The sequence below is a fragment of the Eleutherodactylus coqui genome, chromosome 10 (genome assembly GCF_035609145.1).
Source record: "Eleutherodactylus coqui strain aEleCoq1 chromosome 10, aEleCoq1.hap1, whole genome shotgun sequence".
Lineage (NCBI taxonomy): Eukaryota > Metazoa > Chordata > Amphibia > Anura > Eleutherodactylidae > Eleutherodactylus > Eleutherodactylus coqui.
This window is the reverse complement of record NC_089846.1, coordinates 24,316,913-24,441,605: the sequence shown is the minus strand read 5'-3', so window position 1 is coordinate 24,441,605 and position 124,693 is coordinate 24,316,913. Positions and strand designations below refer to the sequence as shown.

General features: G+C 46.9%; 3 protein-coding genes across 3 annotated transcripts; 2 read left to right on the top strand and 1 right to left on the bottom strand.

The window, feature by feature from the left end:
- Positions 1 to 5,203: 5,203 nt before the first annotated feature.
- On the top strand, positions 5,204 to 17,351 carry HSD17B10 (hydroxysteroid 17-beta dehydrogenase 10). The gene is made up of 6 exons (XM_066580598.1): positions 5,204 to 5,297; positions 8,968 to 9,132; positions 10,984 to 11,148; positions 15,069 to 15,197; positions 16,067 to 16,175; positions 16,872 to 17,351. The coding sequence occupies exons 1-6, from the start codon at positions 5,274 to 5,276 to the stop codon at positions 17,060 to 17,062; spliced, it is 783 nt and encodes a 260-aa protein (XP_066436695.1). The 5' UTR covers positions 5,204 to 5,273; the 3' UTR covers positions 17,063 to 17,351.
- A 17,192-nt stretch (positions 17,352 to 34,543) lies between these two features.
- On the top strand, positions 34,544 to 36,952 carry LOC136581039 (protocadherin-8-like). The gene has a single exon (XM_066582031.1). It carries the CDS (start codon positions 34,544 to 34,546, stop codon positions 36,950 to 36,952), a length of 2,409 nt encoding a protein of 802 aa, XP_066438128.1.
- A 9,525-nt stretch (positions 36,953 to 46,477) lies between these two features.
- On the bottom strand, positions 46,478 to 123,641 carry PLXNB3 (plexin B3). The gene is made up of 35 exons (XM_066580597.1): positions 123,517 to 123,641; positions 92,098 to 93,141; positions 91,196 to 91,375; positions 89,548 to 89,673; positions 82,199 to 82,299; positions 80,071 to 80,203; positions 79,587 to 79,743; positions 75,438 to 75,546; positions 72,976 to 73,087; positions 72,607 to 72,735; positions 70,783 to 70,905; positions 70,344 to 70,437; positions 69,563 to 69,732; positions 66,708 to 66,853; positions 65,250 to 65,355; positions 63,831 to 63,961; positions 63,363 to 63,539; positions 62,618 to 62,771; positions 62,262 to 62,495; positions 60,245 to 60,406; positions 59,979 to 60,127; positions 58,813 to 58,913; positions 58,514 to 58,731; positions 58,227 to 58,405; positions 58,074 to 58,140; positions 57,161 to 57,467; positions 55,962 to 56,065; positions 55,797 to 55,884; positions 55,548 to 55,714; positions 55,308 to 55,468; positions 50,940 to 51,087; positions 50,793 to 50,857; positions 49,759 to 49,834; positions 48,851 to 48,925; positions 46,478 to 47,467 (listed from the first exon to the last, which is right to left on the bottom strand). Exons 2-35 carry the CDS (start codon positions 93,130 to 93,132, stop codon positions 47,363 to 47,365), a joined length of 5,589 nt encoding a protein of 1,862 aa, XP_066436694.1. The 5' UTR covers positions 93,133 to 93,141; positions 123,517 to 123,641; the 3' UTR covers positions 46,478 to 47,362.
- Positions 123,642 to 124,693: the final 1,052 nt, after the last annotated feature.

Sequence of the window (124,693 nt, the reverse complement as noted above, 5' to 3'; positions counted from 1 at the left end):
ATAGTATGTATGGATGGTATAATCTGCCTCTCTCCTACAGTATTAGGGTGGCTTCAGACGTCCATGTATCGGCCGGGTTTTCACGCCGGCCGATATACGGTGTCCCTCTCTGCAGGGGGAGGAGGCTGGAAGAGCCGGGACCAGTGCACTGAGCTCCCGCCCTCTACCACTATTTGCAGTGGAAGGGGTGGGATGGGGCAGAGCCAAGTTCCAAAACTTAGCTCCGCCCCCATCCCATCGCAGATAGTGGAGAGGGGCTGGGAGCTCAGTGCGCTGCTCCCGGCTCTTCCAGCCTCCTCCCCCTGCAGAGAGGGACACTGTATATCGGCCGGCGTGAAAACCCGACTGAACCGCCCTTAACCCTTTCCAATCCAATTTGTGTCCTGGTTTTCCTAGGGGCTTACTCTTTTTCTGCCGTTATACAACGGCGCTATCTGCTGGCTAAAGCCAGTACTGTATGAGGCGACACGGATAGGCTCCAACAGCAGAGAGACTGGCAATATACAGTAAGAGAACCCCGACGGACGTCTTCCAACATCGGAGCTGTACAACCTTAAATCATAATGTCTTCAGAGGTCAGACAGTGGATTGGAAAGGGTTAAGCTGTGTTCACATGGGGGGATTTGCAGCGGATTTTCCACACGGAAAATCTGCTGGACTTACAGTAGCGTTAGTGTGGATGAGATTTTCAAAATCTGGTTTACAAGCTGCGGACCAATCGGCACTAAATCAATGCAAATTGATATGTGGTGCAAAATTTAAATCCGCAGCTTCTTTGAATTAGGGGGGAGCTCTGCAACAAATGATGCGGATTGGCTGCTGCTGAAATTCCACAGCAAATCTTCCCCGTGCCGCCAGAGCCTTACTGGGGCTTCCATTGTACGGGTCATATTTTTGGAGCTCACTAGATTTTCAAGCATATCTCAGTGCTGATAGTAGACTATCACCAATCCAATTTCAATTCTATCCGTTTAGCTGTGTCCGACTCTTGGATACTCTGTAGGTCAGTCCTCTCCATGCTTTTCTATCACCAATCAGGGGCGTAGCTAAAGACTCAGGGGCCTAGGTGCAAACATTCAGCTGTGACTACCCACTCGTACTTGTACCTGTACCCATACCTACACTCTACTCCGTACAGCTGCATTTACATATATGATCAAAGCTTTCCAAACATGACTTGTTTTCTGGGCTACCTTCATGTTTTTGTTGCATTTTTAAGAACAATTAACACAACAAAAACTACATGTGGTATTACAAATAAAATCACATGGCTTTTTAAGAAACTGCATACACTAATAAAAACTGAATGTGGATTAAAGCAACACTGGTTTTTGTTTCCTTGCAGGTTGTTGAGTGTTTTTTAATTGTTTGCAAAGTGTGCAATCACATACAGGAGATACCCAGGTTATACCAGCATGGTCTATCACTGCTGTATACTGGATGTGTAAATATACACAGGATGTATAACTTATACCAACCGTGTGCGCATATATATATATATATATATACACATACACACACACATATATTACGGGAAGCTCCAGTTATACCATCACCATATACAGGTAGATGTACTACTTATACCAGCTGTACATATTGTGATAGTTTGTCCTCCAGGGAAGGGGCGGCAGCGACACACTGGACTCCAAGTTGTGGGTAAATCTCACTTCAGTTTTATTTGGCATGGCACACTCCAACAAAAGCAACACAAAGTCCACATATGCACCACGCTCAGGTCATATGCCTCTCCTCAGGCCGTCAGGCTGTAAGCCACACAAAAGGTCTGTATGACACACTCCATCCAAATCTGCACCACACAGGGTGCTCAGGTCCACCAGGCAAGTGGTAATCCCACCTCAAGCTGTTAGCCATTGACACCCTGGAGCTGCAGTCTTTTATGCTCCAGTAATGGGATCAGTGCCCTCAACTGAGCTTCCTCAGAGCTAGGGTGAAGTTGTGGACTGGACTGCCACCCTGTCCAGACTAAGAGCCTGGGAGGGAGATATACTCCATCCACAACTTCACCCTTTAAATGCCTACGATATATAATTATATACTGGAGATACCCAGGTTATACCAGCATACTCCATATCACTAGATACAGGAGATACCCAGGTTAGGAATCCATGTGGCCGAACGGCTTCGTCTCTGAGGTCTGACAGCTTTCCGCCCTGCTGCCCGGCATTTGGACATGCAGCGCTTTTTCTTTCAGTATTTTGAGCCGCATCTCTGACAGAACTTCCGAGCGTGAGGTTCCTACACAGATGTGAAACTGGCCTTACACCAGCATGGTCAATATCACTATATACGCGCTGCGGAATAAGTTGGCGCTATACAAATAAAGATTATTATTATTATTATATTTATTATTATTATATACAGAAGATGTATATGCATCTCCCTGTATATAGATCATGCTGGTATAACCTGGGTATCTCCTGTATATAATTGCACACTTTCCACAAAATTAAAAAATACATTAAAAATCTGCATGCGGTTTAAAAAAAAAAAAAGATTGGATTGTTTAAATCCACATACAAATTTCCATAGTGTATGCAGTCTATTAAATATTTATGTGGTTTTTGAATATAGCATGCCATTTTTTGCTGTGTTTTTTTTTTAAATTGTGGTTCAAAAATGTAACAAAAAACATAAATACAGCCTAAGGCTGGATTCACACGAACGTATATCGGCTGGGTTTTCACGCCGAGCCGATATACGTCGTCTCTCTCTGCAGGGGGGGAGCCTGGAAGAGCCAGGAGCAGTGCTCTGTGCTCCAGCCCCCTCTCTGCCTCCGCCCCTCTGCACTATTTGCAATAGGGAGAGGCGAGACGGGGGTGGGGCTAATTCGCGCCACTTAGCCCCCGCCCCCGCTCCACCTCCTTTCATTGCAAATAGTGCAGAGGGGCGGAGAGGAGGCAGAGAGGGGGCGGGAGCTCAGTTCCTGCTCTTGGCTCTTCCATCCTCCACCCCCCTGCAGATGAGGATGACGTATATCGGCTCGGCTGAGCCGATAGGCCCCCTGCACACGAGCAGAAATTCCGCTGAATTTTTGCTGCTGGAAGCCTGCATAGGATTGCGTTAACAAACGCAATCCAATGCAGACAGCCGCAATTTGGCAGTGCGAAATATCGCGCGGCAAACAAATCACGGCATGCTCTATGTCTGTGCGGGGCTCGCAGAGCCCCACACAGAAATGTCACTCACCCGCCGCCGGCTCCGGTCTGCGCATGTGCCGGCTTGCTCAAACAGCCGGAGCCGGCAGGCGCGGGTGAGTACGCGCTGGTCCCTGCAGGCGCTCGGGTCGGGTCCCGCGGCGAGAATCTTGCCGCCGGATCCGACCCGCCCGTCTGCAGGCGGCCATATACGTTCGTGTGAATCCAGCCTTAGGCTGGGCTCACATGGCCACAAGCCTAAAACACTGTGTGGGTCCGGCCTACTGCCGCATATGGCAGCAAAGTTGTACTGCGCAGGACAGCGTATCGCACGTATGTTGCCGTGCGAAGCCCACCTGTTTTTCGTTGTTTATATTTCTTAACCTGTCATTTCGCAATGGCGTATATATACGCCGCACATACACAATGTAATTAGGTGTGGGAGGCTTTGATTCCGTGCCCATAGAGAACAACGGCTCTCTTGCGCATTATACGCCTCACATCCCTGGGGATTTCACATGGTGGGGAGCGCCATATGGGGGCAGGATTCACGGCCCCATACCCATACCGCGCTCGCCCACATGAAGTAGCCTTATAAAACATATGTGAGTCATATGTGAAGACGTCGAAGTCTGAGAATATTGAGGAGTCGGAGATTTGTCTTACCGACTCCACAGCCCTGGTGAAAAATGACCATTATCCCACATGGGAGCAAAAACGCATTGCAGTCGCATTAAACTTGTATTTACATGCGATCGCGATGGGGTTGAAATAGAATTGCCCAAAAAAGCAGGACATGCTGCTAATTTTCTCACGCATCGCTTCTTCTCACATCGCTAAGAAAAATCGCACATGGCAGACAGATGTTTAAAGGGGTTGAGCAAAGATTACAAGTTACCCCCGATTCACAGGATAGAAGATCACTTGCTTATTGGTGGGAGTCTCAATGCGGAGACCCCTGCCAATCTCAAGAACGGAAATCCGCCATCCTCCTCAATGTAAGGTTATTGTAATGAGGAGGAGACTGAACGAAGCGTCGGATGTGCAGGTGCACTAGTGCTGCATTCACTTGCAATGGGACTGCGGAGATAGCCAAGTGGCAGCCGTTCCGTTATTTCAATCAGCCCCATTGAAATGAATGAAGTACTGATTGTGCATGCTCGGCCGGCGCTCCCTTCATTCTGACGTCACTGCAGGGGAAAAGGCGCCCCCCTGAGTGACAGGCAGTGTGGGGTACTGCAGTCCTGTTCTTGAGATTGGCAAGGATCTCAGTGCTGAAACCCCCACTGATCAGGAAGTTATCCCCTATCCTGTGGTACCCCGCTTTCCCAGACTCCTAAATGACAAATCCACCTATTTATACAGTAATATCCGCATGGGGAAATAATGCCTGCAAGCCTAAGCTGATGAGCCGTTCAGGAGTCTGGAAAAGCTGGGTGGCAACTTCTGAGCTTGCAGAAACGATTAGCATGTTAGTTGTCACCCGGAAGCACCTAAATAGAAAATATGACCTTCAAGATTACTAATGCGCTGCATATTTTGTACTGTGAATCCGCAACAAAATTTGGGCCAAATCCACACTATTTGGTGCAGATTGTGCAAAATCTATAACAAATCTGCTACATGTAAATGCATCCTTATGCTAGAAAAAAACGGTTTAATTGCTAATCTGCTTGGTTGCTATGGGAAACGCTGGGTGAGTCGAATCAAAACTGGTGCAAAGAAAAAGTAAGGTAGTAGATTAGTTGTTACAAGTTGCTACTCCACTCAGTGCATCAGTTTTGATAGCAGTCATTATAATAAGGTCCACTATGTACAATAGCTTATGATGTTGTTCAAGGCAAGAGGACTCCGGATAAACGGACTTTTCCATTTAAATGGACTTTGCCTTTAAGCTCGACGAGCAAGTATTGAAGTCGGCTAAATAGTAGTGCGTTCCCTTTAAATGTGCCCGGACGTTCTGTGTCACTGCTATTGGCTGACCGCCTGCCACACCGTCATCCTTACTGGCTTAAAAAGTACACACCCCTCTAGTGTAATTCGCGCTTCCTATTGGTTAGTCGTTGTACTTCCTGACAGGTGATTGGCTGACACTTCTGGAAGGGTTTTGAGTGAAACATGGCGAGTATAAGGAGCGTGAAGGTGAGTTCCGACAGCTGGAAGGTGGCGCCGGCCGGGCAGTTGTGTAATGCACTGGGATTTGGCCTGCAGATGTTCTGGTACTGCGCTGTACGAAGTGCAGGGATCCTGTGTGCCGCGCAGCATGGCTGCGACCACTGGCTCTGCACCTATAGGGAGACTACAACTCCCATCATGCTGTGCAGCATGCATGGCCAGGTCAGACACTGATCTAGTGCGTGTAATGCCATCTGCATCAGTGTAGTGAATGACCAGCAGGGCAGAGATGTGCCATGTGTTAACAAAGAATGGTCTGCAGTAGAGATGCTACTTACTAAGACCTAGCTGCATGGGTAACAGAGGGCATGTCTGTGTTGGTGATGACAGCACCATGTGCCAACTTGGACTTCAATGTCAGTAGGCAGCTCTACCCCGTCAGGGGTGCCCCCAGGCTGGATGCTGCTGGAGGCAAAGTTTACAATGGTGCTTCCCCCCCCCCAAAAAAGCTAGTTTTACAGATATTTCAAGTGCCAATACCCAATAACTATTTGGACCATTGAGACTTATCTAGAGTGACAGAGTATTCGTGACCCCAGTAATAAGTGTCCCCCTTAGTGGCACCAATAGTATTAGTGGTCCCAGTAGTAGTAGTAGGGTCCCCCGTTTTAGGGGCATTTCACTGGGCAGCAACCAGTTCAGCAGCTGTCGCTGTCATCAGCCACTGTGACCCTGACCTCTCCGCTTGGTGTCTGTACTGCATACAGGACGGCGTCTGACCACAGGAACGCAGATGCCGGCCGAAACGCAAGTGGCAACTTTTTTTTTTTTTTACCAGCCGTTAATCTGGCTGGTAAAAAATAAATACAAGCCTTAATTACCAGACTGGCAACAACCCATTGACATCCTTCAGGTTGCTGCCTGGTAGGGGTGCCCACCCCCTCCTTTCTGTGATATTGGTGGGCATGGAGGCTCTAGTAGCATGTTGTACCGCCTCTAGCTTGGATACAAGATGTGATATGGTAGGACATGGAGGCTCTAGTACCCTGTTGTACTGCCTCTAGCTTGGATACAAGATGTGATGCGGGCGGGCATGGAGGCTCTAGTACCCTGTTGTACTGCCTCTAGCTTGGATACAAGATGTGATGCGGGCGGGCATGGAGGCTCTAGTACCCTGTTGTACCGCCTCTAGCTTGGATACAAGATGTGATATGGTAGGACATGGAGGCTCTAGTACCCTGTTGTACCGCCTCTAGCTTGAATACAAGATGTGATACTGGTGGGCATGGAGGCATACAGGTTCCATATGGTATTAACCCTTTCCAATCCACTGTCTGACATCTAAAGACATACTGATTGAGGGCTGTACAGCTTCAACGTCAGAAGACGTCCGGCAGGGTATTCTTACTGTAGATTACTCGCCGCTCAGTTGTCGGGGGGGGGGGGGCTCTCCAGCATGTCTCACACCGCAGAAAGAGAAAGCCCCCAAGGAAACCCTGAATCCAAATTTGGATTGCAAAGGGTTAACATTTGCTGTAACTGAGCCTCTAAATCAGTAGTTGTTAGCCTTGTTGGAGGTGCTGAACCCCGCATGTTTTGTACATGCATTCACCGAACCCTTTGTAATTCGGAAAAGGAAATATGATTTTTTTAATTTTTTTTTAAAAACCTCGGTTTATATTTTCTTAGTGCATCAGTGCTACACAAGGAACTCGATGAATCTTTACGGCAAGTCTTCAGCGCAGCGTTGTGTTCTTGTGTTTCCCATCTCCATGCAGCTGTAGAAAGTCTCCCCCCTAGTTTTGCCGATGCTAGTCTAGAATTGCTCAACTTGGCGTTCCAAACCTTGCATTGAGGATGCTGACTCCCATCGCGTTCCCTTATACACGTGAATCCATATTGTGCGCATTCGTTCAACCACTTTCTCTTTTTTTTTTTTTTTTTCTCAACATAGTTTAGTATGAAGGGATTGAAATATTAAAGTGTAGTGACCCGAAGTATGGCACTCTAGAAACCACTTGGTTTCAGGGTCAAAGGTCACTTAGCTAGGTGTAGCCAAGGTAGTAGGGGAGCTAGAGATTGAGTAATTTTAATTACTGCACCCTCAGTGCAGAAGCTTGGGGACCTGGGAAGGAATTACTCTTTACAAACAGAACCCGTGGCTTCCCATTGGCCGGCTGGGCCTCTGAAGAGAAAGAAGCTTCCTGATTGGTCCATTGGTGTGGTTAACCAGAAAAGAGAGAAACAAGACCACCTAGCAGAGACGAGCCAGGAGTTCCCCTGGGCTAGCACATGCGCAGTGGAGACCGTCACAGATCGTACACAGTGTGTCTGTCTTGACCTCTGCTGAACCCCTGAGACTGTCTCGATCGAACCCAAGTTAGGAACCACTGCTTTAGGTCGTGCAAACTCGTACAGTGTCGAAGTTGGCATCCCAGATGGTCCCATGCACGCTCTATTGGCGATGAATCTGGTGACTGGGCAGCCAAAGACTGTACATGTAATGGGGACCATGAGTCCAAATGTCCTTCAGCCATGGTTCTGGAAATGGTTCAGACAGACACAGGGGTGTAACGATGGCGCCACCTGTCTCTGGATGTCGGACAACGAAACAGTTGTAGCTGCTTGTGCTTGTCGGACGATCAGACGCTCCGCTCTACTGGTAATCTGTAGGCGGTCCTGAGCCCGATGGCCTTGTGGTCCCTCACACATCCACTGGTCCAGCACCTCCTATCAGTCTGGACAGAACGGCCGGTGGGGGACAATTCATCGATACGACCATACAGGTTCTCACATCTCAATAATGCGCCCCTCTCAGACTCTGGTAACGGGGTGAAATCTCTTCTCTGTGTCGTAGAGGCGTCTAGTGGCCAACAAGCAGAAGAAGAGGTCCCTACACACAAGGAGCCTCCGAGAGCCTCTTATAGGCCAAGGGGGAATCACTTATAGAGCCCCAGGTGACAAGACCGTTCATCTAATCGCATCACAACTCTAATCATTGACATATCTGTCTGAGATGGAACTGCATGCCGGGACTTGCAGCAAAATAACAACGCCTTCTAGGTCCCTGTGTTTTTTTTTTTTTTTTTTTTTTTTTTTTTTTAAACAAGCGTACATTGTCCTGAATGAGCCACCTCTTGAATCCATCACCATGTTAGACAACCAGGGATATTGCCATGAGTCTCCGAATGCCCCCAAAAATATTACTAGTAGTCCCACTAGGGCACCATTAATGGTAATATCTCCCATGGCTAAGGGGTTAAGATGCTCACCTGACAAAACGGGTTGTGGAACAATGGCAACCATATCTAGTTAAAGCAACCCTCCAGGCTCTACCTGGTAGTTGACATTGCAGTCCCTTGGGGCTGTTTGCACCCCGTCATGCTGAGTAATTATGTAGCAAGGAGTATGTTGTCTACTAGAAGATGCTGTGTGCCTCTATAGTGCGTTATCTCCTTCCGGTGAAGGTGTTGTGGCCTCTACGCCACTTGATAACTGGGGGCATAATCATAGAGCTGTAGACTATTGCCATCTACTACTTGGTTTACCAATTACATATCGCAGCTATATGATTGGATATCTTGGATGGTTACTGTTAACAAAATATGGCGCTTCGCCATTTAAGTGATGATAAACTAGTGAATTAGCATTCGTAATATATCGTTACGGTGGTCATATAATGTCCTTTTCCTTACAGGGCCTGGTTGGCATTGTCACCGGTGGAGCCTCCGGTCTTGGCCGGGCCACAGTGGAACGGTTAATTCGGCAAGGAGCCAGCGCTGTCATTCTAGATTTACCAAGCTCTGATGGGGTCAACGTTGCGAAGTCTCTTGGAGAGAAGTGCGCATTTGCTCCCACAGATGTAAGTAACTGAAACCGGATGTCTATGGAAATCGACCATTTAGGTAAAAGTTATTTAATCTGAAGGAAATCCTCCTGGTTGGGAGCAGCAGTGGGCATAGTGAGTGCCGCAAGGACCTTCATGCACGTGTATGAAGGTCCTACTCTAGTTAAAGCGACCCTTCAGGCCTGGACAGATAAAGATGGCCGCTCCTCTGACTACCTGATTTGCACTAGTATGCGTCCTTAATCTTTGACGTTACACATTTGCCTTGATTGACCAGCGCTGCTCATGTGGCCACATGTAGTGTCTCACCGATGTGTTCTAATAGTGTGCAACAGGTAGTCAAAAGTGGTCCAGCCATATAGAATCAGAGGGTCGGTCTGATGTGACCTATATAGGGTACTTGTGGGGTGTTGGATGATGGCCTGTGCATCAGTCCCACCCAGCGTACAGTTGTGTCTCTCCATGTCAAATTAGTCAGGAGATTATGCCTGCACAACTATTTTAGGGGGGGCATTCACGCAGGTCAGATTTTGCTGTGCAGCTACACCATTTGGTGCAGATCTTGTCCCAGATCTACAGCAGATTTCAGTCTTTCAGTTGAAGGGGTGAAGTCTGCTGAGGATCCGCATCAAATGGTGCGCCATTTTCGCTTTGTGTGAATGCATCCTCAGGCCTTATTGACACGAGCCTATATATCGTAGCTGCGTCTAAAAATTGTGACCATTAGAAATGAGCGATTGAGCATTGCCCTTAGCAAGTACCTGCCCGCTTGGGAGCAAAGATCGGGCGGCGGGCGGGGAGCTGCGGGGTAGAGCAGGGAGGAACGGAGGGGATATCTCTCTCTCCCTCTTTCTCCCCTGCTCATGGCCGCAACTCACCTGTCACCTGCGCCGGCAGCTGAACCTTTTCTTCCGAGCGGGGAGATACTCGCTAAGGACAATGCTCGATCGAGTAATTGTCCTTAGCGAGTATGCTCACTCATCTCTAGTGACCATATAAACTCGTACGGCTGAATATAAAAACGGATGCAGACTTGTGAAAGAGGCCTAAGAGGGACAAGCTGAGAAACAGTTGACTTGTTTTCCAGAGTTGAAACCTGCCACCACCAAAGTTCTAATTCCCAGGTCCGAACCCATCTCGGACAGTCATACGTGCCACCCCTGCCTCCTCAGGTGCTGGTTATGAAAACCTACCTAGAAACCTGTACAGGTAATAACTGTCCGTGTACAGACCTACTCCTATACAGGCGCCTAGGGTATGGAAACCACTGCCCAGGACTCCACTGTATATGCATGCTACAAGAGGGGTAATGCAGCCCCACGCCCCTGCTGAGATCGGGTACATGCGGTGTGGGTATCTCCATGTCAGGCAAAAGCAGCATTTTCAGGATCTCTTTAATTGGTGCAGAAGACTTCATGTAACTCTGCTTTTGTTGGTTAGTTCATCATTCATTATCTTTGGCTGTCAGTATATGGCTGCCTGTGTCATCTGGGTGCTAAAGTCCGGTTGCACATTCTCGGGGCGTAGTGCCAATGCTATTCCGAATTCTGATCTCCTGGTGGACAGCCATTGGGTGAAGGACTATGTCCTGGCCAGGCCATTGATTAAAGTGCTTTGCAGCATAAGATTGTTCGCTGCTGTAATCTTATATCTGGCCAAGGAAGAGCAGCTTTTGGCCCCGCAAGATTCCCCTCTTGCCATCCATGCAGGATAGGAATCCGCTGGAATCACACTGTCCTAGAATGAATGCAGAAATGGCTGATAACAGTGAACAGTAACCTGCATAGTTTATGTAGACATTGTAGATTATAGCAGTTGTCTGTTAGCTGCACTTTTACTGACTGTTTCATTCATGGCTGAACCCAGGTGACGTCGGAGGCCGATGTGAACAATGCGCTGGAAGTGGCACGCTCGAAGTTTGGAGGAGTGAACGTCGTGGTGAACTGTGCTGGGATTGCAGTTGCTATAAAAACCTACAACAAAAAAAAGGAGACGGCTCACAACTTGCAGGAGTTCCAGAATGTCATAAATGTAAGTTTAGGTGCATCCTATAGATATTCATGCTGGTATCGCACTCTATATATAATATTATATGCCATATATAGCATATGGCAGTGGGCGATAACATGTGGTTCTCCAGCTGTTGCCAAAACCATAACAGTCAGCATGCCCTGTCAGCCCCAGGGTCGCCCTAGCATTGTTGCATACCATGGGCAGCACTTTGAGTTCATTGGGTGTTGTGTAATGCTTCATTTCTCCTGTGGAGGCGCTACAGGAGAAAAAAAATGTATTGCCAAACAGTGCAATGACCTCTGATTAGTTTATTTTTAGGAAAACCTATCAAAAAAGAGCAGGGAATTCCATGCAGGAAAAAGTGTAATCCAAGCTTGCAGAGTAAAATTAGTAGTCTTCTTTTATTTAGTCATATTTAACCCTTTGCAATCCAATTTTGGATTCAGGGTTTCCTAGGGGGCTTTCTCTTTCTGTCATTATACAATAGCGCCATCTGCTGGATAGAGCCAGTACTGCATTATGGGAGATGCTGGAGAGGCCCCCCGACAACAGAGCAGCCAGTAATGTACAGTAAGAATACCCTGCCGGACGTCTTCCGACATCAGAAGCTGTACAGCCTTCAATCAGAATGTCTTCTGACGTCAGACAGTGGATTGGAAAGGGTTAAAATTGCCAGGCATACACATCTCGGCTGCACAGAGCCTTCGTCAGTGGGATGGTCTGAATAGTGTGGGACCGGCTTAAATAGGTGGAACAGAACAAATAATTCCAATGACTGTCAGCTGTGCAGGCTGTAGGGCAAAGGGAAAATACACAAAGATCAGACTATTACTGGTAGGATAATACTTGTAATAAACACACATCAACATGACACGAAATGGACCCCATGGGGCGCTCTGCCAAGGCTTCATATATTTCATTTATTGCAAGATTAACCCCTAGTTGCACTTCATTTATATCTATTGTGGTTGAGCTTCACAATTGTGTTACAAAAGACCATATGAAATTCCCATTGTTCTACAATAGCATAATACTTCGCTCCCCTTTATAGAGCAGTGAGCCTGCAGATTCAATTATATCAAAGAAAGAAGGGAAGAAGAGGAAAAAACAAAAAACCTTCCCTATTTCTCTCCATGAAAAGATATCCTACGTTTATTCTTGCACATAAGATGTTTCTATATACATGATATTAGTCTGACTTGCAATATGCCTCCCTCCCCCCTAAAGGGGTCTGGTTCCAGGGGGGTAAAAAATTCCATTTACTTCTGACTCTGGAAAAATATACTCATATTTGGTTCCTACATACGTAATGTATGTATGTGTGTGTGTGTGTGTGTGTGTATATATGTATATGTATATATATGTATGTATGTATATATATATATATATATATATATATATATATATATATATATAGTGCAGGTCTAACTTACAGTATAGCCCCCCCCCCCCCCCCCCCCCCCATCCCAAAAGGGGTCTGGTCCTAATGAACTTTCTTCTCTTTGGTCATGTTTGATCCCTGTATATGCAATGCAGGTCTGACTTGTAATTTAACCCCTGAGGGGATCTAGTCCCCAGTTTGTGGATCCAAAAGGACTCTCTGATCAGTAGATCATTAAAGGGGTTCTGACATGAATAATGTTTTTATGCTTTAGCAGCCATTGTTCCCTGGTCTGCCTAATGGACACAGGGAACCCACGGTTTAATGGCTGCTAAAGCATAAAAACATGATACTTACCTTTTCTCCTGTTGTTGTTGACATCGGGGGGAGGGGGGGGGGGTCATATTCCGGCAGGCGCTGTTCTTCTGCTTCTTCCTCCACGAGCTGCGCCGCGTCTCCACTGCGCATGCGCAGAATCTCGGGGTTCAACCGGGACGGACGGGCCGCCCACAGCAAGCACTGCTTGTGATGTGCTTGCTGTGGGCGGCCTGTCCGTTCACCTCGGAAGTGGCGGACAGAGCAGAGCAGAGCAGGAAGCGGTCATTTTTACCGCTCCTGCTCTGCTTCTACAAGCCACAGAAGAAAATGCCGGCTGGAGGGGACATGCCTGGCGATTGGACCGGGCCAGGCAAGGTGAGTACAAATTTTTTTTTTTTTTTTTTGTGTCAGAACCCCTTTAAGGCTGGGTTCACACAGGGCGGATTTCCTTCGGAAATCTCGCGGTTTGGCTGCAGCAAAAACCGCGAGATTTCCGCCGGGAGAACCGCCGCGGTTTAAGCTGCGGCAGCTTTGAAGCGGCCCGGCCGCTTGCTTTTCCGTTGCGGCCGGCGCTCCCATAGAGGAAAGCGCGGCCGCGCCGAAAAATAAACAAAGAAAAAAAAAAGTAAATAGACATGCTGCATCTTCTGAAACCGCAGCCGCGGTTTCAGCCACATTTACCGCAGCGGATTGGCCGTCCCGTGTGGACGAGGTTTCTGAGAAATCTCGTCCACATGGCTGGCTAATCCCGGGATTAGCGGCTGCGGGCGGATTTGCCGCGGCCAAATGCCACGCGGCAAATCCGCCCTGTGTGAACCCTGCCTGAACGTTGCCTTGCCGCACCTGTTATGGGTTACTTTCTCTATACCAAAACATGTGACACTAGCAGTGCTGCATGAGTGTGAACTGATGGAGTGATTGGCCACATTTGAGCTCCCAGTTTGGCCTTTTGCTTTTTAATCTGTCTGAATACTTTTCATTTAATCTAATTTCTCTTGTTTGTCTAGAAGCTGTTTTTTTTTTTTTTTTGTTTTTTTGCTCGTTGTAGAATGCGTTTTCCGCATCCCCTGTTTTGTAACCTATCACAGATTTCTTTTTCTGCATGTTGGTAATCTGTACTTAATGTGCAAAGGCGCTTTGCCCTCAATAGCTCCCCCAATGGGATCGCTTGCATCGGATGGCAACTTGATGCGTGTAAAATCGTATTCCCAGCATCTTTTCTGTACAACACACTGGTGATGGACCCATCCGGACTATTTCCCTTAATAAGAATATCCAATATGACTAAATAAAAGAAGATTACTAATTTTACTCTGCCAGCAAGCGTGGATTACACTTTTTCCTGCATGGAATTCTCTGTTTAAGCCCAGGACCGGGGGCAGGTGAACCCGCTTGAGCAAGCCGTGGATCGTGAGATATATGAAGTGAGCAAGCTGACAGCACCGAGCGAGCATTGCCTTTAGCGACTACCTGCCCGCTCGAGACTGCAGGTTCGGGTGCCGGCGCGGGGGAGCGGTGAGTAGCGTCTGTCAGCCGGAGGGGGGGGGGGGGGGGGGGGAAGATCTCCCCTCCGTTCCGCCCCGCTCTCCCCCGGAGCTCTGTGCCCGCTGCCGGCACCCGAACCTGCAGTCTCGAGCGGGGAGGTACTCGCTAAAGGCAAGGCTCGCTCGAGTATACTCGCTCATCTATAGTGTATCAAAAAAGAGATAGTAAAAAAGCACTTTGACAAGATGGAATTTTTCATAGAAAAAGCACACATTAAGGCTTGCTTCACACAGGCAAGGGGGATATCTTGCCTTGAGTCACAGCACGATATCGCACTTTCCACCATGTGAAAACAGCCTCGCATCACAGTGGGAATCCCTCCATCCCATTGCTTTTAATGGGGCCACAGCAGCCATTGAAAGCAGTGGGAGAACTCCGCGATCCTCTATGACAGCAGCGTTGAGGGATTCCTTCATCCCCCGCATGGAATCCCTTCACCGCAGCCGCATCTGAAGGAATCCCCTGCCGCTGCTGTCACAGAGGAGCTTGGATTTTTCCCATTGAAAAGAGTGGGAGGGATCGCAGGAAGATGGAACGTGCTGCCATGTGTTTCTCATGGTGCCATGCAGGAAAGCATCACTCGTGTATGAACCCATGCAAATGAATGGGGTTCATATTTGTGCGTCTCACAACACACAATCCTCGTGCGATATTATATGTTTGTTGTATTTTATCGCCCGTTTTTATTTTTCAGGTGAACATTGCTGGCACGTTTAATGTTATTCGCCTGGCTGTTGGAGAAATGCTGAAGAACGAGCCGGATAAGGATGGACACAAGGGAGTTATCGTTAATACGGCCAGCATCGCTGCTTTTGATGGGCAGGTTAGAAACCTAAACTTTTGCCAGTACTTTTTGTTTTGTTTGGAAGGGGTACATAAAGTTGTTATCTGACTTTTAGTTATTCCTAAGCTCCCGCCACCTCCCCGCCTCACTTAGTTGAGTGAGGGAAAACGTTTTGACACACTAGAGATGCCTGAAAGCCATTTTTTGGCAGCCATCTTGGATTTAGCTCAAGGAGCTTCAATGGAAAGGTGGCCATGCGATACATGATTTAAGGGTAGCATTTCATAAATTCTGTAGAATTTGAAAACTTGACTCGCCCCATCTCCAATTGTAGTCATCTGGTGCTTATTTGGGGGCTAGCACAGCTGTCGACAACTGGGGATTGGAAACACTGCTCCGCTGACCACTCTTGGGTTGTCACTACCAGTTTGCCTGAACTACCGAATCCTTTTCCTGCCCCTTCATGCACTCACTGGCCGTCTTCCTGGGTGCTCTTGGATTGAAAGCCTCAACCATCTCACATGAACTTCTGTTACGGCGGTCGGGATGATCTCCTCTCTGTCCTGGATTGTTAATGGCATCTCTTCCGTACCACATAATTCAGCATGACCTCATCAATAACTTGGACATGCTTACAGATTTCGAAAAAATGATTTCACTTGACCATTTCTGATGAAATTCCACTCCTTAAATCATGTATCCCACGACTCCCGTTCCATTAAAGTTTCTTAAGCCAAATCCTAGATGGAAGACGGGCACCACGATGGCGCCAACAAGTTTTCTCCCACCCACTTGTATCACTTTTTATTCAGAAGGTATTCTTGGCGGCCCTGATTTTTGAATCGCCCTGTATAATATTGTATGAACTGTACACGTTTGTCATTTACTACAGTCTGCTTAATTCTTAGGTTGGACAAGCGGCGTACTCGGCTTCCAAAGGAGGAATTGTAGGAATGACTCTCCCCATAGCCCGAGATCTGGCTCCACTTGGCATCAGGGTTGTGACAATTGCCCCCGGTACTTATTTCTGAATCTGATATGTTTAGTGGACATTTAAAGGATTTATTTACATTTTGGCTTCAGCGTTAATGTAGCACCGAGGTTGTAATGTACGGCATTCTGTCTGATGTGCTGTAAGAAGCCTTTATCACTACTTGAGGGCACTCATAGAATGAAAGGACTCTTGATAGTGGGGGACACTGAGGAGCGAACAAGACTGGCTTCAGACAAGGGTATAAAAAAACACGTCCGTAATACAGATCACATTTATTACATCCGTACGGCATCAGCTCCATGGGTATAAGTCATATAAGTCCATGGGTTTAGTTGATGGAGCTGACCTGATTCCCTTTTTTTTTTAACCCTTTCCAATCCAATTTTGGATTCAGTGTTTGCCTAAAAGGCTTTCTCTTTTTGCTGTTATGCAACAGTGCCATCTGCTGGCTAAAGCCAGTGTATGCGCCAGAGAAGCTCCGACAGCGGAGTGGCTGGCAATAGACAGTAAGAATACTCTGTCGGACGTCTTCTGACATTGGAGCTGTAGAACCTTCAATCAGAATGTAGGAAGACGTCAGACAGAATAGCTTTCCTTTTGTGTCCTCAAGGTCCCCTGTATGCAGCAACGTCTCCGGCGACCCTGACTGTAGTGCGACACCCAGTTCAGAAAATGATGGCTCGTTATAACCTGATATTGTGTTCCTTTTCAACTCTTAGGATTATTTGCCACCCCTCTCCTGCTTGGACTTCCAGAAAAGGCAAGAGAATTCCTGGCAAAACAAGTACCTTTCCCAAGCAGGCTGGGTGACCCCGATGAGTATGCCCACCTGGTACAGGCAATTGTAGAGAACCCTATGTTAAATGGAGAAGTCATACGCCTGGATGGTTCCCTTCGGATGCAGCCTTAATGGAGTAATCGGCGTACAGGACAACGCTATGACATCCGTCGGTAATGTACGGTATCAATGCTCGGTTATACAAGGAGCAGCGTTGGCTCGTCCTATTAAAGGCTAATAATGGCAGTGATGACACCAAGGAGTCTCAGATGCCAAGAATGTGCCCAGACTGTTCTAATAAAGACCCGGAAGAGAGGTCATTGATTTTCCTGGAATTTGTAGTACATAACGGTGCGAGGCGAAAGTTCACGTTTGTGTTTAAAAAAAAAAAAAATTTAATAAATTTTACTACTTGATCTAATGTAATTATTGCAATTGTATTACTTGGTCGGACAAACATATTTTTAGACTTTTTACTGCTGGCATGAGCCCATGTACATGTATTATAGACCTGTAGCAGCATGGTACCTCCATCATACGGCATCTGATGTAAGGATACAATTCATGCAGCTCAAAGTTATGATTATGAAAATCAATCAATAATTCCTTTTATTCAAATTCCACAGGTTCCAATGCTGCCATGAATAAGGGAGTGGGTTGCGCCGGAAATGCGTTGGTTTGTCACACAGACCGTACCTACAAGATTTTATTGGAATTTGAACAAAAGAAATATTGCATGTTTTTGTTCTACTCTTTACAACCCTGAGCTGGATCACATGTTGCAAGAGACTTGTCCGTATTCCGTTATGATGTTAATTCGAGCTTCCGAACCGACGCAGGGTTCTTCTTCAGGCTTAAATGAAATAGATCCGAAGAGGCATGCATATTTATACACACATACTTATGACAAGGCACAGACATAGATGTGATTAATTTGCACTTAAAAGAATACAACCACAGAAATACAAACCTGTTTTAAAGTCACTGATAAGGTATCGTATCTACAAGATTACGTGGTTTCTCTTGCTGGGAACAATCACACAAGACATTAGATGTGGCACTGAAGAACATGCAGGAAAATAGGTCCACCACAGCAATGTCAACACATATTGGCAGCTATGGTCCTATAGTGTCCCTGTTCATCTGCTTGTTTCTCTTGTGCTCTTGCCGTCTTGTTTGTCATCCCTTTGTGCTTCTGTGACGCTTCCCGTCACAACTCGCCTGTCACCCGCGCCGGCCCCCGAGTCTTTAGAGACAAGCGGGGAGATACTCGGCTAAGGCACTACTGGCTCGAGTAATGTGCCTTAGCGAGTATACTTATCTCTAGAAACAAAACAGAATAGAACATGCTGCAATTTTTCACATGTGAATAGCCTAATGGGTTATAATTGGTCTGTGTGCTGTCCGTGACTCCATATGCCACCATTTTACGTTAATCATTAAATCTATTAATTTGTATAATTTCATTGAATGTTTTAATTACCATGTTTCCCTGAAAATAAGCCATATCCCGATTATTTTTATTTTATTTTTTTTAGGTGCTGGGGGGGGCTTGAAATATAAGCCCTCCCCTGAAAATAAGCCCTAGATACACAACATGGGGGAAAAAACAAAACAGCAATACTCACCTAGCCGGCGGTGTCTAAGTCCCCCCCCGCTGGTCTCCTGCGCTGCGGCAGACTGCAGTGTAATCCTTAGCGTTTAAACCGCACTCTTTCTGGTGACAGGGCTTTGAATACCCCGCCTCCAGCAAGCGAGCGCTGTGACTGGATCGAGCGCCAGCCAATAAAAGCTGGTGCTCTATCATTCAGTGAATGAAATCACTGAATGGCTGTGATTTGGTTCATTGAGCGCCAGCACTGATTGGCTGAGCCAGCGTCGCTCGTGATCCAATCACAGCACTTGGTTACTGGAGGCGGGGTATTCAAATCCCTGTCACCAGAAAGAGTGCTGTGTGAACGCTGAGGATTACACTGCAGCCTCCTGCAGCGCCGGAGACCAGCTCGCAGGACCTATATGCTGCAGGCTAGGTGAGTATAAGTTCTCCCCAAATAATACACTGTGCCTCTTTTGGAGCAAAAATTAATATAAGACAGTGTCTTATTTTTTGGGAAAACACAGTAAAAGAGTGAGGAGTCTCCTAAAATAGATCTTAGAGGGTAATGTATTTAGGAATCCTCTTGGATTCCAAAAACGCCGTAAGAAATATACAAAATTTTTAACAAGCTCTCACCTGCCATGTGCTATTTAGAATCTTGATGAGTCTGAGGGACCTTTTGAGACCCATTAAGCACAGTGGCCCACGTGTAACCGCAAACTATGCACCCCCGTTACTAAACCCCTGGTACTATGAATAACTTTCTATCTTATGCAGCGGCCGAGGCGCAAGGCACACAACTGAGGAGATGGCAGCGTAGCTGTTTAGGGTTGTCACAGTGGCACTACCAACTCCTTCCCTGAGGGCCGCATGTGACCCTTGGCCAAGGCCCTGACAGGCCTCTCCAGGCAACGCTGGTGCAGCGGTTACCTGAATAAGTTGTGTCGGGATACCCGAGGGGAAATAAGAAAGTCCACACCCGGGTTAACTTGATAACACTCGGTTGCTGGGAACGGTCAATAACTGGAACTTTACCTAAAATATACAATAAACATCTTGACACGGTCTTACAAGTGGTAGACAAATTCACACACCAGTGCAGGAGACAATTGAAGAGGTCAGGGAGGAAACGGAATGAAACTGGGCCTACAGTCTAGTTATCTGTAGAACTCCGCTCCTGAACACGCACGCACACACCAAGAACATTCCTGTAGGATTCTAGACACTGCACGTGCGGACTCCTTGTTTCTCCTTCTTTCATACTCTCTTAGGGTAGCAGTCCTGGGAATAGACCTCCCCAGGATACCTCTCTTCCGCTTCCATTCTTCACCACATGAGGGTTGAAGGTACCCCCATGTGGCCGGCACTCCCTCTCTCGCCAACTTAGTCAAGCCGGTCCTCTCTTTCTCAGGTTCTCGGGAGATCTCTCTATTTTTCACCTTGTACCCACATATATCAATCATACTCACGTGACATCACAAATTGTTACATTTCGAGACATAACCCAGACATTCACAGACATTAACCTCTTACATTCAGCTGTGCAATACACATAACTAGTGACAAGACAATTTGCACAGAGCATCCACAGTGAAAACATGACATGTCAGACAATTATGGCGCTGTCCAGGACCACTGAACAAAATACGGTTGTGGGAATGGAAGGCCTTATATTCTACTGATCACACATAGTAGTTCTGCCCCTGAGATGAGCCTTTCTTCCTCTGTTTCTACATGCATGAAACTGAAGGACAGATCGGCTCATGTAAACAGCAAGTATCACTTGAACATGGCCAGCACTATTCCTATGGGGGCCATAAAAGGAGCACTATTACTATGGGGGCTACAAAAGAGGATGGGGGCAGCAAACAATCCTTTTCCCAGATTCAGAAAAACCTAGCTAACATCTCTGGCTTGAATAGTATAGACCTCATGCATTTGGCACCAAGTGGAGCCCTTTTAGGGTGCTTTTCCAGAAAACTTTTATACCAAACAAAAATGAATGTAAAAAAAACGCAGTAAAAAGTTTGACATTTTTGGCAGTTTTTAAAAACAAAAAAAAATGGAGGCCTTAAAGATGCAAATCCAGCATCTTCCCTTTGGAGGAAATGATGGATTATATAAAGCAGACTTCTAAAGATCTGAAAGGTAAGGTGTATATACAATAAACTGTGGTCTATGGTGGCAATAAACTGCAGACCTCCTGTTATCTCTGGGACCAGTTCTGTTCAGAGAGCAGATAACAGGACAGATAAGAGATCTGGCCACTTGGGTGGTAACTTCAGTATCTCTTGTCACAACTCCAGATCCCCCCTGCTGAAGGAAAAGAACATACCAGAAACTCTGAAGTAAGCCCTATGACTGTTTGAGGCGTAACTTGAAGCTCCCGGGCCCCCAACTATAATGCTTTACTCATAGTACTCGGCTCCCTATATGGAGAAGAGAGGGCTTATGGGCCCCCTAAGGCTCCTGGGCCCGGGTGCAACCGCATCCCCTGCATCCCCTATAGTTACGCCCCTGACAGCTACTAGAAAATCTCTTGCTGGGAGAGAAGCCCGCAGCGTTATTTTTCCGTCTAAAAAAACCCCGAAAACCTGAAAGAGCGGAAGCGAGCGGAAACCTTTCTGCTTTTTTGAAGCTCCATTGAAATCAACGGTGAAAAAAATTGATCCGTTTTATTTTAGCTTCTCTCCTCCAAAAACAAAGCAGAGAAATGGAATCCCTAATATGACCCTAACCCAATCTGGCGTGTCGTGTTCTTCTCAACGCAGTGCTGGAATATATATATGCCATATGGATGCTATGGCTACAAGAGACTACACAGACACCCAAAGACCGAGCCGCTGGCAGAATATTATCATCAGCAGTAGAGCTGAGCAAACCAAAATTTGGGTCAAATTTTACTAAAAATGTAATCCTGTTTAGTTTGTCTTGGCAGAGCCAACTTTAAGATGGCTGCTGAAAATAAAGAAAAAAATGGGAACCCAATAATGAAGTGCGTGGGAAAGCAAAGTCCAAGTCAGGTCTCAGGTACAATATGTATATGATACCTTTCACACGGGAAGGAATTACACCGCAGGATGCAGCTAAATTCGCAGCTGAGGAATTCAACACCGAAATCTGCAGGTCTGACCACAGACTGTGATGCAGAATTGCAGGCAGGTTTTAAGCCATTTTCCATTCCGCATCAAAATCCGCAGTGGCCTGTAGATTGTTGTGCCGAATTTACCGCGGCTTGCAGTGTGTCATGTAGCCTATTCTATCCTGTGTGTATCCTCCCTGAATTCTCTAGGACTTAGGCCTCATGTCCACTGGGAAATGTTTTTTTAAAATCTGCAGCGTTTCTCCTGCACGCGGATCCGCGCCCCATAGGGATGCACTAGACACCCGCAGGTAGTTAAATACCTGCGGATGTCATTTTTCCCGTCAGGCGCGGATCCGCGTGCAGGAAAAAGAAATGGACATGCTCCATTTTCGTGCGGGTCTCCCGCGGGGACGGCTCCCGCAGGCTTCTATTGAAGCCTATGGAAGCCGTCCGGATCTGCAGGAGACGTAAAGTCAGAATAAACTCACCTGCTGCGGGCCGTGCACGTCTTCCCTTCTTCGCGGACGGATCTTGTTACTTCGGCCCGGCGGATGTGCCCGGCAGATGCGCGCAGCACGCAGCCGGCGTGCTGAGCACATCCGCCGGGCCCAAGAAAGAAGATCCGGCCGCGGAGAAGGGAAGACGTGCACGGCCCGCAGCAGGTGAGTTTATTCTAATTTCAGCCCTCATGTCCGCGGGGAAGGAGGGACCCACTGTGGATTCTCCATGGAGAATCCGTAGCGGGCCTGATTTTCCCCGTGGACATGAGGCCTTAGCGTATTTGACCTCCGTATTTGGTCTGTGTTTTGCTGCTTTTAACCCCCTACATGCAGCGATCAATGTAAATCGCGGCATGTAAAGGGTTCACAGAAGGAACGCACCTGCCATGGTCTATGATCACTATGGTAAGCGATAAGGCATTGCAGTACAGAAGTACTACAGTGCATTATAATAGCGATGAAAGCTTTTTGCTTCAAGTCCCATACAGGGACATAACAAATGGAAAAGAAAAATAGTGAAAAAAAGACGTACAAAAATAGACCCCCTTTTTTGCGCACTTTCCCATGTTTGTATTACAAAAAATCACACATATTTGGTATCATTGTGTCCGTAACAGTAAATTGAACACACTAATTACCCTGCATGGCAAAAAACGTAAAAAAAAACACAAACAACAGAGGCAAAATGCTAATTTTGTCCTTTTTGTCTCCCAAAAAATGTAATAAAAGTGATCAGAAAAGATATATTTGTACCTGTGTACAATAATAAAAACTAGAGGTCGTCACACAAAAATCAAGCCCTTGCAGACTTCTATTCATGGAAAAATTAAAAAAGTTATGGGACGTTGAATGCAACGATGTAAAAAAAAAAAAAATAATAATTTTTTAAAGGTTTTTTAATTGTGCAAAAGTGGAAAAATCTAAAAAAAAAATAAACAAACAAATGTTGGTATCGTCGTAGTCATACCGACCTGCAGAAAGGAATGTATTATGTCATTTATAATGTATAATTAACGCTATGGGGGAAAAAAAAACAATGCAGGATTTGTGTCTTTTCTCTCTGCCCTGCAAAACCGCGGGATTTCCACGGCAAAGCCGTCCTGTGTGAATCCAGCCTAAGACCCCTCATGCGCACCCCATCATGTGACCTAATTAAGAATTCTAAATCCTATCATGGTATCGACAGGAAAACTGAGGCCTTACATGGGACAGTACTGACTGAGACTACTGGAGTGGGACCCCCACTTGGCTAATAACGGAGGGTGCAGAGCTTGGAAACCCCCTTTTATAACTTCTGTAAGCGCTAATAGGGCAAACAGATGACTTTTTGACTTGAGACTACTCTCGTAATATCATCCTGGAGGTCTCATAGTCCACTGGTCTTGTTATCCTCTAGATAAGCTCCTTGTCTCTCTTTGCCATTTGCTTGACCAGTTTGTGGTTGACCCTGCATATTATCTGTCGCCCTTATCAGTGGTGATGGATATGTAAGATATGTATCTGGGGACTGTCATGTTTATAGGCTACATCTGCTCAGGATGCACTGGCATTTGTTAGGAGAACACCCACATGCCAAGCTGGAGATAATGGAAATGAAGAACAGCTGGAGGAGTCGCCCTGCTGATAACATCCAGAGCAGATGGTTCTGGAGGTCACTATATGCAGCAGTCAACAAAGAGCCAGCTCTCAAGGCGAGGTGTGAAAGCAACCACTTCCCCAAACCCATTTGCTGCCATACCTTCACCCATGTGTTTCCATGGACCAAATGCAGCAAGTGTGACTTAATGAGTCAACTGAGCTGGTGGATGGCAGAGGAGGTGGTGGGTCCTTTGATAATTCTTCTACTGTGACCCCGATAATCTTTTAGAGACAATATGAGACAATTGTAATTGGTATTGATGGAGCAAGGCCATGTAGATCTCACAAATTCCTCAAGAGGGTGATTTTTGACTACACGTAAAGGATGACATTGATAAATGTAAGGTTAATCACAACGGATGCCACCAATATACACTAAATGGGGTACTGCTAGGAAAAAGTGAGATGGAAAAAGACCTGGGAATACTAGTGGACTGTAGACTCAATTGGAGTAACCAATGCCAGTCAGCTGCTGCAAAGGCAAGTAAATTATTGGGGTGCATTAAAAGAGGTATAGAGGCAAGAGATGAGAACATTATCCTCCCACTATATAAGGCACTTGTCAGGCCTCACATGTAATACTGTGTACAGTTCTGGTCACCGGTGCTCAGGAAAGACATTGCAGTGCTTGAGGGGGTTCAGAGAAGGTCAACTAAATTAATTAATGGAATGAGAGGACTGGAATATCCAGAGAGGCATCAAAATTGGGATTATTTACACTGGAAAATAGACAGTTAGGAGGTGACCAAATAACTATGTATAAATATATGAGGGGACAATACAAGGATCTCTCCTATGATCTGTTTATACCCAGACTCACAATCTGTGAGTCTGAGTCCGGCCATCTTGTCCTCCAGTGATATATCGGGTTTTATACGATTCAGGACTTCTCTGTTTGTTGCTCTCGCCGTCCGGGGCATACACAGCAGCTTTTGCCGGCACCACAGCTCAATCGCATCAATCCTTCTTCTATCTGCTTTTTTCGCCGTCCAGCTTTCACATCCATACATGGCTCTGCTCTGGGGAAAACGGTGGTTTGTACTATCCTGTGTTTAGTTGCTATGCCGATATCCCTACTTTGCCAGATTCTGTCCATGTTTAGCATCGCGCTTCACCCCAATCCTATCCTACGTTTTATCTCTGGCATAGATTCTCCAGCCTGGTCAATTTTTGAGCCAAGGAAGATGAAGTCTCACACGCATTCTATGGCCTCATTGTCATTAAACTTTGATTTGAGTTTGGCCATTTTTTGCAGTTGCATTAATTTTGATGATTATCCATTCGGTCGCATCCGACCTCCGGTCACTGCATGGATTAATGTTCTCCACGCATTTCTGTCTTTCACCGCTTCTTTCAGTTCCGCAATTGACATGTTCATGGTGGCCTTGATTGTATCTAGCCATCCTGTTCTTTGTGGTCCTGATCTTCTCTTTCCACTGACTTTGCCGAGCATCAGTACTGTTTCCAGTGAGTTAGCGCACATCACATATCCAAAAAAAGAGCCGCTGTTTGATGATTTTGCCCCTAGTGATATTTTCGGTTTGACGTGATCTAACACTACCTTGTTCGTTGTCATGGCGGTCCAAGGTATCCGTAGCATTCTCCTCTAGCACCAGAGTTCGAATGCATCACTTTTTCTTCTGTCTGTTTTTCTGAGTGTTCAGCTTTCGCAACCATACGCCGTTATGGGAAAGACGAGTGCATTGACCCGTCTGGTTTTTGTTGCAATGCTAGTGTCCTTGCTTTTCCAGATCTTTTCCACATCTTGCATTGCATTCCTACCAAGCGTAATCCGCCTCTTGATTTCGGATCCAGATTGCCCGCTGCGATCGATTTTTGGATCCAAGGAAGATGAAATCTTGGTCCGTCTCAACTTCTTTGTTGTTAGTTTTATGCTCACTGTACCGTTGCCTACCGTGGTCATGACTTTCGTTTTCTTGCTGTGGAGTCCCATGCGTTTGCTTTCCTTCTGCACTCGTTGGATAAGGTATTCCAGGTCCTTTTTACAAGCATGGTGGTGGCATCCGCATATCGGAGGTTGTTGACATTTCTGCCACCGTTTTCTACTCCGATTTCTGATCCGTCCAGATTACATCACCTCATGATCGTTTCTGCGTACAGATTGAAAAGGACTGGTGATAGAATGCAGCCTTGCTGTACTCCTTTCTCGATTCCGAACCAATCCGTGTTTCCATAAGCTGTCCTGAATCTTGCTTCTTGGTCGTTGTAAAGAAACCTTATAAGCTGTTCAGTATGTTCTGGAACGCCCATTTCTTTCAGAGACTTTCAAAGCTCGTCATGTTCGACAATCAAAACCTTTGCTGTAGTCGATGAAACACATGTACACATCCTTTTGATACTCCCGGGTCTTCTCCATGATCCAGCGCAGGTTCACGATTTGGTCTCTGGTGCCCCGTCCTTTGTGGAAGCCAGCTTGAACGTCTGGCAGTTCCTTTTCAACAATGGTTGCAATGTGTTTTTGTACGATCTTTAAAAGAATTTTGCTGGCGTGAGGTATGAGGGCGATGGGGCAGTAATTGGAACATTCTTCGGCATCACCCTTTTTTTTGGAAGTGTGATGAAGACAAATCTTGTCCAGTCTTTGGACCGCGATTTGAAGCTCCAGATCTTTTGACATAGGTCGGTTAGGATCTTGATTGACACTGGTTTGAGCAGTTCGCCTGGTATGTGTCATACGTTTTGTCTTCTTTAAATTCAGGTAGAGGCCCATTTTTGTTTCCCCTTCTAGTTTTAATCTTGCATATCAGCTGCTTCAGACCGGCTTCTCTTTCTGCAAGCAGAGATGTGTCATTCGCATAACGGAGATTGTTCATGTTTCTGCCACCTATTTTCACCCCAGTTTTCAATTTGTCTAGGTCCATTTTTTTGCATGATCACTTCCGCATATAGGTTAAACAATAGAGATGAGCGAATATACTCGCTAAAGGCAATTGCTTGAGCGAGCATTGCCTTTAGCGAGTACCTGCCCGCTCGAGACTAAAGGTTCGGGTGTCGGCGGCGGGCAGGGAGCTGCGGGGGAGAGTGGGGAGGAACGGAGGGGAGATCTCCCTCTCCCTCTCTCCCCCCCCCTGCTCCCTCCTGCTGACAGCCGCTACTCACCTCTCCCCCGCGCCGGCACCAGAAACTTCAGTCTCGAGCGGGCAGGTACTCGCTAAAGGCAATGCTCGCTCGAGCAATTGCCTTTAGCGAGTATACTCGCTCATCTCTATTAAACAACCATTATGTACTGCTATCCCATGACTTTTGGCACGACAGTGTATATTCCTACATTGTTCACGTTTTGGTACATTTACACAGGCGCACAAGCGGGTGACGTCACTGCTAGCTGTTCGCGCTCATGCATAATGTTTAGACAGGCAGATCATCGCTGAAAACCACTCACATCTCACAAGCTTCTTAGTCAACGCTTCACATTTTATGAGCTGGGAGCGTTTAGAGGCAGCGAGAAGTGAGCGAACCAGCGATTATTTTTATGCTGGTTGAAACTGAGCGACAAACGAAAAGTAAACGAATAGTGCATGATGGCTTTGCATTTAGACATAACGATTATTGCGCATTTTCATTTGTTTTAACAGATTTTGCGCAACAATCGTTACATGTAAATGGCCTTTTACATACATTGAATGTGAATCTCTATTATAACCAGATGACATAGGAGTCTGTTTTGACTCCAGCTCTAGGGGCAGGAAGTCCTGTCTGGCCCCTGCGGACTCATTAACTAATCCTAGACTTGGCACTTCAATCATGTAAATGAGGACACTAGTTTGTTTATCCAGCACCATCAGTCCATCTTACATTTGTTTTGTTTCTTTATTATCCTATGGTTTATCTCTGCTTGCTTATGTTGGAGATTAGTCAAACAGCAATCAGAGAAATAAAGTTTGCAAAGTTGGGGAAAAACTTTCCCTTTGGAGAACTATTCCCATAATTACTTATTCTGTAGTGTTTGCATGGATGTACATAAAGGAAGGGGGTCCAATGAGAATGATTCAGATGGTCCCCAATTGGATACTAGTTGACACCACCAGGAGTTAGAGGAAATAATGCGTGTTAGCCCCCCAGTCTACACCCTGTTGAGAAGCGATCTCCGCACTGGGTCTCATCATCCATTAAAATAAGTGATGGCAGCCATCCATAAGTGTTATATAGCCGAGCGCCCCGGACGGAGGATGCAGAAGACAAGTGGGGCCGCTTGTCTTCTGCATCGAGTTGTTCTCCACTTGGAGCGCACGGCTATTATACAGCCGAGCACTCCGAGCGGGGTTTGAAGAACACAGCTGGAGCGCTGTGTTCTTCATACGCCGCTTGTGTCATCAGGGAGAGGGATACAGCTGAAACAATAGTATTAGCTGTATCCTGGCTTAACGAAAACTGCACGATGTCAGTGCAGTTAGACACAACAATTTTCGCTCAAAAGATGGCTTTGAGTGATTTTTGAGTGGAAAGCATTGTATCTAAAAGGGCCTTAAGTTTATCTGCTCCTCTTGTATTCTTGGAGAGTTCTCTGGAGTAATGTGTAATGTTCCTGTACGATCAGTCAGTGCTGAATAGGTTGTTCTGCAAGGAAATGGCAAGAGCCTCTGAAATCCTGGATGACATTAAAGGGGTTTTCCAGGGAGAATACTACTGTCCTCAGGATAGGTCATGAATAATTGATCATGTGGGGTCCATCGCTCGGGACCCTGACCGATCAGCTGAGCGGGCGCATGCTGTCAGCACCGCAAATACACAGAGGTCTCTGCGCCGACCTCTGTGTAGTGGCCGGCGCTTGTAACTGCAGGCCCGGCAGATCCAGTTTGCAGCTACTGTAACTGCTGATCTAATTTCTGTGGCCATAGCGTATAGGTTTCAGATTGTTCTGGATTATCAGTCAGCTGTAGAAGAAAGTATATAAATCTAACATGGAAAGAGAGTGAATATCAAGGAAGGTGCTGTTTTTATCATATGAAATAATGACTGTCCATCCCTTTTAGGCTTTCTGCTTCCGGTCTAGTGAGATAACAGGCTATGCAATAAACAGGTTTACCAGGCAGCGCCCGCTGTCACAGTTGGGATATACCAGGGTCAGAACAGAATTCACTGCTCCGACCCATGTAGTGGCCGGCGCTTGTAATTGCAGGTACAGCTCTCATTGAAATCAACAGGACCTCAGCCTGCATTTACAAGCATTGGCCACTACATGTGATGGATTTTACTGGGTTCGTTCACATAAGGGTATTTTGCGTGTACATGTCATTGTGCAAAAAAATATGCAGTATGTTCCATTTTTCTGCACATTTGCGCACAAAAATAGCAGTTATTGAACTATTTGCACTGATTTCTCATTTCAATGAATGGGATGGGAGCATGGATGTGAGCTTTTTTTGTGCACACGCAAAAAGTACAGTAGTGCACATACAGTACATACGTATTGCGCACATATGCAGTATAAATGCATGATTTTGCTGCAGATTTCTGGTGGATTTAAGTGCTGGATTTCAATCATTACATTGAAATAAATGAAATCCGTAGTGAATTTTTCACAACTAATGGACCATGCTACGGATTTTTTCCACTGTAAGGGCGCCCACCCACTGGCGTTTGCGTTTTCCGCGGGAAAAAAACGCAGCGTTAGGAGAAAAATAAGGACACATATGCAACTGACAGTTCCTATGTTAAAAACGCAAACGCAACGCAAAAAAAACGCCAGTGGACAGGAACACATGTTATCTCTATGCCTGTGCAGGAAAAAAACGCAAAACGCAGGTAAAAAAACGCCAGTGGGTGGGCGCCCTAAGGCTAGTTTCACCCGAGCGATCGCAATTTTGCCAAGAGTGAAACCACCCTTAGGCTAGTTTCAGGCTGCCTGTCCACGGGCGATGATCCGCGGGCAATAAATCGCCCGTGGATCACGCTCTGTAAAGCTTTCCATAGGGTTACTATGGAAAGAGCAGCGCCAGCGTCCATGAGTGGAGAATCATAGCGATTCTCCGCTCGCGGGATTTAAATTGCGGCATGCTGCGATTACCGCGATTCTCCGCAGTGAGCCTATCTATTAGATAAGCTTATCTCGGAGACCTGTCAGCTCTCCCCCCTCCTCCCACGTGGCGGAATATTGCTAGGTTATTCCGCCTCGGCTGGGAGCCTCACTCAAGTGATCGCGATTTTGCCATGAGGAAATCTTTGTACCCACGATTTTTGTGCGTCAGCGATGCTTTTTTTTTTAGAATAATCTCACATCGCATCGCTGCTGCCCGCGATTTTTATCGTGAAAGTCAGTGGGACTCTCTAATTAAAATCGCATGTTTGTTGCGTTGCGATTTGCTAAAAAGGAGGCTTCATAGGGAAACATGGGAGATTTAAAAAATCGCACATCGCTGAAAGATAGAGCCTGCCGCGACTTTTTGTTCTCTCAACATGGCATTAGTGAAAACAACGCTGATTAGAAGGAGACCATTGTAAATCACTGGTTTCATTATTTGCTTTTTTACTGACTATCGCATCAGGCGAAAATCACGCAAGTTTCTTGCCTGTGTGAAACCACCCTAAGGCCAGCTTCACACGGCCGTGACGGACTCCGCCGCAGAATTCCGCGGCGGAGCCTGTCACGGCGCCCCCAGAGACCCGAATACTTACCTCCGAATCCGGCGTCCTATGTCGCGCAAGACGCTTCGACGCGGCAGCGGTAGGTGGGGAAGCGGTTTCACGCCATCTTCCGCTGTGCTACAGCGGTAGATAGCGTGAAGGGCGGCTTCCATTGACTGCAATGGAAGCCGTCCGCGCGTACACCCGCGGCAAATAGAGCATGCCGCGGGTGAGAGCGGGTGACTTTACGGTGCGGAATTCCGCACCGTAAGCATTGTGCTATTAGGTTCAATAGAACCTAATAGCTGCGGGCAACGCAGCGGATTTCTGCAGCGTATTACGCAGTGGAAATCCATCCGTGGGAAGGAGCCCTAAGGGCTCCTTCCCACGCGCGTATGTGTAATTGCGCACACTTCAGCACAATATATTTGTGCATGTATTGGCTTATTTTACTGAACTTTTTGTGCACGGGACTCTACCAAGCCCAATTGAAATGGCATCTGAGCTTAATGAGGTCCAGCGGTGCTATATTTCGCATACCCCGTCTCTTGTTGTGTGCGCATTTTCACAAAAAAGGGAGATGAGAACGAACCCATTGAAATCAATGAGTTCTATTCTCCGCACTTTGCACGTGCAATTTTTTTCATGCGCGCAAATACGCCCGTATGAGGGAGCCCTTAGTGGACAGGATTCGTTAAAACCCCATTCACTAACATTGTGTTGTACGTAGTTGTGGGATTTCTGTAACTAGTACTCAAGGTGTGAAATCATCTTTAGAGTAATGACCGGTTTAAAATCCAATTTTCCCAAGTAAATTAGCAGGATATTGGGGTAATTAGCTCAGACCCTCGAAATTGCATTGAGCTCTCTGCGGGGGTTCCATCACTTGGGTTACAAGTCAGCAACAAAACCCACAGCAGATTGGATGTAGCAATAGGATGGCAAAAGTGTCAGGTGGGCAGGAGGTGACAATTTGTTCCTTTGCTCAAAGACCCCCAGACATGTGGCGGGGGGGGGGGGGGGGGGGGGCAGTAGAGGCTCCGCTCACTAATACTTCACCTACAGTCTCCTGATTGACATTTTGTTGGAAAAAACAGCCTTTTACTTCAAAAATGGGCCAAATGTGTGATGAACAATCGCCAATTACGGATATGCTTATTATAACCATTTGGTCACTATTGATATAGGAGAGTAAAGCATTTTAGGAATTGGGGTAGTAATTGGTCAACGGCCATGAATGTGTCAGGGACAGTAGCTGCGGCTTCAGGGTCATACTGCGGATTACTGATGTATAACACCTTCCACCACTTCTCTATGTAGACCATCCATGTGACATATGTATCTTTAACCAATAATGCTGGCTTTGTCCCGACGGATTGTCCACCCTGTATGAACGAGATTTTTGACAAATCTCGTCCACATGGCTGCCCAATGCCAGGATTAGCGACCGCAGGCGCAGCAAAATTCTGCGGCAAATCCGCCCTGTGTGAACCTAACCTTAGGGCCCAATTAGACAGCTGTATATTTTGGCTGTCTTGTCCGTGTTTTTCATGGACAGCACATGGACTCATAATAGCCTATGAGACTATTCACGTCAACATTCTCTCACTGGGACCGATGGTCCGTGGGAACAACATTCCTGCCTGTCCTATTCTCGTTTGTTTTCATGGGTGAGAATGGCTCATGGAATGTACAGAATGCCTGAATATCAGACAGCTCACGGACGGGTATCCCTATGTTGCCCATTGAAAGTGCACCAAGTTCCTTGGACGCAACGTGCATGTAGCCCCCGGCTGGCTTGATGTGGCCCAAGGCTGCGTATTTTTATGCTGCATTTGGTCCATGTTTTGCAGACCCCAATAGCGGGCCAATGTAAGTCCATGTATGTATTTACATGGCCATATTTTTCACGTCCCTGTTTTAAAAAGGCAACATGCGCTAATTTTATCCGTTTTCCCTCCGTATTTCCATTTGTACGGATCAGTATTTACAAAGTATAAAACGAATGCTACGGCAAAAAATATACATCAAGCGTTGATGGGGCGCTGATGACATACGGTTACAATGTCATTTGTAAAGGCCCTTTATGAGGAACAATTCTTGTTCAGATTATCCTTGGATCGCGGCAATCTGAACGATAATTGTGAACAGGCAGTCGTTCATCTATGAACATAGTCTCTTTACTGTAAATGGAGGCGGTGGGCCTCCATTCACTGAGCGATCGTCGCCCCTGTGTGAAAGCACAGGACCAATTATCTCTGGGATGACTGCCGGGCGCTAAAGTGCCTCATCATAAAGGGACCTTACAGATGTGCTATAATACACTGATGTGAAACCGGACTTCAGAAAAGTTAGTAGGTGTGCGGACTCTTTGTATTGTGAGGCCTGCAGGCATTCGCTCTGTTAACCACTTCAATTGTATTGCTTTGATTGATCACTTCAGGCCTCCTTAGAATCTGCGTTCGCACACAATAGACCATTAGTGGTCAAACATCCTTTCCAGATTGAACAGTAATTTGAGTTATTTCTTTATGATCTTCCTTCACCCACCAGACACCTACACCTGGATTATTGTGTAAGGCTCCTTTTACATGGAGCGATAAATTTGTGCAAGGATGACAAAGTTCGCTCATGCAGCCTTTTAATTCAGCAATTGCGTTCGCATATCATTCAGTCGTTTACATTCACGGTATCAGTGAATATGAACGACTAAGGCCGTCTGCACATAGCCATATTTGCATTGCGAAACCTGGAGCATGCTATGGAAAAGCGATTTAAAAAAAAAATTTTTTTGCCTGAGCTGAAATAAATTGGTTTTTTTTTTTTTTCCCCCCCTTCCGCTCGCAGGGGGAAAAAAAATCACAGCATGCTCTATTCGTAGGCGGATTCTGCACGGATGACTTCAATTGAAGTCAATGAAAGCTGTCCAACCCGTGGGCCTTCCGCAATCATCATTGCGGAAAGGTCGCGGGATCCATGTCATCGCCTAGCAGAGGCACGGCATTATCTGTACTGCGCATGTGTTCTGGCCGGCACATTTGCAATACAGTTAAGAAGATTGCGGACAGGGGTCACCGGCCCGGCACAGGATCGGATCCCGCTGCGGGATCCGACCCTTCTGTGTTTAGTCGGCCCCATGCGTACCTGCAGTCCTCTCTTTTTATCAGTACTGCGGATGGTCCGCACTGTGAGCCGTCGGACATGCGCAGTACAGATTTTTTTTTTAAAGTCCGGCTTTTACCTTGTCATCGCTAGGTGATGATGCGGAATCCATGACCTTTCCGCAATGTGATTGCGGAAGTGCCGCGGATCGGACGGCTTTCTTTGACTTCAATGGAAGCCGTCCACGCGGAATCGCCGGAAAAATGGAGCATGCTGTGATTTGTCCTCTGCTTGCGGAAACCGCAATTGGCTTCCGCAACTGTGAGGAAGAATGGATTTCCCATAGCATGCTATGGGCGCTATTTGCTGCGGATCCATGGACACATCGTCGCGGATTCGCAGCAAATATCCGTCCGTGGGCAGGAGCCCTAACTTGGACAACCACTTTTAAATCTGACTTTCTCAATAGGGTTTTTGGAAAAGGGTTTAAGACCCCTTTAAGATCCAAAAGTACATGCACTGTGTGTGGGATTGGCTTTACAATTACCTGTACCCAAAATAAATGACATATATGATATGATTACATGAACACAGTTATTCAGTGTTCTCCTTGTTTCGTGTCTGAGACCTACAGCAGATGATTTCTATGGAAAGAACTTTCTGGTATTGGTGACTTTTGCATCTGAAATCCAACTAACTTGGCTTAATCCGTTATTTTCTTTAGTTGGAAGGTAATTGAGTTTCCTGTGTTAGTTTACTATGTGTATTTGACTTACACCCCATAGTGACTGAAGTCCTCAGTATATTAGCTGGACCCCAGCTGAGACCACTGCTAATGGCAACTTCATTTGTCTGGCCTCAATGACCATTTGTCTCAGAGAAAGCAAAGATTGGTGAAGGAGGAGGACTGAGGTGTGAAGCACATTTGCATAGTCATGAGCATGTAACCTAAGAGGTGGGAGAATAAGACTTTTACATGTACTCTGATCCCTCCCAAGAATTAGTCTTCTAAGGACCACCTCACAATTGACTTAGCTTTTTGGATGCTTCCCTCTGCAGGATTGATAACTTTCCAGCATTGGCAGCCTAGACCTCAGAGAATGAACATGCCGAGTGTTTCAGCAGTTACCCTACTATTACTACTGGGCCTCTACTCAACATTATGCTTTGGTGAGACCTTCCACTTCTATACCAATGAAGAAGAAGAGCCTGAAACGGTTATTGCTGTTTTATCACATCATCCCATGTTCAACTCCACTGAAGGTCCAACTACTAATTTCCGTCTCATGAAGCAACTCAACAGCTCCTTTATACACGTCCGGGAGAGTGATGGGCAGCTGAGCATCAAAGAAAGGATAGACCGAGAGCAGATCTGCAGGAGGTCCCCAAACTGTGTTCTTGCTCTGGACCTCTTCAGTTTCTCAAAGGACGCATTTCAACTAATTACAGTAAAACTGGAGGTGAGAGATATTAATGATAATACCCCCCATTTCCCCAGTCCTGAGATGCATGTTGATGTTTCTGAAGCAGCTCTGGTGGGTACCAGAATCCCATTGCAGATGGCAGTGGATGAAGATATAGGTCTAAATTCTATTCAAGACTATCTCATCTCAGGCAATAGTCACTTTGGACTTGATGTACAGACCAGGGCAGATGGACTTAAATATGCAGACTTAATTCTGATGAAGGAACTTGATCGAGAAAGTCAATCTTTATATGAGCTGGAGCTGGTGGCTAGCGATAGAGGAGACCCTACACTTTCCGGCAGTACAACCGTGATTGTCCATGTTCTGGACTTCAATGATAACAGTCCAACCTTCAAGGAGAGCTCTGTCACTGTGGATTTGCTGGAGAATGCTCCTATAGGATGTTTTATAGTTGATTTAAGTGCCATTGATCCAGATGAAGGAGCAAATGGAGAAATCGTGTATGGTTTCACCACTCAAGTGTCTCAAGAGGTACGTGAACTCTTTGAAATTGATCCAAAATCAGGTGTTGTCATTTTGGAAGGTGAAGTTGACTTTGAAATGAAGCATTTTTATGAATTTGATGTCCAAGCTCAGGACCTTGGACCCAACCCATTAACAACAACATGTAAAGTCATCGTAAACATTATAGATGTCAATGATAATGCTCCAGCTATTACCATCACTCCCTTGACTTCCTTCAAGCACGGCGTTGCTTTTGTCACTGAGGCAGCTGCTAAAGATAGTTTCATTGCACTAATTAGCACCTCAGACAGAGACTCAGGTCCAAATGGCAAAATCCACATAAACCTTTATGGACACAATCACTTTAAGCTGCAACAAGCCAATGAGGACAGTTTTATGATAGTCACCACTTCACTTCTAGACCGGGAAACCATAGCTGAATATAATCTCACATTGGTAGCTGAAGATATGGGCGTACCTTCAAGGAAGACAATCAAAAGGTTTACCATTAAGTTGACCGATGAGAATGACAATGCTCCTTCCTTCAGTAAACTAATGTATGAAGTGTCTGTTCCAGAAAATAATGCCCCTGGAGCTTATATCACTACAGTATCTGCTAAAGATCTTGATCATGGGCGCAATGGCAAAGTATTTTATAGACTGTTAGATACAAAAATAATGGGACAATCCTTGTCTACTTTTGTGGTCCTTGATGCCGACTCAGGGGTTCTACGGGCTGTACGTTCTCTGGATTATGAAAAGCTTAAGGAACTCAATCTTGATATTGAGGCCTATGATCATGGACTTCCCAAGCATTCAACACGCACCCAACTGAAGATTAAGATAACTGATCAAAATGACAACCATCCAATGATAACCTTCCCTCTACTGGAAAATGGAGCAGCAGATATCCTGCTGCCGGTCAAAACTCCCCAAAATTACTTAGTATTCCAGATGAGAGCAACAGATGCAGATGATGGAGTAAACTCTCAATTGTCCTACACTCTACTGCAGGATGAACAAAAGCTATTTACCATGAATAGAGACACTGGTGAGGTCTACCTTCATAGAAGAATCAACCCAGTACCAGATAAGGACCTCAGTATAATAGTGGCTGTATCTGACAAGGGTAGACCGTCCCTGTCCTGCAATGCAACCATAAGATTCACCCTCACTGATGCTACTCCATCAAACATGGAGATAATCATCATGCAGTCTACTGAGGAGGAACAGCATCAACTAGACGTCTCCATAATCTTCATCGCAGTCTTATCTGTAGGTTGCACTTTACTCCTAGTCGCCATTTTGTTTGTTGCCTGTTCCTGCAAACGAAGATCTGATCGGTCTAAGCAACAATCTGCAGGAAGGACTGTGGAGACCAAAGAGCAACTACTCAGCACCACTACCCAGTCTAAAGAAGGTGCTTCATCATCTCCCGACTCCTGTCAGCTGTCCCTTGGTACAGAGACTGAGAACCTCAGCGTGTCCTCCACTAGGGAGCAGTGCGGAGAACTCCACTCGTCTTCATCCGTAAGTAATACAGTTAGTTTAAGGGAAGTAAGAGAAAGTATTTCAGCCACCTAAACTAATCACTATCCATTTATCTCTTAAAAAGGGGTGTTCCCATCTTGACCAAAAATGGCCAAGATCGGAACACTGCTTTAATTCTGACCATTGTATTCCGGGTCACCAGGGTTAACACAGGAGTTAGGTGTGGGTCCTGTGAATATGTCATAAGTCTGAGGTCATACTACACAAGGTAGTTGTATGTCCCCATGAAAATGCATAGGAGCTATAGACACAACAATATCTAATTACAACCTACTGCAGAGTTGCTTCATTGTCCATTGATTAGATCAGGGGTCCCCAACTCCAGTCCTCAGGGATCACCAACAGGTCATGTTTTCAGGATATCCTATGGTAAGAAGACCTGTGGCAATGTCTGAGGTACTGACAATAATTACATCACCTGTGCAATACTGAGGAAACCCTGAAAACATGACCTGTTGGTGGTCCCTGAGGACTGGAGTTGGGGAACACTGGATTAGATCAGCGGTGCACAACCTTTTTCTGATCTGAGGGCCACATTGCCATACTAAACCACTTTTAACGGCCACAAGGGTATTCCCAACTCATACATTTATGGTACATTCCAAGTATATGCCATAATACATCACAGTTCCACTTTCAGGACTCCCACCTACTGGAAGAATAGCAGCCATAATCTCCCCAATCGGCAATCTATGGAGGAGGAGACAATGCATCTGCCTCTCTCCATTGTAGATATTGGAGCAATGGGCTGATATTTCTTAAGTCCTATAAAATACAATAGAGAGGGCTGCATGCATACATGATGCCTCTACCTCATATACTCCTTTCTGGAGTGCCAAACGGGTCAAGAGACTTTGCTCTCCTAACATATAGGGGGACCAAACGTGGCTGCATGATGCACCCTTAGTACTTGTCCGTGTTCCTGTTGCCCTCCTATGTGCCACTACTCTTCATCCCAACATGGAAACTACACATATGTATGTGTCCTCTGGAAGGAGGTGACAGATTCCCTTTAATGCTGAAAAATAACCTAGGGGGCGCTATTCATTACAGATAATGTGGTTATATAGAAGTTTTTATATTTTCTATTTCTTTTCAGAGTTCAGTCGCCGCTCCTTCATGTACATCTGAATGTCAACAGGACAGATTGTCAGAGGGTGCGAGGTACGACCACTGAATTATGGTTATTGAACTTCTTACTGTATGTTTCCCTTCAAGACGTCCAGGAACTGAGCTGAGTATAAGGCCTCATGCACACGGGCGGATTTGAATTGCAAAATACGCAATCGGCACCCGCACGGAAGATCCGCAGTTCAAGCCACCCACAGGAAAGCATGGAGCGTCCGCACCTCCATGCACACATGCGAATTTGTTTTGCGTATTTTTTGTGCATGCTCTAATTTACCGTGGATGGGCTCCATTGATCTCTATGGAAGCAAGCGGTCTGCAAAGCAATTGCGGATGCACTGCAGATTTGGAGGCAGATACCTCTCTGGTTGCTTGGAGGCCAAGCAGGGAGGAGGGGGAAGTGGGAAGGCAGGCACTTTGGGCTTGCAATCTTTTTTTTTTTTTTCCATGCGGATGATCTGCAATGCATCTGCGTACATCCGCACAGATAAAAATCGCACCCGCAATACCCGGCAAGCATTTAAAAATAATTTTCGCACTTACCGTGTGCACGAGGCCTTACTGCAGACAGCATGCATCAATGTCTGCAGCAGTGTGACAACCTATGGACCATGCACACGGCATTGACATGCGGACCAACCTTACACCGAGTCCTTATAAGTCCCGTCAAACTGTCAAATCCCTTTAAGAAAAAAAAAAAAAGACTTTTTTAACCCTTTCCAATCCACTGTTTGACCTCTGAAGACATTATGATTTAAGGCTGTACAGCTCCGATGTTGGAAGACGTCCGCCGGGGTTCTCTTACTGTATATTGCCAGCCTCTCTGCTGTCGGAGCCTATCCAACGTGTCACCTCATGCAGTACTGGCTTTAGCCAGCAGATAGCGACGTTGTATAACGGCAGAAAAAGAGTAAGCCCCCTAGGAAAACCTGGATAGAAATTGGATTGGAAAGGGTTAAATGTGGCAAAAATCAAAGCTCATCCCAGAATGCTTTTATCTTGTAGCAGTTCACAGCCAGAGACCAGAAAGAAAGGTGACAATGACTTCAATGACAGCGCCTCCGACACCAGCGGGGAAGGCGTTCGGAAGGGAAGTGGACTGCCCATCCAGGATCAAGCGGGTATGATGTCATTTCTCCACCTATTACCGTCTTACTGGAAGCAACTTGTACATCCCGGACTTGGTAGATAATGCAATGACCCCTGGAACTGCTTATGTAATCAGTTTTCAGAATATCAGAATATAAACTTGTTTCTTTAAAGGGGTTGTACATAACTGGAAAAAGGGATGTGCTGTGTTATTAGAAACAGCGCCACCTTTGTCAACAAGCTCTGTCTGGTATTGCAGCTCAGTCCTATTCACTTGAAAGAGGCTGATCTGCAATATTAGACAGAACCCAGCCCATGCAAGGCAAGAGGGGTGCAGTTTCTGGGAAAAAGGGGGGAAAAAACAATCATACACCCCCTTTAACATAGCGATAGGATGGGAACTTGGCTGCATATTCTCATTTTAAATGGGGTGTCTGCTCTAATTAACCAATTTTGACTATATCCTCATAAAGCTAATATGGGGTCTCCCCAGTTGGATTCCCCTACAAGGAACTGTAGGACCCATTTTGGGAGGTCATTCATATCCACTGACAATAATGGAAGTTTTTGGCTCCTAGCAGACACCTTATTGAACTGAGGACTCCTTCACACAGGCGAGGGTGATATCAGGCTGTGAATCCCGCCCCCCATATCACGCTTCCCACCATGTGAAAGTCCCACAGATGCGAGGCGTTTTCATGTGAAAATAGCCTTGCATCACTGCAGGGATGAAGGGATTCCCCCTGCCGCTACTGTCACAGCCACGGCAGAGGATCGCAGTTTTCCCATTGCTTTCGATGGGGCCGATGCTGCCCATTGAGAACAATGGTCAATCTTGCAGAAAGATAGAACATGCTGCGATGTGTTTCCTACTGAGCATCGCATCGCAGTACTATGCAGGAAAACATCACTAATGTGAATGAGCCCATTCAAAAGAAAAAAGGAAATTGAGTACTCCCCTATCCTGGCAGCTCTGCAATCCCGATACCCACTGCAGAGAACCCAAAAGTGGAGGCAGGCAGTCACGTGCCATACGTTGTGCATGTCGCCACTCATCCACTTGCAGGCTACAGTGGCGATTCCCTTGTGGGCACTGAAACCTCCGAGTGGCTGAGTGGTCACATGCACAATGAACAGCACACGCCTCCCCCCCCCCTCCCGGCCGCTGCTTCTTCCGGGTTCCGTGCGGTGGGCACCGTGGCTGCAGCATTGGACAGGGAGCTGCCAAGATTGGCGAGTATTCAAATTTTCTTTCTTTTAAGGCCGTATAACCTTTTTTTTTACGTCCTAGGAAACACCTTTAATTGGGACTGCCTGCTACCCAGTTTCCCTGAAAATAAGACATACCCTGAAAATAAGACATAGCATGAATTTCCAGAATTTTTGAGGATGCAAAATGATTTTTCAGGCTTTTTGAGGATGCTTGAAATATAAGCCCTACTCCAACATTAAGCCCCAACAGTTATTTAAAAAAGTCAATTTAAATAGTGTCCAGGCAGCTATACATGTAAAAAAGTTAAACCTTTTTGAACAAAAATTAATATAAGACACTGTCTTATTTTCAGGGAAACACGGTATTAGCCAGAAGAGAGATTTCTGGCAAATGCTAGAAGACCTTAGGATTCATCAAATATGTTTTCCAGGACTTGACTATTGATGATCTATCCTCAGGACCCCCACTGATCAGCTGATTGAAGAGGCAGCAGTGCTCATGCTTTCTTCTCAAACTTGTGACATCATGTTCACCGGTCATCTGACCTAAGAGCAGCTCAGTCACATTCAACTGACTGAGGTGCTATACCAGGCACAGCCACTACACAATGTACAGTGCTGTGCCTAATGTGCACTAAAGTGACTACGGTGCTCATGTGAACGCAGCTGTCACTTCAAACAGCTGATCGTGGGGTCCCTAGGGGTAGACCCCACCAATCACAGAGCAGCTTCTATTTTAGCACAGCAGTTTCAAAAATGAAAGCTGAGTTCTGATTTTCCTTTAGACAGTATTGATAAATGGGGCCCAATGTGTGTCATAAGTATTAAAACTGAAAAATGATCTTATATTCCAGAATCTCTGCGTACGGAGAAGTCAGCAGCCCATCGCAGCGCAGAAAGCCAAATCATTCACCGCAGCAACAGGTCTCTATACAGCGGGCACTATACACTGCAATACCAGAAGGACTATGCCATGCCTTACTCAATGGCTCCCCCTTATTATAGCACCTATAATCCTAGGATCTACAATGGCCAGCCTCTCCATCATACTATAAAGGACTCCTATTACCACGTCCACCGCCAACCAGAGCCAAGAGAGTACGGGCAGGACCTGATCTACCGAAGTGCAACTTTATCACCGCCCAAGCTCTCCCGAGGGATCCGAGAACCAAGTTACTGTCCTGAAACTGCACCACAGTCCTGTTCTAATAAAGTAGCTTCGGCCTTCTAACCTCATGTGACCGATAACACGTAAATGACGAGCAGGCGTGATAAGAAAGCACACTGAGCTTTGGTCTATGGCAGCGATATACTAATCCCATCAGCTCCGCTCGTTCTACATGTTAACTCAAATTAAAGAGTCCCTCGGGTTTCCGGTTCCAGATAGATCAAGATGGCTCTACTTCTCTGCCTACCTGAAACACACTTTGCATTGGTAGTCTAGGTCACTGCCCACCGGTCTGATTGGCTAAGGCTCCTCATGTGAGTAATACTGACCAATTAGCAGTGTGCCGTGTTTTAGACTACTGATGGACTGCCAATACATATCTGATAGTCAGAGAAGTGGTGACCATCTTGGTTTGTCCAGGGCCGGAGGGTCACTTTAAAGGAACACGCCAGGGTAAAACTACTTTGTTGCCCAGTGTTGGGTTTTAGAATTTGGAGCTTGACATGGGCTCTTTATTTGGAGTTCTTTAAAATGTGTGGTATGAATAGACCCTGCAGCTCTTGCAGTGGGCATTACACAGAGTTTCGGATTAGCCTAGAGTGTTCCTTTAACCCTTTCCAATTCACTGTTTGACGTCTAAAGACATTCCGATTGAAGGCTGCACAGCTCCGATGTCGGAAGATGTCCGGCAGGGTATTCTTACTGTATATTACTGGCCACTCTGTTGTCAGGGGCCTCTCCTTCATGTCACATACTGCAGTACTAGGTCTAGCCAGCAGATGGCGGCATTGTATAATGACAAAGAGAAAGCCCCCTAGGAAACCCTGAATCCAAACTTGGATTGCAAAGGGTTGAGTCCCATCATGGATTTGTGAATTTCTTCTTCTATGAATGTGTTTTGGGTGTTTATCTCATATCATGTAAATAGGACTTTGACTTTGTATAGTAACGATTTACTTTTTCAATAAATATTTATTAAGATAATTAATTGCTTGCCCTCTGCTCTGTGACTGAGGTGGAACTAGCGTGAGCACAGACCCCCTAAACATTGGTTTTTTTTTCAGATTTTGTAAAATCCACACCAAATCCATGTTTGCTCGCACCCTGAAGACGTATTCTTCAATCCAAATTTTTCGGTGGAATACCCCTATAAGGAGTCTCTAACGGTGCATTGACACGAATGCTCGTGAGTTGCACAGGACACTGACACTCCGAACATGCATTGTGCAATGTGGGGGAGACGGCGCATCCGCATGTTCTATTCTCATGAGGGACTCGAAAATAGAACATGCTGCAATTTTTCCATCCCGCAGCATCACCGCAAGAAAGAAGTCACCCATGTAAATAGACCTATTGAAAATAATGGGCTCTATTTTTTTTTTTGCTCGTGTGATTGCGCCCTTCGGTCAGGAGGGGTATGAAAGAATGCTGCCATCCAATAGGTGGCGCTGCAAAGGTAGTAATTCTATCTTTCTTATTTGCATTGCACCCTTAGTCATATTTAGAATATTAGAATTTCATAAGGTACATATTTTCAAGTTTTAAATTCCAAATCTGAGATTTTAACCCTTTCCAATCCACCGTCTGAAGACCTTCTGATTGAAGGCTGTACAGCTTCGATGTCCGGCAGGGTATTCTTACTGTATATTACTGGCCGCTCTGTTGTTGGGTGGCCTCTCCAGCATGTCCCATACCGCATTACTGGCTCTAGCTAGAAAATGGCGCCATTGAATAATGGCAGTAAGAGAAAGCCCCCCTAGGAAACCCTGAATCCAAAATTGGATTGCAAAGGGTTAATAACTAGCCATATATGCCATTCAGTGTTCTGAAAAGTGTGACTACCCCGAGTGACATGTAATGATGGCAGTTAAAGGGGCCGCTACATAAGAGTCCCCCACCTTAGGATTGGATGAAAGAGGTTGTTGTCCTTGAGGGGGCCACTAAGTAGAGTCAGCCCTACAATTTACACCACACCCTGGTTAACAGGGCAATAGGGACTTTTGACGCGTCATTCCAGATACTGTTTGCCCCACCCAGCGCCCAGAGGGTGCAGTTCTTAAACAAAACGCTTCTTAAAACACAATCTTCAAACGACGGTACATATATTATAATCTATACCACAATAAGCCCGGCTTGACACAGGCGTAAACGCATTTACGCACGCATCCTTGTTGCGTTTTTGCACAGCTATTTGCTTACGCAAATCTTGCACATTCGCGTGCGAAAGAAAAAAAAAAAAAAAAAACCACAGCCACGGTTCCGTAATGGCTAAAGGCCTAATGCACAGGGAAATAGAACATGTTGCATATTTTTTTGCGCAATGGAATTGCGCATGCAAAGTATGCGCTTGTGAACTAACCCATCTAAATCAATGGGTTCTATTCACTGTATCGTACACAAATATGTTCATGTGACACAGGTCTTAAGGGTGCAAATACAGTCATGTGAATCAGGCCTAAAACTCAAGGGTCTACAATGGCCGCAGTGCTGGTCTGCCAGCCGTCTGAAATACAGAGATAAGCTAAGAAACACCTTAAGTTTTCAAACAAGTAGGTCATCAATATCTAAAGGCCCCACTACACAGAACGATCATCAAAGGAATGAAAATGAACGATAATCATTTAGTGTAAACGCAGCCAACGCTTGAAAGTTCGCTTTTCGTTCATTTTATGCCAGCATAAAAATCATTGTTGGCTCGTTCACTTCTCGTTTGGTTTAAATACAGCGAACGATTGCAAAAAGCTCCCTCCGAGATTCATCCAGTTTTTGAGAAACTGAGAGCAGTGGTAACCACGCAATCAAAAACGGAATGAATCTTGGAAGGGGCTTTTTGCATCAGTGAAGATTATGATATACGAGAGAGACAGAGCAGAAGTAACACGTTTGCTTTGTGGTGTCCCCCTAACATCAATTTATAGATCATAAAACTTTCACATCCCTTGTCACTGGACAAATGCAGTATTTACTGTTAGGGTTGGGCTGCGAGAACACGAGAAAACTATCGCCTCGCAGCGCAAAGACGCCGGTATAGGACCGGCATATCGCTAGTGTTTTCAATGGGGCCAGCTAAGGGCAGTGTGTCATTGGTTGAGCGCTCAGCCAATAGCTAAGCAGTAGCTGCTATTGGCTGAGCCCTCAGCCAATCTGCACAGCCCTTTCAGGAGGCGGGGATTTTTCAATCCCCGACTGCTGAAAGAGCTTAATAGCAGAGCCGTGGACGCAGCTGAGTGCCGAAGAGGTTAGTATAAATTTTTTTTTTTTTATACACACTTTTGGCAGATTATCGGGGAAGGGCTGATATTTCAAGCCCTTCCCCTATAATCATTCCGCAGGGCTTGGCAGAAACCATTGCTTTCAATGGAATCAGCAGAAGTGCCGATCCTATTGAAAGCAATGGGATAGAATGCCGGGGACATCTGCCACAGCTGTGTCAGAAGTCCCCGGCATTCTACTTCACTTTTCAATGGGGCTAGTGCTGCTGCCGCTGGCCCCATTGAAAAGACTGGCGATATGCCGGCGTGATGCCGATATCCCGGCATGATGCCGGCTTTTTTCTCTCACTGCGCTGCGAGACTTTAACTTTAGTCCCGCATCGCAGTGGAGAAAAAAAAACGCCAGTGGGTGTCCACCCTTATGCTCATCCCTTTCTGGTATTTATCTAAGTGCTATCAATCATATCATGTCTATTACCCCTTATACTGTTCTAGGAATTTGTTTCAAGCGCAAATTAATCACACCATGTCTGTGCCCTCCCATGTGATCATGTGTATATGTTTTTATAGAACTACATCTTTAGATCTATTCCATTATGCCTGATGAAGGACCCTGAGAGGTTTGAAAGCTCGCTAGAACACCATGTATTTTATTGGCCATTAAAAAGGTATCATATCTACAAGATTACTTGGACTAGACACTTTGCCCGACTAGCTAACACGGTACCAAACCTTTTTTCGTTTTACCTCAAAAAAAAAAAAACTAAACGGAAAATCTAGTCTACATTAACGATTTTGCCTTCCATACTGACAGGGTGGGTGATGCCCCTACAGGTAACCCAGTGGTCTCCGCCCCAGCGGGTAGATCTGTCTAACCCGGGTGTCCGTTGCTTCTCCTGGCCCCCTGCTCTATATATATCCTTGCAAGGACGAGCATTGCTATACGTTGTGCAGAAGGTAAGGTTATGGCGCCCAGAATCTATTCTCTACGGAAGTTGCTGAGTGGAGTTGTTAAGGAGCTGGGCTATGATCCAGTAAGTGGCACGCTCTGTAGCCAATTTTTCCCTATGGAGCCTTTGTTTTTGTCGCATTGCACGAAATCCCAGTTTTCATGCGATGTGACTAACATTATATAAAGCGCTACAAAGTCATGCAAGAAAATTGCGACCAGCAGCGATTTCACCGCGAGAAAACACAACGATAACGCTCTAAAATCATGGGAACAAAGCTGTGATGTCGCAACGATTTTCTTGCGGCGATATTGCTGTCACCTATGTGAAAGAGGCCTTGGACCTCTTAGCAGCCACCATAAAAAGGTGTATGGGCGGTCGGTAAATAGGGATGAAAAAGGTAAACCCTTAAAGGGGTTGTGCTAAGGTGACAACCTCTGTTCATATAACCTATTAAGACATATGAAGGTTACAGATCAGGGTCTCCTGCTGGGGATCCCCCTCTATGACCATAACGGAGAGCTGCTCTGTAAGAGCGGACTTTGAGCACGTCTTGTCTTACAGGATGGTGAATTGTATAGGGTCGTCTCTGATGGGCACTGGGGTGCCCCCCTTGTTAAATTAACATTTTCAATTCCATTCGTTCAGAGCAGTGGTTGCAGAAGTACAACTCCCAGAAGGGCAGCCTGTGGCATGATAGAAGTTGTAGTTGCAGTACAGCTTGGAAGCTGCCCACATAAACCGTTGGCAATGGGGCACAGAAAAAAAAAACAAAAAGAAAAAAAAAAAAATGGACAAATCACTTTCTAAAAATTCATTTTATTTGCAAAAACAATCCGCATAAAAAGAACAATAAATATAGTTATATCTATTTACAGGCTTTGCATAAGTTAGAGACAAACAAAAGCAACGCTCTCCGGAGACAGACAGTCCGGGATCTGATGACGACTGTCCCCTGGGGTACCACCACCAGACGCAGCAGTCACACAGAAGACCCCCACATGCAACATCCTGGAGCCCCAATGACACAATATGGCTGCTATATACTCAACAAACAATGCCCTATATTCAATGGTTCTTTCCTCCATAATGCCACGGCTGGTCCAGTATGAAGCACAAGACTCAAAAAGACACACATACAGTATATTAGGGAACGATAAATGAGAATTGTGCAGAGATTGTGGCCCATCGCAAACAGTCAGACATCCCATTGGCTGCTATGGGCAGTGCCACCTTTATCTACCACGTCTTTCCTGCCATACAAGTATAATATACATCCACGCTGTGTGTTATCTAGTAATTAAATGAAGGGAACAAGGCCAGGGCTGCATACTGTGGTCATCGGAAGACCCCAGCAAGAACCAGAAGTAAGGCACTTATACAGTTCCACTGAGGTAGGCAGTGCACTGCAGGGCTGGTGAGGGAAGAGGAAAGGATTCTGGGTAGCTCAAGTTGATATGATGAAACTTGGCAGTTTTGTATTGTGGTAAGAAAGTGCTAAAAAGGTAAAAAAAAAAAAAGTCTTTTGTTCTGAAGAGTCTCCGGGTGTCATCCAGCGACGTTAGAGTTCCCGAAACACAGATCTTTTGATCAGATGGAAGAATGCACTAAAATTCTAGTCGGCGACCATCATCTGCATCTCCGAGTTATCTTCCCATAAAGAAGTCCTGTGTCGCTGCATCCATTATAGATCTGTGACTTTGTTTTCCACCAGGGCTGAGATCTGTTGTAAGCGGTACGCCAGCTGCATCTTCTGCCCGCTGGGATCCTCCTCCAGAGCGTGGCTGATCTGTTTACAGGGAAAGAAGGTTAGTGCGGCCATAAGACGCCGATAAAGCTAATTATAGGGAGCGGGCAAGCTCTTGTAACTGAGGAGCTGAAAAAATGTACAAGAACCTTCTTCTTGCAGGGCACACGTCCACGGGCGGTTTTTCACAGCGTATTACGCATGCGATGCACGGCCGCATAATACGCGGTGAATGGAGTCAATGGACTTTCATAGACCCATGCACATGTGTGTGTAGATACGCACGTAAAATAGATCACAGCATGCTCTATTGCTCAGCGTACCACGCAGCGTGATCCCTATACATTTGTATAGGCAGGGTATGCAGCGCTGTCCACATGCAATACATCGCTTATGGGCGGCTTTTTTATACGCAACCCTGCTATGAAACAGAGCGAGGTTTTGGGGGTTTTTTGTTGTTTTTTTTAAAAAAAGGGCCAAATTGCGCATGACTGCGTCCGTGTGCCAGCAGTACGGGTATTTACCAACACCGGTAAAACGCTGTGGGGAGACCCGCAGCATTTTACCAATACGGCCGCGGACATGAGGCCTAATGAGACAATGCTTCTCATAGAAAAGGCAAGAATTGTATTCTGTACAGCAGTACAGCTATCCATAGGCACACGATGGCCGACTACTTACTGGTACCTAAACCCAAAGGGGCCAGCACAACGGACGGGTCATATTCACAAATAGCGATAAGCAGATGCTGGATACGATTGGCCCTCATCTCTGGGGAAATATTTCATACTGAAGGCCAGCCCGTTTCTAGCGGCATCAAATGTCAAGGATCCAAAGGGCTCTCCCCGTATAGCTATGCTATGAAGATCCCTATGTCTATAGTCAGATTAAAGGGCTTGCCCGGGTGCAAGGCAATTTTTAAAAACCTGTCCTCTGCCCCGGCGATCCAGCGCTGCAGCCCCGCAGTTCTCCCGATGTTTTTTTTTTACACAGCTACCAACTGACTACTGCAGCCAATCAGAGGCCATTGTGATGAGGTGCCATCCTGCTGGCATTACTCCTCTGATGTGGTTAGGTGCCATCCTCCTGGCATCACCACTCAGATACTTGGAGCCATTCCGCCAAGAAAATGGCATGTGAGGGCTGTGGCCTCTGATTTGCTGTGGAGGCAAGGTGGTAGATGTTCTGAAACAAAGACCAGGAAGACTGCAGGTCTGCAGCGCTGGATTGCCTTGGAGCAGAGGACAGGTATGTGCCCCGGCTTTTATTGTCTGAACAGGCCTGGACCAATATCTAAAAATTTACCCGACACCTGGACAACCCCTTTAAGGACATGTTTGTCCACTCAAGTGTTCCTTCGATCGGCAACAGATCTACTGTATAGGTTCTCTGGGCTAAAGGAATGTTAAATGATGCATCACTCACTGGATCATAGTACTTGTTTATATAATTATATAGTTCTTGCAAGGCAACCAGGGAGTTCAGATCATCTGAGTGAATCTGGAAGAAGACAGTAAAAATATAAATAAGTATAAATATATTATTATATATATTATACACATAATATACATACATATACTCGTGTATACACAGACACACACACACTACTACTAAAGCACACCTGTAATTATATGTATACACACAGATGCTTTATTATGAAACACTGCAGTGTTTCATAATAAACACATTTTGAAGTTTGACTTGGAGCGGAGCTTCTCCCCTCCCGCAGCATGAAGACTGACAGCACTCTCCCCTTTAGCATATAGGGACAGAACAGTCACTCTGCATGTGGCAGGCAGGGAGAACCCGATGCGGTCCGCCTCAGTGACTCAAGAGCTCAGCTCCTAGTTAAACTTCAAAGTGTGTTTATTCTGAAGTGCTGCAGGGTTTCAGAATAAGACCTCCACGGGGCAATGTGCATGCCTGTACTGGGTTCAGGCAGCATTAAACCTGATAACAGAATCCCTTTAAACGAGGTCGGGCGAGTGCAGTGACCTCTTCACTACATTACAGGCACAGCGCTATAAATTTCATAGTGATGGTGCCTGGTATAGCAGCTCAATTCCATTCACTTGGAACTGAACTGCTCTAAGGCCACGTGACTGATGAATGTGATGCCACTAAGCTGAGAAGAGGCCATATTGCTCACCTGAGCACCAATCCTCAAAACTGTTGATCAAAAGGGGTCCTAATCAGCAGACCCCCACGATCAGATATTGAGGACCTATCCTGAGGACAGGTGGTAAGTATCTTAATTCTAGAAATCCCCTTTAAATCTTATTTTGCATTGGAATCTAATATAACGAATACCCTGAGCCTTGAGATATACTCACCCCTGACAGCTCGGTGAGGGAGGAGTTCATCTCCTGGTAACTGGCTGGAGTGGAGTCTGCAATGTCAGCATAGTACCTGTAAATGGAAGGACAAGATATAAAAAAAATCATGCATCACAGATAGATGTACCGTATTAGGAAAAAACGAACAACTTCAAGGTACATATAATATTTTGTATAGTTTGTATCAAACAAATTTTTTTTTTGGGGGGGGGGGGGGGAGGGATTCAACTACTTGTTTTAGGAATTTTTCATTTTTATGGCGCTCAGCATGCAGAATAAATAATGTGATAACATTCCCTGGTTACTGTGATTCTAGTGATACATTTCTTTCATGTTTTGCCATTTTTGTGGCAATTTCATAGTTTTAGATAATTTGCCAAGCCTTATAGGCCACCCTGATGGTGGCGCCAGAGGCCATCTTTCAAGCCTTCTGGTGCCATAGAAACCTATATGGGACCCTGTGTTCATATCGCAGGCAGGGTTTCAATAGGTGACAGAAGGAGCACCCTCCCTCTGCCAGCCTTTTGCATGCCATGGTTGCATGGACTACTGCATGTAAACAAGTAACTAGTGGGGATTGGTGGTTTCTTTGGTCCCTGCTGTTAAGAGTACGTGCCAGGCTGTCAGACAGCTGAGCAGCTTCTTAACGGCCGCTGTAAAAAGCAGCATGGGTGGTTGTTAAGGGGTAAATTTTCCCTAACTTGTCTGGAACATAACATGGGTACTGTACTACTGCTCAGGGTGTACGCCCCTCCTAATATATCCAGGGTGCTTAAAGGCCCATTTAGACCCAATGATTCGCGCTTAAAAGACTGCTTTGAGTGAGAATCGTTGGGTCTAAATGGGCCTTTAGAGCGGCCGAGCTACACTGTAATTCGTCTGTCCCTCTTGGTGGATTAACCGAGACAGATGATCACTTGGCTGAATCAACAGTGTCGGCACCGCACTCCTGGGGACACCAGTTACCATACAAGTGACCCCAAGACCAGGCAGCCTCTGAGGTCTTCTACAATGGATTCATATGTACTTACTTCTCCACAAGCTGCTTGTATCGCGGGATTTCACGAGCATATAGTAATTTATTGACAGGCGAGTCCTATAATGAAGAGAGAACAAAGTCATCCCAGACCCCAAACATACATAAATCCATCAACCTCCTCTCTAATCCTTGTACTCACTCTGCCCACTTTATGCTCCGAGATGGTACACGAGTCGATGAAGGTCTGGGCAATGACTGAAAGGATGGAATCTACGTTCTCTGACACCTCAATATCAAAGACCATCTGCGGGTTCTTCAGGACGAGCACCCAGAACCTCTGCATCAAGCTGTGGCCAAAAGAAAATAAAAAAAATAAAAATAAAAAAACCAATGAGTGTCAGTCCATTAGTAAAACAACTTTCTCTAAGTATGGGTTATGTTTCTGCTTTTTTTTCAATAAATCCCTTATTTTCTATAGAAAACCACCTCACTGTGATAAGTCCGCTTTTAGTCTGCTCCCCCTAGAGGCGGCTGCATGAGACTGAAAGCCTTATATTTAACAAACCACTGGGGAATCTGGCCCAATGGCAAAGAAACAAAGCTCCAGTTGGGTGGGGTTCCCTGGTGGCTGCAAGCATTTGTACCAGCTGGGGGGAGGAGGGGCCCAGTTGTCTACAAGTATTAGTACCAGCTGGGGAAGGGGGTCCCTGGTGTCTACAAGCATCTGTGCCAGCTGGGGGGAGGGAGGTCCCAGGTGTCTACAAGCATCTGTTCCAGGTGAGGGGAGGGGTCCCAGGTGTCTACAAGCACCAGTGCCAGCTGGGGGGAGGGAGTTCCCAGGTGTCTACAAGCATCTGTGCCAGCTGGGGGGGAGGGAGTTCCCAGGTGTCTACAAGCATCTGTGCCAGCTGGGGGGGAGGGAGTTCCCAGGTGTCTACAAGCATCTGTGCCAGCTGGGGGGAGGGAGTTCCCAGGCGTCTACAAGCATCTGTGCCAGCTGGGGGGAGGGAGTTCCCAGGCGTCTACAAGCATCTGTGCCATCTGGGGAGAGGGAGGTCCCAGGCGTCTACAAGCATCTGTGCCATCTGGGGAGAGGGAGGTCCCAGGCGTCTACAAGCATCTGTGCCAGCTGGGGGGGAGGGGCCAGGCGTCTACAAGCATCAGTGCCAGCTGGGGGGGGGGGGGAGGGAGGGGCCAGGCGTCTACAAGCATCTGTTCCAGCTGAGGGGAGGGGTCCCAGGTGTCTACAAGCATCTGTGCCAGCTGAGGGGAGGGGTCCCAGGTGTCTACAAGCATCTGTGCCAGCTGGGGGGAGGGAGGGGCCAGGTGTCTACAAGCATCTGTGCCAGCTGGGGGGAGGGAGGGGCCAGGTGTCTACAAGCATCTGTGCCAGCTGATGGGAGGGGTCCCAGGTGTCTACAAGCATCTGTTCCAGCTGAGGGGAGGGGTCCCAGCTGTCTACAAGCATCTGTGCCAGCTGGGGGGAGGGAGGGGCCAGGTGTCTACAAGCATCTGTGCCAGCTGAGGGGAGGGGTCCCAGGTGTCCACAAGCATCTGTGCCAGCTGGGGGGAGGGAGGGGCCCCAGGTGTCCACAAGCATCTGTGCCAGCTGGGGGGGAGGGAGGGGCCCCAGGTGTCCACAAGCATCTGTGCCAGCTGGGGGGGAGGGAGGGGCCCCAGGTGTCCACAAGCATCTGTGCCAGCTGGGGGGGAGGGAGGGGCCCCAGGTGTCCACAAGCATCTGTGCCAGCTGGGGGGGAGGGAGGGGCCCCAGGTGTCCACAAGCATCTGTGCCAGCTGGGGGGGAGGGAGGGGCCCCAGGTGTCCACAAGCATCTGTGCCAGCTGGGGGGGAGGGAGGGGCCCCAGGTGTCCACAAGCATCTGTGCCAGCTGGGGGGGAGGGAGGGGCCCCAGGTGTCCACAAGCATCTGTGCCAGCTGGGGGGGAGGGAGGGGCCCCAGGTGTCCACAAGCATCTGTGCCAGCTGGGGGGGAGGGAGGGGCCCCAGGTGTCCACAAGCATCTGTGCCAGCTGGGGGGGAGGGAGGGGCCCCAGGTGTCCACAAGCATCTGTGCCAGCTGGGGGGGAGGGAGGGGCCCCAGGTGTCCACAAGCATCTGTGCCAGCTGGGGGGGAGGGAGGGGCCCCAGGTGTCCACAAGCATCTGTGCCAGCTGGGGGGGAGGGAGGGGCCCCAGGTGTCCACAAGCATCTGTGCCAGCTGGGGGGGAGGGAGGGGCCCCAGGTGTCCACAAGCATCTGTGCCAGCTGGGGGGGAGGGAGGGGCCCCAGGTGTCCACAAGCATCTGTGCCAGCTGGGGGGGAGGGAGGGGCCAGGTGTCCACAAGCATCTGTGCCAGCTGGGGGGGAGGGAGGGGCCAGGTGTCCACAAGCATCTGTGCCAGCTGGGGGGGAGGGAGGGGCCAGGTGTCCACAAGCATCTGTGCCAGCTGGGGGGGAGGGAGGGGCCAGGTGTCCACAAGCATCTGTGCCAGCTGGGGGGGAGGGAGGGGCCAGGTGTCTACAAGCATCTGTGCCAGCTGGGGGGGAGGGAGGGGCCAGGTGTCTACAAGCATCTGTGCCAGCTGGGGGGGAGGGAGGGGCCAGGTGTCTACAAGCATCTGTGCCAGCTGGGGGGGAGGGAGGGGCCAGGTGTCCACAAGCATCTGTGCCAGCTGGGGGGGAGGGAGGGGCCAGGTGTCCACAAGCATCTGTGCCAGCTGGGGGGGAGGGAGGGGCCAGGTGTCCACAAGCATCTGTGCCAGCTGGGGGGAGGGAGGGGCCAGGTGTCCACAAGCATCTGTGCCAGCTGGGGGGAGGGAGGGGCCAGGTGTCCACAAGCATCTGTGCCAGCTGGGGGGAGGGAGGGGCCAGGTGTCCACAGGCATCTGTGCCAGCTGGGGGGAGGGAGGGGCCAGGTGTCCACAGGCATCTGTGCCAGCTGGGGGGAGGGAGGGGCCAGGTGTCCACAGGCATCTGTGCCAGCTGGGGGGAGGGAGGGGCCAGGTGTCCACAGGCATCTGTGCCAGCTGGAAGGAGGGAGGGGCCAGGTGTCCACAAGCATCTGTGCCAGCTGGGGGGAGGGAGGGGCCAGGTGTCTACAAACATCTGTGCCAGCTGGGGGGAGGGGCCAGGTGTCCACAAGCATCTATGCGATCTGGGGGGAGGGGCCAGGTGTCTACAAGCATCTGTGCCATCTGGGGGGAGGGAGTTCCCAGGTGTCTACAAGCATCTGTGCCATCTGGGGGGAGGGAGGTCCCAGGTGTCTACAAGCATCTGTGCCATCTGGGGGGAGGGAGGTCCCAGGTGTCTACAAGCATCTGTGCCAGCTGGGAGGAGGTCCCAGGTGTCTACAAGCATCTGTGCCAGCTGGGGGGAGGGGCCAGGTGTCTACAAGCATCTGTGCCAGCTGGGGGGAGGGGCCAGGTGTCTACAAGCATCTGTGCCAGCTGGGGGGAGGGGCCAGGTATCTACAAGCATCTGTGCCAGCTGGGGGGAGGGGCCAGGTGTCTACAAGCATCTGTGCCAGCTGAGGGGAGGGGGTCCCAGGTGTCTACAAGCATCTGTGCCATCTGGGGGGAGGGAGGTCCCAGGTGTCTACAAGCATCTGTTCCAGCTGAGGGGATGGACCCCAGGTGCCTACAAGCATCTGTGCCAGCTGAGGGGAGGGGCCAGGTCTCTACAAGCATCTGTGCCAGCTGGGGGGAGGGGGGCCCAGGTGTCTACAAGCATCTGTGCCAGCTTGGGGGAGGGGGGTCCCAGGTGTCTACAAGCATCTGTGCCAGCTGGGGGAAGGGGGGTCCCAGGTGTCTACAAGCATCTGTGCCAGCTGGGGGGAGGGGAGTCCCAGTTGTCTACAAGCATCTGTGCCAGCTGGGGGGGGGGGGGGGGGTCCCAGGTGTCTACAAGCATCTGTGCCAGCTGGGGGGGGGAGGGGGGTCCCAGGTGTCTACAAGCATATGTGCCAGCTGGGGGAGGGTGGGAGGGTCCCTGGTGTCTACAATAATCGACAAGGTTAGCACCTGTCCGCTGCCCGGGAGCTACAAAGATCAGTGGTTTGCTGGGCCAATGTACTACTGCATAGAGGTGATTTTTGCAGGAAGCAGACAGCTCTGTTTCCACTGCAGTGGCCAGGCTTGGCATTACACCCATTCACTTCAATGGGAACTTTACCAATAATACCAAGCCTGCCACAGCAATGAGAAAGGGGCTGTCTACTTCCTGCAGAGATCAATTCAATGCTTAAGTACGCTAACCCAGAAAACATGTGATTGTAAGGGATCCCGGGTGGCGGACGTACACTGATCCATCAATGATAACCTACCATGTGGATAGGCCCATCTTTAGTTTGCCACTGTACAATCCCTTTAAAAGGTCTATAAATACTGGGCAACTAAAGCCTTAAAATGTCTGATTTTGGTTGTACTGACTTATCACATGAAAAGCAGCTCTGGAGCACAAGCTGCTTCTCTGACAAGCAAAACACACCGCATGCTAAAAGAATGGTAACATCAAGTTTTATTATTACATGTAGAGATACATTTTAATCCAAAGCCAACTGTACCCACCTGTGTGTCTTCCAGATGTGGACTGTCTCCTTATCTACAATTCCATGTTTCTCAGCCATTTCATCCAGGAAATCAAAGAAGTATTTGATGGCGATGGGGACCGGCCAGTTTACTCCCAACATGGCCTGGAAAGTGTCATCGACAAACTTCTGCAGTGTTCCCTGTGGGGGGGGTAAAGATACTTCAAGTCTCTGCTGCGTCAGATCATAAACCACCATCTTGGCTCGTCACCCTCCTCACCTTCATATACAGCAGGCGTGTTAAGTAGATTTCTGGAATGGCTTTGGCACGCTCTCTCTCCCGCAAGCTGCTGCGGCGCTGCTTACACACCTCCGGCTCTTCCACGGACTTTACCAGATGCCATATTCTGATACCACCATCTTCACCATCTTCTAGCATTGGAGTTTCTGCAGAGGACAGAAGTGATGAGACTACGAAGAAGAGTGATGTGGGCAGGGACAGGACTGGGTATATGACCTGAACACTCACTCTCTCCACCCATATAATTGTTGCTTGGCGTTTCACATTGATTATTATGCAGCCGCGGTATTAAAGTTACAGTTGCAGAATCTGGGACCTGTTAACCACAAGAGAAGAGAATTGTAAAACTTGGTCTGAGCTGCAGTCACAGATGCATCACACTTGATCCATTACCTTATAATGATTTAATGTATTCAGCCTCTTCCATTGACCCTGCACTAATGATGTCAGGTCCTCGTCTGAGAGAGTCAAATGGCCTGCCTGACCAGAGCGCCACTCTGTGGAGACATCAGATAAATACCATTACACTAAAATTCCAAACTGTGCACCCAGCATCGTGATGGGCATCTGCTACAAGAATATGTAGCTATAATAGAAACTTTGGTGACATTATGGAGTACTTGAGTTTACCATATGACGCCCCACATAATACTGAATATTGTCATCACCATATCAATTATTGGTAACAGGAGACATAACTCTGTAAAAGATCCCATCTCTTAAAAAGGGTTGCCCACTTTGGACAATCCCTTTTTGTTAGACTATACCCCTGATAAGCTGATCACAGGGTGCCTGCTGCAAGTGCTCAACTCCCCTACAGCACCTCCAGAGGGAAAATGAAGTACTACACTGTTCCCATTAAAATTAATGAGCTGCTCTCCCCTCTGGTTAATAGAGGACAGTCCTGAACTTGATGCATTTTCCATTAACTTATAATCACATATTAGGGTATTTGACCCATGAGTTCCCTTTTAAATATCTTGGACACGTAATTGCAGGGTGAATAGGCAGAAGTAATGCATCCTGGTCTTCGCGTGCAAAAGGCCTCCACTGTTTATGACAGGTAACTAAGCTACATTTTAATGGGGAGAGGCAAATTTGGGGGGGTTAGAAGTAGGTAAAGGGCACCATAGGTACAAACAGACCTTGACAGGAAAAAAGGCAATATCACATATAGAAAAAGCAAATGGCAAAAAGACCCATAAATAGAAAATGAAAAAAGCAAACAAAACCTGGGCTGAGTTAAAAACCCAGTCTTGTGCTGTATCAGTGAGGGTGATCCAAAGATACCCTAAAATTTAGTGCACAAACCTAAGGACTGCATACAGCAGTAGTACCTACTATACACTAGCAGGCCACGTCGCTCTCCACTATACATATGTTGAGAGTATCAACACTAGATAAAGCTGCCCCTGTATATACACGAGTCCCTAGCGGCAGATTCAGAGCTCAATATAACACTAACCGCTGAGCTAAACCTGTACTTAACTCTTAATGCCCCTCCAATATGTTTCACCACTAAACGTGGCATCATCAGGGGCATAGTAGTCTGCTATAGACTAGAGTTGTAGATATATCCCTGTTGGCCTTACCCAGGTCAAGCGAGTGGACAGGAGGTCGCAAGGAGAATAGCGTTCCTTTGTAAACATGGTTCAAAATCTTCCTTTTAACTTGTGTGATTGTGTCGGTGTCTAGTACTTTGACAGGAACCCGCTGTACTTCCGCGCCATTCTTCACTATAACAGTTAGAGTCATCTGCCGACACTCAATGTCTTCCCTCAGGAGCCGTCCATCATTCAGAGTGCGCTTGGCTTTACCAGTCACTGCGTCCACGGGGCCTTTATCCACCTGATACAGAATAGCGCGATACAACCTGTACAAAGGCTCTGCTGCGACCTCCTGTACGGAGAGAAAAGGCATGTAAGTATTACCATAAAAAAGCAAGAAGCGCTAAAATGTGGGGTAACCTATAATAAAATTATATTACACCTTCCTCTTCCGTTATGTCACTCTTACAACGCCGACGCTATTATAGCCTGCGTGAGTGTTCGGCCGACAGCTATATAATGTGCATGGACAGCTTCAGAATGGCATGGTATATTCTAGTAATATAATAAATCACGGTTGCATACCACAACCAGCAGCACCCGCTCTGCCACACAATCAATCCAAAAATAATAGGTTAGCACGCAAAGCTTCCACAAAAAAAACTTTTCTATATTTTATTCATTACAGTTAAAAAGATGTTACAGTACAACAGGGATGAGTCTCCAATGTGCAGCAGACAGGCGGAAGGAAGGCATACAACTAGAGATGAGCGAGCACGCTTGGATAAGTTTTTTCATGGAAGCTTTGCGTGCTGACCTATTATTTTTGGATGGTATATTCTAGGACTTCTGGGACCCCAGTCGATGCTGGCAAAAAGGCGGCACCAAGACCCTCGGATAGTAAGTCTGCCATCTCTGCTTCATAGTGGTGAAGTCTCATTAAAATATGAATACCTACCCTAAGGTAAGAGTGCAGGCAGATGGACATCCAGTTGGTCAGCAGCTTCTCCACTATAGTTTCTGTCCTGAAAACACAAAGAGGGGGATTTATGCTCGGGCGTGATCTGGCATCTACCAAGCAGGTCCGTATTGTGTATGGTTAAACATTTACCTGCGGAGTAGAAGTTTGGGATTTTTGGCTACACACTGGTCTATCAGATTACACAGTAGGGTCTTCATGACATCAGTCAGATACTCCAGTTTACCGTGCAGCGCTACAGTGAGCAAGGAGGCGGCATGACAGCGGTCGCGCTGCGATAACGTCACCTGGGCATCCAGTGTTTCGATTAGCTTGGGTAGAAGAGATGTTACATTTTTATTATCAGGTTAAAGTCTCACTTTATGTCAACTTCTTAATGAAAACTGTACATAGATTGAGCGTTAACTATCGGCTTCTACCTTGGTAAGGAAAAGCTTGTTATTGAGCAGGTTGGAGAGCTGAGTGAGGCCTTGCTCCACAGTGCTTCGTCTGCTCTCTGGGACATCCAAGCTCTTCCTGAGGGGCGAGATGGTGTCTCCAGGGAAGAAGATCTTTTCAGTATATGTCGTATAGTCGAGGAATGGAATGCCCGAGCCTTCGATGTCACTAGTAAGATCCATCATTTCGGTCACGAGATCTGAAAATGGAAAAAGTATGAATACAAATTCTAAAGCCAATGTGGGAAAAAAAACAGAAGGGACAAACATTGGGAAAATACCAGTAAACTCCTTTTTGCACTGATCTCCCACGCTGGTCTCCAGGTTCTCTAGTTGGACAAGGACCTTCTCATAATCCCGCTTTGCCTTCTTACTCTGTCGCCTGTAACAGACCAAAAGTTCACGAGTTACTCAGTAAAGTAAGAATTGTGCCTTTCATCTGTTTGTGACATATTTCTTATTGCCTAAATAGTGCCAATGGACATTTTATTGGAGACCTCCATTTAGTAGCGCGCTGGCCTTCAAAACCGTAGCAATTCGTCGTGGCATAGATTTCACAGGGGGTTTAAGTCTTTCTACAAGAATAGTCATCCATGCCAACAAGAGAGCTCCTTGTAATTGCCACAGATCAGATGGAGGTGCTGACATGTTCCGATCAGCTGACAGGAAGGGGTCATCGATTCATGCTGCTTGCACCAAATTCTGACCTCCCAGCAGCACGGGGCAAAAGAAATCTGGATTCATCCAACTAAGCGATGTTTTTCCACTGCTCAGTGATCCCATTTTTGCACTCTTTTGCCCACTGGACTCATGTCTGTTTTCTTTGATGGTGCAGGAACTGGTCATATGCTGTTATAGCTCATCTGTGCTAAGGAACAATGAGTTGTGAATTTGGATACATTAATTGTAGCACCATCATTGTATTCGGAGGCAATTTGCTTGACTGTTCACAGCCTGTTTGTCAGAACAATTCCTGACATCCTCCTCTGACCCCTTTTAATCGACATTTCCATCTCTTCCTGGATGGTTTTCTTTGATCACGCTATTCTCGGTATACTCTCTAAACCGTTATACAACTCCACAAAATTGGCCATGAAATCCTGGCCCTCGCTAGTCTAACACCGATGACCCGGCCTTGTTGGGAGTTGCTCAGATTGCTTGATTTTCCCATCTAATGTGGTTTCACACTGAAACTGATCCACTGAAAACTTATCACATGATTTTTACACTGCACTCTGGGGGTGAAGAGGGTTAACGGCTCTAATTTCCATACTGAGAATCTCAAATCATGTGAGAAACGAGCTCTCAGAAGAATAGGCCATTTAGTGCATTTTGCAGCGCTGTAAAGAGATCTCCGCCAATCACACCAGTCCCCGTCACCAGTAGGACTCCAGCATTCACTAGGACACCACAATTTATGATAAACCAGGGAAAGTAGTAACTGTACCTGTACATGAAGATGATTATTAGCACAATGGGAATGAGCAGAGCAGCTCCAACTCCTATTCCAATCTTGGCTTCTTTAGGGAAGGTAGATTGCCCCTCCTCATCATATTTCACTTGTCCGAGGTTAAAGCTGAGTTTTCCCATGTGCACCTAAGTAAAAGAAAGTATACGGCTGTTGCATGTCTGCAGGGTTATGTATACACAAGGGAGGGGGGTAAGAACAAAAACACTGTACTGGCGCATTTTGGTTCCTTTAAGACTACTAACCACAAACTCTGGCAGAGAAGTACTTTGGTCGAGTGGCTGCGGGGAGGAAAGAGGCGGCTCACAATACAAGTGGTTGTGGGTGAGAGTTTTCACGGTACACACACCATTTCCAATCATTGCTCGGACTTCTTGTTTGCTAATCCCAGAATCCAGATCCTCACCCTATAAAAACAGACAAGTCAAGTCGTGAATAGAGCAAAACTATGGACACAGGAAGTGGAAAAGGAGCTACTAAAATTCTTACAGGGCAGCAATAAAGCTTTATAAAAATATTCTTACAGATGCAGGATTTTCATACTGACAGAATAGAGCTGCAGTATACAATGTCACACCGTTGGGCAGCGGTTTAGTGTTCGCCTCAGCGCATGGGGGTCTCAATTGCAACCCTTGAATCCATCCATGAACATTACACTGATGTGCCAAAGGCCTACCGAGGCCAGCGGGAGGGACCCAGACAGCGCCTGCTAGGTAAGTATAAGACATCCCCCCAAAATAAGACCTAGCACCTCTTTTGGGACAAAAATGAATATAAGACAGGGTCTTATTTGGGGGGAAACATGGTATAAAGTGGCGTTACGTTAAGTGATGCTCTGGAACATCCGCACCTGAGTTCTGACATGAGTTAAAATGAACACCGGCCAGTGAGCTCATGGTAAGGCGACGTGAATTATAGAGTTCGAACAAGGCATCATAGTGGGTGTCAGACGGATGGGACGTTCCATTTCCAAAGTTGTGTGTACACATTTAAGATTTTTCGATCCACGGCGTCACCTCTGTACTGGGAATGCGTCATAGAAGGCACTACCACCCACAGAGGACAGCGTAGGGGTCACCCACAAGTGCTTAATGATTACGACCATTAGTGTCTAGCTAGAATTGTCTATGCGAGCAGAGTAGCGACTGCGACAAAAAACCCATCCACATTCAATGCAGGAAGCCCTACATGCATGTGCCGCAGGATATGGCAGCAGAAGACCCACCAGATGTCTCTGTTAACACCATGACACCAGACACCTGAGATCGTGAGGTTGCTAACTGGACTCTAGAGGACTGGCAACGCGTGGCATGGTCTGATGAGTTGTGATACCAATTGTTTCGGACTGATGGTAGGGATTGTGTGTGGTGCAGACCCCATGAAATGCAAGGTACTGTGCAGGCTGGTGGTGCTTTCATACTGGTGTGGGGCGAGTTCTCATAGAATGGATCAATTGGTCCGCCTAAACACATCATTGACTGGTGCCCGCTATGTTTCACTGCTTGGTGACCATTTGCAACCCTTCATGGGCTTCATGTACCACCACAATGATGGGGTGTCCCAGCAGGATAATGCACCAAGCCATCAGGCTCAAGTTGGTTTGAGGAGCATTCTGGAGAGTTCCTACGAATGGTGTGGTCTGCACATTCACCCAACATGAGCCGAATCGAGCATTTATGAGATGTGGTGGTGATGTCCATTTACACCCAAGCTCCTGCGCCTACAAATACGATGGAGCTATGGGTGGCTAGCCAGACGGCATGGCTCCACAATCCCCCAATGTCTTCTATCCATTTACAGAAACAATGCCATGTCAAGTTACTGCACTTCACCAGGCTAAAGGGGGTCCTACATGAGATTAGTTCCTGTCCCAAGACTTTTGGCATGCCAGTGTACATTCAATGTCCTCAGTTTGCAGAAGTAAGATGGCCGCACATAAGCAACTTTCTCACTTTCCAATGTATGTCTTTGACAGATATGAAAACAGTGCGAGTAAGTATGATTAGTTGTTTCTGTCAATCACTATACTGAAGGTAGAATGGCACATACACAGCCATCTCTGCTTCACAGGAAACTAGTTCTTAGTATTGTTAGAGATCTGAAGATGATCGATCATCATGCAGAGAGTATATGTGCTCTGATACTCCGTGTACTGTACACAATATAAAATACATAGATGGTATAGGTGAACCAGGGGATAGAAGAGCCCCCGAGGGAAGCCCGTCACCCACAACCTCTACACCAACTAAATGACCATCATACCTCTACATCTAGCACATTCCCAGGCTTCAGGCTATATGGTTTACTGGGGTTGTCACGGTTCAGAGGCTTCAGGACAGGGTTCTTCTGGTAAGTGAAATTCTCCCCGAGGCTACTGTATGGAATCCGAACATTGTCGAGTACAAACAATATATCCACAAGGATGGAGTTTTCGGGGACTGAGGGTGAAATGCACAACATAACTGTAGAGTTGTATTGGCGGCAATGTTCACTAATCTGAGAGCGGGAGGAGAAAAAAAATAATAATTAAACGACCGATTAAAGATACAAAACATGAATGTCTGAGTTTAAAATAAAGTATTAAGAGAAAGTTCTAAGAGGACCATGAATAAGCTCACCTCCTGGACGGGGCTAGGTACAAATTCTCTCCTTCGCCTCCTTCGCCGTTCTCCAGGTGTAGGTTCCTCCACCGGTGACCTCACCAGAGCGGACATACGTGGAGTCTGAACAACGTCCAGGTTCACACCAGTTACCACAACGGTCCGCCCTCCCCTATGGAAGATACAATGGAACATACATGAGACTCCAGCACCATAAGACTTAAAGGGTGTGTACTGAAAACTTTCTATTGAGGTCTTATTCTCCGAAATCTCTCACCCGCCCCCCTGCATGGTGCTCGGTCGAGTAATCAGTTACTAGACAAGACCAATGTTCGATTGAGCATCAGCCTTAAACGAGCATGCTCGTTCAGTTCTACCAGTGACTATTTTTAGGTGAGCTGAAATGAAGCGGCTAGTGAATTGCTCATCACCCGGTTGGTGGCCGTGTTCATACAGAACAATCATCACTTATATTCGCTCTATCAAGCGACTATTCGGACAATAGCTATTCCATATAAGGTCACCCTTAGCCCTCATTAATTGGCCCGCACTGCAGTACCCGGCACAGTCACACTTTTATGAATATAGGGGTCCTGATCTCCTGCCCTTCCCCCAGACCAAAGAATCCTGACTGAGGGGTTCCCAATGGTAAGACCTCCATAAACATACATTCATTGGCACATTCTTAGAATGGGCAATAGATATAACAAGCCCCAGAACAAAAATGCCTTAACCGAAGACCAAGTTTTCAGTTCCTACCCACCCATAGAAAGCTTTGGAAGGGTAAGCGGTAGAAATGATTGGGTTTTCTGTGTAGTTGTACAACAGGTCTTCTAGACGTCTTTCTGTTCTACCATATAACACACGGACCGACATCTCCTCCAGGACAGGACTGGGGCTCGTCTTACAACATATCTGGTCTTCTAATACATCCCCAAATCTGAGAAAGACAGAAAAAGGAATTAATTTTTCTAGATACAGACACCAGCACAAATCAAAGGATTAGAAGGGGTTGTCCAGGCAGTAAAACTTATAGCATAAGCCCAGTGACATCTTGTAGAACACTCCTCCAGACTATACTAATCCGTGTTGTCCCTTCTGGAATCAGGAGGCCGGAAAGAACAAAACAGGCGAGTATAGTCTAGTTTATTATTCCACAAGATGTCACTGAGCTAATGATACAAATGCTTCTTCCTGAACCTCCCCTTTACTACAAGAGAATATTACTAACACTTCACAAGGCAAATCCCCCACAGTCACAGTTATTTGGTCACCGGTCAACAGCTTGGAACCATAAATGGTGATCATTGTCCCTCCAGCCATGGGACCTCTTAGGGGATCCAGCGTGTGAAGAATGGGGTCCTACATGAAAAGAAAAAAAGGCTGTTATTAACATGAAGCCCTGGCCGTAAGTCCTAATATGCCAGATAAAGAATTATATGAGGGCGGGGGGCATACACAGAAATGTGAGGGTCACAATGAGAATGAGGCCTATACAAAAATCACAGAACTAAAAATGATAAAACTGGGGTGTTTGAAGCCACCACCAGGGGGAGCTCCATGCATGCAAAATCCAAATGGGGATTTTGGTGTTGAATTTACTCATGACAATGACTCATTACAATGAATGAAGCCCGATGTCACAATCCACAGAATTTCAGCAGTGGATCATGCTGTGGATTGTTGCTGCTGTGAGTGAATGCGGTTTGTTACAACTTCAGATCACATTGTACTGTACATTGCTGTGAAATTTCAGCATTCTGCAGCTGAAATTCCGCTACATGTGTACTCACCTTAAGGAGAAGTTTAGGTCATAGCAGTCACATGGGTTAACTTAAAAGGGAATCGGTCACCAGTTTGGAGCTGATGACGCCAATGGGAACTAGGAAACAATAAATCACAGAGAATCCTAAAGGCGATGGTGTTATAGTAGCTGATATGGGGATACCTTGTAAAACTGAGGTTTAATTATTCCTGTGTTTTATGTAAATTAATCCCAGATGGTTTGGTGGGTGGGCCTGGACAGTCTGTGCTGCCAGCAGAGAGCTCCAATCCACGACCCTCCAGCCTTTGGATAATGTAGGAAACATCACGTCACTTCCAGTCCCATCCAATTCTGCGCTACTACATAGATCGGTACTGGGGCAGATCGTTTGGTTCTACTGTGGGCAGAACTGACTGCTCTTCTGGAACATGCCGGTTAGTGGCGCAGCACTGATTAGGCTGGGACTAAGGAGGAGATGTCATCCGTATGACTTGGAGACAGAATGGACAAAGATTGAAGTACCCTGCGGGCAGCAGAGAGGGTCGACCCACTGAAGCCTGGACTTCATATACATACAGCATGGTAATAAACTCAGTTTTACAAGGTATGGGGGCATTAGCTGCTAGAACGCCTCCACTTTGGACTGCTCTGCAATGGATTCTTTCCCAATTGCCTTAAGTGACCAGTTCCCTTTAATGGGAGGTGCACCATTAAATGACTAGTCAGCAATACTACATAACATTTCACAGTATTACTTACTATTCTTCCAGCACGGACACGGTTATGTATCATCAGCGGCAGTATATACTACCATACAGTAATAGCTTCGCTAACATCTACAAGGGCGTTGAATACAATGGCTGCCTCCGCTGTATATACAGGTACCTGATAAGAGAAAAGTTCGCTGGAAATTCCAGAATCCCTTCCATTTACTGAAACTTTCACAGTGCCAGACACCTTCCCTGGACTAGCAGACAGCGTGCAGACAATCCTGTAGGCATGTAATTAGCTTTAATCAAAATCACGCACTTCCCAAGTATACGTTTGATATAATACAGTGTTTTATAATACCTGAGACAAAAACGATCAAACAATGAGATATACACATACCCGTGTGCCAGGGGCCTCCCGGCATTAAAGGGCACGAAGCCCAAATTAACTAGTCATTATTCACTTGATGTGAGCTAAGGGTTCTAATTACATGGTAATGTTCCTACGATACTAAAGGAAAGCGGAGATACTTTGATTGCGGCTGGTACCTGGACTCATCAGGACCCCAGATTTGAGCTTGGTGGGGGTTTCAGTGGTGAGACCTCCAATGATTAGACTTTTTTCAACTATCCTATAGACTTTAAAGGAAGCGGTCACCACTTTTGAGCCCCATAAGCTACCCATTCAAGCGCTATGTCTCAGCGAAGTTAGCATGTGCCAGTAACTTGACTCTCTGCAAATGCATCTCCCATACAGATGAATCGCAGAAGTGCGTGCAGATCGAGTCAAGCTGTTGACTCAAGCCAACTTCGTGGGGACAAGTTCCCTTTAAAAAGTGGTTTGACTGACAAAGGGGCTATGGATGCCCTCTAGTCCTTGGACACTTATTATGGTCTGTTTGTGGTTTACTTAAGCAGTTGGAAGTTTTTTTATTTTTGGCCGACCCCTTGTTTTCCCAAACCTTTATAATGACCAGAAGCTGCCAGTCTCAATTTCATGATGCCAACCATGTGATATAACATTGATTAATGATCAACCTTCAGATTGGCAGCACGAATATGCTTTTGCGGATACTTTTAAGAGTTAACAACGACCTAACCAGCTCCCTCTTATACAATCTAGGTCATGGATAGACACGAAATGCAGTTTCTACATGCGATTCTGTAGTGTTTTTTTTTTTTTATTAAAGTATTTTTTATTAAACTTTTTCCACCTTTTGCATATTTTAAAACATTTTTTACATACCTTTGCTTTCCCCTCCCCCTCTCACCCCGATTCTGGAGTGTTTAATCCTACTTCTGCAGTACTACTACTCACCAGCAGGAGGAGCCAAATAGTAAATGAAACTTGGCACAGCAATCAAACTGTAACTAATTAAAAGTATGCGTGGATCCAGCCAACTAATAAACACATCTATTTCGGGATGATTTCTGTGGATCGCAGCGCTACTGGAACTTTTATAAGTGGCTGGACACTAAAATTAAATGTTCCCGTCAACAAAGTCTTAGACGTGCGGTGTAAGTGGCGAGGAGGGAGAGCGGATTAGCCGTGATGTTTGAGGAAATGGAAGAAAATAATCACAGTGTAGAAATAGTACGTACGTGACAAACGATGGCGCGGCTGGAAACTTACCTGTTGGATACGACGTACAAGTCTGGCAGCAGGAAGCACGGCTGCTCACATACAGTCACCGACACCTCCTCTGCTTTCTGGCCCATATTGGCCCCATCAATAGTAATGGTCGTTCCTCCTTCCAAAACACCAGTCATTGGCGAAAACTAAAAAAAAAAAAAAAAAAAAAAAGGTAAAAAATAATTAACCCCTTCAAGACAAGAAATTTCTGTTTTTTAGTCCCCACCTTCCAAGACACGTATCTTTTTTACTTTTCAATCGTCGTAGTGGTCAGAGCTCGGTTTTATAGGATAAGTTGCATTTTCAAATGGTACCATTAAATGGAAAATTTTTAAGGGGCGTGAAATGAAAAAAAAATAAAGGAAATGTAATTTCGTTATTTTTTTGGGGGGTGGGGTATAGTTTTTACAGCACTCAGGATGATGAGATTACATTTTGTTCTGTGGGTTAGTACAATGAAGGCAATAATTGCATAAAAAGTATAAACGACTTTTAAAAAGTAGTTTTAAAAAATATATTGTTTCCCCTCGCCATATTCCGAGAACCATAACCTCTTTATTTCTTTGGCTGTGTGAGGACTTGTCTTTTGTGGGGCGAGCTGCGGCTCTTATTAGTACTATTTTGGGGTATATATGGCTTTTGATCACTTTTTATTCAATTTTTTTTGGGGTGTTGGGGGGGGAGCAAAAAAAAAAAAAGAGGCAATTATGGTATTCTGTATATTTTTTAAGGCAATTTTCATAAGTGAGAAATATTGTGATATTTTAACAATTTGGACATTTACAAACACTGATCCCAAATAAGTGTTTTTTATTGTTTAGAATTTTGCGAGAAAAGTTTTTTTCTAGGGCTAATGCCCACTGCCGGATTTCCACCGCGTGAAGTGTGGCGGAAATCCACGGTGTAACACTGCAGCTATTAGTGCAATGTTCACGCTGCAGAATTCTGCAGCGTGAAATAACCCACGGTATGTCCTATTTGCCGCGGGAATATGCGTGGCTAGCTTCCATTGTAGTCAATGGAAGCCGGCCGTCACGCTATACTTCCGCTATAGCACAGCGTAAATATCACGTGAATACATTTCCCTGCCCACACTAACGGCGGGTCAGTCGGAGGTGAGTATGGGGTCTTTGGGGGGGGGGGGGCGCCGTGACAGACTCCGCCGCGGTAGTGGAGTCGGTCACGGCCATGGGCATGAGCCCTTAAACTTTTCATTTTTATTTGCAGTTGAAAAAAATTTATTAAAAAACTTTTCACACGTTTTTTTATTTAGTCCCCATAGGGGACTTGAACTTGCGATCATTTACATGTGTTTTCCAGGGAGAATACTATTGATGACCTATCCTAAGGTTGATCGGCTGGGGGTCCGTCACTTGGACCAGACAATTGTGAAGGATCAGACAATTGTGCGCCCGCTGACAGCGCCGCAAATACACAGAGGTCAGAGCGAGTGTCTCTGTTCCAACCTCTGTGAAGTGGCCGGCGCTTGTAACTGCAGGCACGGCTCCCACGGATTTCAATGAGCAGCAAAGAAAATGCTCAGGTGTGCGCTGACAATTGAATCAACTGCTCTGATGTACACTATAAAAGATGGCTGACAACAGTAACACAGTATGCTAGGCTGAATGAAGACAATGCCATCTAGTTCAGCCTGTTTCAACCCCAGAACAGCTATGTTCTTTGTATGCTTGAGAAACACCCTGCATCACTGTGTTTGTCTATTGGATGCTCTGGACTAAATAAACTACCTTTCATTATTTACCTCTGGAACCCTATCTAGTATTGGGTACACCCGGAGCCTGGACACCTCTACACAAAAGGGGGTGGGAGGTCTGTCATTATTAGAGATGAGCGAACGTACTCGGTAAAGCACTACTCGTCCGAGTAATGTGCTTTATCCGAGTACCTCCCCGCTCGTCCTGAAAGATTCGGGGAGCGCCGGGGAGCGCCGCGGAGCGGGGAGCTGCAGGGGAGAGCGGGGAGGAACGGAGGTAAGATCTCTCTCTCCTTCTCTCCCGCCCGCTCTCCCCTGCTCCCCGCCGCGACTCACCTGTCAGCAGCGGAGTGCCCCGAATCTTTCAGGACGAGTGGGGAGGTACTCGGATAAAGCACATTACTCGGACGAGTAGAGCTTTACCGAGTACGTTCACTCATCTCTAGTCATTATACATTAAGACCCCCTTTGTCAAGTGCCCCTTCTTTATTTTAGATTTATATACTTCTGATGCGCACAGGAATATTTTTACAACTCATCTTTTAAATTACTGGTCCTATGTACTGCAGCACCTCAGTATTACAGTATATAGTGATTTTTAATGTTGCCTATTACACTCTTCCACAAGCAGGGTTTGTTAGGCATCCATGCACGGCAGTCCTGGGAGACTTCACTAGGATGTGGATTGTCATGCTAGCGATCTCATCACTGGCCGACTGTTTAGATTTGGTCGAAGTTAACCCCCCATATCTGAACAGTTAACTGCTGCGATTGGAGCCAACTCCAATCTTGGCATTTGCCGACTGCTGTCAGCAACAGTTAATAGCCGCCATGTATAAAGTGAACTCGCCCCCCAAGCCGCTCCATACATATATTTGTATATCTATCTTTACACACACGCGCACACGCGCACACAATCTACACACACACACACACACACACACACACACACACACTTTCTTTTTGCAGTCCTGCAGGGGTATGAGGCACTGAGAACTTCATTCCTCTACAAAGCCACAAATGAAGGAATACAAATTCTGATGCACAGCGTAGAGTTTCGTTTTACACCCCTCCCCTATATAATCCACTACAATTCACGGTCTAACGGACATTAATGCAGGACATGACCCTTTATATTTACCGAGTGGATAAGCGGTGTAGGGCAGACGTCGATGGTGCTTTGTTCACATTGATCTCTGTGCACACATGATGCCTTCTCCTCCTCCCCACACCACAAACACTGGTACTCAGGCGGCAGGGCTTGGCAGCGGCTGCAGTCCGACTGGCCCACGGAGCAGTTGTACAAAGTCACTGACCAAATGAAATGTTCAGGGTGAGTGACAAAAACATGAGAAACATCAGAAATATCAGAGAAGAGTCCGACTGTGTCCACATACATTAGCTTGTCTGCAGATGCCAATGGAATATTGTCTACAGCCAGCTTAATAGGAGTTTTCCGGGACTTGACTATTAATGACCCATCCTAAGGTCATCAATAGTTGATCGGTGGTGGTCAGCCACTTGAGATCCCCACCGATCAGCTGCTTGAAATGGCCACAGTGCTCGGGTAGGTGGAACGGCTGCTTTACTGCATACTAGGCCTTGCATAGCAGTTGTGCCGGATGTAGCAGCTCAATGCCATTCACTTGAAACGGACTGAGCTGTTCTCAGGTCATATGAGAGATGATAGTGGCATCACATGGCTGAGAAGATGGCGCAGCGCTTATGCCAGCACCGCTTTCAAACAGCGGATTGCTGGGGGCCCCAAGCTGCGGACACCCACCGCTCGATTATTGATGACCTGAGGATATATCATCAATAGTTTAGTCATGGAAAACCCAATTAGGGGTCATCGGCTGATAATAGCTTTGTGTATATTAGGTCACGTATATACTACAAATTCATACAGACCATCCACATACCTGTAATGTCCCCCTTATTGTCCACACGGTACACATCTCCTTTCTTCACGTACACAGGAACCTGGTGCTCCATCACTCGCAGAGGGTACTCGTACTATTAGAGAGGAAGTGGTTTATTATTAATCATTATGCAGTGAATACACTGGAAACCGAAGGGTTAAGCAGTATTTTTGGAGGACCAGCAGGTTTGTGCATTACAGGACAGCCCATTGATTTCAAGGAGAACTGTGTAATACTTAATTTTCCCTATGGGGGCACTGCAGGAAACTTAGAAACTCATAATGGGAGGCTTCCTTGCAGATCACTGCAGAACAATCTGTGATCGGCTTTTTAGGAAAGGCCCTTCTAGCAAGTAGGGATTGCAAAAAATCAAAGTAACCCTTTGAAACAATGCCAACATGAGTCACCTGCAGCCCAGTCATCATACAAAATGTCTCACCTTATGAGTTTCACAATGCACTTTATACAAATGCTCCCCTACAGTCATCTTCTCAATCTGCGCTCTCAGGGTGATCGGCGTCTCTTCCACTTCTATTATGCAGTTGAATTCTAGAGCCTCTCCCTGCAAAGAAAAGGACGGTAGAGAATGGAAATAAGAACTCTACCGTAATTACATCAGACACTAAAAAGGATCAGTCATCAAAATACAAAAGATGTGCCGAGGCCGTGAACTTGCTTCGAGAAGGAGTTCTGCTAGAGCCTTATATAGTTATGTATCTTATGGTCTTATCCTTCGTCCCACTGTGGGACTTGAACAGGTGATCACTTCTCTTACACACTGCAATACTTCTGTTTTGCAGTGTATTGTCCCATTTAGTGTTACTCTATTAATAGGAGTACAAGGACGGCAAGCCTAGATCCATCACTAGGCCCTGACTGCCATGACCACTCCTCTGCAGAGCGTGATACGGGGGAGGGGGGGGGGGGGGGCTGATCAAACGACAAAGGGAGCCCCCTCCATAAGGAATGTTGTTCCATCCCACAGATGCTAGGATGAACACCACCTTGTGTGTTTGAAGCACGCAAGCATGGTTTGTCTGGCCAACTCAAGTTTTTATAATGTTGCGCTTTAGTTTATTTCACACGGGCCGATTACTCTTGTTCACCTCACAAACAAACTACTGACGACAACCTGTGCGCCCGTGAGTAGGTTTGTGAATGACTAACATGCTCCGCCCCTGATCACATGACAGTGACGTCATCAAAGGACCTTCATCCCCAGTGAGGGAATTACATGCTCTTTCCTTGATCACATGACGGTGACATCATTACAGTTCCTGTACGCACACGGCTGCTGTCAGACTGGCTGTTTGTTAGTATTCCAAAGCAACTGGGGCCGCAGGGGGTTTGTAGTCCGCTCGTAATCTGCACAATGATGCCGGACCTTTGATGACATCACCAAGATGTGATCAGGGGTGGAGCATGTCAGTCATTCACTCGGGATACGCGTCACCGTCATGTGATCAGGGGCGGAGCATGACAGTGACGTCATCATAGGTCCATCAACTCCACTGCCGTACTGCTTCTGATCCCTGTTGTATGGGATGAACAATGTATGTAGCAGTACTGTGTGTGTGATGTGCATGTAGCACAGCTTTGGGGGGCATTGCACAACCAGAAACACTATAATTTCCTAAAAATTACTAGTCAGGCCATATAAAAGGGACCAATGATCAACCGATGAACGATCCAATGCTTATTCATTGGCTGATCATTAATTTCAGTTGACATAAAAATACTCGCTGATTGGCGGTACATCTCCCAGTGTCCTCAGGGATACGTTTAGACAGCCCATGAACGATTGTAGTAGGACTCTTGGCCCACGTAAAAGAAATTAAATGAATGCCGATTGACATGCTCGTCTATTGGCACTCAACCTGTGTAAAAGGACCATTCCATATTCTAAATAAAACCCGAATGTGGGTATATTCACACAGGCGATTTTCATGCGCAACTTCTGATTGGGATATGGCTGAAATTTGCACGTGAAAAAGAACCTATTGATTTCACACTTCCCCACATGAATACAGTCTTATCAGAACGCTCCAAGTGCTGGACGAATATACTGGTGTCCAAAGGAACACTCTTCTCTCTGCCTAACCACTTAGATGCCGCAGTCGCTACGGACCAAGACATCAAGTGGGTTAGCCGGATAGGATCAGAGCGATCTGCAACCTGTGAAAGATGGTTGCAAGAAAATGAACTTTCACAATATATTTTATTTATATTTTATAGAGGAATATACCGGTTAAACATAACTCACATTGAGGAGTTGGAGGTTGTATCCTATCAGATCCAGCTCTCCTTCCAAGCCAACATGAATCAAGTGAGAGCCTCCAACTTTCTCCACCCGTGGGCACGATTCTGGACCCCATAGAATCTTTGGTTCGTCCTACGATGACAGTGCAAACCAACAGCATCTAGTAACTTGTTCTCAGGGGTGAAAATAAATGGTCAGATGCGAAATACATTCTAAATGGGCAAATCCATCACACCAACATTCTGTGGACATGATGACCCGAAAACGTGGTAGGTTGTTCTTCCAATCTCACAGCATAACTTGTGACGCTGCATCGTGTTTTGGGGTTATCATGCCTCTATGGATCCAGGCCATTGCTTATAGAGGACTTACATTCTGGCTGTAGATGATGGCCTGCTCTTGGCTGCACTGTGGAGTGTGAGAGCAGAGGTAATCAGACAGACACCAGTAACATCTCCAGGGGCTGCTCACACATGCGCTACACCTGCAGAAACAAACCATGTATCCATAAGGTGCCGTCTTATGACAAACTGTAGCATTTTGGGCAATTTGACTACAATGTGTAAATGTACCCTAAAGCTAGAAGTCTCCAATCCTTTCTGCCTTGTGAGCCACATTCAATTCAAAAACAGACACATGACATTTTTACACCTGGGCTACATGGTGACTTTGGTCATACGTGTCCGAGGATCAAACGATCACCCTGCTACATGATTACCTAATGTAAGTGAAGTTGTAACTCGCAAGTTACCGCAACATGACATTCACAAGAAATCAAATTGTAATTAATTTCTTGCAAATATCGTGGCACTTTGCGAGTCCCAACATGGCGGCATTCACTACAATGTGATGTTGCAGGGCCATAGCGTAGCCGCGTGACAAGTGTTGCACCCAAAGTTGCTGTGTCGCCACCAGAAACTGCGATATTGCAAACATTTGCTGATAAATACTTCGGTATGATATTTGACACTAACACCAGGTTTCTTCGAAAGACCTGCCCAATTATAAGCACTACCCTGAATTTGAAAAAAAAACCCAAAAAAACCCTGAAAATAAGCTCTTGCTACACTACATTAAAAAAAACTAAAAGTAAAACATTACCTAGGACCTTAAAACATTACCTAGGACCTTAAAACATTACCTAGGACCTGCGGAGGTCCGCGTGGTTCCTGTAGTCCTCAGAGCTCATAGAACGTCACTTTCTGGAGACAGGATTCATAAACCCTGCCTGCAGGAAGCGATGGCTGTAATTGGTGCTTTAAGTGATGGCTGCGATTATCTGAGCACCCACTCAGCCATTGTTTCCTGCATTTACTGTATGAATTGGCTGAGCGGCGGCGAGTGATGGCCGCGACTCAGCCAATTCAAAAATCCCTAGCCCACACAGCGATGGCTGTGATTGGATGAGCGTAGATGCTCAGCCAGTCACAGCCATTTCTTCGCCCTTTGAGTATTTGAGTGGCGTTAAGCGATGGCCATGGCTTAGGCAATTTGAAAAAACACTCCGTGGCCATCGCTCACCGTAGACGCTCAGCCAAAATCACAGCCAATTCAAAATAAGATTTTCCCTGAAAATAAGACCTAGCGCATATTTTGGGGCTAAAATAAATATAAGACACTGTCTTATTATCGGAAAAACACAGCACAGTATGGTGGTTCAGATAGGTCTGTGATAAGATCATACGTAAATTGATGTTAACTTAGGACCCGCATGCGGAGACACCCAGCAGGGGATCACAAGCCACTGGTAACGGACTTTAGGTTTAAAAGACTGGCAATCCTACAATTATATTAATACCAGCTATGATTTATAAGGTAATGCCATTCAAAAAGGGATTTTAAATTACATTAATCTGAAAAAAACCCAAAAACACAAAAAACTGTACGGCGCCAGCCAGCACTTCCGCAGTTGAAAAAAAACAACAAAAAAACAGGCACAGGTACGCTGAGTCGCCGACAGGATTCGGATTCCGCTGAGGGCTCCTGCATGCGCAATACGACCCGCCCGTGGACATAAGCTGATTGTCTGGCCCGCTGTCCAGGTCTGGTGTTGTCATCAGCAGACAGGGGAGGATGTGCGGGCGCCGACTTCACTCTCATTGACATGAATGGGCAAGCTACACTGCTATGGAACTTCTCGATCCTCTGTGGATATGCCATAGTAGCGCAGGTCTCCAACAGATTTTGATGGGAGTGAAGCCGGCGCCCGCATGTCCTATGCTGACTGCATGGCAAGCTGATGGTCCTGAGCGGTGGACTCCTGTCCATCAAGTATTGATGGCCAATCCAGAATATAGGTCATCAGTAAAAATTAATGTTCTCTGGCTGTCTAATGAAAAGCTTGTGGTTCCATCTGGATGCGCTTTTCATCAAACTAGATGGAAACCATGGATGTGAACAACAGATAGATTTTCTATTACTGACAGCTTTCATTAGAACGGTGGCGCCGGCTTACTTTTCTGTGGCCCACCTTGTATAACCTAAAATCCCTTTAATCTGCCATTAAAGGAAGCACAAGAAGTACTAGAACAAGTGTGGAGAATTACAGTGTTCATTCAGATCCACCGCTACCCAAGAATAAGTAATCACATACCTGCAAAATCACGTATTGCCGCCTACATCGTGCCGTTATTAGCTAATTAACAGAGGATGCACGGCTCTTTGTACCGCTTCCATAAATGGCCCCCGCCACACATTCACTGTTCACACCCCCCATATCCCGTGACTGCAATGACTGTTTCCCATTTCCATTCATTCTGAATATCTATAAGTGCATCCAGCAAAAAATAATTTAGGGTTCACTTAATTACCATCCACAGACTAGAATGACTTACGGATTAGTTACTGCCAGGTCCATAACTGCTTCACAGTCGTAGAAGACAAAGTCGGTCACTGTGACGGTGACATCCTGGAAGACCAGCGCTAACCGTACAGTCACATGATCTAAAAAAAAGCGAGAAAAAAAAAAAAAAAAAAAATATATATATATATCTTGGTTTGTAAGTGTTCACATATATGATCTATCATTACTACTAGTTGCCAAGTATCATATAGAATGTTCTAGGTTTATGGAAATTGTGTTCCATAGTGTTTGCAAATGGAAAAACAACTCCCCCTTGCTATGTCCTACAAGATCCAGCAGAGGGCATTGCGTGTCCAGTGAGGCGGGAGGCAAGGAGATATCATAAAGAGTAACCGCTTAAAAAAAAAAAAAAAGCTTTTAACATGTCACAGCAACATGTCAAAAGTTTTGATCAGTGGGGGTCCGGAGGTCGAGACCCTGGCTGATTGCTGAAATTAAGGTGCAAAAGTGTTGACCCGAGCTCTGTACCCCTTCAGCTGTGATCGTATCCTTGTCAACTCTTCTTGACAGCTGAAGACAGACAGACAGACTTCTACACGTCCGTCTTCAGCTGCTGAGAAGAGCCAACAAGAAACGAATATAGCCAAAGGGGCACAGCACTTGGGTGAATGCTTCTGCGCCATCAGTGGCGGTCTCAGCGCATGGACCCCCAATGATCAAAACTTCTGACATGTGAAAAGTTTTTGAAAAGTGCAGTTCCTCTAAGATCTCTGCCTTGAGAACTGTAGATAATCCTTAATCCCCATTAAAGTCTATGGAGTCCATGACTGTCTTAAAAACTATTACAGAAACCCATAGAGGAGGGGCAGGTCAGAAGCAAAGGGCAACAGCCCTATGACCAGAGCGAGCTAGTAGCCACATGTTCAAGAAATGGGTAGAAATCTAATTTCCTGGACTCACACCACTGAAACAAGAAAACAGGAAAAAGGAACAAAAATAATTCCACTAATTGACTCATTAGACAACACACCGCAACTTATTTTCCCATCCGTTATGCTTTATTGAGATGCAATCTTTATGTAACTATGAATTCTTGTACAGCTTCACCCGTCAGAGTGACTAAGGAGGGGGTGCTGGCATTTAAAAGTTTAACTAAAAAAAAAGACCAAAACCACTTAGTGGTAGATGGGGGTCTGGGTGCAAATACCCCCAATGATCACTAAAACGAACAGGCAGATGTGTCCATTCGGCCGTCATCAGCAAGCGGTGTACGGACTCTGTAGACTTTCTATTGAGCCCATACACCACTAAAAGTGGGGACAAAAGCAGCCTAACGGGCACGGCGCTGGACGCATCTGCCCACTCATTTTAGCAATTAGTGAGGATTTCAGTACAGGCGTTTGCAGAAATGCAGTGTTTTCAACGCTATTGACTGCGGTTTCAGCAGCGTTGTCATGCACTTTTTATGTTTTGGCTGCGTTTTCAGCACAGCTAAAAAAGCAGCCAAGGATGCAGGAAAAAATAAAAATCACTACTCACCTAGCTGGCGCTGTTCGGGTCCCTGCTGCTGCTCTCCAGAGCTCCTGATACTTGTCATCGCCGACAGAGGATCTTTTGCTAGTGACTGCGTTTGAAGACCCCACCTCCAGCAAGAGATTGCTCTGATTGGTTGAGCTAGCTGCGTGTCAGCAGGCTCAGCCAATCACAGTTAGTGCTGGATGCACCAATCACAGCCATTCATTGAATGGCTATGATTGGTGCATCGAGCTCCGGCTCTGATTGGTGGAGTTGGCACTCCTGAACCAAATCCGAGCAATCTCTTGCTGGGAGGCATGGATTTCAATCCCCGTCACTATCAATGGATGCTTTGTCGGCTTAACGAGTGCTCGGCAGCTAGCCCGGAGCTCTGGAGAACAGCGTCGGGGACCCCGACGGCGCCAGCTAGGTGAGTATTCCTTTTAGGTTGTGAAGCTAGCGCTTGCATTTAGCGCTGCCAAAAACGTGGTACCAAGTTGTGCCACCTTTTCAGCAGTGCTGAAACCGTGGCCCATTTATTTCAATGGGCGACGCACGTCTGAAAATAGCCAAAGATAGAACATGCATTGCTGTCAAAGCACAGAGTTTTGACGCTTGTGAGCGCGGGACCATTGAAATGAATGGGAATGTTGTACAGCGCTTAGCACTGCACTGAAAAGCCAGCGCTAAACGCTGTACCATAACGTCTGTGTGAGGGAGGCCGAAGAGACTTTATCTGCCTTGAAATGCATCATTGGTAGACCCAATAAAGAGAAAGCAAGTTTTAAACTTCTTGGCCGCGAGTTACATTTCTTCTTCTCATAAGGTCGCCCCAGGTCCTCCTAGGCTTATTATCCCCACATCTTGCGCAGTTTTAGATGTTAAAGGGGTTGTCCCGCGGCAGCAAGTGGGTCTGTACACTTCTGCATGGCCATAATAATGCACTTTGTAATGTACATTGTGCATTAATTATGAGCCATGCAGAAGTTATAAAAAGTTTTATACTTACCTGTTCCGTTGCTGGCGTCCTCGTCTCCATGGTGCCGACTAATTTTCGCCCTCCGATGGCCAAATTAGCCGCGCTTGCGCAGTCCGGGTCTTCTGCAGTCTTCTATGGGGCTCCGTGTAGCTCCGCCCCGTCACGTGCCGATTCCAGCCAATCAGGAGGCTGGAATCGGCAGTGGACCGCACAGAAGAGCTGCGGTCCACGGAGGAAGAGGCCATCTTCAGCGGTGAGTAGAGAAGTCACCGGAGCGCGGGGATTCAGGTAAGCGCTCCGGTGAGCTTTCTTTACCTCCCTGCATCGGGGTTGTCTCGCGCCGAACGGGGGGGGGGGTTGAAAAAAAAAAAAACCCGTTTCGGCGCGGGACAACCCCTTTAACCCACAGATATGAATATCATATCTTGGGTCGGTGACACACTCATACTGTCATTCTGGCCACTCTGTACCTCATCTCACCAGAAGTGTCACCCCTCTAGTGCTACCCGAAATGGAGCTCTTCCCATGTGTTCCCCACTTAGCACTGGTTACCCTTTAAGATTGTGAGAACAGTGGGACAGAGACATAGCTCATTAATACCAGCCATGCCACATACTGCGCTGAGAAACCAATAGGAAAAAAAGGATACGACTAAACAAGACAATGGCGATATTTACAGATTTTTTGTAAAATGTAAAAAAAAATTTTTTAAGAAATTCTACTAAACATCCTGGGCAGAGATTTGGCATTTGCACAGGAAAAGAGAAAAAAAAAAAAGAAGTGTACACAAGAGACATGCATGACTTGTGCCTGTCATATGAAGCTTGGTCACAAGATTCCTGAGTGACCAGCTTCACTACATAGTAGCTCAAGGAGCAACGTGTACAATATACCCCAGAATACTCTGCAGTCTAAGGAGCCTTATAAAGGGTCTTGACAAAACAAGTTGCACCATAAATGCCAGCAACCATCTTCTCCATGGAACTGAGTGACCGCTCTGGTCTATACAATGCATGGAGTCAATTGTGGCATGTTAGTAGGCAATGCCCAACTCATAGGGGCGCGGAGAGCAAATCGCCAGTCCTAGGGCCGTTCTACAAGGGACGACCTGTCAGACATAGATGCCCGTCATGCCGCCCTAGTGATGGTAAATCCTGTGATTTTACACATGAACAATCATCACTAAATGAACGGAGGCGAAGGGCGCTGGAGATCCTTCCGGCGCGCCTGCCTCCATTCACAGTCAACGGGTAGTGACTGAAAGCCGCGCCAGAAGATCGCAACTGTACAAAAGTGATGGGTGGCATCCAGGGGTACATTGTATGTTTCCAAACGCAAAATATCAGGCCGAGTTTCCCAGCCTTATACCGTGCTCGGAAATGTGGAACTAGCCTTAACCCTTTCCAATCCACTGTCTGACGTCTAAAGACATTATAATTTAAGGCTGTACAGCTCCGATGTTGGAAGACGGCTGTCAGGGTTCTCTTACTGTATATTGCCAGCCTCTCTGCTGTCAGAGCCTATCCAACGTGTCACCTCATGCAGTACTGGCTTTAGCCAGCATATAGCGCTGTTGTATAACAGCATAAAAAGAGTAAGCCCCCTAGGAAAACCAGGATACAAATTGGATTGGAAAGGGTTAATCAGACACTGTCAAAAAATGTCTAATGGTGAGTGGAAGCTCACCTTTGTCCTGTTGGTTCGGAGGCAGTTCTTCAGGTGGGGGAGAGGTGCAACTGACCTTATCCCCATAGACATGTGCAGGACTAGACCAATCATCAAACAAACACTTCCAGGTCTCTTGTTCTGCACCGGCTGGAAAGTTCACGATGGTCATAGAGACCTGAAGAAGAAACGAACAAGGAGCGTATGATTGACCTGCAATGAGATGTTCACTATAATGTACCCTGTAGAGATCCCCTTTTGCATGCCATAAGGGGGAATCACTCTAACAGCAGACCTGGTATGTCCAGGCATTACATGGATGGCCATTCATTTGAGGTGTGGTTGGTCATTGCGAAACCATACCTGCGGCGATCACCCAGCTTCTAGTTAAAGGGGCAGTTTTCAGTTAGTAGGTCACATGACTACATGCGTGTGAATGAAGAAGAAAACCACATAGAGCTCAAAATCAGCACCATCTATGTAAACATGTAAGGCGTTCACGTACCTCCGTCTGCTCGTGGCGGCTCTGGTTAGCTGGTAGGAGACCTTGGATGGACACACATTGAGTCTGATGGTCAAAGCTCCATAGCCAGTGGTTGGCCTCATTGCTATCGGCACACTGCTGCTTCTCTGTGCACCTACAAGGAGGAGAATGAAACGACAATTAAAAATGGAGACCATCTGGGGGAAAAGTGGATTTGACGAGGCCAATGATGACGGCGCTTAGGAGAACGTTAGCTGCTAGCGCTTGGGTCTTCCCTTCCAGGCAGTTGTTGGGAAAACGTGAATGGTAGCGGCAGCCGCTTGAGTAGTAGCGCCCTAAGTAGTAGAAGGCTCCCTTGCCCTATATCGGTAAGTTAACACCAACCTACTGTGGGCCTTAATGGAACTCTGTTAATACCTTTTGCGTCCAACCAGTACCAGTGACCTATACCGTAGTTTGACCCCTTAGTGACCGGCCTATCTTGGGTCTTAAGCGCCAAATGATTTCCATTGTCGCATTGCAAGACACATAGCCGTATAAGGGCTTTTTTTTTCTTTTTGGGACAAGTTGAATTTTTTACTGGGGTACCTATGTGTTTTATAACTTTTTTTTGGGGGGGGGGGGTCTGATATATTAGACCGAGTTGCGTGGAAACATGGAGGCCTTTGACAGGCTTCTGGCTGCCATGGGAACCCATTGGTACTTCCTATCGCATTGCGGGGTGCCAAAGAGTGACGGAAAGATCTGGTTTGCCGCCTTCAGCAGCTTTCTCTGCTCTCAGTGAGAGGCAGGTTGGTGCTGGTAAGTTGTAGGACTTGTGAGCTGGGGGCGGAGCTACAGCACCCATGCATGCTGGGAGTTGTGGTTAACAGTCTGTTGTGTTTACTGCAGAAGTGATGCATGTAAACACGGCGGCAGATCGGCGGCTGCATGGGATGAAGAAGAGGGTGCAGAGCGGCAGATGAAAGGTACAGGATGCCGTTACTTAGCTGAACCTCCTACATTTTAGCATTTTGTAATGGAAAACCCCTCTAAAAGAAGGTTTGCCTCATTCCCCTCTCTGGACACTCCATCCTATAAGTTAGAGCGGAAAGCAGCTTTTTCCATTCTAATGCCTGCATGTAATGCCTTTTTTGGCCTGTAGTGGCAGCACCTCCAATGAAATTGTCGAACGCTTTGGCGCCCGACAGTCGTCCCAACGATAATTTCGCTCAGTAAACCGACTACCTGTTGATGATGAACGACTGCCTCTTTACACGGGCCGATCAGGCTAAGCAACGAATGCCAAGCAAACTAATACCGTTCATTCATTGGCCGCGTTTATACTGAATGCATTCCGTTTTGCACGATCCAGCGACTTACCTGAGTGGTCGTCGTTCTGGGTAAAAGGGCCCATAAAGTGGGCAGTGTTTGTTCACATATACATAATAGCTACAAAAACAGGTCATTAATTCCTGTCCAACCTTAATTAGTCAGTAACACGAGAAATGACATCACAGCCCAGACATGCTAATAAGCATGCGACAAAAATGAAGCCGCCGCGAGTATCACGCCGCACCTCATTACAGATAGATCATACTTACGTTCGTTCTTAAGTCACTGATCTATAAATGAGTCAATGTAATTATACCCTATAAAACCACATTTTACGATCTACAACAATAATGCCGCCGCATCACTAAACAGCGAACCGTCTACTAGACAACAACACGACCGCCAAGGAGATCCGGTCAGAGGAGATATGTGACCCAACAGTTGGAAACCACCGTGGTTCAATCCACTACAGGAGCTAAAGGGTTATTTCCATCGCAGACATTTACGGATCTCCTCTGAACGGAAGTCAATAACCTGCTAGGGGATTGGGTGCTGCTTGCTTACATGTTCTTGCACTTTGTCCACATGGGCCGGGTCGTTGCTCAGGGACTGAATTTTAGCGAAAGTACTTTATCAATTAATAAGACTCTTCAGTTTGTGGGACGTGAAGCTGCCGTCCGACAACCGCAGTCGCTCATACGGGGCGGTTTTCTCGGTCACAGAACTGATGTCTCCATTGCCGCCACTGGGCCGTATGTGTATGAATGTCACCCCCCAGCCGTCAACTGGCACTAATTAGTTTCTAGAGGCTGTAATAAGGACATGAATTATTTACCTTCCCTGCAGGACGCACCAGCCGCAGAAGGGGTCCCCGGCTCCGAGACACGAGTCACATGAAGGAAAGCTGGAACACTCAGCCACTGGAAGTCTGGTGACCTGGAAGGTAAAGGAGTAGTATAAGGGGCCGGGAGACATCGCAGCGGCAGACACGAGGACCACGGACGCAAAGATCTTCCCCGAACGTGACCGGCGTTCATGATTTTCTGTCGGTGACGGAGATGCTCAGACAGATAATAGATTTATTCAAAATTAGTTTCCGCTCGACATAATCATCGAAAAGGAGGGAAGCTTCATTTCAAGGTTAAGATGGCCGACATGCCCGCTGTCCTGGAATGGGGAGTCAAAAACCAGAAATCTTACGAGACCCCTCCCCCTGCCCCTCTGTCTGATAATTGGGGTCCTACCACTGCGACCCCTGCTGATCCGGACAACAGGGGTCCGCAAGGTACGGAGCAATGGTCATGCACGCATACCGCCACGCCATTCATGTCTAGGCACACCGCCTGGTTACACGTATACTAATATTGTAGTCACTCCCTTTTTGCACCCACGAGGCGCAGTCCATATACACCATATTTTTAGTAACGCTCACATTACAGTAATGGCGGATTAGATTACCTTGTTTAATCCCGTGTCAGCATCTACCGCGCGCAGACAACACGCGCTCCGCCAGAAAACATCAGTGTCAGTGCTGTTAGGACCTGCTTAAATTTGCATGTGTGAACCTGCAATCAAATATTCAACGCCACGACCCGTCTAGAGGAAATGCTGCGGGGCGCGCAACTTCCCCATCAATTATGTATGAAGTCTCGAGTGTGAAATACGGCAAAAGGCCTAAGACCGTCAGTCAGACCCAGAAGCGCCTCACGTTTAATAGGTCATTAACCGGCGTAATAACATGCTGAGCAAGAAAACCAGCCAGGCCTAATCCTTTAAATATACAGATGTAGCAGAGTTGAATTGGTCGTTTGGCACAACAGACAACTTCTTTCCTCAGGTGAATGTTAAATTATGTAGCCACATGATAATTAAAACAGATTATCGGAACTGGACAACCACCGTCTATACGCGCCGTTTGCGTACCGTCTGCAGATGTCCTTTTTGGACTTCTTGAGTTGCAAAAGCGCAGAGTTGCTAGAAAGCGTGGCTTCTGCTGCGACAGACTTAGTGCGGCCCTATATTACGTGGTCACTGGGGTTGCCACCTTTACAACCCAAAAGTCTCAACTAGATTGAAAAGGGTGTGTGGCTACGCTTGGATCTAAAGTAAATCAAAGAGTTAATACTAACATGTTTAACCCTTTGCAATCCAATTTTGGATTCAGGGTTTCCTAGGGGTTTTTCTCTTTCTGCTATATATAATGGCTCCGTCTGCTGGCTAGAGCCAGTACTGCGGTATGTGACATGCTGGAGAGGCCCCCCGACAACAAAGCAGCTAGTAATATACAGTAAGAATACCCTGCCGGACGTCTTCCAACATCGGAGCTGTACAGCCCTCAATCAGAATGTCTTCAGACGTCAGACATTGGATTGGAAAGGGTTAATGGTAGTTAAAGGGATTCTGTCAAGTTGTAAAGTTATCTCCTAGCCACAAGATCTCCAAGTGTCTGTACTCGGAAATTTCTGAAATGGATATGAATTGGTCGATGGCGGCATACATGCACGACAACTGCGCCACTCATGCAGGGCCCTTTAGGACCCCCATTCTTGGGATCGGTGAGCAGTTGGACTCCGGAAATCATAAAGTTATCCCCTATCCTTGTAGATAGGGGAAAACTTTATAACTTATCAAGACCCCTTTAAGGGGTTAATGTCGGCTTTACTAATGGTCTATGTACTAAAAGTGGTCAGTGCCAAGATCTTTAGTGGTCTAGTGCTTGGTTTCTCAACCTGAGGTACATGCCATAACTCTAGGGGGTATGCCCACTGGGCTCATGCTGCCCATTTAATAGGCAGCACAATATTTGACTACAGCCTTGGTGGGTCATTTGATGCAGGGTATTTGGCTTAGGAACTTTGCGTATCACTGGTCTAGTGAAATTAAGTGGTCAATGCTAATATCCTTGGTGGTCCAGTGTTTGGAAGAGGTCAATGCAAAAAAAAAAAAACCCCAGTGAAGTAGCTATAGGGTTGCAGAGGTAGCAGTCTAACCCCAGCCTCGATATCGGAGGGGGGGACAATTGGTATGACACAAGTATTATATAAGACACACGGTAGGGGGAAGCCGTTATAGATTTTGAATTAGAACCCAGAAGATTTAAGTTACCCTTCTGAGACTCTGTTGGTCTAGGGCAGTGAATGGGGTTACTGTAAGCATCCCTGGTGGTCTATTGTAGTTAAAGTCAGCATTCAGGTGGTCTAGGGAAGCATAAAAGGTAAGTAATCATCCCTGGTGGTGAAGGGGAGGAAGTAGTTAATATAAGGGTCTAGGACATAGAAGGGATTAATATAAAGTTTCCCAGGGTTCAGCTCCCTGTTGAACTTTTTTGCACTGATATTCGAGCAGAGACCGGTATCGGACCCTGCAGCTTACAGAGCGATGCGCCGGATCACAAAGGGTATAGAGATCTCTGAGGAGGAGCAAGCACATTTTATATTGGCCTCCCAGTGACACCCCTGATGGTCCCCTACCCGCGGGCTCCTTTACAATGCCAGCCAACTGCTGGGGCAGCTTCTTTTTAGAGGGGTTGTACCAGAATCATCTTTCATCATTTATCAGCAGAATAGGTGATAAAGTCTAACAGGTGGAAGTGTCACTGCTGGGACCCCCACAGATACAGAGAATGGGGGTCCTGTGTCCCCACTCCTCACTACACCCCGTGCAGTCAGGAGGAGCTTGAAAGAAAGAAGTAGCATTTGAGCATGTGCGATGCCGCTCCATTAATCTCTATGAGACTACCGCAGAGAGCCGAGCGCTTGTACTCGGCTATATCTGGCAATCCTACCGAAATTAATGGAGCGGCAGCCAATAACGGTCTGTGCATATCAGCATCGTAGGTTCCGCTCGGAGCCCCCGTTGCTGAATACCATGCAGCGCTATTTCAACTTTAAAATACCGGACGGAACCCGAACGGACCCCATCATAGACAATAGGGGTGTGTTTGGTTCCATTACAAAGCTGGATCCGTTCAGCAGGAGGGTGCAGTTTTCCTGCGCCATAATGGAGCAAGAAAACAGAACCCACAAGCGCAGATGTGAACTGGCCCTAAGGGTGAGGGTGCAGAGAGGGGGACATGGGACCCCCATTCTAGCGATTAGGGGAAGGTCTCAGCGGCAAGATGTAATTTTGCACGTCTTTTAGCCAATATGGTAGCGTTGAGGCTTCCTGCTATACCCTAGCGTTTCCGAAGAATCACAGACTTGGAAAAGGTTACCTCGTACAAGGCCTCATTCACAGGGGCGTATTTGCGGTCCGTATTACATGCATGTTTTTTACAGATACCATAAACCGCATTGATTAGCTATGGGGTACACAGAAGTGTATGTTTTACCCACTTGGGGAAAAAAAAAGAAAAAGAGTCTCAGCCTGTCCCATTTTCATCAGTATACTGATCCAAAACTGGCCATTAAAGTTTATGGGGTTGCGTAAAAATGCAATGAATACACATGATACGCGCGTATTTACTGCGTACTCGTATTTACGCATGAGGGCAGGAGAAAGTAACCGAACTTTGAGTTTTTCTTTTATGCAGGTGAAAAAAAACAACAACAACAACAAAATAAGTAAATACACTCAGTTTCGGTGTGTGAAAATGCTACACATCACACGCCGAAACTGCCTGTACCCGAGTGAGCGAGCGCTGACGGATGCTTCTTCATGCTATTTCTGTCCCCAGTTTTCGGTTTGTGAATCATTAGTGGGATTTCTCAGCATTACAAAAGTCACTTCTCCTTTGTTTCTTTGGTAAGAGGGGATCTCCGGCCGCAGCACAGATGTACAGCTGCTTCCAAAGTTATTTCCAGCCAGCATCAATGGTGCCGGATTATCAAATATTCCGGACTATCAGATGATCATAGGAAGGTCTACAAAACTTGCACGGTCGATCTCATGCTTCTCGTCTTGTGAAATGCCATAATTATAATGCAGCCATTTTCTAGATTATTAAACTTTCTGGATTATCAGATGTTGGATTATGGGAGTTTCACTGAGGGTACTTTTATACGGGCCGACAGTCATCCCAGCGATCATTGTTCCTGTGCTTTCACATAGAAGCGATGATCGCTCCCTAAATGGAGATGGAACGCACCGGCCGCCTGCCTCAAGTCATAGTAAACAGGCAGTCGCTGATAGATGAACGACTCCTGTTTACACGGGCCGACAGTCGCTTGGTTTTTAGGTCAGCTGAAAGCAAGTGGCTCCGATAAGTGAGCGACTGTCGCCCTTAATGACTCTTGAGCGTCAGCCTGTATAAAAGAACTGTTCACTACTGATGATTTAGGGGTTCCCTCGATATCAGAGGCCAACATGATCTAGAGCAGAACTCAGGGGCCACATGGTCAGCAGTCGACTTTAAGGAATCAACCACGTGGCTCCAAAGAGGTGGTGAATGAAGCTAAAGCTGCACAGTGTCCTCTTTCCACAAAACAAGAACCTTAAAAGGGGTTTCCCATTACTGTACTTAACTTTGTTTCACAACCCCTCTGTCCTTCCTGGTTGCTGTTGCCCAGGACATGTGACTGCTGCAGCCAATCACCGGCTATAGGTCACTGCAGCGGGCAGCGATTGGCTAGATCAATCGCACGCCTCGATCAGCAGCAATCGGGAAAGACAAAGCGGTTGTGAAGCAATTTTAATGACGTGGGAAAAACCCTTTAATCGTAAAACCCTTTAATCGTAGGCACTAAAAATTCCATGTGCCGTCAATGGGGGCGTCCTGCACCTCTGGGCATTCACTCTTGGGCAGTTTTGGAATTTCCCTCCCTGAGATGAACTGTACCGTAGAAGTTTGGCAGAAGCTTTCCCTCATACCTCGTAACACATATAATAAAGCAAGCACTAAAAAGGCGGAGTACGCCAAAGAGTCAGCGGCAGCGAGCGAGCGGTGAATCGTATATTGCCGGCCTGGAAGATGGCGGCACTAATGCGGTGAGCGTAGCAAACTACAAAAAGAGAAACGTGCGAAAACCAGACATGGCGTACAGATTCCACGGGATGACACACAAAGTCAAGGCTTGAATCCAACTTCTCTTTATTAATAACCAGTGAATAGAACGCGTTCGGGGCACAATTAAAGGGATTCTGTCATCAGGTTCGGTACGGCCTCCCCCGCCCGTAGCATGCAGAGTGACAAGTCTCTACCTATACAAGAAAGGGGAGAGCGCCATCAGTCTGCACAATGCGGGCGGGAGAAGCCAACACAGCCGGCATCTGTGATTCTGAGTCAAACGTCATGAAAATCCCTTTAACCCTTTCCAATCCACTGTCTGACGTCTAAAGACATTATGATTTAAGGCTGTACAGCTCTGATGTTGGAAGACGTCCGTCGTGGGTTCTCTTACTGTACATTGCCAACCTCTCTGCTGTCGGAGCCTATCCAACGTGTCACCTCATGCAGTACCGGCTTTAGCCAGCAGATAGTGCTGTTGTATAATGGCAGAAAAAGAGTAAGCCCCCTAGGAAAACCAGAATACAAATTGGATAGGAAAGGGTTAATTGTGTTATATTTGCTGGTTAATAAAGAGAAGCTCGGTTCAAGCCTTGACTACGCATTGCGTCTTTTTCCGCAGAAACTGTGCGCCATATCTGTTTTCTGCACGTTCTCTCTCAATATCACTTATAGGGAATTTTCTTATCTGTAGCCAATTTAGGGCGGGCTCACACGAACGGGTCAGATTCCAACAGTGGAAGACCTGCGATCCTGCAAGTAATTGAGTATGGTCGCAGAAGATCGCACAGCGTATCGCCAGCGTGGAAGAAAGATGGCAGACGGGGAATGACACCACTGCACTCCGGTTAAAATAGAGCATGCTGTGATTTTCCTTCCGCCTGCAGAATACGCAATTCTTACCCGCGAGTGTTATCGCGAAATCTGCAATTCAAATCCGGTCATGCGAGACTGGTCTTAGTGTGTGTGTGCCCATTTGTCAATGGAAACAGTCAACAAGATTGCAGTCACACACGTCCTTCACACAATAGCGGAGGCCGTTCGTTATTTCTACATCAGAATCCAGTGCCTGGTTAATAGAGGCCATTGCCAAGAACGCAAATTAGCAACTCTGCGCAGGCAAGGTATGCTGGGAGAGTTCAGCTCTGAAGTCTTCAGAAAGTCCATTAAATCTGAAGACTTCATCAGTCTGGATTCCTGTAACTTCTGAGTCGAGACCATCTGGCACCGAGTCGTTGTCATGTGCTTCTCGCAATATAATGCTGCTACCGCCCCGGTTGGGTTATTACGCCACCGGCCTTAGAATGACAGACGTGATGCTGGTCAGCAGCCCAGTATAAAAATTCAAGGACAAATTGGAAATAACAGAAAGCGTTCCTGGTGGAGGCGATGACCCGCAACATTGTCTTATCAGCACAATGTAACGTGTGATCGTTTCTGAAAATTGTATCAATATATCATGAACTATAACAGAGACGGGCGCAGGCAAGTAGAAGACCAAGCAATTATTAAAGCGCTTCTCCCCACTAATGACATTAATCACAGGATAGGGGATAAACGTCTGATCGCTGGACCGGCGCGCTCAAATTCCCCATGTGGGTGGAAAGAAAGAGCACATGCTCGACTGCCACTGCAGCCACTTCTATGTTCCATCTCACTTATTTGCATATTACCCAGAAAACCAGGAATGGCCCTACAAGTCTCCTCACTCAGCTTCTAGGTGCTCTCCATAAGGTGAAAAGCATTCCTGAGCCACTTCTATCGGACAGCCACGGGTCAATGTGCTTTAGACAGGTGACTGGTTACCTCTAGTTCAGGACCTCCATCCAGATGGAGTGGCCAGTGGCTACAAAGAGTGTACATGTCTGGAGAATCAAGCTATCTGCACGTTGCCTAGACAGCCCACTGATTTTAACGGACATCATGCGATGCTTCATTTACCCTGTGGAGGCGCTGCAAAGAAAGCCAACACTTTCTGCTTGGATCAATGAGGGTCTCTTATCGGCTAATTTTTGGGTGACCCTTCTAAACAAAAGGGGGCTTGTCAAACCCTCTTAAAAAACAGGTCTTCAACCTTTGGTGCTCCAATGATTTTTTTAGACCATTTCCACGGCCTATTGTAGGCTGTCAGATGAAATGGTGAAAGTAGGAATCATCATACATGTTCAGTAAATTAGGACTGCCCCATTACCATTTGCCGCAGGCAATTAATCAAATACAACAGGGTGGAGGACGCTTACCTTTGACTCAGTCATAACATACAGGAGCCTCCCTGAGGTATCCAAAACTAGGTCAGGGCTTACAGGAGATCCCGGTGCCACCATCAGTGACTTGTAGACTTGGCCAGTATCAGAAGAAACAAATACCTGTTAAAAGCAGCAAAAAGCAAAATCATTCCATTAGTGCAAAGTATACCTGGGAGAACGGAGATGTACCAAGGTTTCCACCAAGTAAAAGGGCAGGGACTGGTTATTTGTATAGTGCCAACTTATTCTGCAGCGCTTTCAAGTAATTTTATTTAATTTCCCCCCCACCAAGCTGGGTACTCATTTTACCGACTTCGGAAAGATGGAAGGCCAAGTCAACCTTGAGCCATAAATGTGCTGGACCAATGAAAACACATGAAACACTTTAGGATTTTGTAGGTCCGTATAAGTAGAGATTGGATCCCTTTTAGACAAAGTGACAAAAACTTTTACTAACCAAAACCTTTTAGAAAGCTTTCTTGCCCTTTCCTCACAAGATCCGACGCCGATCTTCACTTGGCACCAATCATATGAAATTCATATTGTGGCCGATTGCATGTGGGTCAATTCCAAGACCATGATTCCACCTGGTCTTGGATGTTATACCTAGAGGCTTCTATTTTGTCCTTCCTCCTGAGCTGAAGGGCCTTATGTCCACGGGCTTAAAATCCGCAGCGTTTTTGCCGGACGCGAATCCGCGCCCCATAGGGATCCATTGGACACCCGCAGGTAGTTAAATACCTGCGGATGTCATTTTTCCCGTCAGGCACAGATCCGCGTGCGGGGGAAAAAAAAATGGACATGCTCCATTTTCGTGCGGGTCTCCTACGGGGACAGCTCCCGCAGGCTTCTATTGAAGCCTATGGAAGCCGTCCGGACCTGCGGGAGACCCGTACCAGAATTAAACTCACCTGCTCCGGACGATGCGGTTCTTCCCTTCTTCGCGGCCGGATCTTCTTTCTTCGACCTGGCGGACATCCGCCGGGCCGAAGAAAGAAGATCCGGCCGCGAAGGAAGAAAAATCCACTTTGTTCGGAGCAGGTGAGTTTATTCTGATTTTTAGGCCTCATGTCCGCGGTGCAGGAGGGACCCGCTACGGATTCTACATGAAGAATCCACGGCGGGCCTCATTTTCCCCGTGGACATGAGGCCTAAGGGTCTTTGACATGGGCAATAATATTTGTCCAAGCGTTCGTTCACCTGATCATCTACCCGTGTGAATGTGCCCCCGATCACCCAACAAATGCTCTTGCCTCCAAGTGGAACCAAAAACACATTGCCCCGTTTAAAGGACATGCAAGCACCCTGGGTAACTGCTGCCAACAGCAATGGAACTAAATCCGCCCGAATGATTGTACCAGCTATCATTCAACACATACGGTAGCCTCATCGCTCACCAAGCTCCAATCAACTAGCAAAAAAAGGAGACAGTCGTTCCCGGAAAAAAATCTGCCATTGTAAAGAGAGCTTTAGACATAAACAAGCCGTAACATGAAGGAAACTAATATCTCTACCAGATCTCTACAAGACCGTCCAAGACGCTCGAAGACTCCCCTACCAACAGACAAGTGCTTTATCCTTTTGGATAAGGTCACTTGCGCTAACCGAGGATCACAGATTCAGATATCTTAATAGTGGTCACCTTATGTATAGATCCTCCAGCATCTCCGAGGAAGACCACCGTGTGCGAGCCTTCCAGTAATGCGGCTACGGCGGTGAGACTAGAGTCATTGGTGAGCAGAGGTGAAGCGATGACGGGGACGCGGCTGGCAATTGGGCTGGGTGTGTGATCTCCTCCACATGGAAAGTTCTTAGGGGATTCCTGAAGACAAAACAAATAGATAAATTATCGAATATCCAATATTGAAGCCATATTTTTCCTCATGTAAGATAATGGAGTCTCGAAGATGGATTCTACTTTTACTGTCCACTGTCTTCAAGGGGTTGCAAACTATGAATGGCCAATCCTCAGGATAAGTCATCGACAGTAAATTGGTGTTGGTGCGCTGCCTAGGACCCCTTCCAATCAATGGTTTGCCAGGTTGGTGTGCTTGTTCACCGAGCTGATTTCTGCAGGAAGAAGACAGCTCTGTTCTTACTATAGTGCCCAGGCTTGGTACTGCAGGCAAAATTCCCATTAATTTCAATGGGAGCTTGGCCTGCAATACCATGTCTGGTTACTACAATAGGAATGGAGTTGTCTGCTTCCTATAGAATTAAGATCTGCACACCAGTGTACCAGTCCAGCAAACAGCTGATTGGCAGGGGGTGCGGGCAACGGACCCCCGCCAAACTACTATTGAGGACTTATCCTGAGGATATGCCATCAATAGCATACAACCCCTTTAAGTCACGAAAACATGGTTTTTCAATAGGAAATAAGCTACCGTAAATTCAACACATTCTCAAATTGTTAAATCAACCACATCTCCACCCTGTCCCAAATCGCCTTACGTTACCATTTCTACTAGTGCTGGCCTTGAAGAGGATTAATAGATATAAGGAGACCTGAACTTCAGAAAGAAATTTTATCCAAACACATACCTTCGGTAGTGCGGCACACTTTGAGTTGACTCCATACTCAATACCAGCCTCTTCTTGACTTTCCCCCTTGCCTAACTCGGTGTAACACAAGACTCGTGCCTTTTCAATTCGGTCTTCTATGTCTTTCATCTTAAAGGAACAGAGCGCTGTCCGGCTGCTGGGAGATGGAATTGGACCTTGGCTGGCCGAAAACACCACAAAAAGCTCTCTGTTCTTAGTCTCCAGATGAGCCGCTTGTGCTAGGTTGTAACCTTCACATACAAGAGGAACTTCCACATAGGAGTAGAGGTGAATGTCCGTGCTGCAGACACTGCCAAGATATGTTTTGTAGTCCATTTGGGATTTCGATCCACGACGGTAAAACAAAAAGTAAACATGGCCTTCATTGGAGAAGACTCCCACAAATGTGTTGTTGTAATCCGAAAAGTCGCCCACCACAAGTTTGCCCAAACCTTCATTGGAGAACACAGATGGCTTTTCCAGCTGCCGTATCGTAATAGGTGGGATTCCACTAGATAGTCGCGCAGTCAAGCCCCGGCCTACAAAAAGGTGATCAGCATGTTGTGTTCTCTCAACAATCCCTACAGTAGTGACTTTGGGATCATTGGCCGCCACAAACTGGTTGTCACCAGGGTCCTCTGTGCGGTAAATGATATTAGAGATATTAGTCAAGTTCCTTTTCTCGCAAATTCCTTGAAACACGTGTCCACAGGTCAATAACTCTCCACCGTGCGTGTTGACCGTCAAGAGCTTATTAGAGTTGTGGGTGTAACTGGCCTGCGGACAATCTTTAAGTTCTTTAAATGGAAGGCACTCCGGACTGTCCAAGACTGGACCTGTTGAATCCTCTGCCAGAAGCTGAAGGTCAGGAGACAGCTGGAAGATCCAGTTGACTGCCCCAACGTAGATAAAGCCCGAGCCAGGGTCATATGCCATATGGTTGAACGTGACATTGGGTCGGAGGAAGTTGGGAAAAGAGGAAACAGATAAAGATAGGCAGAGACAGACGAGCAGGGACTGGGCCAGATCCAACATAACGATCACCTTGAAAAGGGAAAAAACATACAAGAGGAAAATATTAGTACTACAACGTAAAAAGTTCACTCATCTTCTAGTCATGGAAGCAAAAGGTAAAACGGGCATCAGCACAATCAGCAAAAATAAAATGTGAGGCTCTGCCAAACATTGCTGGCACAGATAGATAGTATTTATAGGAACTGATAAGGACTTTACCACTGACTAGTATCAATATGTCAGTTGCAGGAAATTCTCTGGCCAAGCCATATTCTGTGGTTTTATGCAAAAAAAAAGTTAAACTTTTAACATCGAACCAACATCTCAAAGCTTTCCGTGGACAGTAATATTCTGCCGATAGATCCCACCAATGGAAGACCCTTGCGAAGGTCTTGCCGGTCAGGGAAAACCAAGACTGGACAATTATCATGTTTGACCATATTGTTCCCAAGATGAGAGGTATCGGACATCCAATCGTGTCCCCCATTCCATAGCTGGACACAGGCTTGAGACCCCACCCATCCATAGATAATATAGTCAATTAAAAAACACTCAAAAAGCTGGGCATGAGCAGAAAATGTCTCGTCATATTGGTACCTTGCATATGGAGGTCTGTGGCGTGGACCATAGACTCACTAATTAGGCTGTTGAAGACCGCAGGCAATCACAATGACTACAATCGGAGGTCAACCTTCTTCGTTACGCTTTTTGTTTTCTTTTTAGAGAATTGTGCTCTTATTTCCATAATGACTCAACCTTAAATACCACAGAAATCATCTCATTTAATCCGAGTCAGTGTTGGGTAAAGCATGAAGGGGACGTTAATCTTTTTGCTTAATCCAGAAGGTTTATAGGTCAGCAAATCACACAAAAACCAAGACGCGTTGAGTCACCTAGACCAGTGTGTCTCAACTCCAGTCCTCAGGGACCACAACAGGTCCTGTTTTCAGGATATCCTATAGTACAGACACCTGTTGCAATGTGTGAGGGACTGATGATAATTACATCACCTGTGCAATACTGGGGAAATCCTGAAAACACGACCTGTTGGGGTCCCTGAGACTCGAGTTGGGGAAACACTGACCTATAGCATAGTGTATAGATACCGTACGGACGCTTTTTTTTGGTTGAATTCAGTATGGAAGTTCTGGAACACACAAGGGTCCTACCAAAGAGCCCCTGGACCCCTATGAGGGGTAGATATGGGGTTAACCATAGCAATGCCCAAATGTTCATACTTTAAGTGAGGCGAGGCTACTGGTTAGCAGTTCTGTGTAATATAATCGGGGCTTAGTTTTGCATCCAGGTGCATGACATCAAACCATCCCGGGTACAGATCCTACAGGCACAGACTGGTCTACGGGCTGATCCTATCTGCAGAAGAACATAACCCTAGGGTCCCATCTATGGGAACTGGAGGTGGCGGGTTTAAAGGTTATCAGAGACCTAAACTGATCAGATATGTCATATCCGCAGTGCTCTGCAGACAGATTAGGCTTTTGTAAACTTTTTCACACCACAAATATCTGCCACACGTGTAAGCATATCTTCACTGACCACTGCTACGTGATTAGTAGTACTGATCGTTAACCCGCAGTATAGCCCTCACCAATAGAGTCTCTAGAAGCGCTAAGAAAAGTACACATCGCAATTACAGAAAAATCTAATTAAAGAGAAAAAAAACATTAAACAAGTCCTCTAAGGGTCCTTTTTAGATGAGTCGATTCGCGTTTGAACGAGCCAGTGATGTCACCCCCAAAGATCTGGAGAATCGGGGGGTCCTGCGTCCCCCTTTTCTCTTGACTGCATGCTCACTGCACTCCCTGCAGGGAGGAGGAGTTTGAATAGAATGGCGGTCGGGCATAAGCAGTGCTACTTCATTTATTTCAATGGAGCTGACGGAGATAGCGAAGTACTACCGGTAGCGCTTGACTATCTCCAGCAGTCCCATTAAAAAATGAACAGAGCTGCACCGCGCATGCGTGACCACTACTCCATTCAATCTCCTCCTCACTGTAGGGAGTGTGGTGAGCCCATAGTGACGAGAAAAGGGGGGCAACTGGACCCCCATTTTTAGGAACAGTGAGACCCCCATGGATCCGAATTTTATCATCCATCCTATGGATTGGTGATACAAATCAATTTAGGGAACAGTTTAAAGCAAAGCCCCACCTGCTCAGGCATCACTAGTTGAAATGAAGGGGATTCAAAGAAGACGGCCCTGGAAAAAATATACTTACAGACATGTGTAGAGAAAAAATATATATTTTTATAAAAATAAAAATAAATTCCTCACTTTCCGGCTTATAATTCCTCCCTTTTTAAAAATACCTCTGCTTGTTGTCAGTGATATTCAGGTGAATGCGAAATTGGTCCAAGAAACGCAAGACAAATAGGACTTTTGCAAACCTACGATTGGCCTGTGAGAGTGATGGGATTTGCGAGAAAATAGGCCTCACTGCTCGTGCTGTTTTACTAGATCCTCATGTCTTCTAAGACTCCTGAAGATCATGGGAGTAGGAATGCATCACTCTATATTATGTAGAGTGCCACTCAGGAGCCTGGGAAAGCAGGATGATGACAGTCACATGGAGAATCACCCAGCTTTCCCAATACAAAAAACGAACAAGTCAAGGCTGAATGCTTTAATATAATCAGCAGTGAATTAAACGTAAAGCTCGGGGTGACTGGGAATTAAAGGGTTCTTGACGGATTCTTGCGGTGACAACTAAATAATACAGCAGCTCCTTTATACTTTCATGTCTGGAAAACCCCATTGTCTTCGAAGCAGAACATGGAGCTGACTGGAGTCAAGTGCGAACCTGTCCTGTATGTATACAAGAGAACTAAGGCCTCCTCCCTCGTCTTGGGGAAGCATTAAAAAAAGCAAGGTATCCCCCCCTTCTTGTACCTTTAAGATCAATGTTCAAGACCAGATTTTATCAGTACGTATATTAGGAAGCGCAATAATGTCACTAGAGCGCCATCTATATATTCATGGACAATCCCTTTAAGTCTGCTTCAGTGAAAGTCACCGTCCGTAAATTACTGTCCGACAGTGAAACTGCTATTAGTGCAAAGTAGTCCATATGTGACACAAAGGATCGCAGCGACCGCAGAAAAATGGGGGATGGGATCTTGGGACTGATAATCTTGGCGTTTCAACCAATGAAAACTGGCGTCAAAAATGTACAGTATTTACTCAAAAGGATTAATCTACTACCGGGAGAATTATGGTATTTAGGGATTAGATTGGGTTCACATCAGCGTTTTGTTTTCCCAGTTTCTTGTTCCGTCCTGAAAGTTGAAAAACTGAAGAAAAAACAAAACAAAAAAAAAAACAAAAACGGATCTCTGTTGATTTCAATGGTACTTATATAATTTCAGTTTTGTCAGATTTCTGCGGTTTTGAAGAAATTAAAAAAAAAAAATGCTGAGGCCCCATTCACGTCCGCACCAGGCTCCGGGTTATTTTGGTCGCTGAGTTCAGACCTCAGGCTGAACGTCGCCCAACGGACCCCAGTGACTAAAGCGGAGTTTTTCCCAATGAGATAGCTCAGCATGTTGCGCCATGTTGCCCAGGATTTTCCGTTAAATCTACGCTGGTGGCCCAATCTGTGGGACTTTTTTTTCTCAAAAACAATTAAAAAAATTTTTTTTTATACATTTTATTTTTCGGTGTTGGACACAAATGGAAAGTATTCAGTTTGCGTTCCGTTTAATACAACTGCGCACATTTAGTCGTAAAACAGAAAAATTAAGCTGCATTTCAAACTAAAAACGGATCATGCGCTCATTCACACGGACGGATTTAATTTCGGTCTGTGAAATATGCAGTTTTCATAGACCAAAAATGGTATTTACTGCGTAGTGTTTTTACCGTAAACAAAAAAAAAAAAAAAAAGGAAGGCGGCCCCATTTATTTTATGCGTAACTACACAGTGAATACGCACGCATCATACGTGCGCACTGCATATTTACGCAATCCCTTCTATTCTAATGGGCCATTTCAGTCCGTAACATGGACCATAAAAAAAAACATGGACCATAAAAAAAAACAAAACATTGTGCTCCCCCCCCCCCCCACACACCCCACACACACACACGTGAAAAATGCAGCTCTGAACACCACAATGCAAATCAATGGGGTTTCAGCTCTGCCCATTACGTGCGTAATACGCAGTGTGAATGAGCCCTAACTGGTGAAAACTGAAACTAACTTTTTTTGATCCCAACAGAACAGAAACTGAAAGCTTTCTGCTGGTTTTCGTTTTCTTTTAAAATCAATGGCAAAAAAAATAACTGAATTGTTCAATTCCGTCCATCTTATCCAAACAGAACAGAGGAGGATATACTGATGTGAATGAGCCCCAAGACAGTATCTGGGTATATACAGACTATATAGGACCACTCGTCTCGCCGGAGATCTTTTGGTCTAACTTGAGATGGGCAGCGCTGGGTTACACATCATTTTCTCATGCGCCAAGCTGGTGCCCGGGCGGTAACAGATATAATCCCATTATTGCAGTTATCCCATAACTCGCCCCCCCCCCCCCATACAACAGGAACAAAGAAGGAACAGGACAGGTACTTACAATCCGGGAAATCTTGCTGTTGGCGAAGCCCCTCCACTTCTATACACAGCCCATACTGACAGCATGGAAACAATAGGCAGATGTGTGTACATGGGGACCGGGGGACACCCAGAGGAGGGGGTCTGCCCACGAAGAGACGGAGCAGAAAGTGCAGAGCGCTGTGTTATTGGCCAGCTGCAGCCCCATACCCCTCCTCTTACTCCGACAGCATCTGCCACATGGGGGACTCTGGTGACATCCCGGCTCTGTGTGTATCCCAGTGTCTTCGAATAACTCCTTCTAGACCAAGAAGCTGCAGATCATCCCTCCGTCACAGGAAAAGGGACAAGTAGACAAAGAGAAGGGCTGGGAGCCAAGTCCCAGCTTGGGAAGAGAGCGGAGCATTTCCATGAGAATGATTAATTATTCCCCGCAATCACCCGGCACATTACGGCCGCACTGCCATTCCTCAACAACGTCCCTCTGTCCTATGGAAGCTGCGACTACTCCGTGCGTGGATATCCCCAAGGAGAAGTGTGTGTGACATCATCCCCCTGACCACAGCCAGCCCACCGCCTTCAATTAGGGAACCTTTTAAATCCCACCAGCCACCTAATTGTCACTTATATATCTCCACTAGATGCTGGCGCCCGACCAATTCTCTAATACAGACTACGGCCGTCTCCGGCTCCATCAGTGATTTTATACCATAGGGGTGTGAAGACTGAGAGGTGGACAACACATGCGGTGAAAGTTTGGGTGGATGTTGGAGTTACATTGCGTTCTAGGGTTTAGCTCTTGTGCAGCGCTGCCACCATACTGGGGGGCATTCGTCATACCATCTACAACAAACTCATAGGACACCGAAAATATTGTAAAGTAGAAGAAGTCACCATCTAGTTTAGTCTCAACACGTTGCACCAACAGTAGCGGTGGATGGGCAGCATCAGTGGTGGTCAATGATGGACCAATCCACCATGGTGTCTTGTTGCCCATACAAGACTATTAGGGTGGCCGTACACACAAGAGATAGATCATTTGAGCCCACCGATTTCAGTAGGATTGGCCAATAATGTACTACATATGTGGGGGGGCGGGCTCCCAATTCTTTCCAGATGTAGATGTTGGGGATATAGGAGAAGCGATCGGTTTTTGACATGCCACTGCTTTTGTTCTTTGGAGACAAGGAGCTGCCAGAGGCTTCTTAATTCCTCTACATACAGAGCACACGCCTACTCCGCTGAGCCGAGGGTACACATGTATCTGGATGTCGGGAGAGGTCGCTGTCCGACAGCTATCTAAAATGTATGGACAGCCCTAAATGGTTGGACCGAGGTAGACTTTTATCAGCTATCAATAGTGATTTTGGAGATCTCACCACTGGGATCTCCACTGATCCTGGGAACCAGGGTCCATGGCTCCCACCTCGTTCACATGAGCGTATTTTTTTCATGCAATGTGTGATCGAGTCAAGCCCTAATAGTGACCTGCACAGTGGCCCGTATATTGGCCTCTGGCCGGGCAGCATCCCTACAAGCATTCCCCTCAGCCATTTTCAGGATTGGTGAGGTCTCAGTGGTGAGACCCTCAACCATTAGGCTTATCACACAACTCCTTACAATGCGCCATCATCGGTGGGGCCCACTGCATTGTCTCCAGATGTAGAATTAGGGACCTTATTACACTGGCAGACTTTCTACCAGGAACAAGTGCCGAGTGACATTTTTCCAAGTTGATCGTCACTTGTTGAGCTCCACGGAGCGCCTGAACGATTGTTTAATACGATTGTGCAGGCGCATACAGGTCCACGGTTCTTGGCAGGACATCGCACTTTACAAGGGGTGATGTGCTGCTGACTGAAGAGGATTCTTGGTGCCACATAAAAGATGAGGTCACCCAACAAAAGTTTGCCCATGTCATAGGTGCCCAGTGGCACCTTCACATGGGTGAACGAAATCATATGTCCACATGAAAAAACGGTTTTCCAAGGGGGCAAAATCCTTATCCGGACCCGTGGCGTTAGAAACTCCACTTCCAGCCGAATTCCGATGCCAGATCGTGTGGTATAGACCCTCTTGGTGCTAGTCATGCCAAGGCAGGAGGCTGGGCTGGCCGTTTGGCTAATCTCAGTCCCCTTTTTAACACAGCTGATGCAGCGACAAAGATGAAGGCAACAGCCAGCCCCTGTGGTGATGGGTACAGAGGGTCCATACCAGTTTTAGAACTGTGCAGTAAATGGAGGTTCTGCCACAGCAAGCCCGGGTAATGGCTTCACCTCCTTTAAAGTCCTTGTCACCACTGAACAGCACCACAAACGAAGTAAGGGTGCTGTTTGGTGACGTGATGGGGATCCAGGGGTGTTTTAAAAAAAAAAAAATTTGTTACATAGTCATACATTTGTATATGTTTTTTCATGGACATTTAACGTACATAAGAACCCCAACATGAACATCCCCGTGAGATGAGCAAGTGTGTACAGAGGCCGGCGTACGAAAGGATCCGGTACGACATAGGAGATCCTACATTATGTACAAGACGTCCGGTTCGGCATTACCGACGGGCACAACAAATGATGGATGGGTAAGGGAGGTGAGACACTGCCTTTCCCACACAGAAGCAGTTCTCAAGCCTGGCAGAGACACTGACCTCCCCCGCCCACCCTCATGCCTCCGAGCTTGATGCCAGTACAAGCTCTGAAAGCCCCTCTTTGTCCAGGGGGCTCTGATAAGGTCTCTGTGGAACTAAAAGGATTTCTCTACAAACCATGAAAATAATTGGGACATCGGAATAATGACTCACTAAAGCCACTCTGCGAAGTGACAACATTCCTCGACCAGCGGCGGATATACGGGAGCTCCGAGAGGAAGACTTTATGGACCCCTCAGTCACGGACATCACAATAGTTAGTGGGAAGTGAGCAGTAAATCTCAGCGGGGGGTCAAAGGCTTTTTTTGACGGAACAATTATCGTTCGCCGGAGGCAACAATGTCGCAGTCCGCTCGATTTAACAGGATCGTACAGTTCGCTGTATCAGTGAATGAGAGCGACGGGATGATCGGTGTTTAAACCGGAAGAGTAGCAAACAAGCCGATTGTACGTGTAAAAGGGCTTTAAAGGGCTAATGCCCACAAACGGATTTTCGCTGCGGAATTCACCGCCAGACGCCCGCCGCGAATTCTAAACCAATGACAGTCCATGGGCATGCGATAGTAAATGATTCTCCCTTGCCCACTAGCGGAAATTACCTGCAATTTTCCTCTCGCGTGGGGGGGGGGGGAGGGGGGGGGTGGAGAATCGCATGTTCTATTCTGTCCGGGAAAAAAAAAAAAAAATTATCGCAGGGACGGCTTCCATTGCTGTCAATGGAAGCCGTCCATCCAGCAATATTCCGCGCAGTGGGAACTGCGGAGAATTGCAGGAATCCGTGTCACAGCCCATTGCCGGCGCGTCATGTGCTGTACCTATGCATGCATGCCAGCTCGCCGGCCGAGACGCTCGCGGCGGATCTAGAGAGGTGAGTATGGGGTCTCTGTGGGGCGCCGGATCCAAGATGGGAATACCTCTTTATAGTGGAGATTTCGCAGTTGGAATCCAACGAGGCCGTGGGCATGAGCTCTATTGGCCCGAGATATACACAAGTAGCAGAACCAAGATTGTCGCTTCGTAGTGTACTATGAAATCACAATAGCTTATCAGAGATTTCCATACAACTGCAGATAAATATATACAGTTAAGGCCCTTTTACACACACGTGTAAACGTGTGCCCATTGTGCACTTTTCGCCCATCTCTGAGTTCAGCTCAGCTTAAAATCCATTGTCACTGATAAGAGGGACCGCACGCTGAGTTCTCCGCAGGCAGAACTGATAACATTCTTTCTGCTGCTGTCCCGCTGGAGAACAATTGTGATGTATTTACAGAACAGACCACCCGCTGTTCTCTAAATACATGCAAACTAAGCTAGTTAATGGCCTGCATTTTTTCTTCTAACACACTTATAGACTTTAATGAACAATTCTGATCCATGAAAACAAACGAAAAGAGGACATGCTGTGATTTTTTTTTTCAAAGTACATCGGTCTGTTTAAAGAAAAAAACACGTTTGAATCCATCATTTTAATTCAATGGAGCCATGCGCGGTCGGTCAGTAAAAATACAGACTGAATACGGACAGAAAATATATCCATGTAAATACACCCTTAAAGGGGTATTCCCATCTCAGCTTTTCATAGCTCTTATTGAAGTGAATGAGTGCCACGGCAACAGCGTATGGCGCGGGGGGCTATTCTGTTTATGTAGCTCCCATTCACTTCAATGAGCGCAATGAAAACCGTGGTGGGCTGAAGCGTTTGACTGTCTTTACCAGCCGTGTAGCCGGTAACTATAGCAGCGGCTTCCCAACTAGACTGTGAAAAGCCAAGATGGGAGTTCCCCTCTAAAGAGGTATTCCCATCTCAGACCTTTACCATATGTCCACGGTGTATGCCATAGACATGAGATAGCTGCCACCCACGTGGTGAACTGGTCCACTCTTTCAGGCTCTACAAGGTGGCCAGAACTGGTCGGGATTGCAGAAATGGCTTTGTTATGCTGTTTTTTGTTTTTTAAACTCCGACAGAAGTCAATGGGAGTTCCGGACACCGTTCCGGCAGAGCAAGCCAAGACGATTCCTAAACGACTTCCTACAGGACTTACGAAAACTGCGCAGCCCAGCCTCACTCTGCTGTTTCCATCATCCAGACCACCTCCTATAGAGTGGTGTTCACATCTCGGCCACCGATCTGATGACTGGGGTGAGCACTGCTGTCACTTCAATTTACACCAGGCACAGCGCCATGCATTACATAGTGGATGTGCCGGGTATTGCAGATCAATCCAATTCACATGAATGGGGCTGGGCTGCTCTCAGATCATGTGACTGATGATGTGACGTCATATGCCTGAGAGGTGGTCGCAGAGCTCATCTGACGCTGAAGGTGGCCTCTTCAATCAGCTGATCAACAGGGATCCTGAGCGCTGGACCCCGAAAAGCAACTATTGATGACAAATCCCGAGGATAGGTAATGACTAGTGTAGTCGCAGATAAACTTTAAGGCCGCCTGCAAACGAATGGCTTTGCATTGCGGAATCCGCGGCGGGCGTCCGCATCGGTTCCTAGAGAAGGGCCCCCTTATGACGTCCATAGGCCTCAATAGGACATACGGAGAGGGTCTGTCTTACTGAGACTCCCCCTCTAACAGGCAGCAGCGTATATAGAGCTCCGCTCCCGACTTATATAGCACCAGCGCTGTAAAGAGATCATTGCTCACATCTCTGCCCTCATCGGGGCTCGTGATACGATTTCCTCATCTCAGACGCCCTTCGGCCTACTCCATAGGAAGCCAATTAACTCATCAGTGTATTTTTAGAGAGTGGGAAAAAGGCGAAGCAATGCCAACCAATGAGTCACTGCCCAATGCCGCTGCTACATACCGAGGACCGTCCCGGCAGCTGCTCCCCCACCGGTCACAAAGTGATGGCATATACTTCCAATAAGTCATCACTTACTGCAGAAATTTGCGCTTTTCTGCCACACTCGGATTTAGCCTTGCCAACGGGCAAAAGCTGCATGCCGAATTCCAACATACTTCTGCGCAGATCATCAAGAAGTGACCTGTCCATAATTCACATGCAGACGCATTGGAATTCCGTACATGGATTTTGCCCATTGACGAAGGCAAATCTGTGGGCAGGTCCACCTTGGCAGAGTAGCCACAGATTTCAGCTGCAGTTGTGCAGGCGGAATCCGTGTGGTGGATCGCACTGTGTGAACATAGCCTAAGGCTACATTCATACGGGCAAGCGCTTGCCAACGGTGTTTCACGCCGATGCAAGGCAGTTTTAATTTTTTTTTTTTAATTAACCCGTTGCATCGGTTCTGTGAAATTGCGATCCTCAGGCGCTTGTTTCACATGCGTCAGAGGATCCCAAGCGTTTCCCATGCGAGGTCTTTTAACGTCCCATTGCGAACGGGCGAGGTGTTCCGCGGGTGCGTCCAAAGATAGAACATGCTGCGATTTTTATCCTGGCACTATGGCGCGAGAGGTTGCAGCACTGAGTGTTCCGTCAAAGGCCAGTCAGTGTAAAGGGAATGAGCTGCAATACCAGACCCAACCTGTGGCCAAAAGTGGCGCCTTTTCTGTAAAACAAAACAAACAACTCTTAATCCTGGACAATCCCTTCCCATCTAGATCCCTGTCAAACACCACAACATGTAACCTCCATTATCATCCATCTGCACACAAATATGGTTGATATTTAACCCCTGTGGGTCACTGCGCTGCAGAAAGGCCCCAGCCAGCAGTATTTGTGCACTTGCCCTGGGGAGGAGAAGTCCCTATCTTGGTGTTTGAGCTACTGTTTTGGCTTTTAATCCCCCGGTACCTGCTGCAGACAGGGGAGGAGGAGGAGGTGCGGAGTCCTGACACTTCAGAGCGCAGCAGGAATCTGTCTGGTGGGGCGGGGGTCCCATCTGCATGAAATGATTTGTGTAAAGCAAACAGTCATATTAGAGATAGGGCTTTGTGGGCTAATCCTTGTAATCACCAGCTCAGCACAGAGGAAGGATAAGCCGCCACCCCATTCCTGCACCTGGCGGGCAGCCCCGAGCTGTATATATATAGCGCCGCCGTATACCGCAGTCTTATACAATCACACCAATTGATATTCTGCCAAGTTAGATTTTTTTCAGCTAGTCCTAAATTTTTCCCCCTGGATGGGGGTGGAGAAGAGCTTCCCATAGAAGGCCAACAAGTCAGTTAAAGGGCAGGTGGTGCTAATATCATTGATGACGTCTCACATATGACGCAAATAAATGCAATCCATTGTAATCTATTGCTCCCTGTTATCAGCCGCTGACAATAAGGGCTCCTTACCACGAACGTATTCTTACAGCAAATTCTGCGCATGGGTTTCTCGCGCAGAATCTGCTGTACCAATCTGCCATAGACTCCCATGCTGTCACACATAGTGCAGCGTGCTCTACCTTGGTGCATAATACACGCCAAGATAGCGCATGGCGATGGCAATACGCAATGTACTTGCTGCGTGCCGCTCGACTGTCAAATGTGGCCGACATGCAGCGAATTACGCTTGCGTGCAGCCGCCCTAATTCTTTTCATCACGGGGGCTTACAAGAAGCCCTGCCTCCATGAGGACTACTTCATGTCCCACATCTCCAGTTCTGAGAAACATACATATAATCAGACGTCCTGTGACAGTTTGGTCATTCCGTGTTTGCATCTGTACACAGATTTCTATAGCCCTCAATGAATTCAATGGTGAAGTAGCCAAGGCTGGGGCACACTCACCCTTGCCAGCTTGTACAACTCCACTGATGCGACTATGGCTGCAGTCCAAGACTTTTGGGAGTTTTACCATTAATGATTTATCCTCAAGGTAGGTCATTACTACTTGATTGACAAGGGTACACCACCCAGGATCCCAACTGATCGCTGAGCGGCTGCCTGTGGGGAAAACACTGGAAGCAGACAGCACTGTATGTATTGCAGTGGCCCAGTTTGGTACTGCAGGCACAGCTCTAGTTGAATTCAATGTGAGCGGTGCCTGTATTAACAAACCAGGCCGCTGCAAATGTTGACAGCTCTATCTGCTTCCAGCGCTCTTGGCACTGACAGCAGTGCCAGGAATTAGATGATCTGTAGGGATCCCGATGGGTAGGGATCCCAATGATTGGGACTTTTACTATTGATGACCTGACACCACTTCTTGGCCCCATTATCGGCCAAGATGTCTGCAGCAATTTTCTAATTACCCAATTCTGTGCACTGCTCTGCAATTGGCTAGTACTGTTCATGTGAGCAGCTCTGGCCAATCAGAGAGCAGGTAGCGTGCACTGGTAGTCAAACAGTACCAATACACTGTGGGGATTAGGTAGTCTGAAGATTGCACTGGCCATCTTGAAGGGACGAAAAACGGGACCTGGAATTGGCGAAGTGAAGAGATTGCAGAGAATTTTGCCATAAAAAAAAAAAAAATGCAAAATTTGTCCCAAAAGGAGGGTCATTTTAAAGCCCTTTTACACGGGGTGACAATCGGGCATGAATGTTGTTTGCCCGATGATCGTCCTGCATGCACACGCCGTGATCAACCATGTAAACCGGGGTATTAGCTGTTGCCAACTGCCACCTGTATGGGGGCTGACGATTATATTAGCAATCCTCTGCTCATGTGAACGGCAGTAATGAGACCAATTAACATGCTGTTGATTGGCGCTCAAACAGGCTGAAAATCGGCCCATGTTAAAGCACCCCATGTCTAGAGATTTCCAATCCTATCATACAGCATTAACCCCGACATCGCCGATCCTGGTACCGCCTCGCATCGCAGCAGTCTGCACACACTGAGCCCCTCTATCACATCACAATGCAAACTCATCAGCCACCAATGCAAATCAAAGCCCAGGAAGTGACTAAATCCGATAGAGACATTCTGAGGATTCAGGTCATGTACTAATGTCCCCTCGCAGTCGCTGGCAGTGGGGGATGGGCGATTTATCTGTGTACTAGTCATTCAGACGCACACAGAGGTGACAGTACCAATCATATGATAATAATGCCCCTCTGTGGGTGCGATATGAAGAGAATTAGGAGTTTTGGAATTAGCGGCCATTATTATTTAAAGGAATCGTTACTCCATGTTCTCCTCATTTTTCTCTAAACTAAGGCCGGCTTCACACGGGCGGATCTGCATTGCGGAATCTGGAGCAGGAGTCCGTCTCCGAGTTCCGCAGCAAATACCTTCCATAGCATGCTGTAGAAAAGGGATTCATCCTGCACACGAGCGGAAACCAATCGCGGTTTTAGTTCAGGGAGGGAAAAGAAAAAAAAAAAAGAGTGCAGCATGTTCCATTTTTGCACGGACGGCTTCCATTGAAGTCAACGGAAGCCATCTAATCCATGGCCCTTCCGCAAATTGACATTGCGGACAGGTTGCGTATGCCATGTCTTCGCTAGGCGAGGACGCGGGAAAATCAGGAGTTTGAAAGAAAAATCTATACTGCGAATGTCCAACAGCGAGTTGTGCGAACCATCCGCAGTACAGATGCAGAAAAAGGCAGGTACATGCGGACGCTGCTGCCAGGGCCGGAGTCCGCTGCGGAATTCCACCTGCCCGTGTGCAGGCAACCTAAATCGCATGTCAAACTCAAGGTCTGCGGGCTAAATCAACGAGGATCGGTCAAAGAAGGACTGGCCCTCTATTTTCCTGGAGGATGCAACCAGCACATGGCACCAGCATAGGGAGTGGCAGCCATTGCCACGCTGCTCAGCATCTCACAGGTGGGGGCACAGCTCTGCCAGCCCTACCCGGGCACCATAGCCACCCTCCAAGGTAGGAAGTCTGGTGAAGAGGTGGTGGGGGAGGAAACCCCATCATAGGGCACAGAGCTCTATGTTAAGTAGAAGTTACATTCAGGGCTCATTCACATGGCGGATGCAGTTTTGGCCCGAGGACTACACAGCATTCTCACGGGCCAAAACGGTGCGCATTCACTGAATGTGCAGGTTTTTTGCGCGGGGATTTCACGTCCTCAAAAAAAAATTTAAAAAAATGAAGCTCCCATAGACTTCTCCTGCCTTCATGTGTAAATATGCAGTGAAAGGAGTCTGACACCCCTGAATTCCATGAAGAGGTGAATGTAAAGAAATGGAGGATTTGCTGCAAGACCGCCCAACAATCAGGGGGTCTCTGAGGTAAAGTCTGTAGTGGAGACATATTGGGCCTGAAATATAAGACATGTCCTGAGGAGAACAGCTACTGTTGCCCATAGCAACCAATCAGTTAACACCTTACATTTTAAACTAAGCTCTGAGGAGATGAAAGCTGGAATCTGATTGGCCTCTGTGGGCCAAACTCAAGATGAGGAGGAGGGCAAAAGAGTGGATGCCAAAATCTTCACACCAGAGTGGAAAACCTATCTGGTCATAGAGATAAGGAAAAGCAATGCTAAAACCTATTAGGGGCCCATTTTCTGTTCGCGTGCAGCTCGTATCTTTTACCGACTAAATACAGTCAGCATGCAGACCCATTAGAGGGGTTATCCAGGGACCGTAAAAACTCCCCCGGAGCAGTAGAGTCAGAGCAGTCACTGCCGGCTCAATTCAGGCGAGCGGTCGCGTATTTTTTTTGGCACAGGTGTAATACCGATGACACACGGAAATAAAAAAAATAAAAAAATTATATATATAACACATGCAACAAGCATACACACATGCAGTAATAAATCGGTCCATTTTTCCACACAGCAAAATCGTATATGTCCATGTGAATGAGCCCTAATAATTATGGCCGCCTCCGGAGACTAATCATGCTTTCTGGTGCCATTACGAATATCATTTGTCTCCCATCTTTTCCACTGTTTTCCTATCATAATGCAAGCTAATCCTAGCCCTCCAGGCTGAATACCTATGACAACCCCTACGGGCACAGTACTGACAGCAATCAGCGATGATCACCTTCCAAAACATATCATGCACCTGACTTATGGCATAAAGCAGTGATCTCGGACCCAGTGTGACACGACCGCCGCAGGCTGGACCCCATTGTGTAGCTACACCCCTAAGCGTGACACGACCACCGCAGGCTGGACCCCATTGTTTAACAACACCCCTAAGCGTGACACGACCGTCGCAGGCTGGACCCCATTGTGTAACTACACCCCTAAGCGTGACACGACCACCGCAGGCTGGACCCCATTGTGTAACTACACCCCTAAGCGTGACACGACCACCGCAGGCTGGACCCCATTGTTTAACAACACCCCTAAGCGTGACACGACCGTCGCAGGCTGGACCCCATTGTGTAACTACACCCCTCAGCCTGACACGACCGCCGCAGGCTGGACCCCATTGTTTAACTACACCCCTAAGCGTGACACGACCGCCGCAGGCTGGACCCGGTTGTAGAAGATTAAATAAATCCAAGAATCTGCAGAAATACAAATATTGCGTTGTTTAACCATTCACGTTTTTTTTGTTTGTTTGTTTTTTTACACGGACAAGTTTAACGCCTGAGTTAGTAAATGACAGAACTCGGAGCCTATAAAGTGAGCGCCGCCATTCACACGTGCAGGTTTTTTTTTTTTTCTGATGACCCACATTAAAAAAAAAAAAAAAAAATTTAAATTGCACCCTGCCCTATTTTGCTCCATATTACAAAACCAAATTAGCCATTAAAGTTTATAGGAAGGTGTAAAGCTGCAGTGAGCAGTCATGATGCAGGTGTACGCACTGCGGATTTACACATGGAGGCAGGAAAAACATCTAAGATCTTCTTGCGCTTTTTTTGTGCACGCGAAAAATGCAGTAAATACGCACACAAAAAAACCCCACAAAACCAACAAAATACACAGTTTAAGTGCATGAAAATCAGAGCTTCAGAGTGAGTTCTAGCACTTGCTGCCCAGCTGGAGGTTGAGAGCTGGGGAGCGCACTTAGAGGGGGGCTCTATTACTACTGGGGCCACTAAGGCGAGCACTATTACTGGGGTCACTAAAGGGGGAACTATTACTACTGAGGCCACTAAAGTGAGCACTATTACTGCTGAGCTCACTAAGGTGGGCACTATTACTGCTGAGCTCACTAAAGGGGGCACTATTACTGCTGGGGTCACTAAAGGGGGCACTATTACTGCTGGGGTCACTAAAGTGAGCACTATTACTGCCGAACTCACTAAAGTGAGCACTATTACTGCTGAGCTCACTAAAGGGGGCACTATTACTAAAGGGGGCACTATTAGTACTGAGGCTACTAAATAGGGCCTTATTATTACTGGGGTCACTACAGGGGGCCCAATTATAACTGGGGTAAAATAGAAGATAACAGCCTAGCACGCGGCACAAGCCTGCAAAAGAAATGTCCTTATAGCGAATAAGTGAAGACGGTCTATTTCAGTAAAACTGCCAATAAACATGTTTCAAGTTATTGCTGGTTTTATTGAAATTAAGGGGCTCCTTTGCCGCGAAATGTGTTTAATTGCCGGTTCTATTGGAAAGTAGACCGCCTTCACCCATTTGCTTGTGTCTTTGGAGATTTGTGCCGTGTACGGGGCTTTTACCTGTGTTTCACATGGTTTCCCCATTCCCCTCCTTTGGGTTAGGCATTGAACCTGGTTGGCAGCACCTACCTACTTCTCTTGCCCCAGGCACATACCCGGGTTTGCTCCACTTCCCTTCCTATTATAACTAGGAGCACTAAAGGGGGCACCAATACTAGTGGTGGCACTAAAAGGGGCACTAATACTACTGGGGCACTGAAGTAATGGTGGCAAGAACATACCTCGTGATAAGCCATGTCCCCAACCATACTCCCTTTTATCGTGGATGTTACTTTTTGTGGACGGAGGTGGCAGCGGTCTAGCATGTGCACCACTCCCCAATTTACATGGGCACTTGGGGGCGCAGTTCTCAGGGGGTTGCTTATAGGCGGTCAGGGCATGCTGGGAGTTGTAGTTTAACTGCAGTTGTAAAGCAACACGTAGAAGATCTCGGATACAGAATAGTCAGCCTTCTACGAATATAATCCGCCTCCAAAGAAAGCCGTAGAGACAGGCAGCGATAGAGCCGCCCCGCGATGTTGTTTGCTTCCCGATTATCCCCTTGTGACGACAGCCTGGGATCATACGGGAGAGTCAGGTGTGCGCTCCTGGAGAGACGGAACCGCCGCGCTCAGACACGTTCTGCAGGTGTGGGGGAGGGGAGCCAGAGCAATCATCTCTGCCGAGGACCACAGAGTGCATCTCCAGAGCCAAGGGATTCTACGTAATTATCCCTGTATCATCATACAGGGAAAGACAAGCTCAGCAGGGAAGCAGTCAGCAAGGAGGAAACATACAAGTAGAAGAAACCCTCTTCCTGGATATTCCTGCTCTCCTATAGAGAGAGAATAAAATATGGCAACCAACAATCACAGCTTTCCTTACCGCCTTCTCCCACCGTTCTGCCTGGTGTCAGTCTTCACTGTAGTTCTAGCATTCTATTCATAGAGCAGGATGATCAGTGTTTGAAAGTAAATATATGTACAAAATTCATACTAACATAGCACAAGATTATATTGAAGGGGGTCAATGTGTTCAGACCCCCACCGGTCGCTAAAATAAAGTGCCGCCCCCCTTCAGCTATGGATAGGGGGTAACTTGCAGTTGTGCTACAACCCCTTTAACAGGTAACTAAACTTTTTAAAAACTTTTGACATGTCAAAACTTTTGATCAGTGGTGGGCCGGACCACTCATCGCAAAAACAGACGGACAGACACGTTGATCGAAGGGCTCAGAGCGGTGTACAGGCTCCATAGAAAGTCCACGGCGCACGTAAATGTGGCGACAGCAACGGGCGCAGCTGTCAGACGAGTACTTCTGCCGTTTTGTTTTACTGATTGAGAGGGATCTCCGTACCCGGCTCCACACTGATCAAATTTCTGACATGTCAAAAGTTTTTTAAAAGTTTTGTTTTACTTTAAGACCAGATCTTAGGGAGTCACTGATACAGGAGCTCCTGGTCAGTTTTTGCGTACAAGAAACAGCGCCATCCTTGCCTATGGCGGTATCCGGTACTGCAGCTCAGTGAATGGGCTGAAAATATGGACATATGAAAGCAGAAGGATTGATGCTTTGAAGGACCTTGCCGGATGATGGAATCATTTCTACTTAGCACAGACCAGACGCAGGCGGTCCCCTCTGCCGGCAGCGTGCGTCCACCGCGTGAAGTCGAGCGAACACACCAGTATACATTTCCTTCCTTTTAATACAGCAGTCTGACTAATGGACCGGCTTACAATGGAGCCGCCACCTGCTCCCTGCTGCTTACTTCCAGAAGCTCCTGCACCCCGCGAGGCTGAAGACACAACACGCCTGGTAACTGCCAGGCTCACCGCTTATCAAATCCGGTAATAAGGAGATTATAGCTGCGGGGAGGTCGTTACAGGAACAACTTCTCACCTCCACCAAGAGCGGAACCGCCAACGCCCAAAGCCATACAGCCGACGCTGCCTCTAACCGGGGCGATGCGTCCAAGTAATTGCTGCAAACCGTTAATTCAGGCAGTCGTCCCGCTTACAGGAGGCTGCGGGCAGAGCGAGAAGTCGCTCGCTTGTCAGAGGCGCTCAGCTTTTAGCTCCCCTAAAGACTATCAGCCCGTGTGAGCTATGAATGAATGAATGTTTGTAATGAATGAACGCGGCGGCCAGAATAGATCTGCGGCGCGCTCTGCCTTCATTCTCTGAACGACTATCGCTCTGGCGTGCAGAATAGGAGTGCGAGCGCACAGGACTCTGGAAAGAGTCAGATTTTCGGCTGGCACATCAACTTTAACAGCGGGCACCACGGGAATTAGGAAGCAGGAGAGTACGAGAAATACAGCCCCCGACTACCTGTCACCGACCCTAAAGGACGACCCAATTCCTGGACTTTTTTTTTCTAGTGTTGATGACCCGTCGCTCAGATCCCCACCAATCAGATGATTCCCAAGGGCCGTTAGTGCAGAAAGCGTTGACCATACCACAGCTTCGTTGAATTCAATGGGTGCTGCGTTGCAGTACCAATCCGGCCACTGCACTATGGTCAGCGCTATCTGCTTCCTGCGCTAAGACAACGACCCTGCGCTGATCCGAACAGCGGGTCCCCGACGATCATCTGTTGAGGTCCTGTCAGTCACCAATAGAAATTGTATTTCTTCAAGTGCTGGAAAAGTCCCTTTAAAGATCTAAGGGCTGCAGTGCCGATTCAGTTGCAGCCCTTTCACAGCTTTTTACTGCACAGTGGCCCCTGAGCCACCCACGGAACGGGCCCGGCTGCAGTCATTACAGTCAAGTAGTCGGGGGAGCCGCTGTACTGGGAAAAAAACGTGAAAAGGCCAAAGCTGGATCAGCACTGCAGCCCTTTCCTGCTCAGGATTGTTGGGGGTCCCAGAGATCAGACCCCACCAATCATAAAGAGATGGCATATCACGTCCCAGGATACGCAGCAAATCCACAGCGGCTAAAGTCACACTTAAAGAGTGCGTTAAAATTGACAGGATGGAGATTTACGTTCGGCACGCGGGTCGATTTCCACGCAGATTTAGTGCAAATTTTTGAAATCTCAGCTGCTACTGAAAATGCTGCATGTGAAAACCTGTGGCACCTCGCATTAACACGGCCTCATGACTTGATTCAACCGCTTCTCAGGTACCTTAGTCTTCTACTGTGTTGCAGATGCTGGGTGACAACTACTTATGGTAGCCATTAGAGCCTGCTCCGCCTGTGTGTCAGTCTTCACTGCAGTTCTCGCATTCTATTCATGAACTAGGAAGCTCAGGATAGTAGTACTGTAGGCCCCAACCATGTAAAATAGTGTCTGGAGAGTGAGGATGGATAAAACTAGATGCAAGAATATCATCAGGATCCAATAGGGAATCAGTGGCTGAAATACATGTGGCTTCCCAGAATAGCAGATAGAAGTAGTAGAAGTCAAGCCAGCCGTACATAGGAGGTGGCTACATGACTCAAGGACATAATGGAGGGGACACGGCTACCGTTCAGGCGGGAAGCAGCTGGGCATTTGGGGAGGTAGGAAGAGAGAGCATTCTATATTATATATGGTTGCTTCTGTCCGCTGCTTCAGGTTTGGATCCATATGTACAACGTTCCCTCTGCTTTGTCAGGTCTCATTATCACATGAAACCACCACGGACTGTCAGGGGCAGGTGGCGGCATCCAAAAACCACAATAATCCCGCCACAGATCGCTATTTTGGGGAACGGATGTGTCTGCATTTATGCTACGTAAAAGCAAATAAAAATACACTTCTGGCGCCGCTTATCTCCTAGGAAAGTAATAGGAGTAGATCCATAAAATCCAATCAGTATGATGTCTATTCCATCCTGATGCCAGACTGCAGCCATCTACTTAATGCCATAAACATTTAGTTCGGTATAATAGATGTCTTAAGACCCATTTAGAAACAACAATTATCGCTCAAAATTCGCTCAAAAGCCGTCTTTTGAGCCAAAATCGTGTCTAAATGTGCCCATATTTCACATTTCTGCCAATTATGAATTTCAGTTCGGCATGAAATCCAACGTTCGGCAGAACAGCTGATAAGCAGGACCGCAGGCTGTGTTCTGCCGAGGACTGCTGATAACAGCTGATTACATTGCTTCATCTGTCAGCACCTTGGCAGATCAAAGGGAATGTTTTCAGTGTACAGCGGGTGGTCTGTTCCCTGATTACAGCTCCCGGCGGCTCGCACACTGCTAATTGGTACTATTAGGCATTAGTACCAAGTAGTAGTTTTATGCAAAATGAGCCATCTTTTGAGCGATCATCTTTGTGTCAAAATGCACCCCTATTCTACAGAGTGAGCGATAAGCAGCTGCCAGACATCTGTGCCACCGCTTATCTAGGGGAAAGCAAAGAATCAGATGGGGAAAAAAAAAAAAAAAAAAACAACAAAAAACACAACTTCAGGGGAAATGCCCCTAAATTTCCAGATATGTGAACTGCTGCTTAATATCGAGGCCACAAGCGAAAAATGCCCATTAATCAGGACTAGTACATCTATAGAGGACACATAACAGTGCCTCCTATATTTAGGTTATAGTATATATTAGTGCCCTTTTACACAGGATGACCTGTCGGGCACAGATGCCCACACTTGACCCAGCGAGGACTGTTCCCTGGGCATTTACACAGAAATGATCATCACTAGTGAATGAAGGTGGAGCAGGACGGGGATCATTCCACTGCCTGTTGCTAAAAGAGACCACTGCCTGTTGCTAAAAGAGACCACTGCCTGTTGCTAAAAGAGACCACTGCCTGTTGCTAAAAGAGACCACTGCCTGTTGCTAAAGGGACAACTGCCTGTTGCTAAAGGGACAACTGCCTGTTGCTAAAGGGACAACTGCCTGTTGCTAAAGGGACAACTGCCTGTTGCTAAAGGGACCACTGCCTGTTGCTAAAGGGACAACTGCCTGTTGCTAAAGGGACAACTGCCTGTTTACACTGGCTGGTTCGTCGTTCAGCATTGCCGGGTGTCCATCAGTCACTTATCTCCTGCCTTAAGGTCCCTTTACAGTCGTTCTATGACTAGAGATGGAGCGGTCCGGGGATTGTTCTGACCAACCATCTCCATTTAGTCGCTCAAAGACTGAGCGACTCCCGTTTACACGACCCAACAGTCGCTTGGTATTTAGGGGAGCTAAAAACCAAATAGCATCGGCGCCTGCTTGTAAATGGGACAACTATGGCCCAAATTCACTGCTTCTAGCAATAAGGTCCTTTTACACGTTCAATCAGCTGACAAACGAGCGATCGCTTGTTCTTCGGATGATCGTTCCGTTTCAATGAGCACAAGTGTGCCTGCCGATTGGCATCGCCCCATGTGCGCAGCAGGATGTACAGCGGGTCTACAGGCTTGCCAACCTTAATTTTTCTTTTTTCTGGACAACCTTTTCAAAAATCACAGTCAGACATTTTTTATGGAGAAATCAGAAAATCCTAACGAACTATAAAGATAAGCGATGACACCGATACGGATATGAACCCATTACCAGCATTTACTGTGGGCTGTAAAGCCATAATTACACCCATGATAACTGGTTCATCTACCAACAGCCTCCAAAGAATCACAGCTGATAATGGAAGAAACGGCCCTATTTTTATGGCTACTTTCTGGATGGTTGGCAATCCTATGGGGATGACCGATGGCAGTAGGGATTGTTGTCCCCAGAAGCTGATTCTCAGACCATGTAAGAAAGGCGCGCCACCAAGTTCCTTTTAGAGTAGTACGAGACCCGATGTAACCGAGCGCCCACCGCCGCACATGCCGATTGGCATTTGTTTCAATTATTTTTACATGGGCAGATGAATTGGCTACGGGGATGCCCGACGGAGAGTACAAAGATTTTTATGCTCAGAGGAACACCAGCCTCAAGACGTGTCTTCCTCATCTTCCTCGGGAACCTCTTCCTCGGTTGGATAGAACTCCTTCCTGCTTTGTTCTGTTGATGAGTAACTTTATGATTCAACCTGAGATTTTTTTTGCAGTTGGGTAAACACAGCGCATCAGCCCTGGGAGGGGCGAAAAACGAAAATGAGAGAAGACACCGGATCATTGGGTAGGAAAGACGACAATACTCGGCATTGTGGTCACCTTGGAGGTGATAAAAAAAAACAAAAAATTACCTAGACTCTTAGGCCTCACACACACGGGCCGGTCGGATTCTGCATGCGGAATCCGCCCCTGGCGGCAGCAGCATCCGCACGTACCTGCTTTTCTTTTTCTTCATCTGTACTGCGCACGGTCCGCACGACTCGCCGTCGGCAAAGCACAGTACAGATTTTTTTGGTAAACTCCTGCTTTTCCGCTTAAGTAGGGCGCTTAAGTGCGCAACAGACGGCCAATGATGATCAATCCTGTACTTTTACACTCAATCGCTCACTGAATGACAGCAGAGCGCAGCGGTAACATCTTTCAGCCACTCTCCTCCATTCAGAGTAAACAGGCAGTCACTCATAGACGAACGACTGCCTGTTCACAAGGGCCGACAGTTGCCTGGTTTTTATGGGAGCAGAACTCCAAGCAGCCCGACAAGTGATCACTTACATTGTTGGGTCCCGTGTTTACGTGGAACGACAGTCACCTGTAAGCGCTCTTCTGACCGATTACTCGGGCAACTGTCAGCCCGTGTAATAGTCCCCTTACTAGCACATACAAATCATGTAAGATTTGGCCACTAGGAGCGCTATTCTCATTAGATTACATGGAAGCGACAGCTTCCACTTTAGGCGGTTAAATTTATAAAACACGTGCGGCCTGTTTACACCAGGTGATGACCGGACAGTCGACTGTTTGTATGGACGTTCATTCTTGATCATCGGCCTGTGTATACATGTCAGCGATCTGCCCGCAAATATTTGTCGCCTGATGGCATCATTTACGCCGTGCTCATTGGCAGCACATGTCCTCGTGTAAACAGTGGGGTGCGCTGCCGAGTAATGCAATCTGTATGGGGATGAGCAATCTTATTAACAAAGATTGGTCCCCATACTATGACCTGCCGTATGTATACTGCAGTACTGCATGTATACTGCAGTAATGATCGGCATGCTATAGCTGCCGATGTAATGTCCCTTAAGTGTAGAAACCATTTTTTTTTTACGAAGGCAGATGATCAGAAGTAGTTTGCTTACCCAATCATCGCCCCGAGGAAGGGTGCTGGCGATCACCCAACAAATGAGCCAAAGCTTGTTTGTCGGGTGATGGCATCTTTTATGTGGCACCAAAAATCCCATGTTGTCAGCAGCATCGCTCTGTGTAAACAGCAATAGAACTGTATGTGCCGAAACCATCACTAACAAACATAGAGTAATGGCTAATTAGCGCTGAACAAGCCCCAAATGACTCGCAAACATGGCGATCAGGGCTCAAAAATTCTGCCGGTGTCAAAGGACCTTTAGCCACAATTATGCCACCTCACGACTGGCATTCATGTATAACAATATTCCGTGCCAAGTAAGGGCCTTCATAATTAATTAATTTATGTTGACGCTTTCCAATAGACATTAAAAAGTAGCAAACATAATAAGTTTGGCGCAGTCCACAATTTTCATTTACGTAGTCGTTATCATTTGGAGTCAACATTCTCATTAGATCACGAGCCAAGGAGGCCATAAACATTAGATATGTGTCACGTCCTGTATGATCTGAGGCCAGTCCCAGATTAATTGCCACTTTTAGAGAGCAGTAAAACGTAATGAAGAGTTTCCGCGCAACGCCGTTTACCGACTGGCAGTCTGCGTATGTATGGGCTGGTGCCCGATACGTGAAAGTTCACACAACGGTTTTCACTACGCTGTGGGATTCCATCGGGGAGGTGTTACATCACAGGTGCCGAAACACTGTGAACACTCCCTAAGGACGCAGCCTGAGGGTCACAACGGCAATTCTTCACAGCACATGCGGTGGCATGGTCATCAACTCCAGATCCATATATGAAAAACTATGCCAACCCACCAATCATGGAAACCAGAATCTGCCAGCTAAAAGTAGCTAGAGATCAATACTGATCTTCCCTGACCCTGTGATAAACATGGCTGTTTCAACCAACCAACCAAGCAGGTAGGTAGGTTATTTCTACGAGGAGCGGGGGATCAGCAGCTACCTGAACCTCTTGAGACGCTTCTTTATCAACTTATAAATAGGATGGGACGGGCTGAAGCCAAACCTGATCCCCGTTTCCCCACCACCACTTTCTCAACCACTGTAGACATGAGATCTGCCAGGAAAAGTCTCACACCCATGGTCGGCTTTTTGCTACGGAGTGGAGACCCCAGGATGGGGCACCCCCTTCCCTTTATTTTGGCGCAGTTAAGATGCATCTGTTCCTGTCGCAAGTCTTGTCCGTTTTCCTATGATGGTCGGTAAGATAAAACCCAACAGAGCAGGAAGATGCACGGGGGGCCCGGATAGATGTCACCAGAAGACGTCCTCTCCCAGCTATGGAAGGAACCGTAACAATATATCTCACTCCATCTGTATCCTGTCTGCGAGCTCCTATGGACCACATCCTATTATACAGAGCTACAGACAACATTGTCACAAGAAAAGCAATTAATTAGACCCTGAAAAACTTTAGAGAATTACATGAACAACAACTCCCTACAGGAAGATGGTCAGTATATTAGTGCAGGCCAGTGGTCTCCAACCTGATGCCAAACTACAACTCCCAGCAATAGTGGATATGGCCGGCATATAATCAGGCGAGTGGCTAACCAAGACCAGAAGACGACTAATAGTTTGCCAGCTTTCCCGTACATAAAAAAATGATGGAGCGGAATCGATCCATCGACCAACCCCCCGAATCCCAAACAAGCCCGATCTAGTCTAGTATGGCAGTACGACATTATCCTATAGAAGCCGAACTGTATCTCCCATGTGTACCGCACATGAGGCCCCCATGATGGTGTTGGGGTACCACAGGGTTCCGGACAAAACAGTTAAAAGGCCTTTGTAGTTGGGATGCGCTACTGACCGTGATGAAAGTGTATGAGGGACAAACAATCGTATATCAATCATTTAGCTACCATATACAGTGCTCATCGTGAAGGCCCTTCAAATGAGCGCCGAAATAGATCGGTGCCCATCATCTGGCTCAAATGGAGCCATCTTAAAAGGGTTTTTCCAAACACTTACTAATGATGACCTATCCTCAGCATAAGTCGTCAAAAGTTGATCAGTGGGGGTCCACTAATCAAGATCCCCACCAATTAGTTCATCCTCTGGGCACTGTCAGTGAAGTCGAGCTGATGTTTGCATCGGTCGGCGGAGCCGGAAATGTAATAGAAAAGATTTCCATTAGGAAGGAGGTCCGGATGGGGCAAATTTGCCCCAGAATTTCCATGTGGACCCTCCACACAGAAATTCTTTGGCATTTATAGTAGAAGCGAAAATATTGTCAAGAAGCTCCAGAAGTAATTCGCCCAAAACCCCTGCGCAAATTTACATGAAGTGCAGAATGAAATTCGGCAGAATGTCCATTTTATCGCTGTTTCCATTGCAGAATTCAACTCCTCTCAATGCGGGGCGAATTCCGCACAGTAATAAGTGATGAATTACACACCAAATGGGTTTGCAGGCAGGCTTTTCGCTGATCTGTTGCAAATCAGCCCCGTGTGAACCCAGCCTTACACTTCTGGCTCAGATCACCCATGCGAACACTGAGTTCGGCTGCACTAACAGAGGCTGGAGGATCAGCTGATCAGTGCTATCCCACAACATTATAGGATGGGAAACTCTGTGGAAAACCATGTTACCCATATGCAATAATTCGCTTCCAAAGCGTGATGATACACAAGTGACCTCATGACTTACTGCTGTTTGTGGGGCTGGACCTGCAACTTAAGCCCAGCAAATAGTGGTACGTTGTGAGCAATGGCAAACTTCTACTCTTTTTTGGCTCCCTTAATATGACCAACATCCCTCACCCCACCCAAACCCGGCCGACCAAAATGGCATCTGCACCGGCTACAAGCCCCGGGGCCGTCACGTCCCGTCAGTGCAAGAATTCATGGAGAGATTAAGGAAAAACTGCCCGGGGGAATCTTCACAATCCGCCATGAGAACAAGTTGCAGATTTTTTGGCACAGACCTGAGAAGAATGCTTTGACAGAACTCGCCACGGGGTTAAGATTGTCCGGAACACTAAACCCTCTTTACAAATCAAGAATTCTGCCCGGTCACATGACCGTTATATCAAATAACTCCGAAGCTACAAGAAAATAGCGCAGGACTTAGATAACCTCTTCATGTGTCGCTCTACAGCAATGTTTCCCAACCGCAGTCCTCGAGACACCTCAACAGGTCAGGTTTTCAGGATATCCTATAGCAAGAACACCTGTGGCAATGTCTGAGGCACCGACAATAATTACATCACCTGTGCAATACTGAGGAAACCCTGAAAACATGACCTGCTGGGGGTCCCCGAGGACTGCGGTTGGGGAACACTGGTCTACAGTATGGTCATCAAATGTTGGGAGTTATGGCTTAAAAGGAAGCTGACTATGATAATTTTTTAGGGCCCATTTACACAGGATGACCTGTTGGGTGCAGATGTCCAACAGGTTGTCCCAGTAATAGTCGTGCCTGTGGTTTTACACCGGAACAAGCATCATTAGTGAATGGAGGCGGAGTAGGCCCACCCGACTCAATTCACGGTAAAAAGGCAGTCGTTCATAAATGAATGACTGCCTGTTTACACGGCCGATCCATCATTCACTTTTTTGCATGCAGAAACTGAACGACGAACGAGAAGTGAGCAAATTCTCATTCGTTGTTCAGTCGGGGTGTGCCTTTACACTGAACGGAAAAGAACCCAAAAAGTTGGGCGCCAGCAACAAGTTCCTTGACACATTTGACAATGGATGGGCAGGTGACATATGTAGACGTCCCGTTCATCAAATATGTATGAACGCGTCTAGTACCACTGCCTCCTTATTTTAGAAACCAGCAGGACACCTCAAAAGCCCCGTAGACGTGTCTGAAGATCATCTTAGGTGGTCTTCTACCTTTCCAAAGGCCTCCATATAGAATAGGGAAAAGTCAGTCGAACCCAAACGGTCAACTGTTGTATGTATATGGGGTCTCTCAACTCGACCCCTAGATAATGTTGGCAGAAGGAAGAAGTACGAGTGTTGAATTTTAAGGCCTTTTGTCCTCCTTGCAGGTAAGTCCACTAGGGTGTCTGGCAGCGGCTTACTCTCCTCTACTCATTGAAAGCACATAAACGCCGGTCTGTTGGCGAACGAGCACTTTGGCCAACAGCTCTTAACAGATATATGGGCACCTTTAGCATGTTGCAACCCAACCTCAACCAAACCATCCTTTCACCTATATGAAAGGGCCAAGATAAATTTAAGGGCCCCTTACAAGGGCCAATGATTGTGAACTGTCCATTAGTACACTCGCTCGCCCAACCGCTGCCCCGTGAACCAACAATCAAGTAAACGCTTATTGGTAGGCTAATCAAATTTGATCATTCTCAGCAGCATATCTCGGCATGTGAACGGGGGGTGTACTGACGATAGGGATTAACGTGAATAGGGGGCGACCAATCGCGCTCTCCCCTACAGGGTCCGTTTGGCCTGTGTACGGTTGCTGTTACACGGGCGCTGGTGCTCGCGGTTTTCTGACAATTGCAGGTGCTGCAAAACAGGACCTGTTGGGGTCCCTGAGGACTGGAGGTGAGAAACACCGTGCTACACGATGGTATGGTGCACGGCCCCTGGGGGCCCGCAACATGGGTTGAAATTTTGTGTTGTGGCCCCTTTAAGAGAGAGTAAAACCCACTTGAAAAGTTGAAGAGTAGCAGGTAAGAAGCAGGAATTCGCATTTCATGTCTCTTTAAGTCCGGTAGGACCGCTGCTAGGACTGACGTAAGAAAAGTGTCCTGAAGTGTCCTCCTTCTGCTACGATACATGCATGACGCCATCGTTGTATCGGTGTTCATCCCTGCGACTCAACGCGGATCAGTACCTGAATCTCCAGCGGACGACTTCCTGGCTGATCTCCTCCTACTACAGCAGGAAGAGGACACTTCCAGTACACCTTCCTTACATCAGTCCTAGTAGCGGTCCCACCGGAAGTAGAGGCATGGAATGCAAATTTCTGCTTCTCACCTGCTACTCTTCAACTACTCTCTCATAGGGGCCACAACACAAATTTGAAATTCATGTCCCGGTGCCCCCAGTGCCTAGTACCATCATGTAGCGCATCCATGCCTTCCTATTCTAGTACACTATTGGTCACCAGTACTGAGATCTAGCGCTGATCCGGCTTACTGACTTGTGGTAGAGGGGGTGACAGCTAAGAGGTCTGTTATTACAGCCCCCACAGGAGAGGTCATCCAACTTTCCCAGACTACTGACCAGTAAATCTGCATATATCAAGAATTTGCCATTCAGGGTTCTCGGAAAGCTGGGTGTGACCCCTACAACTTGGACCTGTATGCATACAGTGAGCGATTCCGCCAGACCAACACTCCGGAGTTGCCTGCAGCTTTGTGTTGTGCCACTCGGCACCATGTGGCGGCACAACACGTCACCAGTGCAGCCAGAGACAGGCGCCAAATATAAAAGCCTCCCGCAGTCATTTTATCCTGATCTTTAGGGGGCAGAAAACTCCCCAACAACTGGAAGTAAGAAGAGCGGAACCGCCAATAAGGCTGGCGAATCCCCACCCGCCAATATAATAGGCATCCGTGTTTGTATCTGCGTTTAGGGCCGTCCGCACGGGCGCTCATGTATGTGGCAAAAGTGAAAAGCTGCAAAAATGTGCGCGTTTCCATCCCTAAGCGGTTCGCCGCTGTACGGTTTTCACTATAAACTTTTTTCTTAATAAGGTTTCAAAGTTCAACACTTTCTTTCCCCCTTCTTTTAAAGCATCTGATTACAAAAACCGGAAACGCACGGCGACACGTTTATACGTGTTTTCCACTGACAATGTTACAAAAAGGTATACGTTTCCATATGTTTTTTTTTTTTTGTAGGACAGAAATCCGTAGCGGGCGGCGCTTTACGGTCCCACAAATTAAAAAACAAACCCGCCCGGAAACGTGCGCCTTGTAGTCACAGGTATGCATAGTCTCACTACGTTTAACCCCTTATAGCCTACAGGTTTGTTAAACACCACGTTTGTATCCATTTTTTGGAGTAAAAAAAGCGCACATTCCACGGATGGCCATGTGACGGCGTGGAAGCGCTCGTGCCCAAGACATAAGTCACGGAGATCTGTAAATGGCGCGCAGTGAGAACAGCCATACGTCCTCTTAGTTCCTACAGCACCCCCATAAATAAATGTAATTATCGCCGATAGCAACCAAACGACTCCAGAAGTTTACGGTTATATCTAATCGCAGAAATAACGAAACTCCAGGAATCAGTGACACGCTGCGGCGAGGGGAGGACACAACTGACCCCCACAGTGCGGTCGCGGCAATAAAAGTACAACATACAGAAACCAAGGGACCTTTCACACGGACAGAATAGGTCACACGAGGCGCAAAATATGCAGGCTACTTACGGATTTTCATGCGGAATTGCAAACCCGCCTGCAGTTCCGCATCGGAATCTGCGGGATTTGGCGTATTTTGCTGCGTCCTGCGCATATTCCGTCCCGTGTGAAAGGTGCCTTAAAGGGCCAGTACAGGGGGGGGGCAGACAGACTGCACATTCATGCACAAGTGCCTCCACCTGTGACCCCAGCAGGGAGCAGCAGCACCTGAGGTGGGTGGGCGACTACCTACCTGCTCCCGGGGTCCTCCTGCACATGTAGCAGCTTCCACCCGAGACTCCTCAGAAAGAAGTTCCCTGCAGCTCTCCGGGACACAAGAGGCTGCCGGAGCCCCGAGCTCCCCTCCCACCGCAGCCGGCCATGACGCTGCCCGCCGGCGCCCTCTGCTGGTGGCATTGGGCGGTGCAGCTCACTCTACTACATTGGTGTCCTCAGGACTGAGAGACTCCTTGCATTTCCTAAGGTGTCTTCAGACAATGCTGCTGGCAGGACAAGGATGGTCTGATGGTCACTCAGATGCAGCAGAGTTTAGCTTTTTTGGGACAACTTTGGCAGAAAGTTCACTTATTGCGTTCTCATCTGCAGTGGGGGTTCTTTTTGGGGGGCAGAAAAGGGAAATCCGCACGGCCGAACTGCTTCGTCTTCTGACAGAACTAAGGTTGGGGTCACACAGGGCAGAATTGCCGCGGAATGTCCGTGCGGACTTTTTGCATGGAAATTCCATCCACGTTTTTAATTCCGTGATTAGCCAGCATAGTGGACGAGATTTGCAAAAACCTCATCCGCACGCTGCGGCCGTTCTGTTGCGGCCAAACCGCGCTGAAATTAACATGCGTTGTGGAATTCAAATCCACGGCATGTCAATCCTTTCGCTGTTTCCCCGGCGGCCTCTCTCCTCTCTGTGGGGAGAGATCGCCACAGCGGAATGCCAATGGCGAAGCCGCTCCAAAGCCTGCGGGTTTTGAAGCTACATTTCTCTAGTAGAAATCTCGTGGAATTTCCGTGCGGTCATTCCGCCGGATTTTGGTCCTGTGTGTCCCCCGCCTAATGGGGTCCATTCAGTGCATGCAGCGCCATTTCATCCGGTAATCTGCGATGGAATCCACAACCGAAGGTGAGCTGAGGAGTCAGATTCTGCAGAAAAAAAGTCAGATTTTTCCCTCAGCGCTGCGCCCGTTTCTTGGCATGTATTTCTCGTCTGTAATCCTGCTCAGGCGCCATATCAAGCCCGTTCCGTGCCCGCACACCTCCGCGCTCCTTTATTAGCTGTAACTCCAGTGGCGTGCTGCGCATGCCCTGTGAGGATCGTTACTCCCACTGCGTCCGAGGTCAGATGACTGTGGGAATAACGATCCGCAAGGCGCATGCGCAGTACGCTGCTGAGGTTACAGCAAGGAATGGAGAGCTGG

Bases quoted from the DNA above. Each gene is read 5' to 3' on its own strand.
- PLXNB3 (XM_066580597.1), bottom strand. From the start codon at position 93,132: ATGTTGGATCTGGCCCAGTCCCTGCTCGTCTGTCTCTGCCTATCTTTA. The intron at 62,496-62,617 runs GTGAGCTTATTC...TCCCGCTCTCAG, and splicing joins TACCTAGCCCCGTCCAGGAG to ATTAGTGAACATTGCCGCCA. The intron at 55,885-55,961 runs GTAATGGATCAA...TGTGGTTAACAG, and splicing joins ATACATTAAATCATTATAAG to GTCCCAGATTCTGCAACTGT.
- LOC136581039 (XM_066582031.1), top strand. From the start codon at position 34,544: ATGCCGAGTGTTTCAGCAGTTACCCTACTATTACTACTGGGCCTCTAC.
- HSD17B10 (XM_066580598.1), top strand. From the start codon at position 5,274: ATGGCGAGTATAAGGAGCGTGAAG. The intron at 5,298-8,967 runs GTGAGTTCCGAC...TTTTCCTTACAG, and splicing joins CGAGTATAAGGAGCGTGAAG to GGCCTGGTTGGCATTGTCAC. The intron at 16,176-16,871 runs GTACTTATTTCT...TTCAACTCTTAG, and splicing joins GGTTGTGACAATTGCCCCCG to GATTATTTGCCACCCCTCTC.